The sequence below is a fragment of the Saccopteryx bilineata genome, chromosome 12 (genome assembly GCF_036850765.1).
Source record: "Saccopteryx bilineata isolate mSacBil1 chromosome 12, mSacBil1_pri_phased_curated, whole genome shotgun sequence".
In the NCBI taxonomy this organism is placed as follows: domain Eukaryota; kingdom Metazoa; phylum Chordata; class Mammalia; order Chiroptera; family Emballonuridae; genus Saccopteryx; species Saccopteryx bilineata.
This window is the reverse complement of record NC_089501.1, coordinates 34,673,830-34,791,242: the sequence shown is the minus strand read 5'-3', so window position 1 is coordinate 34,791,242 and position 117,413 is coordinate 34,673,830. Positions and strand designations below refer to the sequence as shown.

Here is a 117,413-nt window from a genome sequence, read left to right as displayed (position 1 = left end):
AGTGCTGAAGGAGAAGCCAGTTTGTGCAGAGTTTGTGCAGAGAGAAGGAGATGGGGAACAGAGGTAAATAAGTCTGGTGAGGTAGAAACCTTTGATTCTAGGAAACTCAGATAAGTCAGTGGCTTTGGGAGCCCTGAATGGAAAGGGAAGTGTTTTCCCACTGTGTGTATTTCTTGCCCGCTGGGTGCAAGCTAGGATTAAAGATGATGGCCCACCAGTTCTTGGCTCCATTGTTTCATTACCATCTGTCCAAATAAAATGTGAACCTGCATGGGCCAGGCGGCTCTGATGGTGGCCATGGCTACTGGCTTTACAGCTGTCATTTTAGTGCCTTCACTATCATGTGTGTATCTAATCAAGCTAGCAAGCACCAGGTAGCACTATTTTAATAATTGCATAAAAATGAGAAAAAGTAGTAAATGATGTATTAGGATCAAATGAATTCTAATTGAAATTACGGGAGCTGGTATAAATGAAACTTATGTAATAATTTGAATGGACCGAGTGCTGAAGAAATGGAATCATTTCACAAAGCACAGTGTAGAAGAGTGTCATGAACTCAAAAGGACTAACAGCCAATACCATATTCTGTTCTACATCACAGTGGGCGTCAGCAAAATATTGTCTGTCACATGAAAGCAATGTTGTTCATTTGAATTGTATATATTGGTTTTGTAGGGCTTTTTAAAAATAATATTTTTCAAAATTTATATTATATAATAACAATAAACATCACAAGTTTATACCTGGTTTTATACTTGTGCATCAGTATAAATAATAATAATTTAATTCAACTGTGTTTTTCCCCTTTAAATGAATTTCAACATTAAGTTATCTGCTGAAAGAACTCTTATATTACTTAAATTTGAGAATCATTTATTTATTGTTTGTATTTACTGAGAGATCTGATTGGTTCAGTTTGCTACAATTCAATATGAAATACCACCCTCTTGTGGCCTTCACCATATAATCACTACTTAGAAGGAAGTACTTTTTTTTTTCTTTCACCCATTTTAATTTACTAACTTTAGTAATCAAATGATACAAGAAACAGTGTCATTGTCTTTGTCACTGGAATTTGTTTATCGTCACCTCTAGTTGTTGGGTACACTCATCTATATATAAGGTCTACCGGAAAGTTCTGTCTGTTTCTATCACAAGTTTCGACACGTAAGCACATGTTTATTTGGCGCATGTGTGCCTCTTTATTTTTATCATTTAATGTATACATACTGACTTAGCAAATTAACTAAAACAAAGTTGATTCACGTTAGTCTTATGTGTGAAGCGATAGTGTACCCATGGCTACTGATAAAGTTCATTTATGCCACTGTATTTTTACGAATTTCAACAAGGAAGAAATGCTACAGAAGCATGTAGAAATTTACTGAAAGTGTTTGGTGAAGGGTACAGTTTGTGATAGGACATGCAGAAGATGGTTCAAAAAATTCGAAACAGGTGATTTCGACCTTTCTGATAAGTCACGTTCTGGGCGATCATCTTTGATGGATGACGATGTTGTTAAGACCATGTTGGAGCAAGATCCTTTTCTGACAACATCAGAGATGGCAGAAAGGCTTAATTCAGCTCAGCAAACCATTTCAGACCATATTCAGAAGATAGGATTGGTGTGGAAATATATTATTTAATAAAGTTTATTGACAGTAAGAAAAATTTGTATTTTGTTTTATTCCAAAAATGGGCAGAACTTTCCAGTAGACCTTATATAATTTATGTCTCCTCTGAACTTGGAGTAAGGGGTGGAGTAAAGTGGAGGGGTAAGATATTTATTTTACTTCACCCTTGCTATGATAATAATTTACCGTAAATCTAGTGGCTTAAAAACAACACAAATTTATTACTTTACAGTTCTGGAGGTTAGAAATCCAAAATGAGTTTCAGGGCTAAAATCCGGAGTGAACAAAATTGCATTCCCTCTGGAGAAAAAATCATTCCCTTGCCTTTCCAAGCTTCCAGAGACTTCCCACACTCACTGGTTGTGTTCCCCACCCCCCACGACTCTCACCTCTGCTTGCATCATCAAATATGCTTTTCTGACTCTGACCCTCCTATCCCCTTCTTTTATTTATAAGGACCCTTGTATGTGCAATGGGCTCATCCAGAGAATTCTGCATGATCTTGCCATCGCCAAATCCCTAATTCAATCACAGCTGCAAAGTCCCTTTCACTACGTAACAGCAATATATTCACAGGTTCCTGAGATTAGGATTTGGATGTTATTTGGGTGGCATTATCCTGCCCACCACAGAGGGTGTCACTGAGTCCAGCAGTCCAAAAGCAGAAACTTGGGAAAGTGTGGAAACACATTCTCCAGAACCAGAAGGTAAAAGGCAATGCACGTAGGTTAAGAGAAGCATTTTATGGTGGATGGGGAGAAGGGTCCTTCTCTGAGGAATTAAAGGGCAAGTTGAGCATTTAGAAAGGGTGGAGAAGACCTGGAAATGGCTTTTTCATTTTCAGAAGGTCGGGAAAGTTTCTAACAGGAAGAGGCAGGGCAGCTGCTTCCTCAAGGGCTTATCGGAGATGTGAGGGCAGTCATCTGAGTAAGAGGTGGGACCTCGGGTCACACCAATTACCAGGCACATCAGGTAACACTAAACCCACTGCCAAGATAACTGCCTAAATTTTTATTTCATATTTTTCAAACAAATCAAACAGACATCAGAATTAAAGTCGTGGTACCACCTCCTTTTTGTTACACCATTGTTTTTCTTTTTCCATGATTCCTATAAGACACTCGACACTAATTAGGGAGCATACAAAGAGAAAAAAAAGATGAATCATAGACCACACTGGAAATAAACCAAGAAAATAAAAAAACAAAACAAAACTAATCTCTGCCCAGAAGAACAACAATAGTGAAAAATTGCACAAGCAAAGGGGCTATATCCTGAGAGTTTAAATTGTTTAAAGGATAAAACATGGGATCTGATAAGATCTACTAGCTGCTTCTCCTTTGTAAGACATTTGCCCAAGAGACAGCTACGAAAGCCTGGGTGTATTTCTCTCCTGCTGTGTCATACGGACATCCCCTCCCCCCACCTGCGTTCCTGCTCTCAGTGGGGTGTGTGTGTGTGTGTGTGTGTGTGTGTGTGTGTGTGTATTCGGTTTCTCTCTCCCTGGTCAGAGCACAGCGGCCTGCCTGTCTCCTGCCGTTTTTGCTCTTTGCCTCTCCTGTCCCCTTTCTGCATAGCTTCTTGCCTTCCGGTGAGTATGACCAACGCTCCCCCTACCAGTGTGAGGAGATGTGGGGTGCGGTTTGTAATGTTCGAAACTTGCAGCATTGAGATTGCCAGTGAACTGCTGAAGAACTTTCCATTGTTTTATTTATAATTAAAATGTGTTGCTCAGGAAGGGATGTGTGCAGTAATCTGCTGGGACTGCGAGTACCAGGGGAAAGTTCTCTCCCAGAGGAGGGGAAAGGCAGGCAATAAAGTACATAGAAGATAAATTTAGAAATATATTCTTTTGCTGTAAAATTGATTAATCTAGAAAGAGGCTGTTTAAAAGCAACAGTTCTTTGACTTTGGTTTTTTATTCTCCTCTTGTTAATTTATCCTGAGGCTACTTTTAGGAACTGAGTGGTCCTGTGGTTTACAATGATTCAGTTACTCTGTTTCATAGTAAATGCATTATGAGTTTAAAGGCTCCCCGTGGGATCAATACAAAAACATCAATGATTATGGCCTCTGATGAATGAAGAATAAAGCTAATATATATAAACAAAATGCTTGCCTTTAGCCTAACCACACGAAAACTCCGATGGAGAGTCAGTTTTAAATTCATTGCCTGGAAGTTTGGTTTACTCTAGATTTTATCACATCCCAAGAAGACCTCCTAACACTTTAAAACCCACATATGGGTTCAAACCAGTAAATACTTACTGTTTTCAATTTGCATTAGAAAGAATTCTCTTCCCTTGATTTTCAAGTATAAAGTGCTAAATGCCACAGCTCCTTTTAGAGGAGCTTAAAATAGCTTCTGGCTGGACAGCAGGTGCCATGTGTCCTTCTCTAAGTCCAGGGTGGCAGAGTTATATATAGATGTGTGTGCCCAACAAGTAGGGGTCGGGATAAAGAAATGTCAGTGGGGAAGACAATGAAGCTGTTTACTGTATCATTAGATAATAAAATTGGTGGATTAAAATGGGTGAATGGAAGTGCAGGACTGGGTGAAAAATGTGAAAGGATTAAGAAAAAAAGACCCTCATAGACACAGACGACAGCATAGTGATCACCAGAGGGAAAAGGGGAAAGGGGAAGAAATGGTGATGGAAAGAGATGACTTGGGGTGGTGAACACACAATACAATATATAGATGATGTGTTATAGAATTGTATACCTGAAACCTATATAATTTTATTAACCAATGTCACCCAATCAATTCAATAAAAAGGAAAAAAAATGAGCGAAAGAGAAAAGTAGTACTTGGTGGGAGCTACAAGTGGGTGGCAATGTCTGTGCTTTGAACTTTCCATTCTTGCTGGCGTGCAAGCCTTTGATATCTACTGCCCTAAGAACAGGAGGAGGAAGCGGTGCAATGCGTGGAGCAGTATGTTTCTATTTTTGCTTTCACGCCACCACAACAGCAAAACCCGTGCATTTATGGGGACCCTGTCATATTTTCATCTGGCTCGATTAGCAGCATCACCATTAACTCTCAGTAACCTAAAGGCCTCAGCCAAATCTATTGCAAGCTTGGAAATGGTGACAGCCAGAAACCCTGGAATCCTTGACTCAGCCCATTCTTTGTCCCCTATTCCCAAAGAACCCATATTATATCTGGATTAGTTCTCTAGTTCATTCCCTCCCTGTTCATTAAACATGGATGTTTCTTAAGAATTATTAAGTGATCCTAGAGCTTCTTGCCTGGGAAGAAAAAGCTGTAATCTGTTCTGGTTTTCAAAAAGATAGTAAGTTTTCATATCAGAACAAAAAGGTATCATAGAAATTCAAAGAATTAATATTATGAGCATTACTGTTTTCATGCCAGTTTGTTTTTTAATTTATACCTTCTCTCATTCTATTATTTATTTTTTTTTTGTATTTTTCTGAAGTTGGAAACGGGGAGGCAGTCAGACAGACTCCCACATGCGCCCAACCGGGATCCACCGGCATGTCCACCAGGGGGCGATGCTCTGCCCATCTGGGGCGTCGCTCTGCCACAACCAGAGCCATTCTAGCACCTGAGGCAGAGGCCACAGAGCCATTCTCAGCGCCCGGGCCAACTTTGCTCCAATGGAGCCTTGGCTGTGGGAGGAGAAGAGAGAGACAGAGAGGAAGGAGAGGGGGAGGGGTGGATAAGCAGATGGGCGCTTCTCCTGTGTGCCCTGGCTGGGAATCGAACCCGGACTCCCGCACACCAGGCCGACGCTCTGCCACTGAGCCAACCGGCCAGGGCCTCATTCTCTTTCTTATCCCAAAAATGATGCTAGTTTGAACTGAAGAAAAAGTGTTTTCATCATTGATAATTATATGATGCTCAACTGGAAAACAGAAAGTACCAGAAGAGCAAAAAAGTATCTCCTGCCTCCAGTATATTAATTATTTTATATGGATATACTCATATGAACCAAATCTTCATTTATAGATTAAAATAGAGTTAAGAAACATTATTATTATGTAGGTGTTTAGTAAGTTCAGTGACTCTTATATTAAATATTGTAACTTTGAAAAATAACACTATTTAAAAGGATTTTTTTTGAAAAATGTATAACTTTATTTGTACACTTAAAAAGTTGTACATAGAAACTTACAATATAGTTCGGTAAAACTGGAAGAACTGTCAGGAAAAAGAGAGGGTGTTACTTTTATTACAGATTGAACATTAAGGAAGTTAAGAGGAAACAAAAATACAATAAAATGTTTAAAAATTAAAGAATATTTTAGGTACAAATTTTATAATATAAAATGAATTCACAAATTACTTTGAATGCTAAATAAATATCTAGTTATTAAACTCAGATTTAATACCTCTAGCTAGCACTTATACAGTGCTTTAAGGACATAAAAATGAATTTATTTGTGTTAGTATTGAAAGAATGTGCCCATTAAAAAATTCATAGACATATACACTTTCTTCTAAACTGTGCTATAACAGATTTATCTGTGTAGATAAATCTCCCCTAATTTCACACATCAGTGACAAAAGTCATCAGCGACAAAATAAATCATATGTAAAAAAATATTTCCAAGATATTGGACACATGAATGAACTTAAAATACACAAAAACCTCTGTAAAAGGTAAATATTTTAAATGTGCACATCTATGTACTTCTGATAATTGTAAGTCTATATAGAATTATTTAAGAGAAAAGTAACGCAAATTGGTTATTCTGAGCAAAATGACAAATATGGCCATAAAAAGACAATGTCTCGAATTATTCTGTTAATGTCCATAATAGGAGATACTGCTGAAATTTAAAGACCAAAACTAAAAATATGCTTCTAGTATGGCTCGATTTGGAAAAATAACTTCCCATTGTTCCTACCTACCTAATTGCAGTATTGATGGTTTGTGAAAGTACATTCATTCTTTGTTAGAAACAGTAGTGTGCAGGTGCTCATTTGGGGATATCCTTATCATTTACATGGAACTGGGTTAACTACATAAAACCTGACTATGCTTGCCACTAGGCACTGATCCCAGTATGGAGGCTGATCGCTCTGTACAGCTCTCGGGAGAACCACAGTCAACACCTCCAGGGGACAGTTCATCACTACCCAGTCACAATGGCCTGGAGAAGCAAGAGGCTCAGGATTCCTCAACCCCAGTCCAAGCACCATTGAAGGAGGCAGATGTGAAGTCTGAAACAGGAGCTCATGACATCTCTGAAGAGTTGAATAGACAACTGGAAGACATCATTAACACGTATGGATCTGCTGCCCACACAGCAGGGAAAGAGAGCTCCACCAAGCCCAAGGAGCAGCCTGAGAACCCAGAACCAGCTGACAACGAGGACGGGGACTGTGAGGAAGCCACTGAAGAGACTGAGAGAGAGCCCGGGACTTCCGGAGAGCCACCCACAGCCAAAGAGCCTGTCAGCAATAAAGAGCAAAAATTGGAAAAGAAAATCCTGAAAGGATTAGGCAAGTAGTTACATTCTATATTATGATTTTTCTTTGACTTATTCCCCAAAAAGGCACTCTCTCCCACCTTTACTAACAGACACATTCCACATTTGGATTACTACAACAGCTTCCTCTGGGTCTCCCTACAGCTTCTCTTGCTGTACGTGTCCCCAGCTGCTGAAGTCCCTCAACAGAGCTGAAGTGAACTTTCAACATGTTACCCACCTCCCCTCTGTCCTCCAAGGGTTTCCACTGTTCTTAGAACAAAGACCAGAGTTCTTAACATAGTCTTTCAGGCCCTAACAGACTAACCTGAACCATTCTTTCTAGCTTTATCTCACGTCACTCTAGCCCACACATACCCTCCTGAACACTCTGTCCCTCTCACCACCACCGCTGCTGCTGCCAAATAACCAGGCATCTGGTCCTCCCTTCAGTTCTTCCCACCTGCCACAGGGCCTGCATACATCCTATTCTCTCTTCTGAGAAATCTCGACCCGTTCCCCAGTTCAGCCATTTGGACACTTACTTCATTGTTTAGCTCACAACTCAAATGGCATTTTCTTAGCCCCCAACTATTGATGAAGTCTTACTGTTTTGTTTCCATTGTAATATGTATCTTTTCTTCCTAGCGTATATTAGCATTTAAGAGTATACATTTATTTTGTGATTATTTGCTTAATGGGTAATTTCCCCACTAGCTCTTTTTTCAAGGGCAGGGACTATGTATTTATTTGGACAACATCAGAAGCCTAGTGTCGCCCTGGCCGGTTGGCTCAGTGGTAGAGTGTCGGCCTAGCGTGCGGAGGACCCGGGTTCGATTCCCAGCCAGGGCACACAGGAGAAGCGCCCATTTGCTTCTCCACCCCTCCGCCGCGCTTTCCTCTCTGTCTCTCTCTTCCCCTCCCGCAGCCAAGGCTCCACTGGAGCAAAGATGGCCCGGGCGCTGGGGATGGCTCTGTGGCCTCTGCCTCAGGCGCTAGAGTGGCTCTGGCCGCAACATGGCGACGCCCAGGATGGGCAGAGCATGGCCCCCTGGTGGGCAGAGCTTCACCCCATGGTGGGCGTGCAGGGTGGATCCCGGTCGGGCGCATGCGGGAGTCTGTCTGACTGTCTCTCCCTGTTTCCAGCTTCAGAAAAATGAAAGAAAAAAAAAAAAAAAAAAAAAAAAGAAGCCTAGTGTCTAGGACAATGGATGGCACAGACTAAGTGCTCAGTAAATATTTGTTGTCAGATGAATGGATGAATAAAAGGAGAGTTGTTTAAAGCAAAGCTAGTGGAATTTGGATTTAAAATATAGATGTCAGGATTGTTTTATACATATAAAATGATTGTCAGATCGCTTAGTATTACATACCATTACTATATAAAATGTTTTTTTATTTAACAAAGCCCTTCAGAAATGTGCCGATTTCTGAATGTCAACAATTGCATAAAATATTCTTACTCTCATTATTTCATTGACTTCACAAATACATACTTATTAATTTCTCATCTTTATGAGGCACTGTGCTGAGTGCACAAAGATAAGTGGTCATGGTCTTATAGTCAAGGAGCTCTTGGTGTGGACAAAAAAAGCAGACAAATAAACTAATTGTTATCTAGGGTAAGCACTAGAACTAGCGAAGGAAAATTGTTAGGAGAGCCATAAGGGATTGGTAACACCAAAAATGGCTATGAAAGAAGGGTGAGAGAATTCATTTTTTAGCTAGGAAGGAAGCATGTTACTTTGCATATGAATGTTCCTTTGCCTGTTTTCTTTGGTGACTTTTACTGGAACACCCATTACGAGTACCACCTCGTATGTGACATTCCCTGGCATGCCCAGGTAGAGTAAGCCTCACCTTCCTTAGTTCTTGATTACATTTTCTGCAGCAATCATTTGTTTCTATATCTGCCTCCCATGCTGGATGGAGGAGTATCTATCAAGGCCCATAACCACATCTTTTTTTTTTTTTTTACAGAGACAGAGAGAGTCAGAGAGAGGGATAGACAGGGACAGACAGACAGACAGGAATGGAGAGATGAGAAGAAGCATCAATCATTAGTTTTTCGTTGCGAATTGTGACACCTTAGTCGTTCATTGATTGCTTTCTCATATGTGCCTTGACTGTGGGCCTTCAACAGACTGAGTAACCCCTTGCTTGAGCCAGCGACCTTGGGTCCAAGCTGGCGACCTCGGGGTCTCAAACTTGGGTCCTTCCGCATCCCAGTCCAACACTCTATCCACTGCACCACCGTCTGGTCAGGCTAACCACATCTTATTCATTTCTGGAAGTCAATGTGGCAGAGTAAAAGATTGTGGGTACTAGAATCAGAACCGGTTTCAGACTCCAGTAACAGATTATCTACAAACCCAAAAGTATGTCTGTGCTGGCAAAGGACATCATTTTGATGCTTAAAACCCACTGCTAGCAGTTTTGAAAAAGGGCTAAAAGACACATTCAAATAGCATACTTGACCCACTTTGCAAAAGATAAGCCCAGATAATACCAAGTTCTAACGTGCAAGATTGGAATTCCTAGTGTTTTAGAACTTAGAGAAGGAAAACCAAGTTGCTCTGTCTCACAGAGCTATTTTTCCTTCTCTATCCAAGGCATCTCGAAAAAGTCCCTTTGCTTTAGTCCTTGTTAAAGTCCCCATAAGCCAATACAGCACATGTGGAGATAAATGATTTCAAGTATTTCTAACCAGAAAAACTCTTCTGCTTTATCACTCTAAAACTACCTCTTCACGGGAATTAGTATGTATTGTACTGACCGGATAGATATGAAGAAAGTAGAAGCGAAGTTAAAGATGGCCAATTTTGGTCTCTATTCCAGTCATGAAATTTTTAAAAATTTGTATTAACCTCACAATTACCAAATAATTTTTTAAATTAGAGGAAAAAAAATCCACAACTCTAATTCTGCCACTATCCACAAGTTAACAAATTTCAATTGAATATGTTTGATCAGAACCAATGTTTGTGAGTCAGAATGCCCAGGTGGGTCCACTCTGTGCATCTCAGTTAGACACTGCCCTTCCGGGCCATTCATCTGAACACCACCAGCATATCACTGTACTATTTCAGCTACAATATGAGCTAAAAAAAAAAAAAAAAACATTTTTAGGCTAATCTAAATATGTAGTAACCAACATTTTGAAAGTTATTTCAGTTGTCTACAGGTGATTTTAATAGGCTTCTTGACCATTTATCAATTCCATGCACTGCACTGTCATCTAGACCAATGGTTTTCCACCGTGAGTGTGTTAGAATCAAATACAGAATTTGTCAAAAAAAATGCTGCTCCGTAGCACAGCGATTTAGAATTGGTGGGTCTGGATTAAAGCCAAGGTTCTAATTTTGACACAAACAGATGTGGAAACAATGGTTCTGATGCTTCCAAAGGTGCTTCTGCTATCCTTTAGAGAAAATGTAAAGTGTCAGCTGTGGTCTTCTTTTAAAATCTATCTGAACCTTTTACAGAATTGTATTAAGTCATTTTGTATTAAGTCATTCTACCCATACCTGAAGATATAGCCTTAGATTTCACTTATGCATTTGATTAAAGATAAGTTTTTAATTAGTACATGTCTGTTGGACAACACTTGCTTTAATGGTGCTTTTAAGATACTGAAGTGTTCTGACTCTCTAACCCAAAACTTTCCAACTTTGGGCCTATTTGAGATTTCGGACCAAGTTAAAATTTTTCTACTGCCAGAATCCTCTGATCTTTAATACATACATTAATGATGATCTCCAACAATGACGGCCATGGTTTACAACATTTCCAAAACTTATTTGACCAAAATATGCTTCTTTCATAGAACACGTCTGTAGATTTGGAAAATGTCTCTACAACCCAAGCACTCAGGACTCATTTTTCCTGTAGAGGCTGCATACCCTCCCACAATCAACACACTATATGCCAGAACAGTTGTAACATTTTAAAATCTCTTGAGTTAGTTGAGTCACTTTCTCCTTGGCATTGGAACTGCAAGAGAGAAAAGCAGCTTCCCCATCAGAGAGCACCATAGTATGTCCTGTTAGCATCGAAAATACCCCCCTTGCTTCCCTAAAGCAATGCCCCAGGCTCTCAAGCGTCTTACTAATCATTCATCTGTTTACATTACATTGGCTGCACAAGCACTGCATAGTAATAAGCACAAAATAAGGATAAAATAGACCCTGGCCGGTTGGCTCAGCGGTAGAGCCTCGGCCTGGCGTGCAGGGTACCCGGGGTTCGATTCCCGGCCGGGGCACATAGGAGAAGCACCCATTTGCTTCTCCACTCCCATCCCCTCCTTCCTCTCTGTCTCTCTTCCCCTCCCGCAGCCAAGGCTCCATTGGAGCAAGGATGGCCCGGGCGCTGGGGATGGCTCCTTGGCCTCTGCCCCAGGCGCTAAGGTGGCTCTGGTCGCGGCAGAGCGACGCCCCGGAGGGGCAGAGCATCGCCCCCTGGTAGGCAGAGCGTCGCCCCTGGTGGGCGTGCCGGGTGGATCCCGGTCGGGCGCATACGGGAGTCTGTCTCTCCCCGTTTCTAGCTTCAGAAAAATACCCCCCCCCAAAAGGATAAAATATAATATACTTTCTGATATTTAGGTCAATCACTGATTGAGTAGGAAATCAGTTTGAAGTATAAGCCCAAGAGAAAGACAGAGTCAATCACAGGTCTATTCTGAGTCCAAAATCCATCTAGCCACCTCACTGATTTCATAGATAGGGAAATTGAAGCCTACAGAGGTTTAACCATATATATATGGTTATTCAACTAGTTGATTGTGATTGTGAGATTAGTCATAAAAAAAGCAAGGGGACAAACCGACATTATTTAATATTGCAGAACCCAATATATATAAGAATAAAAAATAATCAGCATACTGATTGAGGAGCATCTACTTAACTCAGTGTGTTTCATCCTTTTAGTTACAGGCGAGTTTCAGTTCTACCTTCTGAAGTGCACCTTGAATAGGACATTAGGATTCTGAAATGTCTTCAGCCATTTACATACTTTGCCTTAGAATGGTGACTTTTTGTAGATGGTCTGTTTCACCCATTTTAGCTTGATTTCCAGTTTCACTCTGAGAGGGAAATAAACTACTGCTTTGAAACAAATGCAAAATTTCCTGAACAGACCATAGGAGACTAGGTGAATACAAAGGGAAGAAGAATCAGCTGAGACGCAAGGGCCAGTGGATTCATAGGGAAGCCAAAATCTGGGCCAGACCCTAAAGGAGAGGAGGGTTTAGAGAAGTAGGTGGAAGGAGAAAGAAAAATATGTCTGGAGCAAAATAATTAGTTCTCTCTTCTGAGCAAAGCTGGGACCACATTCATGTCTTACTGCTCTTTCTAATATGTTTCTTTTTTGTTATAAGGTTTGCTTTATTTTGTTTTCCGCGGGATAATCTCATTATTAGACTCTTAACATTTTTTGTTTTTTTAAAAAAATTTTCTTGATATTTATAGCCAAGAAACTGCTAGTAGTTTAAACACATCATCAACTGACCTGCTAAGAAGTCCAGGTCCACTCTCCAAATGAGGGAGAAGCCGAAGTTCCAATTACGTATAATAAGGTGACTAAAATACAAGAGAAATAAAATGTCAGCTGAATGGAAAACAACGTGACTAGAAAATACAGGGAAGACAATATTTTCAAAACTAATATAGTTAATAAAACAAACAAAAACCTGACTATCCGCATTGACAGTGAAGGGTAAGAATTCTTTACAAATTTTAAAAGTGGATCAGAACATTTGAGGTAAACAAATGTGCCGACCAAACAGTGTTATTTTTTGTTGCTGTTATCTAATTCAAGCTAATCAAGCTATTTCAGTCACAGACTCATCAAATCTTAGGGGCTAAAGTCAGAATCCATGTAGTCAGCCCACTAATTTTATTTATTTATTTATTTTAAACTTTTTAAAAATTTTTTTTAATTTTTATTTTTTTATTTATTCATTTCTAGGAAGGAGAGAGAGAGGGAGAGAGAGAGAGAGAGAGAGAGAGAGAGGAGGAGGAGGAGAGAGAGACAGTTGAGAGAGAAGGGGGGAGAAGCAGGAAGCATCATCTCCCATATGTGCCTTGACCAGGCAAGCCCAGGGTTTCGAACCGGCGACCTCAGCATTTCCAGGTCGATGCTTTATCCACTGCACCACCACAGGTCAGGCAGCCCACTAATTTTATAGACAGAAAAATGAAGGTCCAGAGAGTTTAAGAGTCTGTAAAACAAAAATGAAAAAGAAACAAAAGAAAAAGAAAGAAAGAAAGAGAGAGAGAAGGAAGGAAGGAAGGAAGGAAGGAAGGAAAAAAGGAAGGAAGGAAGGAAGGAAGGAAGGAAGGAAGGAAGGAAGGAAGGAAGGAAGGAAGGAAGGAAGGAAGGAGAGAGGGACACAGGGAGGGAGTGAGGAAGGTAGGAAGAAAGAAAAGAAAGAAAGAAACTTACATGGCCTTGGCCTGTGGCTCAGTGGATAGAGCATCAGCCCAGCATATGGACATCCTGGGTTTGATCCCCGGTCAGGGTACACAGGAGAAGTGACCATCCACTTCGCTCCTCCTTTCTCTACCCCTTCTTTCCCTCTTCCCTTCCCGCATCCAGTGGCTCAATTGGTTTGAACACCAACCTCAGGTGCTAAAAATAGCTTGGTACACAAGCATCATCCCCAGATGGGGCTGCCAGGTAGATCCTGATCCAGAAGCATGTGTGAATCTGCCTCACTATCTCCCCCCCACACCAAAAAATAATAAATAAATAAATAAATAAATAAATAAATAAATGTAAATAAAAAAGGCAACTCAAGCAGTTGACTAACTAGGCAGTCAGTTTTAGAACCCAGGTTCCCCAACCTGAGTTCAGTGTGAATTTAACTATACTATCCTTCCTATCTGTGTACATACATACAAACTTCCCTTAAAAGCTATCTATAGCTGCGTGGGAATTATTTGTATTATACACTCATTATCTTTAAACTATGTTAGAGGGAAAACATAGTTAACAATGAAATATGATTCTGGGTCTAACATTAAAAAAAAAACTATTCACAGTCTTTTCTGTCCTGCTTTCAGCTTCTCCCACCACACCTGGAAATCAGGAGGGACAAAAAAGGTGCACATGTGCGTCCAAAACCACATTTTGGCCCCAAAGTCCTAAAAGATAATTTGGGAAGAGAAAAAGCATAGTTTTGAACACTCATTACTAAATCTACATAATTTGTCACCAAACTTTGTATAAATAGTTATCACTACGCTACAAGTTTAAGAAAAATCCCAGTCCACATTTGTATAGCTAACTTCATTGCTTCAATTTAAGGTTTTTAATTTCCTTGATGTAGAAATAATTTTTCTTATATTCCAGTACTCCCTCAGTCTACAGTGGGGCCAACAGCCCTCGCCACAGGTGACGCGGCGGTTCTTGCTGCACAGGTGGTTCTGCTTTTGTGTAAACTTACAGCCAGACTGAGCATTCTGTAGCACGGGGGCCACATGCTGTCACACACCTTCCCCGGCTTTAATGAGGACTTTTTTTTATAACTAACCTCACAATTACGTTGCTTTAAAATGACACTTTGGGGAGAAGGCAGGTCATCCCCTCCCAATAAATATCCCTGAATAAAGTAAATTTTCCTCTTGTGTCCAACACTGTCACCAAGTGACCCCATTTCCATGGAACTGTAATTACAGCCTTTCTTAGATGAGCATACCTCATTGTCTATCCCCCTCCTCTGTGAAAATCCCACATACCACTCCAGTCCAGTGAAATCAATGGAAGTTTAAAATCTAAGTTCTCCGATATCATAAATTTATGAATTATACACTTGCCTGATTCTGATTTCTTAGATTGTTTTTGTTGAAGGGAGCAACCCCTTTTGAAAGGTTGATTGATGCTTTGATGCTCTTAAATGATAACCTTCTATGCAAAATAACTGTATATGAGAAGATACCTCAATGAATGGATGATAAAAAACAAACAAACAAACAAAAAAAACCTCTTCTCACAGTTACATGAAACAAGTAGGAGGAAAGGTACTTACTATGGGAGGGAGAGCCTCTGGACTCATTCAAGTACTCAGGAGTTTCTGTCTCCCCCAAGTGAGACAGAATGGTTTGACGTGCTGGTATTCGCACTGTGAGGTATCCCAGCACGTGCTAAGTGTCATCTAGCTTTCCCATGGTCAAACACACAGTTGTCTTCAAGACAGAATTCATTTGATTGACATGATGCTAGCTAGTGTGCCCTGATGGCTTTGTCTTGTTCCATGATTACTGACATTCACTGAGCACTTGTCATGGACCAAACACCATGCTGGAAACTAGACCAAATCCGGTCCACAGTCCAGTGTCTTGCCTTCAACAGATGACACTAACTCAGGACAGCTGTCTTCGTGTGTGGGCACCTTTCCACAGACTGAAGACAAGACTGAAGGGACGGCCTGACCTGTACCGTACCAATTCACCCTCCCGCTGCTAGAGAGATAATGCAGAGCCCAGGCCCCGTGGGGGTGGGGCAGCAGTGACTGACAGCACAAAGGCAGCGTGTCATGCCAGGCCACAACTGGAGAGCTGGTGAGGCCCCTCTCCCGCCCACCTTCTCCCTGTCTTAGGCCGTGTCTCTAATCTGAACTGACTCACTGGGCAGAGATAGACGAAACCAGCTGTTAGGGATGAGGTCATTTTTTCTTTTTTCAAAAGACGTTTCCTTTTATTTTTCTTGGTTTCCCTGGCATCAAAATTCCACATGGGAGAGAAGTGATTTAGAGCAATAACAAACTCTGGATTCCAGTCTTGGCTCTGCCAGAACTAATCATGTCACTTTGGACTCCCTGGGCCTTGGATTCTTATCTGTAAAATTAACCAGTTGTCTGTGTGCTCTTTGAAGTTCTTTTCTAGACCTAAAGTTCTCTGATGCCATGCGAGTCACCAGATTTAGCAAACAAAAACAGAGGATGCCCAGAAAAATTTTAATTTCCAATAAACAATGCATAAAAACTTTAGAACTACATCCCATGTCCCATGATGCATCTGGCCACCCTAATTCCACGATTTATCTGCCTGTCCAGGATGAAAGCAAACATTTCAGCAAACAGGAAATGCCTGTTCTTGAGGGAAAGGTTGTCAAAGTTGTTCATATTCCGGGCAGATTTATATCAGGAAACGTGGGCTCTACTGTGTGGCTTGACCTCTCTACCCCGATTAGACAGAGTGATTGTCACTCTGTTCCACCTTCATCAGACTTTTGAAAATATATACTCAGTGGGACAGGTAGGCCTCCCTCTCCCCCCTCCCTCCACTCAGCCTACTTTAAAGACAAGTTTTCTGGGTACCACAGACAGGCAAATTGGGCAGTTTGCGCTGAAAAAGACAAAAGGAAGAACAATGGGGGGGGAGGGAAAAGAAAGAATCTGAGGCTTAACATCAAATAATCGTGAACAGATGAGTTTTTAAATGTAACATAAACTCCAACTGGGAACAGAAAACGGAACTGCGCACGGAGATGAAGGAGGAGGGAGAAGAAGGGAAGGCCCAGGAAGGCTGAACCTGTAACCAGAGGAAACACAGCCTGGAAAAGACCCTGCGTGTCCCTGGTCCGTTCTCTCCATCTCCTGATTTCCTTCTCTGCTTGGTAGAAAATAAGATCAGCGTTATTCCCACCTAAAACTCATGGAGTGAGCTCGTGCACAGAAACAAGAGAACAGGCCCCCCCCCCAAAAAAAAGAAAGGAAAGGGGTACTGAAAGAACAGGAACATCAAAAAACCCTACAAAAGACAAAACTGTCCAGTTTCTCTGCTTTGTTCTGGGATTATAGCACAAAGCAGAAATTTTGATGAGCTGCTTCTTTTTAAAAAATAATTAATTAACATGGGGAAATGGATGCCTTATTCTTTCATAAAGTCAGTGTTTTTTTTTAAATATTTTCAAAATATTTGAAATTCTTTTGAACATTTAGAATATGGGCGGGTTGACCAAAATGGATTCTCGGGATGACTGTGATGTTGAGACTCTGACCCTGCGCCACAGACTTTCACAGACTTCCCAACTCATCCTCACTTACTCTGTAAGGTGGGTGTCATCCCTTCTAAGAGGAAAGGAAAATTACATTGTGGCTTAGCTAGGGTAAGTGGTTTGGTCGGGGATGAGGAGTAACTGACGAATGGACAATCGGACACTGTAGCCCGGGTCATCTGACCTCCAGTTCAGCACTTACTTTCAAAAACATCTTTATGCTTTTTGTTATATTTTAAGGCAAAGAAGCCAACCTGCTGATGCAAAACTTGAACAAGCTGCAAACGCCTGAAGAAAAGCTTGATTTTTTATTCAAGAAGTACGCTGAATTGGTAAGACTTTTGTTTTTTGTTTTTTTTTTTTTATTTTTTTTGTTTTTTTTTTATTTTATTTATTCATTTTTAGAGAGGAGAGAGAGAGGGAGAGAGAGAGAGAGAGAGACAGAGACAGAGAGAAAGAAGGGGAAGGAGCTAGAAACATCAACTCCCATATGTGCCTTGACCAGGCAAACCCAGGGTTTTGAACCGGCGACCTCAGCATTTCCAGGTCAACGCTTTATCCACTGCGCCACCACAGGTCAGGCCTGAATTGGTAAGATCTTTGGTTAAGTCTTTTTGTCAGAAAGAATCAGGCTCTGGTTAGAGCTGAGACAAGGAGACTGCTAGTTTTGGGGTACACCATTACAGACCATAACTGGTTAGCTCAGACAAGCCAAAGCTTCATAAAAGCAGAATTTTTTTTAAAGGAAAAAGAAACAGAAAAACTGAGGAGTAAGAACAGAAGGGAAAGAGGATAGTGTTGGAGTCTACCCACCTTCTGTAAGTGGATAATTTGGAGGATGGAAGAGAGAATTATAGATAATTGGAAATTGTAGATATTTTAAACTTTTTTTTTTTGGCTTTGCAATAAAACAGAAATACACTCAACGTAAAAGCAAACTTTCATTCTGTTCTGTGCCCAGGTTGTTGGAGGGTAAAAAAGCAGAGGGTTGAGTTCATCCCACACACTCAGTTTGTGAGACATTCTCACTTGATCTTGATGACTTTTAGTTAGGTAGTTCGTTAGTTAATTGTTCATTCATTTATTCCATTTGCTCTACACTCTCCTCCCCTCCCCTGCACGGCAAAGCGCTGGATGTGGACGGTGCTGTGCCCTGCTCCAGGGCCTCCCCATTCAGTCTCCCTCTCAGTAAGTTAGGGCTGCTAGGAGGAAGAAGATCACTCCCAGACAAAGACGCATGCTGTGCGTTCTTTCCTCACCAGAACCCCAACCTCGGGCAGACTGGGAAAGTGGGGTGCTCAGCAAAGCCAGCATGTCTGGTTTCAATGAACCCTTAAAAACACTTGCGAGAGGAGAGGAGGACATCAGAGGTCTGTGTGCTGCCCCAGGGCGTGTGAAGCCCACAGCTGAGACCTGGCAGCCTCTCAAGTGAAGTGAGGCAATGTGCTTTTCTCTCATTTCTTCTTTTCTTAAAAAAATTTTTTTTACTTACTATTTCTTTTAGAGAAGATGTGGCAGAATGAAACATATCTACACACACAGCCAAACAATTCCTCCAGGCAGCAGGCTGACTGCTCCCAGGGGTGACTGACCTGCAGCCAAAGAAGCTTAAGAGTCAGGGCCTCTCCCCCCGCTGGGGCCCCTCTGAAGCCCCGGGCATACATCTCTCTTGTAATTTTTTGGTTTCTATGTTTTTAAAAAGAAGGCCTCCAAAATAGAATAAGTTTCAAGCCCACAAACCCTTTGGGTCCCTGGTTACACCTTATCCTTATTGGTGGAGTAGAATTTAGTGAGTGACCTGTTTTCTTTCCTTTTCATTCTAACTCCAGTCCTATAATCCCTGTTGTTCTTGTCTCTCTTCCATTTATCCTGACGCATCCTGTTATGCTGAATTGCCTATGCAATAGAGCTACAGAAATTCTGAAACCCCGAGTGACAGCTGATTGCCTAAGTCTGCCAACAATACTTATTATTTTTCAATTACACAAACCACATCATGATGGTATAAGAAAATTGCTGACTACACAATGCAAGTGAACATATCTCTAATCCCATCACCTAAAACACAAACTGATTTATCCATCTTCTTTTCCAGTTCTGCTATCTATGCAGGAACACCTTTTATTATAAATACCATCACGAGGTACATGTACAACTGACCCTGGAACAACACAGGGGGTTAGGCTACCAACCCTCTGCACAGTTAAAAATCCGTGTATAACTTTTAGTTTCCCAGAACTCAACTGTGAATAGCCTACTGTTGACTGGAAGCCATACCAATAAGTCAATTAACACATATTTGGATGTTATATACATTATAGATTGTATTCTTAAAATAAGCTAGAAAAAAAGGAAATGTTATTAAGAAAATCATAAGGGCAAGAAAATTCATTTACAGTACTATACACATTTACTGAAAAAATTCCACATATTAATGGACTCACGTAATTCAAACCCACGGTGTTCAAGGATCACCTGAAATTTGGAATATCAGTATCTTGGCTCATATGACAGACATTTTCCTATACAGTTTATAATCTTTATAATTATATTTTGCAAAAGCGTTGTCATTTTCCATTAAATGTCCATATCTACTGGGACATTTAAGATTCCTTCCACTGTTTGCTGCAGGGAACATTTTTTTATTTGTTCCTGCTCTCTGTTGCTTATGATATTGGGGGAAAGTTCCAGGATTGGGATTACTAAATCAAACAATATAAATGCCTTTTGTTTGTTTTTGCTTTTTTTAATGGAAATATTACCTTCCAAAAGAATAGTAGAAATTTATAAAGCAAATATCAGTGTATCCATTTTATCGTAACTTATTAACATTGGCTGTCAACCACTGATGAGTAATTTCAATGCTATAAAATAAGTTAGGTGTCAAAAATAATATTTTTCCAAAAAAAAAATAAGGTTCCCATTCACATTGGTCCATCCTGCTCTTTTCAGTATTTTCCACATCCCCCTTCAATGTTCCCTTTGCCCCTTTCAATGTTCCTATTCATAACAAGGTCATTCACGCTCAGGTTCTAGTGCCACACTTCATCCTCAGCTGCACTTGGCAGCATTGTAGACTCTCACAGGAAGCCATTCGGGTTTGGCAGCCCACAACAGGACAGTGAAGAAAAATCATTTCTCCAGTCTGCCCAAGATTTCCTTCTAAGCCTGGGCTGCTCACCCTGGTGTCAGGGAATTCCCTGCACCTACCCACCCACCAAGCCAAACAGTCATCCCCATAGAGGTTATTTTCCAGGGAGCCTCCTCAATCCAAGTGTTACTTACTATACTTCAGCATTTGTATCAAGTCTAAAAATAAACCTTAAGACACCAAAGATCATTCTAGAAAAAAAATGACTTGGAGAAAATTGACCCAGAAAACCCCATTAATTTCCTAATAGAAAGAAAAAAATTATGAGAAATTTCAACCTTTTACTTGAAGACTAAAACCTATTTCCCTGCTCACTGATTTGGATATTAATATAGAAAGCGTCTGAAATATAAGTGTTAGCATTAAATCATCAAATTCAAAGCTGTGAATCAAACTGCTAGTCCAGTGCCCTCATCCTTACAGGTTCGGAATTTTGTAATATTACCTACCATCATATTCATTAATAAATAAGGACACCTCGTGACTACTTAAGAAGTAAACTAGGAGAAATATTTTTTTTGCAAATTTCCTCAATTTTAATGTGGTCACATCACTAATACTATTCTATGTGAGTTCTTGGCTCTAACTTTACTTTTTAAACTTTATAATGCTAAAGAGAGAACAAGAGAACTTGCAGATGAAACTTCCTACATGCCTGTCATAAATGTCCAGAACGGTGTCCAGGTGCATTCATTATTAAGTCACAAAGCCAGCATCTGACTGAAGCTGACTCAGTTGCAATATATTTGTTTTCATTCATCAAGAAATCCCATATGGCTTCACATAAGTCTGAAGTAATTATACAAAATTTGCTACACTCTAAAATAAAAAATTTTCAGAGAGTTACGGGTTTTTATTTAGAGCAAAGCAAGACAGACCTCACTCAATTTCAGATGTATACGATCCTGAGTAAACCGTCATTAAATGGTTGATGGGCAGGCACAGACTCTCTCTTCCAACCTGTGAGACACAGGCGTGGTACCCTCCTAATGATGCTCAGATAAATCACAGGGCAGTGTTCTCTCCAAGGCGGCAGCTTTGTCTACCATGGGACAACTGCCAATACCTGTCTGGAGATATTTTGGATTTCCCAATTGGGGGGTGAGGAGGTGCTACCAGCACCTAGTGGTTGGAAGTCAGAAATTCTGCACAATAGCCCTCAGTGCACAGGACAGCCCTCAAGCAACAAAATTATCTGACCCAACATGTCAATAGTGCGAAGGCTGAGAAACCCTGACATAGGGTTTAATCTTCAAAAGGTAAAGGCTAAGCCATAAAGGCAGTAATAGTAATAACAATATATACATTTCAAGAAAGGACAATGGGTCATTTCAAGTCTAAACATAAGCATGAGAAGTTTCACCCCTATCTGATAAACATGGTATCAAATGAAAGGACCTCACATATCCTGTGAACAGGAGGTGAGCATGAAAAATAGATAATAAAGTATCACTGATTTTTCAATTGAACATCAAGAGGGGTATCAATTGTAATCAATATTTGTAGTAATATAGGCCTAGTTTTTCCTGGTCCTAATTCTCACTGATAATTATAAATTTCCCTTAAGTATGAAGATAGAATATCATGTATGAATATCTGCACCTTAAAGTGGTGAATGTTTATCACGGATATTTCAATGTGACTGGAATAAAATAATTTGTGAACTGAAGAAGGTGTGACAGTCCCATCCATCAAGTTCAGAAAGAACAAATGCTTCTTCAAGACAGGATAACTGAGACACGTATCAGCACTCATGTCGCATGTATCCACTTGCCTCAGTCTCTATGAGGTATCAGAACACACAGGGTCCTGAAGCACAGGGGTTATCAGGGCATTTCCTCTTCCTTAGCCAACAAGGTCATTATTATGACAAGCACGTTCTTGGCTGAAGCACCATCCAGGCAATCAGGGACTCATTTCAGCAGAGGAAATGACTTTGGACAGAGGACTGACGCTAGCATGTACTCACAGTGAGTGTCAGCCTGAGATCCACTCTCCTAGAATATGCTTATGCTCGTCTCTGGCGGCTTCTGAAGGTTGATCCCCAAACCGCCCCAACCCAATGAGAATTCCATAAAAATATTGCCCCATTTAGCAAATAAAAATAAGGAATGTCCAGTTCACTTTTCAGGTAAACAAACAACAAATTTATTTAGTAAAAGTGAGTCCCATGCAATATTTTGAATACGCCTTTACTAAAAATGTATTCTTTATTTATCTAAAATTTAAAGTTAGCTGGCCCTACATTTTATCTGACAACCCTACCCCAGAACCGCAGCATCCTGGGATGGGAAGTCCAGGAATGCACTGGCTCCGCTCTCCATGCCGCCCCTGACACTTAGCTACGGCTGCTGGATGAGGGTGGGAAGAGGCCCCACCTGTGCTCAACAGAACAAGTGTCATGACTTACTCACCATCAACACGAAGGGGGTACAGTGGGCAGAGAACAGGGCACGTTCCAGATACTAGTCCTTCATGTTGTTAAGTTGTGCAGTGGCTATTTCTGAAATTTTGGTGACAAACAGTCAAAGCTTAGATAGCCAAGGGGTTCTTTCTCTTCTCTCCCTCTCTCACAACCCACAGACTTCATCTCTTCATCTTCTTTTACCAGGGAGGCTGCTTTTCTCTTTGCTACTCCTTAGAATAGTCACTATAAGCTTCTTTTGAGAAAGAATATTGGTAACTAAAGGTGAACCACGCAGACACACTGTTGCCTACTGCCCCCCACTCCCTGTGCCAGGGACTAATTACGACTGCTGGCGGTTTACATATTCTGAGACATGCCTTTCTAATATTGATTGGCAGCATTAGAGAGACTCAAGAAACCTAAGGCTATTTCTAGACCATGAAAAAAAAAAAAAGATAAAAGAAGAGAGCAGCACTAATAGTGATGATAAGGAAAGACCTATAAATGTTATGCTACAAAAGCCATACTTATAAGTACTACAAAGTACAAACATTAGTGAGGCTTATTTGATTCCAGAGGGAAAATGATCATAGCAAAGGAAAGGTTTCCAAACAACCACAAGGGATCTTTAGGCATTTCCTCTTTTGCTCCTTTTTTTTTTTTCTTTGTTAACTCAAAAGAGATTCCTGCCCTCCTCTTTCACATGTGCACGCCCCTGTCTAGCTGGATGAACATCGCACCGAGCAAAAGACATTAAAGCTCCTACAAAAGAAACAGGTACAAATCCAAAAGGAAAAGGACCAGTTACAAAGTGAGCACAGCAGAGCCATCCTCGCTCGAAGCAAACTGGAGAGCCTGTGTCGGGAGCTGCAGAGACACAACAAGACACTGAAGGTACGTGCCCCCCGGGCCCACATAACACACCTTCTTGCATGCGGCATAGACACGGCCTCTGCTACTCGAGAACAGAGCGTGAGTTCAGAATCAGAGAGGCTTGGGTTCAAATACTAGCCCTGCCACTTGCTCGCCTGTGACCTTCAATAAATTATTTTACCTCCCAAGCCTGTTTCCTCATCAATGAAATGAGGATTATACCAACTTCCCTGTGTGGTTGGGAAAAAATTAAATGAGGACACAGACGTATGGTGGCCACATAGTTCCCGATCTAGAAGAGGCCCTTAGTAAAGTGCACGCCATTCGCCTTACCTTTTTCTTACGTTGAGCTTGTTCAGTTTTGTTTTCTAAGGTAGGCCTTCGTTCCGCCCTTTAAAATACAAACTTGTAAAAGACGGGGCGACAATTTTTATGATAATGAAATCTGCGTGAAATGAAATAAATTGACACAAAGCTAATTGACACCGTAAAGCAAAATTGAGAGCCAAAATGTCAATAGTCATTCGAAAACAGAAGCTACTGGAGAAAACACGGAAGCTCTTCAGACTTAATTATTCAATCTAAAAATAATAGACTGACCACTTCATTTAGTCTGCATGGGTTTCATTAACTACAGCGTAAGCCTCTTGCAGTGTGGTTCATCTGATTACACACAGACACTAGCTCCACGCGAAGAAGCCAGATGTGGGGCTCTCCCAGCTAACGCTGCGTGCGCCCACAATCCCCTTTCCAGCTGAAGCTCCTAAAGCTGTCGACAAACCAGAATTAGACACCAATATTCCTGGGACAGTTATTATTACATATGTTTAAAAGGAAATATTTCAAGAAATAGAGAAATTAAAATCATGGCTGAGGTTTTATAATAAAGTTAGGGGGAAAAATTGCTTTTTGTTATCTGGGCAATGGGAGGCCAGGGTGATGAACTCTAACTCTTAAATTATGAGTTGTAAGGAAACGGGCTTCTGGCATTCTCTTAGTCATTGTTCTCGGGACAATCAAAACCCAAGTTAGATAGGGGTCTCGGAAGGGGAGACTCATCCTCAACTCAAGATAAATGTTCATGTAATAGCACTCTCCTGGCTTTCAGTAGTACTCTATAGGAAGGAGATAAATTAAATCAGATATAGCAGGAAGGTTTGTCAGCAAAGATATTTAAAGAGTGGAATAATGTGTCACGGTCTGTTTGGGTGGCATTCAAAGACAGAATAATGGAAGGGGCAGGGAACCCTGGGGGTATACCCACACACCCTCAAGAATAGCTTCCAGGTATGGACAATGAAATTTAGTATCATTATTATGCCAGGACTTGTGTTAAATGCTTTATATACATTATTTTATTTAATCTTCACAACAATTCTATGAAGGTTAACATCTCTATTTTATTGAAGAAACTGAGACCCAAATTAGTTGTCGAAGGTCATGAATATTTCAAGTAACAAAAATCAGGATTGTAATTTAAAATATTTCATAATTTCCCTCCCTTCTGATTTTTCTTTGATCCATCGGTTATTTAGAAGCCCTAATTTTTATAGCCCATAATATATGATCTATCTTTTTTTTTAATAATTTTATTTTTTTAATGGGGTGACATCAATAAATCAGGATACATATATTCAAAGATAACATGTCCAGGTTATCTTGTCATTCAATTATGTTGCATACCCATCACCCAAAGTCAGATTGTCCTCTGTCACCTTCTATCTAGTTTTCTTTGTGCCCTCCCCCCTCCCCCCGTAACCACCGCACTCTTATCAATGTCTCTTAGTCTCACTTTTATGTCCCACCTACGTATGGAATAATGCAGTTCTTGGTTTTTTCTGATTTACTTATTTCACTTCATGTAATGTTATCAAGATCCCACCATTTTGCTGTAAATGATCCGATGTCATCATTTCTTATGGCTGAGTAGTATTCCATAGTGTATATGTGCCACATCTTCTTTTTTTTTTTTTTTTTTTTTTTTTCTTTTCATTTTTCTGAAGCTGGAAACAGGGAGAGACAGTCAGACAGACTCCCGCATGCGCCCGACCGGGATCCACCCGGCACGCCCACTAGGGGCGACGCTCTGCCCACCAGGGGGCGATGCTCTGCCCATCCTGGGCGTCGCCATATTGCGACCAGAGCCACTCTAGCACCTGGGGCAGAGGCCACAGAGCCATCCCCAGCGCCCGGGCCATCTTTGCTCCAATGGAGCCTTGGCTGCGGGAGGGGAAGAGAGAGACAGAGAGGAAAGCGCGGCGGAGGGGTGGAGAAGCAAATGGGCGCTTCTCCTGTGTGCCCTGGCCGGGAATCGAACCCGGGTCCTCCGCACGCTAGGCCGACGCTCTACCGCTGAGCCAACCGGCCAGGGCCTGCCACATCTTCTTTATCCAGTCATATGATCCATCTTGATGAACATACTATATGTACTTGGAAAGAATGTCTGTTCAGCTGTAAGATATGTGTTGCATAGGTAACAATTAGCTCTAGATCATTTATATACTTACTGAATTTTTGTCTAGTCATTCTATCAATTTTTTGAGGGATGGATGTTAAAAATCTTCTAATATAATTGTGGAATTGTCTACTTTTTAATTATCTCAATTTTTGCTTTATGTATTTTGCAGTACTAATATCATTTGTATACATAATTATGTCTCTTTGATGACTTGAATGTTTTATTATATAAAATGTCCTTTAGTAATAATCTATCAATATATCCTGATGTTTACATTATATGATATCAATATAGCCCCTTGAGTTTTCTTATTCTTATTGCTTGCAAGGTATATCTCATTCTATCCACTAATTTTTAACCTGGGTCTTTATATTTAAAGTGTGTCTATTATAGATAATATATTGTTGGACTTTTTAAAATTTTATCATATATGCCATTTAATGAGCAAACTAGTTCATTAACATATAATGCAATTATTAGAATGGTTACCTATATATCTACCACTATATTATTTAGTCATAATTTGTCACCTCTGTTTCTGTTCTTCTGTTCTTTTCCTGCTTTCTTTAGAATTATTTGAATATTTTAAATTCCTTTTTATCTCTTGAATTTTTAACTATACCTCTTTGAATTTTTAGTAGTTTCTCTATGATTATAATACACATTCTTAACTTTTCACAGTCCACCTAGAGTTAATACTGTATTGTTTCATATAATACATAGAAACATAGCAATTAAATAGGTCCATTTACTACCCCACCTTTAAACTATAAATGTTATGTGCTACATTTACATATATTAATAAAGCTCATGAAGCAGTGTCACAATTTTTACTTTGAATATTATATGTATGTATCTGTGTATGTATATGTGTATGTATATCTTTAAAAATTAAAGGCAAGCTGTCTTTTTATTATTTACCTAAAGAATTACATTTCTGATGGTTTTTATTCCTTCTGAAGCTTTACATTTCTGTCTAGTGTCATTCCCTTGAGCCTGAAAACCTTCCTTTAATATTTCTTACAGTATAGTTCTACTGGAAATCAGTTTTCTGACTTGTTTTTCATTCTTTAAAATGTCTTTATTTTTCTTTTTTTCTTGAAGGCTATACTTATTAGATATAGAGTACTTGGTTGACAAGTATTTTTCCCTTTCCTTTCTTTAACTCAGCCTTTTATAGATTCCGTATTCTAGCCTCCACAATAATGAAAATCAACAATAATATGAATTGTTGTCCCCCTATATATAATATGTAATTTACTGCTGGATACTTTTAGGGATTTTTCTCTTGATTTTTGGTTCTTGGAACATTGAATACTTTATGCCGAGATGTGGTTTTCTTCATATTTATCTTACTTGGGACCTGCTGAGCTTCCTGTATCTCTAATTTATGTCTTGCACTAAATTTGGGGGAGTTTCAGACATTATTTCTTCAAATGGTTTTTTGCCCCATTCCCTCTCTCTCTCTCTCTCTCTCTCTCCTTTCCTTCTATGATTCTAATTCCATGTGTGTTGCAAATTTTATTTTTCCATTGGTCCTCAAGTCTCCCTTCTTGTTTTTCACGAATCCTGTTTCTCTTTTATCTTCAGATTAGATCATTTATATTGGTCTACCTTAATATTCACTGGCTCTTTCCTCTCCAATGTCTATTTTTCTCTAAGTTTATCCAGTGATATTTAAATTTCATATTTTCTAATTTTTTTTATTAATTTTAATGCAGTGACATTGATAAATCAGGGTACATATGTTCAGAGAACACATCCCCGGATTATTCTGACATTTGCTTATGTTACATACCCCTCACCCAAAGTCAAATTGTCTTCCGTCACCTTCTATCTGGTTTTCTTTGTGCCCCTCACCTCCCCCCACCCACTCTCTCTCCTTCCTTGCTCCCTCCCCACCACCCCACTCCTATACCATCACATTCTTGTCCATGTCTCTAAGTCTCATTGTTATGTCCCATCTATGTATGGATTCATATAGTTCTTAGTTTTTTCTGATTTACTTATTTCACTCAGTATAATGTTATCAAGGTCCATCCATGTTATTGTAAATGATCCAATGTCATCATTTCTTATGGCTGAGTAGTATTCCATAGTATATATGTACCAAAGTTTTTTAATCCACTCGTCCTCTGACAGACACTTGGGCTGTTTCCAGATCTTCGCTATTGTGAACAATGCTGCCACAAACATGGGGGTGCATTTCTCCTTTTGGAGCAGGTCTATGGTGTTCTTGGAGTATATTCCTAAAAGTGGGATAGCTGGGTCAAAAGGCAGTTCGATTTTCAGCTTTTTGAGGAATCTCCATACTGTTTTCCACAGTGGCTGCACCAGTCTGCATTCCCACCAGCAGTGCAAGAAGGTTCCCTTTTCTCCACATCCTCGCCAGCACTTATTCTGTGTTGTTTTGTTGATGAGCACCATTCTGGCCTGTGTGAAGTGATATCTCATTGTGGTTTTAATTTGCATTTCTCTAATGATTAGTGATGTTGAGCATTTTTTCATATGCCTATTGGCCATCTGTATGTCGTCTTTGGAGAAATGTCTATTCATTTCTTTTGCCCATTTTTGGATTGGATTGTTTGTCTTCCTGGTGTTGAGATTTACAAGTTCTTTATATTTTTTGGTTATTAACCCCTTATCAGACGTAGTGTCAAATATGTTCTCCCATTGTGTAGTTTGTCTTTTTATTCTGTTCTTATTGTCTATAGTTGTGCAAAAGCTTTTTAGTTTGATATAGTCCCATTTGTTTATCCTGTCTTTTATTTCACTTGCCTGTGGAGATAAATCGGCAAATATATTGCTGCAAGAGATGTCTGAGAGCTTACTGTCTATGTTTTCTTCTAAGATGCTTATGGTTTCATGGCTTACATTTACATTAACTTCAGACTTTCCATTTGTTTCTTTCTTATAGATATTTTTCTATTGATATTTTTTATTTTTTCATTTATTAAGATAATATTTTCTTTTATAGCAATAAGCATATATTACCTGTTTTGAAATTCTTGTTAGAAGATTCCACATCTGGGTTATTATGAAATAGGATTCCTCTGATTATTATTATTTTTTTAGAATGGGCCATATTTTCTTGGTTCTTTGTGAGTCTTTGTAAATTATATCCTGGATGGTGTAACTGTTATGCTGTGGAGAATATCATTTCTAGCATACTCCTTGAAGAATGCTGAATATTTTTTAGCAAGCAATTAACTTGGTTAGAATCAAATTACAAATTCTCTCTCTTGGGCAGCAACTCAAATCTCAGATCATTTACTTTTTCCCTAGCTAGACTGCTCTGAGTCTACCATGCATATTTGTAGTTTAGAGTTAGCCAAAGATTTGGGCAGAGTTTATTTAAAGAATTTATGGCTCTCTCATTCTGACTCTCTCTCTCCTCTGTTCTCTTATTCTTCAGACCAGAAAGACAGTAGGTTTTTTAATGAGAGTTTTCCCCATTCCAAGCAACTGCCAATTTCAGTCTTCCCTCAAGCTAAAATCTGTAAAAATGGGAAACTTACAATGTGCCGATCCCTTTTTACAAGTGTAAACTTTTCTCTAGGATCTGCCTGATTTTGTTTACTCTCCAGTATGGTTAGACAGTTGTTTCTTACATCGTATCCAGAATTTATAGTTGTTAGTTGTTGTCTGCAGAAGGGTCAGCATGGATAAGCTTTCTTTTTCTTTTTTTTCTTTTTTTTGTATTTTTCTGAAGCTGGAAACGGGGAGAGACAGTCAGACAGGCTCCCGCATGTGCCCGACCGGGATCCACCCGGCACGCCCACCAGGGGCGACGCTCTGCCCACCAGGGGGCGATGCTCTGCCCCTCGGGGCGTCGCTCTGCCGCGACCAGAGCCACTCAGGCCAAGGAGCCATCCCCAGCGCCCAGGCCATCTTTGCTCCAATGGAGCCTTGGCTGCGGGAGGGGAAGAGAGAGACAGAGAAGAAGGAAGGGGGGGGTGGAGAGGCAAATGGGCGCCTCTCCTGTGTGCTCTGGCTGGGAATCGAACCCGGGTCCCCGGGACGCCAGGCCAACGCTCTACCGCTGAGCCAACCGGCCAGGGCCGGAATAAGCTTTCTTGAAACAGCCTAAGTAGGTCCTGGCCAGTTGGCTCAGCGGTAGAGCGTTGGCCTGGTGTGCAGGAGTTCCGGGTTCGATTCCCAGCCAGGGCACACAGGAGAGGCGCCCATCTGCTTCTCCACCCCCCCCCCCCGCCTTCCTCTCTGTCTCTCTCTTCCCTTCCCGCAGCCGAGGCTCCATTGGAGCAAAGATGGCCCGGGCGCTGGGGATGGCTCTGTGGCCTCTGCCTCAGGCGCTAGAATGGCTCTGGATGCAACAGAGCAAGGCCCCCAGAGGGGCAGAGCATTGCCCCCTGGTGGGCATGCCGGGTGGATCCTGGTCGGGCGCATGCGGGAGTCTGTCTGACTGCCTCCCCGTTTCCAGCTTCGGAAAAATGAAAAAAAAAAGAAAAGAAAAAAGAAACAGCCTAAGTATATCTAATGTGAAAATTCATGTGCTAGGAGCTTGGGAAGACATAGAAAGAGAATGCATAGCAGGCTCTTCCCATCACTAAAAAATTTAGCTTTTACTATATATTTTTTATTAAAATTGATTCTTCAGTGAGTTTTTTAAAAAATTAAAAACCTCACAATTTAAAATCATTTGGAAAAAGACCAGTGAAAGTCTGAGATATGGACTCATTTCAACAAGATACTACATATATTCAAAGCAATGAATCTGAGCCTCAAGCTATACTGAAAAAGCTCTGTAAGGAATAGGTAAGTGCCTCAGGCAACATGGTTTTAGTAAAGGAGTAAGTACAATTTGTCATCACAGAATTTCAGTTTTAATGTGGAAAGGACTACAGGAATCTAGTTCAAGCTACTCATATAATAGATATAAACTAATAATTCATTGACTCATTAAATAAATGTTTACTGAACACCTGTGAATCATGAGCCAGGCATGGCACTAGTTCTAAGATGGATAACGATGCTTGCAAAGTTTATTTTCTTAAGTATGCAGACTTTGTCTCTCAATCTTCTTTGCATTATTTTTCATTTTGAACAATTTGCTTGGTAAAGAAAATTTTATCTCAGACACTGTTCAAATGATTACATTCTCTTTATCAATTTACTTAAATTTCATAAGATTGTGCTAGATTTATTTTTCTCTCATTGAAAAACAATTCAATGTAAAATAGAAGATGCCATTTTGGGGGCCAGGAATGGGTGCTATGATGGTTTGTTGTTTAATGCCCTCATAACACCCATATCTTCTTGCTGTATCTGGTTGCCATTGAAAAACTCAGAGTTACTGAGTAGCACAGGATGCTTCTTACATTGGCTTATTCATTCATGGATAGAATTGTTATAAATGAAAATGACATTCAGATTATGATCTATAATGCTATGACGAGGAACTTGTTGACTTCTACACTAACCAGGAGCAATGAGGAAACCACCACTACCATATGTATATTTGATTGTTCTTAACAAATAGCCATATCATTTTTAATAAAATAGGTATAGTAAGTGTTAGCATACAAAGTTCAGAGAAATAAGCTCTCTGGTAGTTAATTTCTTCAGAATAGGAAGTGCAGCTAAATATCTAAGCTATTGTCACTAAAGAAATGTTTATATCATGAATAAGTTATGACTGATATCAGGAGTCATATTAGAGTTAGAAAAAACTATGTTGATATGGTAAAGAGGTCACCGAATGACAAATTTAAATTATTTCCAGAGCATAGATGTTCAGCATCAGTTTTCATTTTGATCACATTATTCTACTATCATAATAAAGATTTACAAAATTACTTCTGTTTAAATCATTTCCTTTAAAATCCTGTTACATAATTTGATGGCGGTAGGCAACTAAATGCAGTATAATTTTACTTGCCAACAATGAAGCAGGCTTTCATAATGACAATTAATCAGAACTGAAAGGAACCCTGAAATGTCTGTATCTCTTGTCAGCAGCATCTCTATCTTGCTATGATGGAACAAGATTAAACCCTTTCATTCTAAAAGAATGAGAGTAACAATCACAAAGCAAACAATTCTCAATATAGAAATGGAGGAAATGTGGGTACATTGTTAGTAGTTAGCAATGAAGGAAGAATTTTGATTTAAGAGAAAAGAGAACAGAAATGACATAAAAGTTAATTTCCAATTCTTGAATGTTAACAAACCAGAAGAAGGGAAATTAGATGTTTCATTTTAGAGTTAAAGAAAATTTGAAACTTAATATTGCTTTCAGATTCAAAATTTACATGGAACATTTCAATTACCCTATGTGACATGTGGGATGATTGTTCTTCAGAAATAAAATATCCAGCATATTTTCCAAAATTTCCTTTTACATTTTTGAATTGTTGTAATTGACCTCTAGCTATTTTAGTTTCCTGATTTTCAAGCTTTTTGATGAAAGTTTTTTCTTACCAAGAAAAAGTTTATATTGTGATCACTTATATTTACAAAACTTGGGTAATACGATTATGTGGCTCACATCCCATAACTTTTATAGAGGAATACAGGATATATTCTTCTTTCTGTACCAGCCGAAGAAACACGTGAGCCGTCTCATCTATCAGTGAAACTGAGTGGCCCTTCTTCCCCAGGTCACAGCCAAGAGATAAAACCAGATGACTCCATGTTTGTTAGAAACTGCTGCAGGTTATTCATTCCGCAGGAGGCCAGTCATCACTAAAACAAGCCTATTTATCACCAGCTATCAAATTCAAAAGTCTCACTGCACCTGCTCAGAGTGACTGTGTATTCACAACTGAAACCTTTGCTCACACACTTATTTTGGGGCTGAGCAACATAGCTCTAGAGAGAACTGAGGAAAACCATCCTGCTTCCTCTGCACGTGAATCTCCTTTCGTGGACCCAACCCTGAATTCTATAAACCCAGGTGTATGTCAACCAGTATAAACAAAAGATTTTTCTTTGAATCTGCAGGAGGAAACCCTTCAGCGGGCAAGGGAGGAAGAAGAGAAAAGAAAGGAGATTACGAATCATTTCCAGAGCACCCTGACGGATATCCAGGCCCAGATTGAGCAGCAGAGTGAGCGAAATATGAAACTGTGTCAGGAGAACACAGAGCTCGCAGAGAAACTGAAAAGTATCATTGATCAATATGAGCTCAGAGAGGAGGTAAGAACCACATCAAACAGCGTAGAAGCACTGGATATAGATCCTGATCGGGGTTGTGAAGGTGGGCAGCATGGTTAATAAGAAAGGTATGACCGGCCTTCTCAATTGATTAATACTTAGGTTTGGATTTCTCCTACTAGCCAAATAAAAACAGATGGTATTGCAAAATACCTGGCTGAAAGTCATATGGAATTTTTTCCACGCTGGAATCACTGCAAAGCAAAGGCAATAAATAGAAAGTGGTAGGATGTGAGCACAGTTATCCTTGGTCTTTTTAAAACACTCTCTACAGAGCCAAGAAATACTGCACACATTCCCTCGTAAAAGTCACCATGTCATTAAGAATATGTAGTCTATATACCCCACAAGTCAATACTAGTATTAATAATATAATAATTATAATTATCATGGTCTTAGTTACTCAGACCTTAGCTTGAGCCATGTGCTAAAGACTATACTTTACATACAAAGTGTCCTTTAATTGTCTCAACAATCTTATGCACTGGATAATGACATATTATCCACATTTTGTAGATGGGAAGCAGTGGCTATAAGATTAAATCACCCACGGTCACAAAAGCCAAAAGAGTTTTGCTTCCCATAGCTTACATTAAGGGGACTATCAAAATCTTTCATTATTTCGAAATTAATATTTTAATATTGAACATGTTTTTAAGACTCCAGAACAGGGGTCCCCAAACTTTTTACACAGGGGGCCAGTTCACTGTCCCTCAGACTGTTGGAGGGCTGGACTATAAAAAAAGCTATGAACAATCCCTATGCACACTGCACATATCTTATTTTAAGTAAAAAAACAAAACAGGAACAAATACAATATTTAAAATAAAGAACAAGTAAATTTAAATCAACAAACTGACCAGTATTTCAATGAGAACTATGGGCCTGCTTTTGGCTAATGAGATGGTCAATGTCCGGTTCCATATTTGTCACTGCTAGCCATAACAAGTGATATGACGCGCTTCCGGAGCCGTGACGTGTGCGTCCCGCGTCACCGGAAGTAGTACTGTATGTGAGCGACACCACACTTTGCGTACTCACTGACCACCAATGAAAGAGGTGCCCCTTCTGGAAATGCACTGGGGGCTGGATAAATGGCCTCAGGGGGCCGCATGCGGGGACCCCTGCTCCAGAAGTTCCTTCAGGATTTTGATGTATCAAATTTTTTTCCTCATCCCATCCAAATTTTAAATTTCTGTTTGAAAATGTAACATAAGTTAGTCAAAGTGGTTCTGTTGGCAACATGCTGAGAAAACAACTGAGCCATTGCACACGGTAGCACCCCTTAGGTAGACCAAGAAACTCCTCCTAATAAGCCAACTGCCATGTGGTCACTTTATCTTGTCAGGAAGGTCAGCCCTGCTCCAGAGTGGAGGCTCAGGCAAAAACAAAAGGGAAGGAGCTAAAAAGAAAATAGTCACACTGCTCAGAAAGCTCTCAGATGGGAACCCCCTGTAGACTGGTTGTATATTTCCAGGACTGGTTCTGTATAAGGCTCAAGGATAGAATTCCACATGACCTCTTGCCGATGGGACCTCCTAATGACCAGAAAACTGTCCATACTGGAGCAGAGTTGGAAGCATCTCTTCACCAAGCTAGTAGAGAGGTCAAAAGGTGCAGAGTCACATAATAGCACATTTGCAGATCAACTCCCCTGTGACCCTTGGCCTTGTTTTTCCTATCAGAGCTACAGACTTGAAATCAGGGGGCTTCTGCCTAAGTCCCTGATCCAGGGCCACATTAAGGTACCCCAGAACTTCCTCACAGCCCTTGAAGCAGGAGTGTGGAGGATGTGGAAAAGAATTCACCGTGATAACTTGTATTAATGTTGTATTTAGCAAGTGAACTTGACTCGAAGGAACTGCTGAGCTAAAGCCAGCCCTAATGTTGTATTTAAAAGTAGTTTTATATTCATTAGAAAGAGCCAAAAAAACGAGTAATAGTGCTGTCACTATCTGTGCTGCCTAGCATAATAACTAGCATCATATCTAATAGTTACCAAATTTAGAAAAATAACGTTCAGACCTTGTGGAGTTACAATTGCTGAATTCTAGCACCTTTGCCTTTTGCCACCCCATTTGCATATGCAAAAGGAAGGGGACTTCACCAATTTATGGCTTTTCTACACAGCCATAAGTGATGTCAATGTGTTTATTGCCCTCTTTTTAAAAATCTTAGAACCTAGAGAATGTGTGTTTATGTAAATATCGCTTTTTTATTTTACATTGTTTTAGCCCCAATACCCCGTCAAGCTTGATGTGCGCAATTTGTTTCTTCCGTAGCATCTGGACAAGATATTTAAACACAGAGAACTGCAGCAGAAGCTGGTGGATGCAAAACTCGAGCAGGCGCAGGAAATGATGAAGGAAGCGGAGGAGCGACACACACGTGAAAAGGAATATGTACATATCACCTGAGTCGATGTGCTTGTCGGTTCTGCCTCTGGGTCAGAGAACCCTCGAGAAAGTTGTTTCTGAGAATGGCCACAGAGCCCTAGACCAATGGAGAAAGAGACTGAGCTGCCCTGGAGACTAAATTGGCCAGCCCAGTAGGAGGCACTATACCTAAACTACTTTCTGTATGCAATAGTCATGTACCCACTCAACAAATCTTTTCCCAGTGTCTGTCATAGGCTAAGCACCATTCTGGGTGGTGGGGTATAGTGGTGACCAAGATGGAGAAGGTCATGACCCATCATTAAGACTAGAGTTTAACCAGAAAGAGACAAGCAGTTAACAAGCAAACAAACAAGGAAGGGTAATTTCAGATAATATTGATAAGTGCTACTAGGGAGGCCTCCCCCAGGGGACATGGCTTGAGCTGAACCCTCCTCTATGAGAAGGACATCTCCAGCAGTGATGTTCGTAGCAGTGACGAATGTTTGATGCTGGAACCAGGTTGGCATCCTCTAGAAATAGAAGAAGGTTAAGGTAGCAAAAGCATGTTGACCCAGTGGGAGAAAGCTTCAAAATAAAGTTGGAGATGAAAGCAGAGGCCAAGCTATATAGCTTTGTAGGCTTGGAAAGTGGTTTGGATTTTATTCTAAAAATAATGGAAAAGGACTGGGTAGTTTTAGCAAAGGAAGTGACATGATCTGCTTGGCATCTGTAGAAGATGAATTTGGCTCCTGGGTGGAAAATGATCGAAAGAGGGACAAGAGAACAAGACGACAGGTAGGAGGCTACTGCAGCAGTCTGGACGAGCTGTGACAATGGCGTGGATTAGGGAGGACGCAGAGGTGAAGGAGAGCCTGATGTGGACGCAAGTTATGTTTCAATGTAAAACCAGCAGGCAATGCACTGAACTGAAGATGGTGACAGTGAGAAAAGGGAGGAGTCAAGGATGACTCCTGACTTTCTGGTTTAAGAGACTGAGCGGTGGCTTTTGCTGATGTCTCATTAACCCCACATACTCCAGGAGAGCTGGGGGCCATCCTACAGCAGAGAGGCTCAAAGAGGATGTGCAAGTTGTTTGATTAAGGTCACTCACTGCTAAATGACCAAGATGTATAGTACACCAAAATGTATCCGCCCCCCAAGCCCAGGCTCTGTGATAGTACATCACTCTCAGAGGCATGTTTCAGAGGCAAAGGTTGAAGTTTGCTTCTATTAGCTGGAGAGAGAGAGAGAGAGAGAGAGAGAGATTTAAGACCCAGTCAATGGAATTTGGCCATTTAACAATTGATCACAAGCTTTGCCTTTACTGAAAATCAGATCAGAATCACTTCAATTAGTTGGAATAGTAATTTTAAAATATCTTTGGTTTTCAAATATAGCAACAAAAGGACGAATTTCAGAGAGCCTAACCTAGTAGACATGAATAATCTCAAATCAGAAGTTCATGTGCTCTTAATAAACAGATTAATTTATTAAATCATCTACAACTTAGTTCTCAAAGTAAGAAATAAAAGATTTAGTTATTACTCATATAATAAAAGAGATATTCCACTGCTGGTATAATGACCCTATTAGGTAAAACATACTTCCTATAGCAGTGATTTTCAACCATTTTGAGCCGCAGCACATTTTTTACATTCACAAAATCCTGGGGCACACCACCTACCAAAATGACACAAAATGACACTCTGTTAGAATTTATTTAAAGTTTAAATAAATTATATTTATTAAAAAAAAGTTAAATAAAAAAGGATAACACCCTCATATATACAGTCCCATGTAACATCCCCTTATAAATACAGTCCCACGTAACATCCCCTCATATACAGTCCCATGTAACATCCCCTCATATACAGTCCCATGTAACCTCATATATACAATCCCATGTAACCTCATATATACAGTCCCATGTATCCCCTCATATATACAGTCCCGCTAATAGATACTGGAGCCTTCATCAAGGTTGTGGGTTCAAATCAATTTGGCAAATACTCTCTCTATATAGAGACTGGACAAAATCAATTTTAGAAAATGTTGGGTACTTGTGTAACATCATAAGTCCTCAGAGCATCTCTACTGTCAGATTGAGAAGTTTGCTTTCTAGGTAAGGATTCTGATAAATACTAGAGTTCTCCCTGAGGTTGTGGGTTCAAATCCCATGGTCAGCTGGGTGCAGGGGCCTTGGTTCTGTCTGTTTTGATGGTGTATATAGAGATTTGAGCTCTTTAAGAAGATGACCCCTGCCTGACCAGGCGGTGGCGCAGTGGATAGAGCGTTGAACTGGGATGTGGAAGGACCCAGGTTCGAGACCCCAAGGTTGCCAGCTTGAGCGTGGGCTCATCTGGCTTGAGCAAAAAGCTCATCAGCTTGGACCCAGTGTCGCTGGCTCCAGCAAGGGGTTACTTGGTCTGCTGAAGGCCCGCAGTCAAGGCACATATGAGAAAGCAATCAATGAACAACTAAGAAGTCGCAATGCGCAACGAAAAACTAATGATTAATGCTTCTCATCTGTCTCCATTCCTGTCTGTCTGTCCCTGTCTATCCCTCTGACTCTCTCTCTGTCTCTGTAAAAAAAAAAAAAAAAGAAGAAGATGACCCTTCAGGAGGCCATATACAATATAGATAACATTGTGGTGCATTGTGATGCATTGTATATCACCCTCTGCAGGGGGGCCTCTTTTAAAAAGAAAAAGGTCAAATATCTATATACACCATCAGGATAGACATAACCAGCTGAGGCTGAGGCTTCATCTAGTGGTGGCAACATTTACCTCCAGTCCTGACCAGGATTAGAAATAGGGACCATGGGGAGTAGTAGCAGCTTCAACTACTCCCCTCGGCCACACAATGACAAATGCGTGGCAGCCCGAGCGGGGACCTTCCTGGGTGTGGATGAGAGGCGGCCTACTATTGGTTCATCGCTAGTGGTTGGGATGAATCCTAGAAGGTGATTGGTCAGTGAGCGTTCCCTGTGCCTCCACTCTTCCTGTCGCTGATAGCTGGAGGGATTGTGAGGGGAATGTTTATGTTCGGATGGAAGCAGCTGGCGGCGGGCGGGATAAATAGCCTCCGTGGGCCATAGTTTGGGGACCCGTTTAATTTCCCCATGGCATACCTGACCATGTCTCATGGCACACTAGTGTGCCGCGGCACACTGGTTGAAAAACTCTGTCCTATAGGATCAGTATCTTTGGTCTATAACATCTGAGACTTGACAGAGGAACATCTAGGTTCATGTGAGGGAGACTGAGGGCAGATATGGGGTGACCCAGCCTTAGCAAGCAACTACCATGCTAGCTCTTTTCTTACCCTGGTTTAGTAAAACACAGTGGGTTTAGTGTCAAAGAAAAGTGGCCACTCTCAGTTCTTCAAAGCTGGCAGGCCACCTACCCCATTTCTAGCTCTGATGTTTCTTTTCTGAAAGTGATGAAATAACATCAGAGCTTGGAGGTTCCTTTGCTCCAAGTAGAACAGGCAGCCACCTGCCTCCTGTCTGTCAGGGACCACCCAGTACAACAGGGCTCCTCAACCCGCATAGGGAAGCAGGGGCCGTGTACACGACCACCACGCTACTCAGATGGCCAGGGGGGACACTACCTCACAGCTGCCTGGACTGTTCAAGTTATTTCACTTCCATAATAATGCATCTTCACCATAATAATTCATGCTGGCAGGTATGGAGGAATATATAACATATTTTACAAGCCATAGGAAAAAACACAAACTTGGAAAAGAAAATAAGATGTCTTCAAGTTTTTAAAAATAATGCTTTTATTGGGAGTTTTTGTTGTTGTTGGTCTTATTACGAAAGTAATATATAGAGTTCATGGACACTTTTGTTATAGTACAGACAAATACAAAAAAAATTTTTAATCAGCCTATCTTCAAATACATTAGAATCTTCTTGACTGATGGCCACTTGACTAACCAGATTAACCCATGACATTCACCATTCTCTCTGTGAATGCAGTGACAGATGTCCACAGCATGTTGAATCCTGTGGCTAGTAAGCCACTCTGAACTGTCAACACGTGTAAGACTGAGGTGACCAAGAATCAGCCCTCTGTGCCCAAATCTTTTCTTTCCAGTTATCCTTGGGGTTGTATTATGTAAATCAAGAGAATTATACATTAACTGAAAAAAAGAACTGTGAAATCTGTTTCTATGAAAACTATGCTTAATGCTTTGAAAGACTAGATATAATCAAAGAGCAAAAACTAGTTGTCAAACTAGATGTCGGTAGCTATAAAAGACTGGGAGAAAGTTGTAAAACTCCACAAAATTTAAAAATCAAGCTGCTTCACAAGCATCTTTCGGTCTTTAGGTTCTAGCACTTTTGTTTAAAAACAAAAAAATTCTAAATCATATATGGCAAATTATGGATATGTTTTTTGTGAAAAGAGAACAAACCCTTCTGAATTCTGTTATGAAGGTCTGCACCCAAAACAAGGACCAGAGCCCTACATTAGAATGGATAAATGAACATCCATCTTAAATTAAAATAACATGTCTGAGTCATCTCTTTGCCTAGAACAATTTTTTCAAATTAACCCCTCAGCTCTGAGTTCTGATTCTGTTTCATATGAGGGCCTCGATTGTATCTGAAACGCGAATTTATGAAAGAGGGACCTTATTTTGTAAATGTACACAGGACTTATTTTGTAATCCTTGCACAGGATTTGGGACACCAGGTCAAGTTTCTAACACAGTGTTTCTCAAAATATAATCCATGGGCCACCAATATCCAAACCTTCTTGGGTATTTGCTAAAAGTATGGATTCCAATCACACACCCTCAACTTCCTAACTCATAATCTCGGAGAGAGATCAGATTTGTGTATGCTTCCTAGGGGATTCTGATGCACACTTTGGTGGAGAACGCTGGTTAGGAGACTAAATTTGAGCTTAATATAAAGGAACAGTTGCTCACAACAGTGCCCCAGATAGGGATGTTCTGGAGATGCTCAAGCAGAGGCCAGATGATGGTTGGGCAGGATTGCTAGAGAAGATTCCAGAATTTGGTGGGAGGTAGAATTTTGTGTGATTAATACTTGACTTAAAAATAATTTTCCTTTTATTCCCCAATAAAACCACTAATTTTAAATGAGAATCCAACTATCGAGACTAGTTGTATTCTTAGATTTCTTAGGATCCTTACAATGTTCCCCCAAAATTACTTGAATTAGTTAACTAAGAAGTTATTATGTTTTATATACGAATCACAACCAAATGGAAATTTAAAAGATAATCTGACAGTCTTTCCTCACATTCTCTCTTCTCACAGTTGCTGAACCAGGCAGCAGAGTGGAAACTTCAGGCCAAAGTGCTGAAGGAACAGGAGACAGTCCTGCAGGCTCAGGTGAAGTGGGGGAGCAATGCATGGGGGGGTGCTCTCCTTCCATTCCCAAGGAAAGAGCCTGTGAACCGAAGGTGGCCTGCAGAAGCTTCTGTGCAGCAGTGGGAGGGGAGACAGGTGTTGCAAACAAAGAACTACTTCATATTTGTTAATAAATAAAAATAAAATTATAATTTTATACCTAAGAAAAATAGGCCCTGGACTGTTGGCTCAGTGGTAGAGCATCAGCCCAGTGTGTGGATGTCCCAGGTTTGATTCCCAGTCAGGGCACAGAGAAGAAGCATCCATCTGCTTCTCCACCCCTCCCCTTCCCCCTTCTCACTCTCTCTCTCTTCTACTCCTACAGCCATGGCTCGATTGGTTTGAGCACATCTGCCCTGGGCACTGAGGATGGCTCTGTGGAGCCTCCACCTCAGGCACTAAAATTAGCTTGGTTGCAAGCATGGCCCCAGATAGACAGAGCATGGTCCCCCGACGGGGTTTGCCAGGTGGATCCCAGTTGGGGCATATGCGGGAGTCTGTCTCTCTGTCTCCCTTCCTATTACTTGGAAAAGGATAAAATAAAATAAAATAAAATAAAATAAAATAAAATAAAATAAAATAAAATAAAATAAAATAAAATAAATAAAACATTCTGCATGAACAAGATCCAGTCAAAAGGTATGTTTTACATGCAAATAAGGGCACTGAAATGGTCAATCAGAATAAGCTGGGGCTCAGGTGTCCACTTATCTGTTCATATGGCCTCTCATTCTCCTCCCCCATGACCCTACTTAGGTAAGAATAAAATGTAAAGTGTTCCGAAATACCGTCTATAACTGTCAATACCTAAAATGTCCTTGCTTATTTGATATTATTTACAATAAAAGAAAATTAGAAAAGTAGAGTCAGCACCCAAGTTTTTGTGCTCTCAGAGGTTTCTTTTTTGGTGGCAGATGACTAAATGGCAGACATGTCAGGAGCCATTTATATTTGGCTTTGTGATGTCATGTGTGTGTTTTGACTAGAATATGGAAATTCCTATTTTATACTCAAAAATAAAGCCTCATGAAACACCTGACTCTGGGGAAAAACCAGACGTGGGTCTACTGGGTCCTGGAAGCTCTGCTTCTCCTGGCAAACTGTCCCTGTTAGGTTCTAGGAGAGCCACGGGCCACCAAGGGGCTCTGGCTTCCCTGCTGGGAGGAATGCCCCAATACTCAAGGAACTACAAAATCTCATAGAACAAATTCACAGAAGCCTTCCATGCTGAGTAACATTAATTTAAGATTTGAGCAATTCACTTGTAAATGTTTATGTGTTGACTGCTGAATACATACATGTTCATTGTAAAAGGAAAAGCAAATAAGAAAAATAAGAATATTAAAATCACAAATTACAGTATATTAATGTGTAGACAAAAACACAGCTATCGTTTCATGACTAACCTTCCTAAAGCATATTTTCTCAATGTGTGTACTGAGTGAAACAATGAAATGTTTCCTCCCAGTAATATAGCAAAATAGTTTTTTTTTAAATTAAATTTAATGCAGTGACATTCATAAATCAGGATATATATGTTGAGAGAAAACATCTCCAGGTTATTTTGACATTTGATTGTGCTGTATACCCCTCCCCCAAAGTCAAATTGTCTTCTATCACCTTCTATCTGGTTTTCTTTGTGCCCCTCCCCTCCCCCACCCCCTCTCTCCTTCCTCGACCCCTCCACCCCCGTTGCCATCACATTCTTGTTCATGTCTCTGAGTCTCATTTTTATGTCCCATCTATGTATGGATTCATATAGTTCTTAGTTTTTTCTGATTTACTTATTTCACTCAGTATAATGTTATCAAGGTCCATCCATGTTATTGTAAATGATCCGATGTCATCATTTCTTATGGCTGAGTAGTATTCCATAGTATATATGTACCAAAGTTTTTTAATCCACTCGTCCTCTGATGGACACTTGGGCTGTTTCCAGATCTTTGCTATTGTGAACAATGCTGCCACAAACATGGGGGTGCATTTCTCCTTTTGGAGCCGTTCTATGGTGTTCTTGGGGTATATTCCTAAAAGTGGGAGAGCTGGGTCAAAAGGCAGTTCGATTTTCAGTTTTTTGAGGAATCTCCATACTGTTTTCCACAGTGGCTGCACCAGTCTGCATTCCCACCGGCAGTGTAGGAGGGTTCCCTTTTCTCCACATCCTCGCCAGCACTTATTCTGTGTTGTTTTATTGATGAGCGCCATTCTGACTGGTGTGAGGTGATATCTCATTGTGGTTTTAATTTGCATTTCTCTAATGATTAGTGATGTTGAGCATTTTTTCATATGCCTATTGGCCATCTGTATGTACTCTTTGGAGAAGTAGCTATTCATTTCTTTTTCCCATTTTTTGATTGGATTGTTTGTCTTCCTGGTGTTGAGATTTACAAGTTCTTTATAAATTTTGGTTATTAACCCCTTATCAGATGTATTGTCAAATATGTTCTCCCATTGTGTAGTTTGTCTTTTTATTCTGTTCTTATTGTCTTTAGCTGTGCAAAAGCTTTTTAGTTTGATATAGTCCCATTTGTTTATCCTGTCTTTTATTTCACTTCCCCGTGGAGATAAATCAGCAAATATATTGCTCCGAGAGATGTCGGAGAGCTTACTGCCTATGTTTTCTTCTAAGATGCTTATGGTTTCATGGCCTACATTTAAGTCTTTTCTCCATTTTGAGTTTATTTTTGTGAGTGGTGTAAGCTGGTGATCTAGTTTCATTTTTTTGCAGGTAGCTGTCCAATTTTCCAAACACCATTTGTTAAAGAGGCTGTCTTTACTCCATTCTATTTCCTTACCTCCTTTGTCAAATATCAGTTGTCCATAGAGCTGTGGGTTTATTTCTGGGTTCTCTGTTCTGTCCCATTGATCTATATGCCTGTTCTTATGCCAGTATCAGGCTGTTTTGAGTACAATGGCCTTGTAGTATAACTTGATATTAGGAAGAGTGATACCTCCCATTTTATTCTTCTTTTTTAAGATTGCTGAGGTTATTCGTGTTCTTTTTTGGTTCCATATAAATTTTTGTAATATGTGTTTTATATCTTTGAAGTATGTCATTGGTATTTTAATTGGTATTGCATTGAATTTATAGATTGCTTTGGGTAATATAGACATTTTAATGATGTTTATTCTTCCTAATCATGAACACAGTATATGCTTCCACTTGTTTGTATCTTCTTTGATTTCTTTTATCAATGCTTTGTAATTTTCCAAGTATAAGTCTTTAGTCTCCTTGGTTAAGTTTACTCCTAGGTACTTTATTTTTTTGGTTGTAATAGTGAAGGGGATTGTATCCTTTTCTTTCTGACTATTCATTGTTGGCGTATAAAAATGCCTCTGATTTCTGAGTATTGATTTTATATCCTGCCACTTTGCTGAATTCATTTATCAGGTCCAGTAGTTTTTTGACTGAGACTTTAGGGTTTTCTATATACAATATCATATCATCTGCAAATAATGATAGTTTTACTTCTTCTTTTCAACTTGAATGCCTTTTATTTCTTCTTCTTGTCTGATTGCTGTGGCTAGGACTTCCAGGACTATGTTAAATAAGAGTGGTGAAAGGGGGCACCCCTGCCTTGTTCCTGATCTTAAGGGGATTGCTTTTAATTTTTCCCCATTGAGTATGATGTTGGCTGTGGGTTTCTCATAGATGGCTTTTATCATGTTGAGGTATGTTCCCTGTATTCCCACTTTGCTGAGAATTTTGATCATGAATGGGTGCTGGATTTTATCAAATTCTTTTTCTTCATCTATTGAAATTATCATATGGTTTTTCTCCTTTTTGTTTATGTGATGAATCACATTGATTGATTTGCGAATATTGTACCAACCTTGCCTCCCCAGAATAAATCCCACTTGATCATGGTGTATGATTTTTTCCATATATTATTAGACCCGGTTTGCTAATATTTATGTTGAGGATTTTAGCATCTATATTCATCAGAGATATTGGCCTATAATTTTCTTTCTTTGTGTGGTCTTTGCCTGGTTTTGGAATCAGAATTATGCTCGCCTCATAAAAGGAGCTTGGAAGTCTTCCTTCCTTTTGAATTTTTTGAAATAGTTTGAGAAGGATAGGAATTAGTTCTTCTTTGAATATTTGGTAGAATTCAGTTGTGAAGCAATCAGGCCCCGAATTTTTCTTTGTTGGGAGTTTTTTGATAACTGTTTCGATCTCACTTGGTGTAATCGGTCTGTTTAGGTTTTCTGATTCTTCCAGATTGATTTTTGGAAGATTGTATGTTTCAAGGAATTTGTCCATTTCATCTAGGTTGTCTAGTTTTTTGGCATACAGTTCTTCATAGTATTTTTTACAATATTTTGTATTTCTGTTGTGTCAGTTGTTATTTCTCCACTCTCATTTCTAATTTTATTTATTTGAGTCCTCTCTCTCTTTTTCTTGGTGAGTCTAGTTAAAAGTTCATCAATCTTGTTTACCTTTTCAAAGAACCAGCTCCTAGTTTCATTGATCCTCTGTATTGTTTCTTTAGCCTCTATGTCATTTATTTCTGCTCTGATCTTTATTATTTCCTTCCTTCTACTACATTTGGGCTTTACTTGCTGTTCTTTTTCTAGTTCTTTTAGATGCAGGGTTAAGTTGTTTATTTGAGCTTTTTCTAGCTTCTTTTTTTTTTTTTTTTTTGCATTTTTCTGAAGCTGGAAACAGGGAGAGACAGTCAGACAGACTCCTGCATGCGCCCGACCGGGATCCACCTGGCACCCCCACCAGGGGGCGACGCTCTGCCCACCAGGGGGCGATGCTCTGCCCATCCTGGGCATCGCCATGTTGCGACCAGAGCCACTCTAGCACCTGAGGCAGAGGCCACAGAGCCATCCCCAGCGCCCGTGCCATCTTTGCTCTAATGGAGCCTTGGCTGCGGGAGGGGAAGAGAGAGACAGAGAGGAAGGCGCGGCAGAGGGGTGGAGAAGCAAATGGGCGCTTCTCCTGTGTGCCCTGGCCGGGAATCAAACCCGGGTCCTCTGCACGCTAGGCCGACGCTCTACCGCTGAGCCAACCAGCCAGGGCTTTTTCTAGCTTCTTAAAGTGTGCCTATAGTGCTATGAACTTCCCTCTCAGTACTGCTTTTGCTGTGTCCCATAAATTTTGAGTTGTTGTATGCTCATTGTCATTTGTTTCTAGGAATTTTTTTATTTCTTCTTTGATCTCATTCTTAATCCATTCATTATTTAACAACGTGCTATTTAGTTTCCAAGTGTTTGAAAATTTTTGAGCTTTTCTGTTGTGGTTCACTTCTAGCTTCATGCCGTTGTGATCAGAGAAAGTGCTTGATATGATTTCAATCTTCTTAAATTTGTTGAGACTACTTTTGTGCCCTGACATGTGGTCTATCCTAGAGAATGTACCATGAGCACTTGAAAAGAATGTATATTCTGCTGCTTGGTGAAAGGTTCTGAAGATATATATTAAATCAAGTTGATCTAGTGTGTCCAATAAGTCTTCTGTTTCTTCATTAATTTTCTTTCTTGAGGATCTATCTAGTGATGTTAGTGGGGTATTGAAATCCCCTACTATTACAGTATTGCTGTTGATCTTGCCTTTTAAATCCATCAAAGTCTGCTTTATATATTTAGGTGCTCCTATATTAGGTACATAGATATTTATAATAGTTATATCTTCCTGTTGGATTACTCCCTTTATCATTATGTAGTGGCCTTCTTTATCTCTTACTATATCCTTTGTTTTAAAGTCCAATTTGTCTGATATTATATTGCTACCCCAGCTTTTTTTTCATTTCCATTTGCATGAAATGTTTTTTTCCATCCTTTTACTTTCAATCTATGTGTATCTTTTGTTCTAAGGTGTGTCTCTTGTAGACAGCATATGTACGGGTCCTGTTTTCTTATCCATGCAGCTACCCTATGTCTTTTGATTGGATCATTTAATCCATTTACATTTATGATTATTATTGATATGTAGTTGTTTATTGCCATTTTATTCTTTAAAGGTGTATTCCTTTTTTACTATATTCTTTTCCCACTTTGATCTATTTACAACAGGCCCCTTAACATTTCCTGCAGCATTGGTTTGGTTGTAATGAATTCCTTGAGTTGTTTTTTGTCTGGGAAGCTTTTTATTTCTCCTTCGATTTTAAATGATAGCCTTGCTGGATAAAGTAGTCTTGGTTGTAGGTTCTTGTTCTGCATTACTTTGAGTATTTCTTGCTATTCCCTTCTGGCCTCAAGTGTTTCTGTTGAGAAGTCGGATGTCATCCTTATGGGAGCTCCTTTGTAGGTGATAGCTTTTTTTTCTCTTGCAGCTTTTAATATTTTCTCTTTATCACTTAGCTTTGGTATTTTAATTATGATGTGTCTTGGTGTAGGTTTGTCTGGGTTTATCTTTAATGGAGTCCTCTGTGCTTCTTAGACTTGTGAGAGTTTCTTCTGCATTAATTTAGGGAAGTTTTCAGTTATGATATGATTGATCAAAGTCTCTATCCTTTGTTCTTTTTCTTCTTCTTCAGGAACCCCTATGATGCGGATGTTATTTCTCTTCATGTTGTCACAGAGCTCTCTAAGAGTTCCCTCAGTCTTTTTGAGTCTCTTTTCTTTTTTCTTCTCTGCTTTCATGCCTTCATTCCAGTTGTCCTCCAACTCGCTGATTCGATCCTCAGCTCTATCTATCTTGTTTTTAATTCCTTCCATTGTGGTCTTTATTTCTGATATTGTATTTGTCATTTATAACTGATTCTTTTTTATACTTGCTATTTCTTTATTTAGATGTTCATAATGACCATCCATTGTTGTTCTAAGATCCCTAAGCATCCTTAAAATCATTATTTTGAACTCCGCATCTGGAAGTTTGATTATTTCCATATTACTCAGTTCATCTCCTGAAGGATTCTCTTGTGGTTTCATTTGGATTGCATTTTTTGTCTTCTCATTGTCAGTGTTTTGTTTGTAGAGTTGGTTGAGTCTAGGCTTGGTGTTGTCTGCCTCGCAAAATAGTTTTAAAATACTAATTACATAGACATTAGAGCCACAAAGTTTTTGACTATTAATAGAATAAAGTGACCCAGAGTTAAAAGACTAAAGTTTAAAGTTACAAACTCAAGATCATCCTTTAGGCAGTCACAGAACCCATCACATCATTGTGTGGTGGGTAGGTGGCAGGCCATGGTGGCATCTAACCAGACACAGGCAGGGGAAGAAGGAGGTGTGACCTCACTGACTTAGGCAAGTCTGGAGAATCAAGCCAGGGCTCTGGGTGTTATCTCTGCCCCATTCAGAACACAGCCTGCGGGGTACAATAGACAAGACTTCAAACTCACCATTGCTCAGATGTTACAAGCAATCTCTACACCTTTTTGCTAAATGAAGATAATGAACTTGAGTATAATGATATCATAAGACTCTGGGCTGGGGAGTGAGTCATTCAGCTTGCATGAGAATCTAGGCCTTTAATGACCTATCAAATGAAAACATACAGGTGTGCTTGATTTTCTTCGTATTTCCCTGCAAGCTTTAAAAAGCATCTACCCGGGGCTCTAGACCTGCCAGTGTTTCTCGTTCATCCCTCAATACTGGACTGAGTCCAGGGACCAGGGTCAGAGTCCCCACTCTTCTGCTGAAATGCTGTGTGACCCTGTGCAATGTGTCTAAGCCTCCCTGGACCTCAATTTCCTTGTCCATAAAATAAGGATGATGTAATGTGTTAATGATTCCAAGATGGAGTCCTCTGACCTCTGTGAGGTTCATTACTTTTCAATAGTTCCAAAACATAACAGCACATAAGGCAGCATGTGCTATCTAAAATGCAGTTGTTTTTGACATATCATCTCTCAATCAACCTGGCAATTACCTGTATGTTTGATTAAATTTTTAAAAGAAAAGTGAGTTCTTGAATATGTAATATATGCAGTTTGTTTTCAGAGTATGCATACAAAGCCTTTAGCTCAGTGTTTAGACCAATATAAACAAAATTAATTCAACATATTTGTTGAGCACCAACTATGTGCTAGGACAGCTTCAAGGTATTGGAGAAAAAGTAATCAACAAGAGAGACAAATATCCCTGCCTAATTAAATTTACAATCTAGTTATAAAAATAATGTTAACAAAAATGCTAACAATTAGTGTAAGAGCTGATATTGCTATTATTTCATAGGTAAGGAACTACATAGGGAAATATGAATCTAAGAGAGTCTCTATTTACAAAAAAGTTTAAGAACTGCTGGAAAAGGTGATCTCAAGAATCTGTTCATCTCTGGTCTACAAATGTAAAGAATTCCAGAGCTAAGGGAGCACGGCCATAAACTGAGTTAACACTGCTTTCTCCTCTTTTGCCCTATTTTCCATGGCACATGGCTCTCTCTACAATGGCCCATGTTTGTCTATTTCTTGTCTTCAAGGCACTTTCAAAACTCCAATCATTACTTAATTATTAAAAAGAATATAGAGGTCCCAAATCCTTATGTGTAACAATGTTTAGACAAGTTCCTCTTGAAAACTATCAACATTACATTTTTTAAACTTATAGACAAACCTTGAAAACCAAAGTCTGTCGCACATTATTTTGCATAGCACTCAAACACTTCCTTTGGTTTCACAATGTCTTTAAAGGGCGGGTGATAGGAAGGGAAGGCTTTAGTCCTCAGTTCTGCCATTCCGACCAACGGAAATACCAGAGACAGATTGTGTTTTCCTGGATGGAAGTCACTTTGCAGTCCAACAGCTAGCCAGTTTGGGGCACGATTCTCACTTAGGGAGGGGATATCTGGCTTTCAATTATACTAACCAAGGCAATAGAGTAAATGTCAGAGCTGATCAGTGGGCTGCAATCATCACTACAGAATGCTCATTGGGTCGGTAAGGATGAAGATGGCAGTAGACATGGAGTCAGCAATTCCTGATGACACAAACACAGCATACTGCTCAAGGGGAAAGATCAATGAGGACACTGTTAAAGATAGGTAACCGTATTCTTTCAACCCTAGGCCCTCACCTTATCAATGAATGAGGGGAGTCCTCCGCAACTACTGTTGTACTGGTACAGTAGTATTGGATTAGTTCCCCAACCAAATCTCACAAGTTTGCTAAGAAAGTTCCTGAGCACAGTTCTGTTGTCTATATGCTATGAATGTGTATATTTAAATTTGGTGCTCAGTTTAAAGAATGTGTGTGTTGCTCAGCCCAATTAAATGTGAAATGTTGAGGCGATTATTGTTATTACTAACCCTAGAATAGTATGTTTCTACTTCTGCCTCCGGCAGGAGAGGTACTGTGGGTGACCTCTGGGGGTCCCTTCCACACTTCTCTGAAATCCCAAAGTGAGGGCAATAATATGACACGCCAAAACAAACATGAGTCATGCTTGATAGTGAGGTGAAAATACCACCAAACAAACACCCACGTGGTAAACAGGGAGTGTGCATTTCTAGTTAGTATAAGTGGACTGTTAGAGCTGGTTCCCACAGGTTTTGCCACGTTACGGCAATGGGGTCAAATAGGAAGAAATGCAGAATAATAAAACAGTCACCAGAAGGGGGCAGTGGGGAGTTGTATTTAATGGGTATAGAGTTTTGGTTTTGCAGGATGAAAATGTTCTGGAGATTAGTTGCACAACAATACGAATATACTTAACAACACTGAACTGTACACTTAAAAATGAGTAAGATGGTCAATTTTATGTTATATATATCTTACTAAAATTTAACACTTTTAAAAAGGAAAAAAGTTGAGAAAAAAATCAATCATTAGAAAAAAGTCAGAGAGGTGATAACAAAGCAAGACATTATTTCTTGGCACTCTGTCTGTGATTGTCATCTCAGTCTGTCCCACTGATAGAAAAGAAAGAACATTCTTCCCAAATAAAGGGAAGAGCTGGTCAGGGTGGATGTGGTGACTCCCGCGAGAACTGCCAAGGACGTCTGTGAGATGGACCACGTGTGTGCTCACTCCTGCCCTCTCCTGTCTGAACCTGTAGCTACATGGCTACAAGAGAGGGATTGCAAGCACCAGCTCAGGAGACCCTAGTATCTGAGACTCCCCTGAACTCTGATGGAATTACTAAAAAGCTGAAAAAAGAAAAAGGAGGAAGAAAAAGAAACTAATAAGAGGAGTGCTTGGGCAAGAATGCAAATAAACAGATTTTGTGATAGAAGAAGAGGATCAATTGGGGGTAGTTATTCCCACGCTCCCACCCTAGACTACGGGATCATGTGCAGTTTTAGTAGCCAGTCCCACAGAAACTGACACTAGGATAGAGCCTCTCAAATTGAGAGGCTTGACCTATTTATGGGCCCTGAAATCAATTCATTGGATCCCAGCCAGGACTTAAAAAAAGAAAGAAATGAGGGAGGAAGGGAGGGAGCACAGGAGGGAGGAAGGGAAGGAGGGAGGGAGGGACGGACGGAGGGAGGAAAGAAAGAAAAAAGAGAATTAAATTTGTTTTGAGGATGTATTGCACATAAATTGTCTTATACACAGTGTGTGTGTGTAAAATCTTCCTGGCCATGAATTCCCTGATGCCTCTTTAACCAGTTTTCTCTAAACTGTATACCACAGAATCCAATTTTAGACCATTGAGTTGCCTCAAACTCTGCCACATACTCACAGTGCTAATGAATGATTTCAAAATAATAGTCAACTGTTGTTTGACTTTCGTTTAGAAAATTTGTTACCAGTGAAAAAGTTTCATGTTATCATTTTGTTGTTCTTTATTGCAATAACACCTCTGCTATTCTGAATCATTTGAGAATGAGCCATTCTAGCTAAGTGGATTTTTCTGAGTTCCTGGGGTTGATTCCCACACACTCCCTCTAACTCCCACCACCAAGACTAAGACATTCTAGTGGCTTTCATTTGGCAAGTTCTTCTCTGCTCTCCAAAGGACAGTCTCGCAGAGACCACCAGCTGGTCAGTGGTATCTGCCATCTGGCCAATAACCCAACCATCCCAGTCTACCAAAGGCAGCCTCAGGTTCTTGTTTGTGACTGCATGCTGCAAGCTTGCTTTTTCATACAAAAGACACTGTGCTGCCATATGAATATTTGGGGCTGTTCCAGATGCTCAAAGGTTCCAAAGACTCATTTGAAAATGCAGGCTTGGCCCTGGCCGGTTGGCTCAGCGGTAGAGCATCGGCCTGGCGTGCGGGGGACCCGGGTTCGATTCCCAGCCAGGGCACTTAGGAGAAGCGCCCATTTGCTTCTCCACCCCCCCCCTTCCTCTCTGTCTCTCTCTTCCCCTCCCGCAGCCAAGGCTCCATTGGAGCAAAGATGGCCCGGGCGCTGGGGATGGCTCCTTGGCCTCTGCCCCAGGCGCTGGAGTGGCTCTGGTTGCGGCACAGCAATGCCCCAGAGGGGCAGAGCGTCGCCCCCTGGTGGGCAGAGCATCGCCCCTGGTGGACATGCTGGGTGGATCCCGGTCGGGCGCATGAGGGAGTCTGTCTGACTGTCTCTCCCCGTTTCCAGCTTCAGAAAAATACAAAAAAAAAAAAAAAAGAAAGAAAATGCAGGCTTTACTCACTAGAATCATCCATATTAAGTCACTGACTCAAAAAATGCTATCTTAAAATTATTTTCAGAAGCAAATTCTTATTATTGTATTATTGTCACTAACAATCAAGTATTTACACACTTTCCTTCCCTGTCCTGCCCTTCCCCCCCCCCCAAAGGCAAGCTTTGGAATTAAGGATGTGGAGGTACAAAGGCTCTTTGCTATACCCCCATGGGGAGCCACACACTTGCCAATGCTAACCCATACAATGTTGTTTTGTGCAAATTTTAAAAAAGGCATTCCTTCCTAAAAACTCATACCAATTTTCTTCAGATGGAAATAATAAGAAACTGATTTTGATGAGAAGGGACATTTAAGAGCTATTGGCTAGGATACTGTATTCATAAATATATGGAAACACAATGTCTAAAATGGAAATGACAATTGCTTAGAGTGGCACAAGCTGCATAATAGCAGGGGCCCTACTCCATGTCTGGCCCGGATTTCCTTTATCACTTCTTCTCATTTGTCTACATTCTCACTTCCTCCAAGACCAAGCTCTAGGCTCCCCATCTTCTCCACGAAACTCTGACTCCTCTGCATCGGCACTTTATATGCTTTAAAAGGTAGACCAGAAAAAAAAAAAAAAAGGTAGACCAGTTGTTGTTGTCTTGTGATGAAGAATGCAGGTCCCAGCCTGACCAGATGGTGGCACAGTGGATAGAGCCTCAGACTGGGACTCAGAGGACCTAGGTTCGAGACCCCGAGGTCACCAGCTTGAGCGTGGGCTCATCTGGTTTGAGCAAAAGCCCACCAGCTTGAACTCAAGGTCGCTGGCTCCAGCAAGGGGTTACTCAGTCTGCTGAAGGCCTGCGGTCAAGGCACATATGAGAAAGCAATCAATGAACAACTAAGGTGTTGCAACACGCAACGAAAAACTAATGATTGATGCTTCTCATCTCTCTCCATTCCTGTCTGTCCCTATCTATCCCTCTCTCTGACTCACTCTCTGTCTCTATAAAAAATAAATTAATTAAAAAAAGAAAAAAGAATGCAGGTCCCTCAAGAGCGGAAACCACATGTCAAATGCTTTTGTACATACAGCCCATGCATAAGTTCAGAGCTCCATTAATGTTTGCTGGTAAAAGTTACGATATAATGAAGTGGTAATAACATATTTTATTGCATTTTTCTTTAAAGAAGTACTTCGATCATAGTCACTAACCCGGGTTGATCTCGTAGTAAATAAAAAAAAAAAAACTGAACATATTACTAACACTGTACTGAGGATTCCCTTAAGTCATTTTTCTTATCAAATAATGAACCATGGCAGGTTGTTTTGTTCTGGAAGCATTCCGAGAGCAGCCCTACAATAGCTCCACTCTTTCCCGTCCACAGCTCACCCTCTACGCTGGGAGGTTTGAAGAGTTCCAGAGCACACTGACAAAAAGCAACGAAGTGTTTGCCACTTTCAAACAGGAAATGGATAAAGTGAGTATTGCTTTTCCCACACAACATATTGACATTTTCTATTTTGACAGGCAATTCTCCTTTGGGTTCATTTTTCTCTCGCTAAGATATTCCAGTGCATTTCATGAAGTAATGAAATGTTTATAGGTGCCAATGAGATTTGGGCTGTATTTTTTATTGGTAAGAATCTAGTGACTTAATCTTAAGGAGAGCCCCAAAACACTAAGAAAGATTTTTACTCTGAGGAAGATTTCTTTTTCTAGTCCATGGATAGCTTAAGAAGAAAAAAAAATAAAAGTTACCAGTTTAACATTGTTGTTTACATTGAAATTTTAAAAAAATCTAATCTTCTAAAGATAAAAAAAGCTTTCATACACATATACAAGAGTAGAATTTAAAGACAGAAAATGCCATTTCATAGGCTTCCTGCTAGAGAAAAGACATGTAGTGGAATACAACTGACAGAGTCTTTGAATAAGAAGATGCAAATCTGAATTGAAATTCTGGGCATGTTTTCACTCATCATGTGGCATTGGACAATTCACTCAACTTCTCTCAGTTTTATTTTTATCTACAATTCAAGGCACAATTTCCCTTGTTTACTTCATAGGAGTGTGGAGTTCAAATAAATCAATATATTATAAAAGGGCTTTTAACTTTTAAAAATTCTTTTATAAATATATATAAGGTGAAAATATTATTGTGGGATATAATATTAGAATCTTATTCAATTCAGTATTTTCCCAAAACAAAATCAGCATCATCAGAATTGTGTTTCTAAAGCACTGGCATTAATCATTTTTAAGTGTATAAAGCATTCTTTTCAAAACATTTTCACAAAATAATAAGATGAATTTCACAGTTCAGTGAGCAAACTTAGATAGACCAATGCTTGTTAATGGTTATAGCTTTCCCACTCCTGGAAGGATCTATCTATTTTTAAAAATTAATTATAGAGTTTTAAGATTAAAATAAATATTAAAGCAGAAAAATGTTTTTAATTCAAAATTATATAGTTTTAAACTGGAATAAAGCTTTTTCTTAAGTGAAAGGAGGGGAGATAATGAGACAAACTCCTGCATGCACATCTATTGGAATCCTTTCTGGGGCCAATGCTTGAATCAACTGAGCTATTTTTAGTACCTGAGGCTTACACTCAGACCAATCGAGTCATTGGCTGCAGGAGGGGAAGGGGAAGAGAAGGAAGAGAGAAAGGGGGAGAAGAAGAAGCAGATGGATGCTTCTCCTGTGTGCCCTGACCAGGAATCAAATCCAGGATGTCCATTGGTTGGACCAATGCTCTATCTACTGAATCAACCAGGCAGGGCCTGGAATAAATCTTAAAGAGAGTTCTTAATCTGGAGTTCATTTATAGAGTAGTAAACCAGAGAATTAGCCAAAAAAATTGATATCACATATTTGCATTTCTCTAAGTGTGGTCCCATAGACTTCATCCAATTCCTAAAAAGGTCAATGACCTTTGAAAGTTCATAAACTACTAACTTGGTTAAGGAATAATCAAAGTAAAAAGAAAAAGCACTTGAGGCTCATCCAGTCTCTCTACAGAGCCCAGGGGCCAACAGCTAGGCCATGGGTACCCAGCCTCAGGCAGACTGGCACAGAGCAGGAAGTGCCAGGTGTGGTACATCCAGGGACACTGCACCTGGATTACATGCCTTGTCCTTTTCTTCATTCAAGCAGAGGGGAGATCCTACAACCAGTAATATGAGCAGTTTCAGGCTGCATTTCATTCACTTCTGTATCCCCCACATGCAGCCCCAGCCTGGTGACCAGCAGACACTTGCACACATTGCATTAAACAGGATAAAATAACCCCAGCCACCTTCAACTAACACACCTGAATGTTACAAAGTAGAGGTGAAAACAAAGCATTCCTTGTAGGACTGCTTCGAGGATGAAATGAATCATGTGTGTGATAACATTCTGTGAACCGTACTGCACTCTACACATGTAAAGACTGCAAAGCTGCCTCCCTGTGGCTACTTCTCCGACATGCCCACATATTATCACCGGTTTAATGGCTAACCAGCCAGGCAACTTTGTCACTGATCGTTTCTATTCAATAAAGTGAATTATCTAAATTGTAAGCTTATTTTAAGGACTCAATGAAGCTATTTTCTTATTTTAAAAGAGAGAAAAGTCGATGGCAAAACAGCATGGCTCTCAAGTAGTTTCCTTTCTCCTGAATTGGCTCCAGTGCAAATATGTTTGTTCACCACAGACCTGGACGGTTCAGGACTAAATCATGACTTTCCCACTCTCTCTCCATTCCTTCACATACAGCTTGTGTTTGCTTCAGCAGCTAGTAACAAAAGGACTTTTCTTGACATCACATATGGAAGTAATAGCTTCTTTGATAGATGAACTCTTCGGGATTAATATTAAAGCATTCTAATTTCTGTAGACAACGAAGAAAATGAAGAAGCTGGAGAAGGACACGGCCACATGGAAAGCCAGGTTTGAGAACTGCAACAAAGCGCTGCTGGACATGATTGAGGAGGTGAGGAAGCTCTCCCATTAGCTTATTTTCCCCTGGCCGGTCAAAATGCTCATCCTTGGAAAATTAAATCCTAATAGTACAGATGATTACCTTTGAAAAAGGGCTGAATTTTTCTGGGATGTGATATATGAAATTGTAATGAAAGTAATGAGAGCAAAGTAATTTAGAATTGGGTCTCGACTCCTAAAGAGCTTTGTCTCGTAAGTCACATGCCTACTTGTTGATCCCAAAGATATCCCCCAAGTGACAGCAGGTCTGCTGGACTGTGAATTTGTCAATTTCCCACAAGTGTCTTACTCATCTTTGAATTTCCCCAGTGCCTGACACATAATTAATTCACTGATTTGAACATACTGAAAGAAGACACCAGCCCAAGCACCCAGGGTATATGCTATTTTATAGACAGATATGGAGTTATATTGTTTAAATACTCCAGCATGCATTGAAACACTTACTATGTCTGGCTCTGAGTAGGTTTTGAGGCTATAAAGGCAAAGATACATGGCCTTTGACCTGAGAAGCAGGACGTACAGGTGACGGTTTCTCTATGTAAACAAGTAAGAAAAAACTCTTAAAGGGTTCAGAGTAGCACAAAGATGGGGTGAAGGAGGAAGATGATTAGGAATGATATTATGCACAAACACTGCTATTTCTAAAGAAAAAGAAAATTGAACAGTTTGAGCAGGTCATCATCATGAATTACTGTGTATGGTGACTTTCTCTGGTTATAATTACTGTTCTAACAATTCATTTGCTTGACTAAGTGAAATAAGCCAATCAGAAAAAGACAAATACCATATGATTTCATTCATATGTAGGATCTAATGAACTAAATAAATTAACAAACAAATTAGTGACAGACTCCTAGATAGAAAGCAGCAGGCTTAACACTATGGGGGGGGGGGGGGCGGAGGTAGGGATTAAGCAAAAAAGAAAAAAGAGGAAAAAAAAAACTCACCGATATGAAAAACTGTGGTAATTGCTGGGAGGAGGGGGCAGGTAGGTGGAGGAGGTAGACAGGGGATCAATAGTGATGGAAGGAGATTTGACCTGGAGTGGTGAACACACAATACAGTGTAGAGACGATGTGTTATAGAATTGTGCACCTGAAATCTCTATAATTTTGTTAACCTGTGCTACCCCAATAAATTCAATAAAAAGAAAAATAAATAAATTGCAACCAATTCCAAACGCAGGACCTTGTCATTCATCAGCATAAATCAAACCACTGCTGGATGAGCATCTAGCAGTTTATCTATAGAATAGATAAGGCATCGCTGAAGGCCAAGGCCCAGTTTATTTCATTCATTTTGCCACAAGCATTTACTTACACCCTCTAAGTCTTGTAAGCAAAAAATTCATCTGTGGTTTTAGGAGTCCTGGACTGAATGAAGCAGAGAGACGCTTTGCAATCTCTTTCTTAAATTTTACCGAAGTGACTAAAAATCTACCAAGAGTCTAGCATAAAATGCAAAAAAAAAAAAAAAAAAAAAAAAAAGATTGGCATTGCTGACCAAGTGTCCGTCCAGCCAACAGTGGTCAAACCCCAGAGCCCAGTAGGCAAATTCCTGGACAAATGGTTTTGTTTGTCTCCGGAGAATATCCTGCCAAGTTTGCTTTTTGACGTCTTGCGTATGTGTGTGTTTTCCGATCACAGAAAGCCTTGCGAGCCAAAGAATACGAGTGCTTCGTGATGAAAATCGGGAGGCTAGAGAATCTGTGTCGAGCCTTGCAGGAAGAGAGAAACGAACTCTACAAAAAAATCAGAGAAGCGAAAATGCCTGAGGAGGAGGCGCAGGGTCAGCACGACTCGGACGCGGAGCCGGGGTCCCCAGGGTCCCCAGAGTCGCCGGTCCCCGCGGGTGAAGAGACTGACGCCCAGAAGGCCGCGAGTGTTCACGAGGCCGTGAAAAACCTGGCCGCAGCCTTCATGGTCATTCATCATTCAGAGGCGACCCTGGACCAGGCCAAGGAATTCCAGCCAGAACTCAGCAGCCCTCAAGGGGGCGGCGACATGGCCCACAAGGAGCCAGAACAATGCTCTGTGAGCCCACCCTGCCACGCAGGGGGGCCCGCGCTGCCCCCGGCTGCGCCTGCGCAGGCCGAGGCTGAAGGAGGCAGCCGGCCAGTGCCTCCCTGCAGAGCCGGGGAGCTGCCCGTGCAGCCCAGAGCGGAGCCCCCAGCCCAGGGTCTCCCTGCTGGAGGACCGGCTGATCAGTGGCCCCTTCTGGAAGCAGAAGCTTCCGGTCAGGCCCCACAGTCCCCAGTGGGGTCCGCCCTATGGGGGATGGAGGCAAATGATCCTGCTCTCCCAGACCCAGCAGGTGAGCCAGAGCCAGCTGGGGTGCCTGGGCATGAGTCCAGTGGGCAGCATCCACCGGCAGCAGCAGAGGGCCTTCCAGGAGGGGCCTTAGCCGGACCCCAGCTGCCCAAAGCCGCGGACACCAACCTGGAGGGAGTAGACTAAGTCCCCTTGTGCCTCCGGAGGCTGTTCTTCCTGACTTCACATCCTTGTCATAGCAGACTCTTCCGAAAGAGGCATTAAAAGCTAGGGATGTCTAATGGAAGAGACTTAATTAGAATCAAAACATTTTTAAATGTTATGCAGAGCACATTCAGCCTTTGCTATTTGTTCTCAATTTATTTCTGACTTGGAGCATTTCTATTTAACACTGGCTGATAGTATAATTTTCCCAAATGGCAACAAAACATGCTAATGGAAAATTTAAATTATTCTGCCATTAAGATGGTACTTAATTTAATTTGTTAATCAACAGTAAGATTTGGTATTTAAAGATTTCCACTACAACATATAAATACTGACAAGGTGATATTCTATTTATTTCCATATATAGTTTAATAAGTTACATAGTAAGCAATGGATGTCCAGATTCCACTTAAACAGTATATACATAATATATGCATATGTGTGTATATACATACAAATGTAAATATATACAATGTATGTATGTCTAAATATATACATATGCGTATGTCATGTATGTGTATATTTACATACATTTACTTCATCCTTTTACGGAATTCTCTCATACAAAATATTTAGATAGTAATCAAAAAGAAAATAATCTCGTACTTGCACTTGGGACTATAGTAGATTAATGCTCTATGAATCAGAAGTAGGTTCAGAACATAAGTATTTAGGTCATGTAATGTTGGGCAAAAATAAGTAACCCAATAGTAGGTCAATAAATTCCATCGACTGATCAAATGACAGAACAGCAGTTGGGTAAACTGCAAGGCTGTGTCGAGTGCATAGATACAAAGATAACCACAGCAGGCCCTAAACAGAAACAGGGAACAATCACAACTGTAGACTGCTCACTTTATCCAGCTGCTTCTTCTATTCAGTTCAGCCCATGGCCTTACAACCCAGCTTCCTTTGCAAGGAAAGGGTTGGAGCAGAACAGGGAGTGAGGGCACAGAGTGATCAAGGGTCCCAGACTACTACGAAGAGCTCTGCTCATCCTCTGCCTCTTGTGCTACAGAGGTCTTGCGACAGAATATTCATCTGGCCCCGCCACTCCTCAGTTCCCTCTCTGCCACCTACCGCTCTGTCCAGAGGGTCCTCCCTACCTCTGTCACTGCCTTAGTCTGTATTCTCAAAGCATCTGCTCCTTCTTTCCAGCAGGAAATTATACATAGCAAGCCTCTTGTTTCAATTATTGCTAAGTAAAAGCTATTATTTTTCCAAAACAGGGTATCAATAGGAGTGATGCAGCTTACAAAACAACACATTTTCTACTTTGAGGAATTCTCTACTGCCAGAAGTACAAAGCAAAGGACAAATGGGTCCCTACTCAAAATGACTTGAAAAAAACAAGCAAGGATTCAGGAGAAGACAAAAGCTAGATATACACTTGGGGTTGCCTGCATGAATATGACATTATCACTGCTTGACAAGAAGCTCTAACAATACTGACAGCATAAATTACTCTACTTAGGGTAAAGGGAGACTCGACTGCAACAAAGAAAGAGGAAGAAAGAGAGGGAGGGAGGAAAAGAGAAGGGAGGGAAGAAAAAGACATCTAACCCAGCCCTACCTTAAAAGTTGAACTGAAATAGAAAAATGGTAAAAGCAAGATTCTCTACAATTCATGCAGGAAACCATTCTTCATTGTCACATGTGGCTGTCTGCCAAGGCACACAACGTGCTTGTAGGCAGCAACCATATGCTACAAGAATTGTAGAGTGCATAAAATTTGTTTGAAGTAGACAGTGAGGGAAATAACAAAATGCTAGTCAGGGTGGGAAAAAGCAGATCACTATTTGAGAACCCATGTATTTTTTTTAAAGACTCAAAAGATATTATAACCACAGGGTATGCAGCCAAATTCAACATTACTTGAAGTCTTAGAGATTTAAACATTCATTTAATTCAGAGCCAAATATTCACCAAACAATTTAGGAGGGTCTTCTTTTCCACTATTTACAGAAGCTAAACTTGAAAGAATAGAGTAAGATTAGATAATAGTGAAGCCTCCATCTGAATGGTTAGCAGGAGAAACAGGCAAGAGAGGAACCAAAATCCAGCAAATCAAATGTTCTTATAGCCAAAGTTGGTTGGTTTTTAATTTTTTTTTAAACATTTATTTTTTTATTTTTTACAGAGACAGAGAGTGAGTCAGAGAGAGGGATAGACAGGGACAGACAGACAGGAATGGAGAGATGAGAAGCATCAATCATTAGTTTTTCATTGCGCATTGCAACACCTTAGTTGTTCATTGATTGCTTTCTCATATGCGCCTTGACCACGGGCCTTCAGCAGACCTAGTAGCCCCTTGCTGGAGCCAGTGACCTTGGGTTCAAGCTGGTGGGCTTTTGCTCAAACCAGATGAGCCCGCGCTCAAGCTGGCGACCTTGGGATCTCAAACCTGGGTCCTCTGCATCCCAGTCCAACGCTCTATCCACTGCGTCACTGCCTGGTCAGGCTAATTTTGTTTTTTATTGTTGTTGTTGTTTTTTCATCCAAAAAGCTTTCACAGCAACATATTACTCACTATATATTTTGGGTAGAGTTTCAAATACAATAACTTCCCTGAAACTTGCAAAACATAATAGATGCTTTGGGAGACTTATTTTAATATTCAAATGTTTTATTAGAGTCCTGTGTTAGAATTTGGCCTCACTAATTATAACAGTAACTCATAAGACCTGAAGGAATAAGGTCTTTATTAGTTCATGTCAATATTTCTAGAAATGCCAAGTCTACATCCCAGAAACACTAGAGTTGTTTGGTGTTTTCTAAATGAAATAACTGTAATTTATGTATCCATTAAAAAGGTACTTCTCTTCCCAAATATTCTGGCAGTGGTTTTATTTTTTATTTTTCATTTATATTTATGTTCACTTTGGTTACTTTCATGTTTCAACAATACCTGACAAAAATTGTGGTTTCATTCTGCTGTTGGCTGATTTTTTTGGTCTCTGAGTAGAAGGTAATGGAGTGAACACTTTGAAAATGCTGGAGGTGTGCATGTGTGTGTGTGTGTGTGTGTGTGTGTGTGTAGAAAGAGGAGAAAGGAAGAGAGATAGAAAGGACAGGACTGCCCACAGCTAATGAGATGAAAAACTTTGAAGGACAGCTATCACATGACTGTTGTTTCCTTCCAGCGCCACGCTCTCAGGAGACTATGTATCCATGGAGGCTCGCGTTGTGTCCTTCAGAAATACTCTGAGGAGTAAGGGAGGGAGTGGAGAAGATGTAAGCTCATTTTTGCCTCTACCAAGTCCTTCTAACTGCTCCAAGAATTTTCACTAGCAAGACCAAAAAGACCTGGCTATTCTGCCTTTTGTTTAATCTCTTAAACCCAGATCATTGATCTGCTTCTGTATATACCCTGTCTGGGGATCGAACCCACAACTTCGACATATTGTGGACCAGCATGACATTTCTGGTCTGTGGATCAGTGGTTGAAAAACACCGCTTTATTCAATCATTAGTTTTTTGTTGCGACACCTTAGTTGTTCATTGATTGCTTTCTCATATGTGCCTTGACCGCGGGCCTCCAGCAGACCCAGGAACCCCTTGCTCAAGCCAGCGACCTTGGGTCCAAGCTGGTGAGCTTTGCTCAAACCAAATGAACCCGTACTCAAGCTGGCAACCTCGAGGTCTTGAACCTGGGTCCTCAACATCCCAGTTCGATGCTCTATCCACTGTGCCACTGTCCGGTCAAGCCACTCTATTCAATCAAGCTGTCCAGTGGAGGCTGGGAAGGGATTATTTAATGTGGCATTTCCTAGTGCACTTGGAGGACTGCTTAGCTACAATGGGAAAAAAAGATTCAACCCTGCCCTCAGCTGTTTTTCCTCCTTTTTTGCCTGGCACACATTTTTAAATCCTATAGCTTTCTCTCTCTCTCTCTCTCTCTCTCTCTCTCTCTCTCTCTCTCTCCCTCCCTCCGTCAATAATACAAGTACTACATGTTCATTGAAAAACTGAGGATACTTTCAATACATTATTATATGAGAGATTATTTCAGGAAAATTTACTCAGCCTCTCCAACTCTAGTCATTAAATCCAGTATTTAGGAAAAATAAAAGTAATTGAAATATAAAGAATTTAGTAAAAGAAGAAACAAAATAAAAATGATGACTTTAGTTTCTATAATGTGTTCCCATCATAAACTGGCAAAGAGGGTTTAGGAGGCAAGTGGGGTTTAGAGATTAAATTTATACAAGATTTAAATCATTTCCTTTTCTGTACTTTAGAATCTGAAAATTAAAGTTATCATTAGATCAACCATGAAGACACTACATTAGAATAGAAGCATGAATAAATGATAGTCATAAACATTTTTCTCAACCCTGATAAGTTGTATCCTCAATACCTGAAGTTGTTTCATTGGTGGTGTCTCCTGATAGAAGTTGTGTAAGTGCCATTGCCATTTGTGTTGTACATGTGTGCGAGTATACACACATAAACACACATGTATACAATTTGACCTAGATTTAATTCTGCTGCTGATGTAGGTGAGTCTTTTTCTCTTTCTTCTTTCTTTCTTTCTTTCTTTCTTTCTTTCTTTCTTTCTTTCTTTCTTTCCTCCCTCCCTCCTTCCTTCCTTCCTTCCTTCTTTCCTTCCTTCCTTCTTTCCTTCCTTCCTTCCTTCCTTCCTTCCTTCCTTTTTTTTTTTGCAAGACTGAGAGAGAGGCAGACAGACAGGAGAGAAGAGAGATGAGAAGCATCAATTCATAGTATTACTTTGGTTGTTCATTTATTGCTTCTCATATGTGCCTTGATGGAGGGCAGGAGTGCAGGTCAAGCAAGTAATCCCTTGCTCAAGCCAGTGACCTTTGGGCTTAAGCCAGTGACCATGGGATTATATCTATGATCCCACACTCTAGCTGGTGAGCCTGCACTCAAGCTGGATGATCCCATGCTCAAGCCAGAGACCTGGGGGTTTCGAACCTGGGTCCTCAGCTTGATGCTCTGTCCACTATGCCACCACTGGTCAGGTATGCTGTAGGCGAGTCTATACACCCGTATTTTCAAAGGATATTTAGTATAACATGTCCAGACAAGAACAAACTATAAATAGGATTTTTTTTAGTGTGAGTAAGGACATTTGATAGAAATATTTAACTAGCAACCTAAACCTACAAATTCATTGATTCATGGCACAAAAACTATTCATGGAACCTGATTCATTCTACCAGGAGGTAAGAAATGAAGTAAATCACTTCAACACCATAATCAAGCTTGGCTAAGTCCAGGTGCAAGTCTTTCTTCCTGCTGGATTTCAGAGCCTCAGCTTTCTATTAACACAATGTCCATTCCATTATAACTCTGAGTTTATTTAAAAGTGATATGTTATGTGAAATTGCCACATGTTATAATTAAAAACATAGCTAGGTGTAAAACATCATTTCAGAACTAACAGCTGACTGATGACATTTTACGTCAACTAACACAAAACCACCACAGAAGCCAAGCAAGAAGACATTATGTTAAGAGAGGGAAAGAAAAGAGATGAAAAAGGACTAGTACTCAGATAGCTATTATTATATAAAAGGAAAACTTAAAAACAAAACTTTAAGACTAGCAATAAATGGAAGAGGCACATAAATTGTGGACCCTATTGGGCAGGCAGCATAGCAACGGAGGCGAGAGCCATAATGACCTTTTTTTTTTTTCTTTTCTGAAGCTGGAAATGGGGAGAGACAGTCAGACAGACTCCCGCATGCTCCCGACCGGGATCCACCCGGCACGCCCACCAGGGGCGACGCTCTGCCCACCAGGGGGCGATGCTCTGCCCCTCCAGGGTGTCCTCTGTTGCGACCAGAGCCACTCTAGCGCCTGGGGCAGAGGCCAAGGAGCCATCCCCAGCGCCTGGGCCATCTTTGCTCCAATGGAGCCTCAGCTGCGGGAGGGGAAGAGAGAGACAGAGAGGAAGGAGAGGGGGAGGGGTGGAGAAGCAGATGAGCGCTTCTCCTGTGTGCCCTGGCCGGGAATCGAACCCGGGACTTCTGCACGCCAGGCCGACGCTCTACCACTGAGCCAACCGGCCAGGGTCCATAATGACCTTTAATACACTCCTCAACTCAACCGCAACCTGGGGGATTTTCACCCACTCGTGTCTCGGCATTGTCGCTATATTGTCTTCTTGTTGTCTTTTAAAACAATGAGTGCATTTTCTTCAGTATACAAATAATAAAACCACATCATAAAACATTTAGAAAATAGAGAAAAGAAAAAATTACCCATAATTCCATCACTCTAACTTAACCACTGTCAGCGTTCACTATGTCCTAGTATATTTTAATTATCTAAATATCTTTTTTATTTAACACAATGCTAATTTCTCTTTGGAAGGAGGCACAGTCGTTCTATTAACAGCTGCCATATCTGACAGTTTACACTGTGTATTCAAACTTTATACACTTTACCATTTAATATGGAAGTATAATATATTATTTATAGAATAAACATGCCTGTGCAAATATAAATGCACAGCATTCTTATATATTGTTTGAAAAAGTTATGCCATGCATTGCACTCAATGTTCCTCTGCACATATACAAGTTTCCAAGAAAACCACCTGGACAGGGGTGGAGTGAGGTGTCTAAACTTAACACTGCTCAAAAAGATACGGCACATTTATGTAATGAAACACTACTCGGCTGCAAAAGAGAAGGAAATCTTACCTTTTGCAACACCATACATGGGCCTGGAGAGTATTTGCTAAGTGAAATAAGGCAGTCAGAGAAAGACAAATGCTATATGATACCACTTATATGTGAAATCTAATGAACAAAACAAACTAACAAAATAGAGATACTGAAAACAGACTAGCAGCTGTTAGAGAGGAGTTGGGGAACTGGGTGAAATGGTGAAGGGGTTAAGCAAAAAACCAAATAAACTCAGCCCTGGCCGGTTGGCTCAGCGGTAGAGCGTCGGCCTAGCGTGCAGAGGACCCGGGTTCGATTCCCGGCCAGGGCACACAGGAGAAGCGCCCATTTGCTTCTCCACCCCTCCACCGCGCTTTCCTCTCTGTCTCTCTCTTCCCCTCCCACAGCCAAGGCTCCATTGGAGCAAAAGATGGCCTGGGCGCTGGGGATGGCTCTGTGGCCTCTGCCTCAGGCGCTAGAGTGGCTCTGGTCGCAACATGGCGACGCCCAGGATGGGCAGAGCATCGCCCCCTGGTGGGCAGAGCTTCGCCCCTGGTGGGCGTGCCGGGTGGATCCCGGTCGGGCGCATGCGGGAGTCTGTCTGACTGTCTCTCCCTGTTTCCAGCTTCAGAAAAAAAACAAACAAAAACAAATAAACTCATAGACATGGACAGCAGTGTGGTGACCACCAGAGGAAGGTGGAATGGGAGGTGAAAGAGGGTAAAGGTGGCAGAATGAGACTTGACTGTGGATGGTAAATGCATAATACAATATACAGATGATGTGTTATAGAATTGTTTGCATGGAACCTATATAATTTTATTAACCGATGTCATCCCCAATAAACACAATAATATTTTTAAATCAGAAACTCTAGAGAAATACAAATGCATTAACTAACAAATCAAGAGGAAAAGCTGAACTCTGGTTTTATGAAGTGACAAGAAACACATGATAATATCATAAATCATAGCAGGCTAAATAAAGTTCAGTGTTCTAAAATAAATCCAAACTCTTCAAAATTAGTGAGGCAACAGTTTTGTTGTTCTAAGGAAATGATGGTCGCCAACAATAGTTCTATCTATTAAGTAGGACAAGGCTAAAAACCACTGTGTGCCTGAGATTGCTCTAATATCTACCAGGCAGATGCACCAGCCATGGAGAACATTCAGAGATCCCAGATACCATAGAAGAAAATGTGAAAATCAGAGTTCAAATTTATAGAAACAGTACAACAGAGATGCCTTTCATAACACCCGAAGTCATGAGGCTAAACATATGTCAGATGGGAGTACTATCATTGTGACAGACTAGATTAGAATATAGTAAATGCTCTATTGTACCTAAACCAGTATAATTTCTCACACACTATTTTAATGTTCTGGGTAAAGAAATTTATGAACTTTTCTTTTCAAGGAATTATTTCCTGGAATAAAATCAGTTAAGTCTAATCAAGGTAAAAAGTACTAGAGCCCTAGTTCCTATTCTGCTACCAAGTAGCTGGGTAAATTTGGAGAAATTACTTAACATCTCTGGGTCTCAGTTTATTCATCTGTCACACGAGAGCCTTGGACTAGATGACTGAGGGTTTGGGAGTCTCCGATATTTAAGAGACTTAAAATCCTGCCCTGGCTGGGTACTTCAATTGGTTAGAGCATCATTCCGATATGCCAAGTTGCAGGTTCAATCTCCTATAAAGGCACATAAAAGGATCAACCAATGAATGCATAAACAAGTGAAACAACAAATCAATGTTTCTCTCTTTCTTGCTATTTCTTCCTCTCATACTCTAAAATCAATTTTTAAAAATCCAAAAAAAGAGAGAGAGAGACTTAAAATCTTTAAATGACTTTGTCCTGGCCAGTTGGCTCAGTGGTAGAGCATTAGCCTGGTGTATAGATGTCCTGGGTTTGATTGATTCCTGGACAGGGCACACAGGAGAAGTAACCATCTGCTTCTCCACCCCTTCCCCTCTCCTCTCTCTCTCTCTCTCTCTCTCTCTCTCTCTCTCCCTTCCTCCTGCAGTCATGGCTTGGTTGGAGCAAATTGGCCCCAGGTGCTTAAGATGGCTCCATGGCCTCACCTCAGGCACAAAAAATAGCTCAGTTGTTGAGCAATGGAGCAATGCTCCCAGATGAGTAGAGCACTGCCCCATAGGGGGTTTGCCAGGTGGATTCCTGTCGGGGCGCATGCAGGACTACATCTCTCTGCCTCCCTGCTTCTCACTTAAGAAAAAATATAAATAAATAAATAATAATAAATAAATCTTTAAATGACTTATGAAGTTATGTAGGGCTTTCCACTCTCCAGGGAGGGCTTTATTCTAAGAGATCTACACACAACCTTGGGCACTTCTGTTAACAGTCAGGCAAGAAGAAGGAGACAAGAAATTACTCAAAAATTTAAATATATATATTTTTTAATTTTAAAAATTAAATGAAAGAAGTATTAAGGGAAAAATTACAAATTCTTGGATTATTCGAAAAATATTGAAGGCCTTTTATGTGTGACATTCTGCACTAGCCCTTGGGTGGCAGTGGTTACAACACTAAATAAAGGACTTCGAGACCACCCCTACTTTGAACTCCATCTGCTCAGAAGCAGAGCACCTGGTCATTTGACTGGGGCCTGAGGGGCCTTCCCACTACATGTACCAGGGACTCAGTACCAGACAAAGGGGCTGCAACAGATACTGGCAGATCCCATTTAACCACAGTGTTCAGCAACCAAAACTCAGGAAGGACACCTCTCTGAGCCTTTTCTTACAAATAATACCTAGATCTCTAAGTGAAAAAGTTTGCGTTCCTGGTAGGGAAGGTTTCATGAGATTAGTGTGTGGTTATTTGTGACTATATACGGGTACGAGGGCATACTTGTGTGTGGGAATATGTATGAGTATTTGTGTATAACATGTAACAGCACATGCATGTAGTTTGTGAGAGTGTGGTATATGTAGTTCTATGAGAATGCTTATAATTGTGTAACTGCATTTATGCATAACAAATTGACGCAAGCCTACATACGTAAGTATGTGTCGTTGTGTGCAAGTTTATGGCACGTGAGCGATGGAGCTAGGAACTGAAAGGCTGGAACTCTGCAGATGTGACCTGGTCCTGTGACCAGTCTGTTTTCTATAGACTCATGTCTTGGTACACACTTGTGTGCACAATTAATACTCTTTCACTTACAGTGTCACTGGGCTCACTCTGTTTTATGTGACAATCTGGCTTCTCAATAAACAGGCAGGTGGATGAGGCTACTAGTGTAGTGGCAGCTGTTCATAAAATAATTGTACCTACCACCAGCCCAAGGTGACAACCGCCACTGACTCACAACTCTCGCCCTCAGGCAAGGCTATGGGTGTATCTTGAGAAATTCTCAGTGCCGTTCTTCACATAGATCAGCCACTGCTTGAGCAGAGAATACAAGAAATGGTAGCAAATAAGTTAACTTGATTCTGGTTTTTCTACCTGAGAAAAGAGCTCCTCACATGGCCACTGTTTCTCGGAGTTGGCATCCTCGGAGACAAAGTCACAGTCTGCTTTATCTCTGCTACTCTCATCCAGCCAACACCAAACCCCTGAATACTCAGAATGTTTCCCTGAACTAAAAGCCAAAGCCGAGAGAAAGCACCCCCTCCATTTATGCTTCAATCAGTGAGTCAGAAGATACTAAACCAGAGTTAACTGCAGATGCTACCAGCCAACCAGTCAGACCCATGACTTATTCTTTACATACAGAGATTTCTGCTGTGATATAATTCATCTCCCCAAAATATCTGCTCCTGACTAGCTGTGCTCTCATAGCTGGACCATCTGGCTGCTCCCTCACCTGTTATTAGAAAACTGATCCAGAAATCCTCCGATTCAGTCTGGGAGTCATTTATAGCAATTCTTAAAGGAAGGAGAGGGAGAACTTTTTATAACAAATTAATTGCCTGCCATAAAAGCAAACTGATGACCTTCGAAAGTTAAAGGGAAAAAAAAAAACAACTAAACATAAATAAAATTAAGAGACAAGAACAGAAGGGAGAAAACATCACAGTAAGTACAACAAGGCAAGGATGCTCAGCATACAAACAGAAATCATACAAAGCAATAAGACAAACAGGCAAAAGAAAGTGCGGGAGGCAGAGGGAGCAGTCCCCCCAAGCACAGGTGATGAGGGGCGTCAAATTCATCCTTTTAAGATTTTGGAGAGTCATCATATTTCACTCAAGCTCTAAAATTAAATGATTCCCTGTGACTTTGTCTCCTTCAAATTTGTTTCTTTTCAAAATCAACAATGAGGGATCTGTTTTGTTATTTCAGCTAATACTTTGACCTTTATTATTATCCAATATAATAAAAATAATAACAATCAACCGTGGTTAAAACAAGACAAATAAGTTTTATCCCATGTGCCAGAAAGTCTGATGGTCCAGCAGGAGAATGTGCCATGATAAACTCCTAATCTTACCTTAGAAAGGGGTGGTGGTGGCACACTGGTTAGGCATTTGTCAGACACATATGGATGGTCCAGAAGTGAATGCATCTCTCTGAGGAGTTAACTTTCTATTCTTTTAAATTTTAAAAAGACACAGCTATTGCCTCTCTCTTGAAGTTGGACAAAACTTTGCTAACATAAACATTCATTCCATGAACTAAAAGACTAACACAAACCAAATCTCAGTGGCTCAAGGTTTCCCATCACTTTGTTTGTATAAGAGTTTCTGAGCTGGAATCAGATAGAGGAGGCACATTGCTAGTTGTCTTCGTCCGTTTGGGCTGCTATAACAAGTATCGCAGACTAGATGACTTATAAACAACAGAAATTTATTTCTCACAGTTCTGGAGGCTGAGAATTCCAAGGTCAAGGTGCCTACAGATTCAACGTTTGGTAGGAGCTTGCTCCATGGTTCATACATGGCTATCTTCTCACTTGTATCCTCACACGTCAGAAGGGGCAAGAAAGCTCTTTGGGGGGAGGGGGCTCTTTATAAGGGCACTAATCCCATCATGGCAGCTCTACCTCATGACCTTATCACCTCCCAAACGCCCCATCTTCTAACACCCTCACACTGGAGGTTAGGGTTTCAACACGCGAATTTTGGGAAGACATAAATATTCAGGCCAGAACGTGGGTTGAGATTCAGCTGTCAGGAGACAGAGGGTATTTGTGGCATGATCTGACAAAGGCTAATACTCTTACATTAGCAACAAAACAGAACGTTAGAAATCAAGACTGACCAGAAGCCAGCATGTAGGTGTAAAAAACACAATTATCACCAGTTCAAGATAGTCTAGATTTTCACTAATTCAGTTCCAGTTGGGGCTTTTAGAGAGTGACCTTTTTGATAAGACTGTTCCAAACCAGAGTTACAGGAGGGAAGGGCCTGCCTGCGGTCTGGTCTCAGCCTGCACGCTGCCCCCAGAGGTGTCTGCAGGGAACCAGGTCGCTGGCTCCTAACCTGCTTATTTTAGACCAGTGGCTTCACTTCTTGACGTCTCCACTCGCACAGTCAGATTCCAAAGGCCGTTAGTCTGAAACTGCCTGCAGGTAGGGACAGACAGCAGCGGCTGCCACCGCGCTGATAATGCCTTTGTGCCGCTGCTCGCACCCGGAAAGCTGCAGTGAGTTGACGGTTTGCTTTCCTGCCTGCCCAAGCCCACACACAGCCTCTGCGTGGCTGCCAGCTTCCACACAGAGAGAACAGGAGTGCCACCTACTGAAACACTAGCGATGTAGCCAGCGTCTCGGCCAGCCCAGGCCTGCTGGTCACCCAGCAACGGGACTAAAAACCACCTTTGTACAGCGATTAAGCAGGCCTCGTCTTCTGCCAACTTTAGTGATTGTTTACCACGGTTAGGCTGACAAAGTCTCAAGGAAGTTAATTCTGCCCTGAACAAACAAAAGCAAATTGCAGTTGGGATCCAGGCTGTGTTGCACTTAAGCGAGAAGTGGGAAAGCAGCAAAGGCAGAGATTACCACGGAGCGTTGTTATTAAGTCCTTATCCTGTACCAGACCCCGAGGAAGTTTTGGAGATAGGTACACGAATGATTGACCCTAGAGAAACAACAGAAAAATTATCAGTCTATATCTGAATTGCACAACTGACCACGTGCGCTCAAGGGAGGCGGCCACAATTTACTGCACGGGACGCATGCGCGGAGTAGAGAGTTGGGGGATCCGGACTTCCCATTTTCCTTTGGTTCTATCACCACTGTCACTAAGCTTAAATTAAAATGCATGATGAGCTCTTTTTATTTTTTTTAGGACACCAATTAACAAATAATATAGTTTAAATTTTGTGCTCAAAATAGCTGTTTTGCAGAAGCCCCACGCATCCTCTTAGCCTGCCTCTCAGAAAATGTTGCCTGAACAATTCTCAGAGTGCTAAATCCTTTCCCTGTCCTCACAAACACTTCTACATGTGCTAACATTCTGCACATTCCTGACCATAATCAATATAATACCTTTTAAAACATTTTGAGTGCCTAATGACATCAGGAAATCTTACACTATAGACAGACATATTTACATGAATTAGTAAATAAACACCCTGTCAAGTCAAGAACACAATACACAGTGATTTGGTCACACATCTGCAGCTGGTGGTAGAAGCAGAACAACTGGAGGTGGTCCCTTCCGGACTGAGACACCCTGTGGCTTTAGATGCGGTGCACTCCGCCCTCCAAGCATATTCTAATGAGCGGTGCAGACCAGGTGAACACAAATGATAGGAAATAGGCAAAGAAGTGTCATGTTGGATGCAACATTTATAGATTAAAGACATAAGGCAATATTCGCAAACTAAACCAAACTTTCTTCAGCTCCTACTGCAAGAATTATATTTGAGACCCTGCTAAAGTTTCTGGTATTTACTATGATTTTACTCTTGAACACAGTCCAGGTGGGCAATACCTTAAGGCAGGGGTCTCAAACTCAACTCAGCATGTGGGCCACAGAGCAAGATCACAGCCGTTCGGCGGGCCGCACTAGGTCTACAAAAGGCAACTGTTACGCAACACTTTTCAGTGCCACAAAATGACCAGAAACTGTAGTTCGCATCACAACTGCTGTTAACAAAGCTAATATCTAGTTAGGATGCTAGAGAAATGAAAAATACAAGTAGGCCCCTAGGCTTACTTAATTTTATCCAAAATATTTTGAACTTCGTGGATTAGTCCGTGGGCCGCACAAAATTGTTCGGCGGGCCGCGAGTTTGAGACCCCTGCCTTAAGGAGTATGCATGTATATGGTCTACCGGAAAGTTCTGTCCATTTTTGGAATAAAACAAAATACAAATTTTTCTTACTGTCAATAAACTTTATTAAATAATATAATTGCCATTATTATTAATGATTTCTTGCTAGCATGAGGGCAATTTGTATATCCCATTTTTAAAAAATGTTTTATTTTTTGATGCGAAAAATTGAACCAGTGCTTGTTTGATATCTTCTTCATTTTTGAATTTTTTACCCGTCAAAAAATTTTGTAAGAACAAAAACAAGTGATAGTTGGAGGGTGCTAAGTCCAGGGAATATGGTGGATGCGACAGAATTTCGCAGCCTAGTTCTGCAATTTTTTGACGAGTCCCCAAAGCAGCATGTGGCCTGGCATTATCATGATGCAATATAATGTTCTTCCTATTGAACATCGCCAGCCTCTTTTCTTGGACTGCTGTCATTAAATTATCCAGTTGTTGACAATACTTCTCCAAATTGAGCTTTTCGTTCGGTTTTAAAAGCTCATAATGTATTGGTCCTCGAATGTCCCACCATATACACAACATTCTCTTATTCAGAGTCAAATTTGGTTTAGAGATAAAAGGGCTAGGTTTTCCGGGTTCACAATATGCCCTTTTCCTTATGATGTTTTCGTAGGTAATCCACTTTTCATCCCCAGTTATCATCTGGTTCAAGAAGGGCTCGATTTTGTTCCGAGCAAGCAGAGATGTGCATATGACGACTCGATCATCCAAATTCTTCTGACTTAATTCATGTGGCACCCATCTTGAATATTTCCACACCAATCCTATCTTCCGAATATGGTCCAAAATGGTTTGCTGAGCTGAATTAAGCCTTTCTGCGATCTCCAATGTTGTCAGAAAAGGATCTTGCTCCAACATGGTCTTAACAACATCGTCATCCATCAAAGATGGTCGCCCAGAACGTGGCTTATCAGAAAGGTCAAAATCACCTATTTCGAATTTTTCGAACCATCTTCTGCATGTCCTATCACAAACTGTACCTTCACCAAACACTTTCGATAAATTTCTACATGCTTCTGTAGCATTTCTTCCTTGTTGAAATTCATAAAAATTACAGTGGCGTAAATGAACTTTATCAGTAGCCATGAGTACACTATCGCTTCACACATAAGACTAACGTGAATCAACTTTGTTTTAGTTAATTTGCTACGTCAGTATGTATACATTAAGTGATAAAAATAGAGAGGCACACATGTGCCAAATAAACATGTGCTTACGTGTCGAAACTTGTGATAGAAACGGACGGAACTTTCTGGTAGACCTGATACTTATGTTTGTTCACATTTCCACACATAACATACAATCATCATGTTTCTCATCCATCCCTCCCCCCTTTTTTGCAAGTAGTTTTGACAAGATGTCTCCATTCAATTGTTCAGCTACTGCCAGACTGACAGACTTTTCTTTTATGCCTTAGTCTGTCATTCCCAGCTCAAAGTGGGCACACAGAGCTGCTGTCAGGGGAGACAAGTCCGCGTTGAGCCATTAGATGAGCTGCTGAGAGAACAGGCACACAACATGCGGGGCATCTCTCAGAACCTTCCAGAATGTTTGCACTGTTCTGAGGCTAGGCCTCAGAGCTCATCTAGTCTTTTTTTTTTTTTTTTTTTTAGGTACACAGACTGGTAAGTACTGAGCAGGACACAGAGGCTAAGTCTCAACTTTCATTCACCTCTTCTCCCCTCCCCTTGTTCCCCTCCTGCTCCAACCTTCAAGGTCAGCACAGAACTGCTACCCGACCATGTCATAATGCTCAAGGCTTGAGGATAGCCTTGGTAAAAAATAAATAGGAAAAGCAACAAGATAGGTTAAAATAACCATAGATGCTTATGTAGAAAGGAACCTCGAAACTCCAATTCAACCTCTTATTCAGAGCTCCGGTGCCCTTTACACCCCCTGCCAAAAAGTCATGAACATAATAAATGTCTCTAGTGATGGGAATTACTAATTCCAAACAGCTCATTCAATATTTAGATGATTCTTTTGTATATCAGCCATAATATGACACAATAATAATAGCTAACATTTGTTAGATACTTTATTTTATATATGTAATATTGTTTATTCTTCTCAATAACACTGTGAGGAAAATACTAATATGACCCTGCTCTGCAGATGAGGTAACTGAAGCTTAGAGAATTTAAGTAACCAGTGCAGGGTCATCCAAAAAAAAAAAAAAAAAAGAGGCAATGTAGAATTTTTTTTTTTAAATAAATTTTTATTAATGGTAATGGGATGACATTAATAAATCAGGGTACATATATTCAAAGAAAACATGTCTAGGTTATTTTGTCATTAAATTATGTTGCGTACCCCTCGCCCAAAGTCAGATTGTCCTCCTCCACCCTCTATCTAGTTCTCTGTGCCCCTCCCCCTCCCCCTAACTCTCTCCCTCCCTCCCTCCCATGTCCTCCCTCCCCCCACCCCTGGTAACCACCACACTCTTGTCCATGTCTCTTAGTCTCATTTTTATGTTCCACCAATGTATGGAATCATGTAGTTCTTGTTTTTTTCTGATTTACTTATTTCACTCCTTATAATGTTATCAAGATCCCACCATTTTGCTGTAAATGATCTGATGTCATTATTTCTTATGGCTGAGTAGTATTCCATAGTGTATATGTGCCACATCTTCTTTATCCAGTCTTCTATTGAAGGGCTTTTTGGTTGTTTCCATGTCTTGGCCACTGTGAACAGTGCTGCAATGAACATGGGGCTACATGTGTCTTCACGTATCAATGTTTCTGAGGTTTTGGGGTATATACCCAGTAGAGGGATTGCTGGGTCATAAGGTAGTTCTATTTGCAGTTTTTTGAGGAACCACCATACTTTCCTCCATAATGGTTGTACTACTTTACAGTCCCACCAACAGTGAATGAGGGTTCCTTTTTCTCCACAGCCTCTCCAACATTTGCTATTACCCGTCTTGTTGATAATAGCTAATCTAACAGGGGTGAGGTGGTATCTCATTGTAGTTCTGATTTGCATTTCTCTAATAACTAATGAAGATGAGCATCTTTTCATATATCTGTTGGCCATTTGTATCTCTTCCTGGGAGAAGTGTCTGTTCATGTCCTCTTCCCATTTTTTTATGGGATTGTTTGTTTGTTTGTTGTTGAGTTTTATGAGTTCTTTGTAAATTTTGGATATTAGGCCCTTATCTGAGCTGTTGTTTGAAAATATCATTTCCCATTTAGTTGGCTGTCTGTTTATTTTGATATCAGTTTCTCTTGCTGAGCAAAAACTTTTTATTCTGATGTAGTCCCATTCATTTATCTTGAGGCAATGTAGAATTTTAACACAGGCTGTTTGACACAAGGATCGCTCTAAGTTATTGGGTTTGCAAAACATGATGATTCCTGCTTCCTCTAACATTAACAGATTAGCCCCTGCTCTACCCCTTGGGCTATGAGGGCTTCTAATTCCTCTTCCACATCATAGCTGTGGTACTGAGCATAGAGAAGGTGCTATCTCTTTCCCTAGCTAATCACCCAGGTCCTTCAACACATGTCAATGACATCGTTTTTATTTCTCTCACCTTCCAGGCCCTCTACTCTGACATGCTCCATTTGGTCTATGATCCTCTAAAACGCGTTACTCACATTCTAACACAACAATGTTTGACCAGTGCAGTGTAGAAAGAATATGACTGCCACCTGCAGTCTAGAGCAGCAGTGCCCAACACAACTTTCTGAGATAAGGGAAAAGGTTCTACACTTGTGCTGTCCTCCTTTGTAGCCACAAGCCACTCTTGGCTATCGAGTGCTTAAAATATAGCTATGACACTGAGGAACTAAATGTTTACTCTTTTTTCCTAATTTTACATTACATACTACATATGTTAAGTGGCTATATGGTGGAGAGTGTCCTTATAGGTTCTGTATTTCCACCTCACATCCCAATCCATGTTAAATGGAATGCGCTCAATAACTACAATGTGTCATCCCCATCCTATGACATGAAGTGGCTTTGGGGACTGCAAAGCATATTTTATATTTATCTTTGACAAATGCCACCTCATGATCATTCCCAATTTGATTTTGTCATTCAAAGTATTTAGGATCTCCCATGCTTCATAGCTCACCTGCAAGTTGCCTGAGCATACTTGCTATATCTTTATAAAATACAGCTAATGATGTAATAGTAATAAACACAGGTGACATTTATGATGGCTGAGTGCCAGGAACTGTGCTATACACTCCAGTACTCTCTATACATCTCCTCATCCAAACCTAGGATGGTCCGGCTCCACCACTCACATTCCCACCTACCGACTAAGCTGTCTTCTACACTGAGGAAACAAACATGTGGATATGTGCTTACGTGCATACACACACAGCAACATTAGAAACAATCTTCTAATTAGACATCAGTTATTAATCTACATTTTGCACACCATCATTCAATCACAATTATCCTTGCATCCAAGACAATATCATCATGTTCACAAGAATTTATTGAGTCCTTGTCAAGCTTCGTTAAAGCACATATTCACAATGTTGGTAAGACCAGCTCTGAACTACATATTAGCCTTTTTGAGATAACATAGGAACTTAGACCTGGAAATGGAGAATACTGCACGGCCAGAAGGAATGGCAGATAAGCTGACCTCAAGAATGTCACTATCCCTCAACTACCTATTCAAAAACACAGAGGTGGCTGATATTATTTCTCTTCTAACTGCTGATATTGGAACTACTAACTGGCATTCGCAATTGATCAATGTTTTACCATGATAAGACCTTCCTAGGGTGGCGGTAATGAGCAGTCTGCCACCTCGCCCCCACAGCACAGGCACAAATATAATTACTAGGCACCCACCTCTGAAATGGAAAATTCCTCAAGCCTGCCCCCATTTTGTCAACAGTTTATAAAAGCAGCCGAGCACAGCCAGACCCTGAGTGGTTTCAGAGGACCTTCCCTTCCTCTGTGCTGCCTCCCTTGGGCTCAAGCATAAGCTTAATAAAATCTGTCTGAAAATTTCTCTGGGCTTCCTCTCAATTTCTATCTTGGGGAACCCAAGAACCCCAAATGCCAGTACCATTTCCAGAAATATAATGAGATCGATATACCCTGATTTGTTCCTTAAATCATCCTGGCTCCTGCAAATATTTAGTACTTATCCCTTGCTTAGTAATTCATTTGGTCAAAGGTACACTCCCACGGCCATCAAGAAAAATGTAGAACTAAAACATTACGAAACTTTTACTTTAGCCAGCTGTCTAGCTTGTCAAACAGGGTAGAGAGATGCATTTAATGTTTAGAACAATGTGGAATAAAATGTAAGACTTCGAATGAGAACATTTTTAAAAGATACACATGTCTAACAGCATGGTTTTTGCCAATTGCCCCAATTTCAACCAAAGTTCCAAGATGGTGGATAAGTGACAAAGCACCGTCACACTGTAAAGAGTGAATCTAGACTATCTTTGTAGAAATTGCTCAGGAGGGTAGCCTCAAACCACCACCAGTAGTCTGCCAACCAGCTGTAGACTATACCTGAGAACATTAGAATGACAAAGGACGCATGGGTAGGTGAGGATGTCTTTGCAGAGAGCTGTCAGGCTGCTATACAATTTCTCTCTCCTCTCTACCAGAGTGTGTAGTATAGAAGACTTAAGAGATGGGTAGAGAATGACAGCAAAGCCATCCAGAGAGGTAGAAAGAAAATCAGGCGAGTGCATTGTCATGGAAACCAAGGAAAGGAAGCCTTTCAAGAAAAAAGGAGTGGGCAGCTTTCTCAAGCGCTGCCGAGAGGTTAAGCTAAGGAATGAAAGCATTTATTGTATTTAGCAATAATGGGACATTGGCGTCTTTGATTGGAGCAGTTTCCTTGGAGTGGTAAGGGTAGAAATGAGATCGCAGTAGATAACATACTAACCAGAAAACCCAGATAATTCCTCAAATTAGGCTCTGAAAGGGGAGAGAGAGAAAGACTAGTAACTCAAGGTAAATGTAAATTCCAGAGAGAACGCTGAAGATATTAAATTAACAGATAAAGTGCTTAAGGAAAATAAACCCGCTGCTTTATATGTACTACATGGAGACCATATCTGGAGTGTAGTGACACTACAGATCTTGAAGAACTATATGTATATATACATAATTTTTAAAAGAAGCTTTAAAACGAAAATCAAAGTTCATTTGTTTAAGTCCTGCCTAACAGAAAGTAAAATAAAGTGGAAAAGAACTCAAATGATCATTTAAAATGTGAAATTCCTAAAATATCTAATTTATGCAACTAGAAGATTTCATCAAGGTGCCAAATAAGGATGAAGTTTCTGAGAAAAAACTTAGTGCAAGACCTAAAACAGGAGGATTAAAACAGAAAGTCAAATAAAATCATATCTGTAAAGCCAGTAGCCACGGCCACCATCACAGCCGCCTGGCTGTGCAGGTTCTCATTAGATTCGGACAGACGGTAATGAAACAACAGAGCCAAGAACTGGTCGGCCATCACCTTTAATCCTAGCTTGCACCCGGCGGGCAAGTAAAAACACACACTGGGCTCCAAAACCCACTCATTCAGTGCTCACAAAGCTACTGACTTATCCAAGTTTCCTAGAATCAAAGGTGTCTACCTCACCAGCCTTATTCACCTCTGTTCCCCATCTCCTTCTCTCTGCACAAACTCTGCACAAATTGGCTTCACCTTCAGTACTCCACCATCTTGGCTGCTTCTCCTCTCCTCCACGTGGCCTTTATCTGCTCTCCTCTCTGCTCTCTCTTCTAATGCTAATCTCAAAAACCCAGAGAAAGCAAGGTCCCAGTCTGCCCCCATTTTATAGTGTAGAAATTAAAACCTTTAATCCAAGATACAATTAAGGAAGTCTCTGATACAAAGTCACTTATCTGAGGCATAATGGGATTCCTCGTGAGAGTGCACCACTCCACATCATGGAATCAGTCAAGGGTGTGGGGAAAAGCTTAGTCTTAAAACTCAGCCTTAGGCCAGGGGTTCCCAAACTACAGCCCGTGGGCCACATGTGGCCCCCTGAGGCCATTTATCCAGCCCCCCCGCCGCACTTCCAGAAGGGGCACCTCTTTCATTGGTGGTCAGTGAAAGGAGCACAGGATGAGGATGCATCCTGGAGTACTGTATGTGACGGCGTGCAAAGCGTTGCATCGCTTATGTACAGTACTACTTCCGGTAACACGGGACACATGCATCACGGCTCCGGAAGCACGTCATATCTACGGCTAGCAGTGACAAATATGGAACCAGTCATTGACCATCTCATTAGCCAAAAGCAGGCCCATAGTTCCCATTGAAATACTGGTCAGTTTGTTTATTTAAATTTACTTGTTCTTTATTTTAAATATTGTATTTGTTCCCGTTTTGTTTTTTTACTTTAAAATAAGATATGTGCAGTGTGCATAGGGATTTGTTCATAGTTTTTTTTATAGTCCGGCCCTCCAACGGTCTGAGAAACAGTGAACTGGCCCCCTGTGTAAAAAGTTTGGAGACCCCTGCCTTAGGCTATAATGTCCCTGCCTGCTTACAGCCTGTCCCTTACACCCAATACAAACTATAAGCAAGCAAACATATATATCATATTTACAAACTTATTTAACCAACAATATCTTTTCAAAGAGAAATTAAGGCAAAGATTATACTAACAATGTGATCATTTTGCTGATCTGAGTATGAATGTAGAGTATAAACACATATATTATTTAAATAGCATGGTCCCTGTAGACTGTATCAGTCAGGATTAAATTTAGCCACATGTAATAGAAAGCCTGTAAAGCCAGTAGCCACGGCCACCATCACAGCCGCCTGGCCAATGCAGGTTTGCATTTGATTCAAACAGTTGGTAATGAAACAGTGGAGCCAAGAACTGGTGGGCCATCATTTTTAATCCTAGCTTGCACCTGGCAGGCAAGTAAAAACACACACTGGGCTCCAAAACCCACTCATTCAGCATTCACAGAGCTACTGACTTATCTGAGTGTTGGGCAGATAAAATATATTATGCTCACTTTGTTAAAGATGGCACTGCACATGTGGAGGCTCGTCGCCCAGGTGATACTGTTGGTTGCCCTTCTTGCTTGGGATGGGCGTGATTATATTAATGAGTGTTGGGGGTGGGCTGTGGGCAAAAAGAATCCTTGTAGCCTGGGGCTTGGTTTTAGGACTAAGCCTTTCCCACCCTTTTTGATGTGGGGTGATAAACTCTCATGAGGAATTCCATTTTGCCTCACATAAGTGACTTTGTATCAGAGACTTCCTTGTTTGTATATTGGATTAAAGGTTTTGATTTCTACACTATAAAATGGGGCAGACCAGAAGGTTGCTTTCTCTCAGTTCCTAAAATTAGCATTAGAGAGGAGAGCAGAGAAGGCCACATGGAGGAGGCCAGGAGAAGCAGCCAAGATGGTGGAGTGCTGAAGGAGAAGCCAGTTTGTGCAGAGTTTGTGCAGAGAGAAGGAGATAGGGAACAGAGGTAAATAAGGCTGGCAAGCTAGAGACTTTTGATTCGAGGAAACTCAGATAAGTCAGTGGCTTTGTGAGCACTGAATGAGTGGGTTTTGGAGCCCAGTGTGTGTTTTTACTTGCCCACCAGGTGCAAGCTAGGATTAAAGATGATGGCCCACCAGTTCTTGGCTCTGTTGTTTCATTACCGTCTGTCCGAATCTAATGAGAACCTGCATGGGCCAGGTGGCTGTGATGGTGACTGTAGAGCCAGGAGCCAAGGCCAGGGCCACCATCAGAGCAGCCTGGTCCATGCAGGTTCGCATTGGATTCGGACAGTCGGCAAAGAAACAGCGGAGCCAAAAACTGGTGGGCCATAGTCTTTAATTCTAGCTTTGCACCCGGCGGGCAAGTAAAAATACACACTGGGCTCCAAAACCCAGTCACATTCAGTGCTCACAAAGCTACTGACTTATCCGAGTTTCCTAGAATCAAATGTTTCTAGCTCACCAGACTTATTCACCTCTGTTCCCCATCTCCTTTCCTTATCCCAGATACAAACTCTGCCCAAATTGGCTTCTCACTCAACATTCCGCCATCTTGGCTGCTTCTCCTGGCCTCCTCCACGTGGCCTTTCTCTGCTCTCCTCTGCTCTCTCTTCTAATGATTATCTCAGGAACCAAGAGCCCAAGCTCCCATTCCCTATTTTATAGTGTAGATTCAAAACCCTTAATCCAATATACAAAATAGGGAAGTCTCTAATACAAAGTCACTTCTCTGAGGCATGATAGGATTGTACCGCCCTACATCAAAAAGGGTAGGAAAGGCTTAATCCCAAAACCAAGCCCCAGGCTAAAGGATTCTGCCTGCCTTTAGCCCACCCCAACACACATTAATATCACCTGGGTGACGGCCTCCTTGTGTTATCTTTAACAAAGTGAGCATAATACACTTTATCCGCCCAACAGTGACCATGGCTACTGGCTTTACATCAAGTTTCCTAGAATCAAAGTTCCTAGCTCACCAGACTTATTCACCTCTGTAAAGCCAGGAGCCAAGGCCAAGGCCACCATCAGAGCAGCCCAGCCCATGCAGGTTCGCATTGGATTCAGACAGTCGGCAAAGAAACAACGGAGCCAAGAACTGATGGGCTGTCATCTTTAATTCTAGCTTGCACCCAGAGGGCAAGTAAAAAATACACACTGGGCTCCAAAACCCAGTCACATTCAGTGCTCACAAAGCCACTGACTTATCCGAGTTTCCTAGAATCAAAGGTTTCTAGCTCACCAGCCTTATTCTCCTCAGTTCCCCATCTCCCTCCTTATCCCAAATACAAACTCTACACAAACTGGCATCTCACTCAGCACTGTGCCATCTTGGCTGCTTTTCCTGGCCTACTCCACGTGGCCTCCTTCTGCTCTCTGCTCTGCTTTCTCCTCTAATGATCCCAGGAACCAAGAGAACAAACTCCCGCTCCGTCCCCATTTTATAGTGTAGCTTCACAACCTCTAATCCAATATACAAAATAGGGAAGTCTCTAATACAAAGTCACTTCTCTGAGGCATGATTGGATTGTACCACCCCACATCAAAAAGGGTGGGAAAGGCTTAATCCCAAAACCAAGCCCCAGGCTACAACGATCCTGCCTGCCCCCAACACACATTAATATCACCTGGGCAACGGCCTCCACGTGGGCAACGTTATCTTTTACAAAGTGAGCATAATACATTTTATCTGCCCAACAACCTCTGTTCCCCATCTCCTTCTCTCTGCACAAACTGGCTTCTCCCTCAGCACTCCACCATCTTGGCTGCTTCTCCTGGCCTCCTCCACGTGGCCTTTCTCTGCTCTCCTCCAGCATGGGCTTCTCCTAGAACATAATCACTCTTCTCCCAGAACAACGTGATCTCTCTTCCTTTTAGAACCATTTGGCACGAAATCCCTCCCCCAACACATATTAACATAGTCATGCCCATCCCAAGCAATCACCTGGGTGACAGGCTTCCAAGTGGGCAGCGCCATCTTTAACAAAGTGAGCATAATACATTTTATCTGCCCAACAAAGCCTAACATGAAGCTCTATCATCTTGGATTCCAGCATGAAACAGATGGCATGGTCGAGAAGGTCTCGCTGAGACAAGGTTAAGGAAACACAGGGTGGTGAAGTTTCCTAGGGTTAGCAACAGTGAGGAGTCATTACCACCCATAGGCTGAAGGGATGGGTGCCAGGGTGGTACTGGATCCCATCAAGAGCTGGCACCAGAGAGGAGTGGCAATGGGCAGAAGTCTCTGCTAAACCCAAAGTGTTCAAACAGGGATGGAACAGAGAAAACCACTGTTCTCTTTTCCCACACTAATCTGCTGCCTCAACTGGCCAAACGGAGCTCGAAGCCAGAGGGCAAGGAAGCCCCCTAGGGCACAGATCATGAAGACAGAGTGGATAAGGGACTTTAGGGTGAGGCTGCAAAAGGAAGATAACCAACACAGCAGACTAATTGTCTCTCATTTGTAGGGAATCATTCATTTAACCTTGAATCCTCGATGCCTTGGATTGGGGAGTTTTAGTTATTGTAAAAGCCCTGAGTGAATGTTTCTTGGGTGCAAACACCAAGAAACTGTGTGAGTGAGTGACCTTTGTGCAGACGCAAAGGAATGCATGTGGACGGGTGTTGGGCAGATAAAATGTATTATGCTCACTTTGTTAAAGATGGAGGCCATTGCCCAGGTGATATTAATGTGTGTTGAGAATCCTTGTAGGGGCTTGGTTTGGGGATTAAGCCTTTCCCACCCTTTTTGATGTGGGGTGGTACAATCCAATCATGCCTCAGAGAAGTGACTTTGTATTAGAGACTTCCCTATTTTGTATATTGGATAAAGGGTTTGGATTTCTACACTATAAAATGAGGACGGAACGAGAGTTGGGGCTCTTGGTTCCTGGGATGATTCGCATGAGAGAGCAGAGGGAGCAGAGCAGAGAGCAGAAAGAGGCCATGTGGCCAGGAGAAGCAGCCAAGATGGCAGAGTGCTGAGTGAGATGCCAGTTTTTGCAGAGTTTGTATCTGGGAGAAGGAAGGAGATGAGGAACTGAGGAGAATAAGGCTGGTGAGCTAGAAACCTTAGATTCTAGGAAACTCGGATAAGTCAGTGGCTTTGTGAGCACTGAATGTGACTGGGTTTTGGAGCCCAGTGTGTATTTGGAGCCCACTGGGTGCAAGCTAGAATTAAGGACTATGGCCCATCAGATTTTGGCTCCGCTGTTTCTTTACCGACCGACCGACCGTCCGAATCCAATGCGAACCTGCAAGAGCCGGGCTGCTGTGATGGTAGCCCTGGCTTCTGGCTTTACAACGGGCTTTAGAAAATTAGCCTAGAGGTTCTAGATTGCCCTTTCCTTTGTGCTTGTTAATTAGCAAAAGAAAAGAATGTTCTGATCAAATTAGCCTTTTCTCCATGTCAGCAAAACAGCCATTAATCATTCTTTCCCTTTATCACCTGATCTCCCTCTCTTGTAACCCTGTTACCTCTGTTCTGCTTCAGATAAAAGCTAAGGGGGAATGAAATTCAGGAGGTCCCTCTCTGCCTCCATTGGCAGCCTTCCTCTCTCTTCCTCTTGACATAACTTGTGTCTTGAGTAGGTTTCTTCCATGCAACACTGGTAGTTCCCAGCGGGCTGGAGTACTACCCTCATAACAAGTCCTGATGTAGGTACCTCAGGACTCAGAGAACAGTTCCATGTTTCTCGGGCTCCGTCTATCTGTCTGATCTACCATCTTTAACACTTGCCTCCTTTCCTTACAGTCACGTCATGGTGCAAGGTGGTTTGAAGCTCCTGACATCCCAGTCTTCTTCCAGGAAGGAAGAAGGTCTATAATTAATAATACTATGTTGCATATTTACAAGTTGCTGAGAGAAATCTTAAACTTTATCATCACAAGAAAAAAGATTTTTTGTAACTATGTACAGTGACAGATGTTAACCAGACTTATTGTTGTCATTGTAAGGTTTTTTCCGCTGAGGAAGAAAGAAGGACATAGCCACCAAGTGTGACAAGCAAAAGCTTTATTTAGAGCGCTCCCGGGCGAGGTTCACTGGTCTGCAAGACAGGGGCCAGGGGAGTAATTTATAGCGTTGGTAGGGTGTTGGTGGTGTGATAGGTCGTGGTGAAATTTCATTGGCTGACAAGACAGTTTCAAAATGCTCTTGGCCGTTTCTTTTGGCGGTCATGGGCACAGGTGGTTCCTCATGTGACCTTCCCCCATTGCCAACCAACCTCACATTCCAACCTTTTTTGTTAGATAGGGGCGCCACTATTCATCTGGCTACTTCCTGCTGACTAGGGGCATCATGGGGGAGGGAGGTTGGAAGGTGGTGGCAAATGCCCTGTGGGAGGGACAGGAGTAACAGGAGGATCTACGGGGCCCAACTTTTTAGTGAGCCGGAGATGGGTGAAGCCCAGTGGTTCCAATTGTCAGTGGTCCTATACGGGGGCAAGCTTGAGGCAGGAAACATAGTACCAAGGTGTTTTCCCTAGGAGCTTGGCTGCAGTAGGAATAGTCAATATTTCAGTATGGGGTGATGTCCAAATGGGCTGTAGGAAACCAGATTGAAGCTCCTTAGAAGAACTTTGTCCCCTGGTCGGAGGGGGACTTCTGGAAGAGCTTCACTTGAACCCTCTATGGGAGGGTGTAAAGCCAGTAGCCAGGGCTACCATCACAGCAGCCTGGCCCATGCAGGTTCGCATTGGATTCGGACAGTCGGTAAAGAAACAATGGAGCCAAAAACTGGTGGGCCATCATCTTTAATCCTAGCTTGCACCTGGCAGGCAAGTAAAAACACACACTGGGCTCCAAAACCCACTCACATTCAGTGCTCACAAACCTACTGACTTATCCGAGTTTCCTAGAATCAAAGGTTTCTAGCTCACCAGACTTATTCTCCTCTGTTCCCCATCTCCTTCCTTCTCCCTGCACAAGCTCTGCACTAACTGGCTTCTCACTCAACACTCCACCATCTTGGCTGCTTCTCCTGGCTCCTCCATGTGGCCTTTCTGTGCTCTCCTCTCTGCTCTCTCCTCTCTAATGATAATCTCAAGAACTAAGAGAGCAAGCTCCCGTTCTGCCCCCATTTTATAGTGTAGAAATCAAAACCTTTAATCCAATATACAAAATAGGGAAGTCTCTAATACAAAGTCACTTATCTGGGGCATGATGGGATTGCACCACCCCACATCAAAAAAGGGTGGAAAAAGCTTAGTCCTAGAACCAAGCCCCAGGTTACAAGGATCCTGCCTGCCCACAGCCCGCCCCCAACACACATTAATATCACCTGGACGACGAGCCTCCACGTGGGCAGCGCCATCTTTAACAAAGTGAGCATAATATATTTTATCTGCCCAATAGAGGGAGAGTTCGGTCCACATGTTCCCTATGAAGATGGCGGAGTAAAGACAGAAAAGGTGGGGTATGTGGCAAGAGGAGGGGGTTGACAGGTAAATTGTGACTGATTAGGAATGGTCTACCATAAACCAGCTCAAAGGGGCTGAGTCCAGTGGGGTTTCGCTGTGTTGCTCTGATTCTAGTGAGTGCCAGGGGGAGGAGGTTTGGCCAGGAGAGTCTGGTCTCAATGGAGAGTTTAATTAGTTGACCCTTCAGGATGCCACGGGCCCTTTCCACCTTACCCGACAATTGAGGGTGATAGGGTATGTGGAGTCTTCAGGTAATATTGAGAGAGGTGGCAACCTGCTGGACTATTTGGGCAGGGAAGATTTGGCCGTTGTCTGACTGGATGGTAGTAGGCAGTCCAAATTGCGGGATGACACATTCAATGAGAATGGAGGCAATGGTGTCTGCCATTTCTCGAGAGGTGGGAAAGGCTTCTATACACCCTGAGAAGATATCAGCAAAAGTTAGGAGATAGCGGAGTTTTCTGTGAGGGGGCATGTGAGTGAAGTTGATTTGCCAATCTTGGCCCGGTAAGTACCCGCTCAGCTGATGAGTAGGGAAGCAGGGGCAAAGACAGCTGTTGGGCAGATAAAATATATTATGCTCACTTTGTTAAAGATGGTGCTGCCCACATGGAAGCCCATCACCCAGGTGATATTAATGTGTGTTGGGGGTGGGCTGTGGGCAGGCAGGATCCTTGTAGCCTGGGGCTTGGTTTGGGGATTAAGCCTTTCCCACCCTTTTTGATGTGGGGTGGTACAATCCCATCATGTCTCTGATAAGTGACTTTGTATTAGAGACTTCCCTATTTTGTATATTGGATTAAAGGTTTTGATTTCTACACTATAAAATGGGGGCAGAACGGGAGCTTGCTCTCTCGGTTCCTGAGATTAGTATTAGAGAGCAGAGCAGAGAAAGGTCACGTGGAGGAGGCCAGGAGAAGCAGCCAAGATGGTGGAGTGATGAGGGAGAAGCTAGTTTGTGCAGAGTTTGTGCAGAGAGAAGGAGATGGGGAACAGAGGTGAATGGGGCTGGTGAGCTAGAAACCTTTGATTCTAGGAAACTCGGATAAGTCAGTAGGTTTGTGAGCACTGAATGAGTGGGTTTTGGAGCCCAGTGTGTGTTTTTACTTGCCTGCCGGGTACAAGCTAGGATTAAAGATGATGGCCCATCAGCTTTTGGCTCCATTGTTTCTTTACCGTCTGTCCGAATCCAATGCGAACCTGCATGGGCCCGGCTGCTGTGATGGTGGCCGTGCCTACTGGCTTCACAACCCCCTTGTGTGAAGGCTTTGGAACAGACACCACATGCTGTGCACCTTTTCTATAGTCTGCTGGAGGCCTGGGAAGAAAAAGAATGGCTGTAAGAATCGATAGAAAGCTTTTGGCCCTATATGTAAGGAACAGTGGATATCAGAAAGGAGAGTTTCAGCCTGGCCTTTTGGTAAGGCAATCCTATCTCCGAGAAATATCCATCCCTGGTTGCACACGTCTCCACCTTTTCTGAGGAGGTTTGTTCTTCCTCAGGAGTGTAGGAAGGTTTCAGGGAGGTGGAGAGAAACATGAGAGGAGTGGGGTAGGGGAAACTCCCAGGGTGAGGTTTCGAGCTGCCGTGTCTGCCCGAGCATTTCCTAAGGCCACCGGGTCCTGAGAGGTTTGATGGCCCCTACAATGTACCAGGGCCACCTCAATGGGAAGCTGTAATGCCTGCAAAAGTTTAAAAATGAAGGAAGCATTGATTATGGGGGAGCCCTTGGTAGTGAGGAAGCTCCTTTCCTTCCAGAGGGCAGAGTGGCTGTGGGTGATAAGAAAAGCATATTTAGAGTCAGTATATATGGTTACGCATTTTTCCTGGACCGGAGTGAGTGCCCACATGAGGGCAATTAGCTCTGCTCTCTGAGAGGTGGTGCCCTCTGGCAGCTGTTGGGCTTCTAGGGTGGAGGAGGTGGTGACCACCGCATAGGCCGCCTGTCGCTGTCTGTCGGGTCCCTGTACAGAGCTCCTATCTACAAAGAGTATTAGATCTGGATCTTTTAAAGGAGAATCTGATAATCCATCTCAGGGTCTGTAAAGCCAGTAGCCAGGGCCACCATCACAGGTGCCTGGCCCATGCAGGTCCACATTAGATTCGGACAGATGGTAATGAAACAATGGAGCCAAGAACTGGTGGGCCATTAGCTTTAATCCTAGCTTGCACCCAGTGGGCAAGTAAAAACACACACTGGGCTCCAAAACCCACTCATTCAGTACTCACAAAGCTACTGACTTATCCGAGTTTCCTAGAATCAAAGGTGTCTACCTCACCAGCCTTATTCACCCCTGTTCCCCATCTCTTTCTCTCTGCACAAACTGGCTTCTCCTTTAGTACTCTGCCATCTTGGCTGCCTCTCTCCTCCCTTCCACGTAGCCTTTCTCTGCTCTCTGCTCTCATGATAATCTCAAGAACCAAGAGAGAGCAAGCTCCCGGGCTGCCCCACTGTATAGTGTAGAAATCCAAACCTTTAATACAATATAATCCAAACCTCTAATACAAAGTCACTTATCTGAGGCATGATGGGATTCCTCATGAGAGTGCACCACCCTACATCAAAAAGGGTGGGAAAGGCTTAGTCCTAAAACCAAGCCCCAAGATACAAGGATCCTGCCTGCCCACAGCTCGCCCCCAACACATATTAATACAATCACGCCCATCCCAAGCAATCACGTGGGTGACAGGCTTCCACGTGGGCAGCGCCAACTTTAACAAAGTGAGCATAATACATTTTATCTGCCCAACAATCCACCCCTATGCTCACTTTACTATCCACAATCTATACCATCAGCATCCCTGTGCAAGAAAATTAGGCACATTACACAAATTACAACAGCACAAATCATACAGTTTCAACAATTACAAAGGTACATTTCACCAGTCTCTGAGTATTTAGCCCAAAGCGTAAAATGTCTTCGGCCTTCTTTCTAGCCATGGGAAAAGCTTCCCAGGGCAGGGGAGAGCCTCCAGCAAAGCCGCCCCCCACCCCCATCAGGGTATTCCACAGTGTCCAAAATCCATAAGTCCATTCAACAAAGGAGCCAGTGCTCACTCCAGTCGTAGTCCAGATAATCAGTCCACGCACATGGGGAGTCAGCCACCCCCCTCATTCCTGCCATCCTGGCAGGTCTTACACTGTCCCAAGGAGGAGCACGTGGCAATGGCAGTCAGCATTTCCATCTCTGCTCTGGAGAGCATGATGGCATCCACCCCTGTGTCCCAAAATTGCAGACCTACCAGGGCCGTAGTAAGAATTCCTTGCTGCTGGGCTCTCACCTTCTGGAGACTTCAGATCACAACTCCAGGCCAATTCTCCTCATCCTCCAAAGAGGAATTGGAAATATCAGCTTCTGCTTCCAGCCTTGCAGCCCTGGGCCGGGCCTCAGCCCCGGCCTCCCGCCACTGCTGGCTCTCCATGACGTCCTGGGCAATCTCCGACTCACAAACCTGTGATTCCTTCTCCAGCGTCTGCTCCATTTCCAAATGAGTCTCACGAACCTGGTTGGCCTCCTCCAGTGCTTGCTTCAGCTCCAGGGTCGGCATCTCTTTCTCCCACATTTGCTCCAGCTCCTTCCACTGCTCGGTTTGCAGGTCCTGGGCAGCCTCTTCCACAGAGCTCTTGGTTTCCTCACACATACACATGGCTGTAAAAGTCAGCCAGCCTACGGTACCCAAAAGGACAGCCAGGGTGAACCATAACAGCAACCAGTCCTCTACCATGCACTTCAAGGGTAGTGGCTCCATACTGATATCCGAATCCTGCCATAGACTACACCAGATGTTAAGCCAGTTGTTGCGGCCACCATCACAGCTGCCTGGCCCATGCAGGTTCTCATTAGATTCAGACAGACGGTAATGAAACAATGGAGCCAAGAACTGGTGGGCCATTAGCTTTAATCCTAGCTTGCACCCAGCGGGCAAGTAAAAACACACACTGGGCTCCAAAACCCACTCATTCAGCACTCACAAAGCTACTGACTTATCCGAGTTTCCTAGAATCAAAGGTGTCTACCTCACCAGCCTCATTCTCCTTTGTTCCCTATCTCCTTCTCTCTATACAAACCCTGCATGAACTGGCTTCTCCTTTATCACTCTGCCATCTTGGCTGCCTTTCTCCTCCCCTCCATGTGGCCTTTCTCTGCCTTCTGCTCTAACAATAATCTCAGAAACCAAGAGAGAGCAAGCTCCCAGGCTGCCCCACTTTATAGTGTAGAAATCCAAACCTTTAATACAATATACAAATAGGGAAGTCTCTAATACAAAGTCACTTATCTGAGGCATGATGGGATTCCTCATGAGAGTGCACCACCCTACATCAAAAAGGGTGGGAAAGGCTTAGTCCTAAAACCAAGCCCCAAGATACAAGGATCCTGCCTGCCCACAGCTCGCCCCCAACACATATTAATACAATCACGCCCATCCCAAGCAATCACGTGGGTGACAGGCTTCCACGTGGGCAGCGCCAACTTTAACAAAGTGAGCATAATACATTTTATCTGCCCAACAATCCACCCCTATGCTCACTTTACTATCCACAATCTATACCATCAGCATCCCTGTGCAAGAAAATTAGGCACATTACACAAATTACAACAGCACAAATCATACAGTTTCAACAATTACAAAGGTACATTTCACCAGTCTCTGAGTATTTAGCCCAAAGCGTAAAATGTCTTCGGCCTTCTTTCTAGCCATGGGAAAAGCTTCCCAGGGCAGGGGAGAGCCTCCAGCAAAGCCGCCCCCCACCCCCATCAGGGTATTCCACAGTGTCCAAAATCCATAAGTCCATTCAACAAAGGAGCCAGTGCTCACTCCAGTCGTAGTCCAGATAATCAGTCCACGCACATGGGGAGTCAGCCACCCCCCTCATTCCTGCCATCCTGGCAAGTCTTACACTGTCCCAAGGAGGAGCACGTGGCAATGGCAGTCAGCATTTCCATCTCTGCTCTGGAGAGCATGATGGCATCCACCCCTGTGTCCCAAAATTGCAGACCTACCAGGGCCGTAGTAAGAATTCCTTGCTGCTGGGCTCTCACCTTCTGGAGACTTCAGATCACAACTCCAGGCCAATTCTCCTCATCCTCCAAAGAGGAATTGGAAATATCAGCTTCTGCTTCCAGCCTTGCAGCCCTGGGCCGGGCCTCAGCCCCGGCCTCCCGCCACTGCTGGCTCTCCATGACGTCCTGGGCAATCTCCGACTCACAAACCTGTGATTCCTTCTCCAGCGTCTGCTCCATTTCCAAATGAGTCTCACGAACCTGGTTGGCCTCCTCCAGTGCTTGCTTCAGCTCCAGGGTCGGCATCTCTTTCTCCCACATTTGCTCCAGCTCCTTCCACTGCTCGGTTTGCAGGTCCTGGGCAGCCTCTTCCACAGAGCTCTTGGTTTCCTCACACATACACATGGCTGTAAAAGTCAGCCAGCCTACGGTACCCAAAAGGACAGCCAGGGTGAACCATAACAGCAACCAGTCCTCTACCATGCACTTCAAGGGTAGTGGCTCCATACTGATATCCGAATCCTGCCATAGACTACACCAGATGTTAAGCCAGTTGTTGCGGCCACCATCACAGCTGCCTGGCCCATGCAGGTTCTCATTAGATTCAGACAGACGGTAATGAAACAATGGAGCCAAGAACTGGTGGGCCATTAGCTTTAATCCTAGCTTGCACCCAGCGGGCAAGTAAAAACACACACTGGGCTCCAAAACCCACTCATTCAGCACTCACAAAGCTACTGACTTATCCGAGTTTCCTAGAATCAAAGGTGTCTACCTCACCAGCCTCATTCTCCTTTGTTCCCTATCTCCTTCTCTCTATACAAACCCTGCATGAACTGGCTTCTCCTTTATCACTCTGCCATCTTGGCTGCCTTTCTCCTCCCCTCCATGTGGCCTTTCTCTGCCTTCTGCTCTAACAATAATCTCAGAAACCAAGAGAGAGCAAGCTCCCAGGCTGCCCCACTTTATAGTGTAGAAATCCAAACCTTTAATACAATATACAAATAGGGAAGTCTCTAATACAAAGTCACTTATCTGAGGCATGATGGGATTCCTCATGAGAGTGCACCACCCTACATCAAAAAGGGTGGGAAAGGCTTAGTCCTAAAACCAAGCCCCAAGATACAAGGATCCTGCCTGCCCACAGCTCGCCCCCAACACATATTAATACAATCACGCCCATCCCAAGCAATCACGTGGGTGACAGGCTTCCACGTGGGCAGCGCCAACTTTAACAAAGTGAGCATAATACATTTTATCTGCCCAACAATCCACCCCTATGCTCACTTTACTATCCACAATCTATACCATCAGCATCCCTGTGCAAGAAAATTAGGCACATTACACAAATTACAACAGCACAAATCATACAGTTTCAACAATTACAAAGGTACATTTCACCAGTCTCTGAGTATTTAGCCCAAAGCGTAAAATGTCTTCGGCCTTCTTTCTAGCCATGGGAAAAGCTTCCCAGGGCAGGGGAGAGCCTCCAGCAAAGCCGCCCCCCACCCCCATCAGGGTATTCCACAGTGTCCAAAATCCATAAGTCCATTCAACAAAGGAGCCAGTGCTCACTCCAGTCGTAGTCCAGATAATCAGTCCACGCACATGGGGAGTCAGCCACCCCCCTCATTCCTGCCATCCTGGCAAGTCTTACACTGTCCCAAGGAGGAGCACGTGGCAATGGCAGTCAGCATTTCCATCTCTGCTCTGGAGAGCATGATGGCATCCACCCCTGTGTCCCAAAATTGCAGACCTACCAGGGCCGTAGTAAGAATTCCTTGCTGCTGGGCTCTCACCTTCTGGAGACTTCAGATCACAACTCCAGGCCAATTCTCCTCATCCTCCAAAGAGGAATTGGAAATATCAGCTTCTGCTTCCAGCCTTGCAGCCCTGGGCCGGGCCTCAGCCCCGGCCTCCCGCCACTGCTGGCTCTCCATGACGTCCTGGGCAATCTCCGACTCACAAACCTGTGATTCCTTCTCCAGCGTCTGCTCCATTTCCAAATGAGTCTCACGAACCTGGTTGGCCTCCTCCAGTGCTTGCTTCAGCTCCAGGGTCGGCATCTCTTTCTCCCACATTTGCTCCAGCTCCTTCCACTGCTCGGTTTGCAGGTCCTGGGCAGCCTCTTCCACAGAGCTCTTGGTTTCCTCACACATACACATGGCTGTAAAAGTCAGCCAGCCTACGGTACCCAAAAGGACAGCCAGGGTGAACCATAACAGCAACCAGTCCTCTACCATGCACTTCAAGGGTAGTGGCTCCATACTGATATCCGAATCCTGCCATAGACTACACCAGATGTTAAGCCAGTTGTTGCGGCCACCATCACAGCTGCCTGGCCCATGCAGGTTCTCATTAGATTCAGACAGACGGTAATGAAACAATGGAGCCAAGAACTGGTGGGCCATTAGCTTTAATCCTAGCTTGCACCCAGCGGGCAAGTAAAAACACACACTGGGCTCCAAAACCCACTCATTCAGCACTCACAAAGCTACTGACTTATCCGAGTTTCCTAGAATCAAAGGTGTCTACCTCACCAGCCTCATTCTCCTTTGTTCCCTATCTCCTTCTCTCTATACAAACCCTGCATGAACTGGCTTCTCCTTTATCACTCTGCCATCTTGGCTGCCTTTCTCCTCCCCTCCATGTGGCCTTTCTCTGCCTTCTGCTCTAACAATAATCTCAGAAACCAAGAGAGAGCAAGCTCCCAGGCTGCCCCACTTTATAGTGTAGAAATCCAAACCTTTAATACAATATACAAATAGGGAAGTCTCTAATACAAAGTCACTTATCTGAGGCATGATGGGATTCCTCATGAGAGTGCACCACCCTACATCAAAAAGGGTGGGAAAGGCTTAGTCCTAAAACCAAGCCCCAAGATACAAGGATCCTGCCTGCCCATAGCCTGCCCTCAACACACATTAATACAATCACACCCATCCCAAGTAATCACCTGGGCAACAGGCTTCCACGTAGGCAGTGCCATCTTTAACAAAGTGAGCATAATATATTTTATCTGCCCAACAGGGTCTGTTGAGGAAATCTATTAGCTCTGTACAAGAGTGGGTGGGTTCCAGAAATGTCAATGGAGCTTGCAGTAGAGTGGCTGAGTTGAGTCAGGGAGAGGGCAAAAGAGTGACTGAAAGGTTTCTGATGAACAGGAGGTGAAATTCTTGTAGGCGGAGGGACCCAATAGAGAAAGAGATTTGTGCAAAAGGAGGTCAGTGAGCCTGTGGGAGGAGAAGACAGTGATGAATTGGGAAAGGGTGAGTTTAGTAGCCTCTTTGGTGAGTTCAGTTGCCATGCCCTGTGCCCAGAGGCAGGGCAGCCAACCTTTGATGGTGATGTCTAATTGTTTAGAGCAGTGGTCCCCAACCTTTTCTGGGCCACAGACTGGTTTAATGTCAGAAAAAAATTTTCACAGACCAGCCTTTGGGGTGGGATGGATAAATGTATCACGTGACCGAGACAAGCATCAAGAGTGAGTCTCAGACAGATGTAACAGAGGGAATCTGGTCATTTTTAAAAAATAAAACATCATTCAGACTTAAATATAAATAAAACGGAAATAATGTAAGTTATTTATTCTTTCTCTGCGGACTGATATCAAATGGCCCATGGACCGGTACCAGTCTGCAGCCCGGGGGTTGGGGACTACTGGTTTAGAGGATATGCCACAGGTGGTATATAGGCCCAACAGGTCGAGTCAGTACTCCAATTGCATTACCATGCTTTTCATCAGTGAAAAGGTGGAAGTGGCATCTGGGGTCAGGTAAAGCAAGAGGGAGAAAGGAGATGAGGGCATTTCGAAGGGTAGAGAAAGTTGTGGAATAACCCATTGCATGGCCTTGGATAGGAACACAGCCAGCAAGAAAAGAAGGTTTTGCCAAGAGAATTGTTTTGTAACTTGAAGGTGAGTCACTGAAACAGGTCTATGTGACTGAAAGCAGTTGCTGGGCTTTTTTCTCAGTAAAACATTCTCATAAGATTTCTGTTCCATTCGAGGTTATCCCTTGAGATAAAGAGAGGAATGTTGTGGGAACCATAGAAGCAATAGCAATTAATGCCTTTTGATATTATATTGTTATTAAGCTATCATGCAGTGTACTCCATGTATCTTTAAGTAAAAGTTATACTTGATGTTATGCCAATTTCTCAGTAAACAAGCTTTTTGAAGTCTCATAAATAAAAATAGGACACAGCGCGAACTCAGGGCCATTTGCCTGAGTAAGCGGTGGTCCTTTGCTAGTCCTTGATGATTTCGTCTGCTGATCTCTCTCTCTCTCTGCACCCCCTACTCACAACAACAGAAAGCTATTTTAATAGTGTTGGGGGATGTGAGAGGTCCTGTGAGAGTCTCTTTTGCAGCCTCGTAGAGGGGTTTGGCTAAGAGAGAAAAATTGGGAATCCAGGGTCTAAAGAAGCCCATCAGACCGAGGAAAGAAATAATCTGATCAGCAGTGGTAGGCGGTTGGAGATTTCAGAGGGACTGAGTTCGATCTAGGGTGAGACCTCGGATGCTGGGGGTTAAGGCAATGCCCAGATAGACTATGGACTAAGAGTGAAGTTGAGCCTTAGTAGAGGAGACACGATACCCCTTCACGGCGAGCAAGTTAAGAAGGATGGCGGTGTGTTTCCTTGAGGTGGACAGGGAAGGACTGCAGAGGAGTAGGTTATCTACATATTGCAAGAGAGTACTAGTTTTGAGATTGCATGTAGAAGCTAGCATTTGCCCAAACAGGTGTAAGCTGTCCCTAAATCCCTGGGGCAGGACATTTCACATCAGTTGTTGGTCTGCGTTAGGGTCTGGGTCTGTCCAGGTGAAGGCAAACAGAAAGTAAGAGTCAGGGTGTAGAGGAATGATAAAGAAGGCATCCTTGAGGTCTAGGACCGTGAAGTGAGTGGTATCAAGGGGAATGTGTGAAAGTAACGTGTGTGGATTAGGGACCACCAGATGGAGGGGGACAACTGCTTCGTTCATTAGGTGTAAATCTTGTACAAGGAGGTAGGCCCCTGAGGGTTTTCAAACAGGAAGGATAAGGATCTTACAGGGGGAGTCCGTAGGGATGAGTAGGCCTTGATTTAAGAGGCAGGTAATTATTGGTTTAAGGCCTGTTGATGATTCACCAAAATGGGGAATTGGGGTCTAGATGGGAACTGGGAGGGATTCTTCAAGCGGATGTGTACAGGTGGGTGGTGAGTCACTACCACTGGGGTCGAGGTGTCCCAAATTTGGGGATTGACAACATCTGGTGGAATAGGGGGTGTGATCAGGTTAGGGTGGCCTGTGGTAGTGGGAGAGCCTTCAGCCAGGAGTGGTAGGAGTAGGTGGGAAGATGCTGTTGGGGATGTTGTCAGTTGGATAGTGGCTCTGAGACTGTGTAGAATGTCCCGACCCAGGAGGGGTACAGGGCATGAGGGCATAACTAAGAAGGAGTGCGAAAAGAGGATTCCATCCAAACTGCATGTAAGGGGTGGTGTGCGAAGAGGAAAAGAAGGGGTCCCATCCACTCCCATAACCAAGACCCATGTGGGAACTCGAGGTCCAGAGTGTGATGGCAAAACAGAGAAGGTAGCCACCCCCGTGTCCACAAGAAATGAGATGGACTTACCCGCTACCTGCAGTATTACCCGGGGCTCAGGGAGGGTGATGGGGGTCTTTGAGTCTGGGCCACGTCAGTCATCCATGAGACTGAGAAGTTTAAGCAATGGGCTGCCTGGCTGGCTTGGCCTCTCATTTGGGTGGCTTGTCCTCCACGTGGAGGTGCCGAAGAAGAGCCTGTTACCCGAAGGGGGCAATCACTTTGCCAGTGGCCAGGCTGCTTGCAGTCAGGGCAGGGTTTAGTGGGTGGCCTCGGGCAGGTGCACTGCTGGGCCCAGTGACCCTCTTTGCCACATTTAAGCAAGCTCCTGGTGGGGTTCCTCTTTGCGGCCTGAACTTGGGTCAGACACCTCCTATACCTTGCTCCTGTTGATCTGCTGGCCTCAGGGCTGCCCCAAGAGACTGGGTTTGGAGCGTTACCTTCTGCTGCATACAGGCCTGGCGAGCAGCCTTGGTCTTTTCCTCCCGACCATTAAAAACTTTAAATGCCATGTTCATCAGGTCTCAGATAGGGGTTTGGGGGCCCTCTTCTGCCTTTTTAAGTTTCTTCCGAATGTCTGGGGCCAATTGGGAAATAAAGTGAGTAGCTAATACAGTGGCCCTGGCATTGGAAGTAGGATCTAAACAAGTATGGAGGACCATAGCATCAGTGAGGCGGTTCAAAAAGAGGGCCGGGTTTTCCTCAGGCCCTTGAATGATTTCTCTCAATTTGTCATAGTTAACTACCTTTTGGGCTGCGCTCTGCATACCAGCTATGAGACATTCAATCATTTGGTCTCATCGCCTCCTACCTGTTTGCCTCATCTGGTAATCTCAGTTGGAGTCCATGTCAGGGACCACCTGTACCTTAACTGGCATTTGGTTGTTTGTGAGGTGAACCTGATTGGCATGAGTCCGTGCTGCTGTCCGGATTTGGTCCCGTTCATCAGGGGTAAGGGTAGAAGACATGATAACACAGAGATCATGCCAAGTGAGGTCATATGCCTGAGTGAGATATTGGAATTCCTTGGTATGGGTGGTAGGATTAGAAGAGAAAGAACCTAAACGCTTTTCGGTTGCAGACAGATCAGAGAGGGAAAAAGGAACCTGAACCTGAACAACTCCTTCCACCCCGGCCCCCTTGCGGAGAGGGCAGAGAAGGTTGTCTCCCTCTTGTGGCTTGGAGCAAGATCTGGTGTGAGCACTGACAGGGGAGGAGAGAGAGGGACTGGTATCTGCAGGCAAATGAGAATCAGGATCCAACAGAGGGAGAGGAGGACCCTGATAGGGCGGAGGGGGTCAGGCAGGAGGGGGAGAGAGTTCCTCAAGGGGGTCAGTGAAGGAGGAAAGGTCAGAAGTGGAGGGTTTAGCTGAGGTTTCTCTGGCTTAAAGAACCTGTGCCGTAGAGCAGGCGGCACAGAGATTAGGACGGGAGCGCAAATACCAGAAACCCTGAATATAAGGGATCTCCGACCATTTCCCAGTTCTCTGGCAATAGTTCTGTAAATCAGTGAGGGTGTTAAAGTCGAAAGTCCTTCAGGAGGCCACCTGGCCTGGTTATCCAGTGGGTACTGTGGCCAGCTCACAGTGGAGAAGATCAGTTTCTTCTTCTTTAGGGAGGGATCTACTTCTGAGAGATTCTAGATAAGGCACTAGGGGTGTTTTTGAGTCAGGTTTAGATTCCTGTGTTCCCCCAACGTCGCCCTCAGCCTTGGGGTGATCAGAGATGAGAATTAGCATCCTGCAACTCTATCTCTGGCCACCGAACAGTCAGGCAGAGTGAGAGTGTCTGGGACATCTCCACAGGCACACACGCACTCAGAAAGGGTAGGAAGTCCCTGACGCAGCTGCAATTACAGACAGGGAGTCTTGGGGTTGGAAAGAACTGAGGGGAGGTGGAGGCAGGTGACTTACCGCACCATGTGCCAAAGTGGGTGGGAGGTCGGAGGTCCCTGGTCTTCATCGGAAGGGAAGGGGAGAGGAGTGGCCCTTGAGGACTCAACCTCCTCCTGGGTTTCAGCACCAAATGTAAGGTATTTTCCACCGAGGAAGAAAAAGGGACGTAGTCACCAAGTGTGGACAAGCAAAAGCTTTATTTAGAGTGCTCCGGGGCGAGGTTCACTGGCCCACAAGACAGGGGCCAGGGAAGTTGTGTAGCTTTTCCCTGCCCAGGGGTAATTTATAGCATTGATAGGGTGGTGGTGGTGTGATAGGTTGTGGTGAAATTTCATTGGCCGACAGTTTCAAAATGCTACTGGACCATTTCTTTTGGCGGTCATGAGCGTGAATGGTTCCTCTTGTGACCTTCCCCCATTGCCAACTGACTTCACAGTCATCATTGTGAATATACACAAATATTGAATCATTATACAGTGGTACCTTGAGATACGAGCAGACCAACATACAAATTTTTTTAAGATATGAGCTGCGACTTGGTCTGTATTTTTTGTTCAAGATCCGAGCAAAATTCTGAGATACGAGTCGTGATTCGGGAAGCTGCCACTAGTTGGCGCGTTGGTGCACGAGCCCAGTATCGGCAGCACAACACCAGCATCTCGTTCTTTCTCACGTGTTACCCGCAGAATCAAATAGAATCTCATGCGCTGTACTTGTTCTTACATCATTTTTGCATTTTTTACTAACATTTTTTTGTGTGCTATCATGGGGCCGGAGAAAGTGAGTGTAAAGGATGCTGGTGAGAAGAAGAGAATGATGTCAATAGAAGTATAGCAAGAAATAAATAATAAAAAAGCATGAGTGTGGTGTATGAGTGATTGAACTGGCAAGGCTGTATGACTGCAATACATCTACAATTTGTATCATCCTTAAAAAAAAAGATGCCATCTAAAGTGAAATCCAGTAAAAGGAACTACAATTCTGTCCCAGTTAAGGACAAATATCCATGAAGAAATGGAGAAGCTTCTGCTGGTGTGGGTGAAAAAGAAAGAGCTGGCAGGAGATACACTGACAGAGACTGTAATATGTGAAAAGGCACGTATTATTTACAGCGACTTGAAGAACAAAGAACCATCAACCTCAAAAGAGGCAGCAGAAGATATGTTTAAGGCAAGTCATGGCTGGTTCGAAAATTTCAAGAAGAGATCTGGCATCCACTTGGTGGTGAGGCATGGTGAAGCTGTGATTGCTGACGTTAAGGCAGCTGAGGAGTACATTGCACATTTTGCTGCACTTAATGCAAAGGAAGGCTACACCCCCCAACAAGTGTTCAACTGTGAGGAAACAGGATTGTTTTGGAAAAAAATGCCCCGGAGGACTTTCATCACTGCAGAGCAGAAGAAGCTGCCAGGCCATAAACCCAGGAAGGACCATCTGACCCTTGCATTGTGTGCAAATGCTAGCAGTCACTGTAAAGTAAAGCCACTGCTAGTGTATCATTCCAAAAATCCTCGAGCCTTTAAGACTCACAAGATTCTTAAAGAAAAACTGCAGGTTATGTGGTGCGCCAATGCTAGGGCATGGGTTACATGGCAGTTTTTTATTGAATGGGTAAATCTCATCTTTGGTCCTGCAGTGAAGAAATATCTTCAAGAAAATAAACTCCCGATGAAAGCATTACTAATCCTTGATAATGCACCAGCCCACCTACCTGGTCTTGAAGATGACATTCTCAATGAGTTCAAATTCATGAAAGTCCTCTACCTCCCACCCAACACGACTTCAATCTTGCATCCTATGGATCTGCAGGTCATTTCCAACTTTAAAAAGCTTTACACAAAGCACTTGTTCCGCCGCTGCTTTGAGGTGACTGGGAATACAATTCTAACACTTTGAGAGTTTTAGAAAGATCACTACAACATCATGATATGTTTACGCATTATTGACTTGGCATGGCAAGAGGTTACAAGAAGAACCTTGAACTCGGTATGGAAATAGTTATGGCCTGATGTTGTTGCAGACAGGGACTTCAAAAGATTCAAACCAGAAGAATTTCTTTAAGATTCGAGACCGAGGTAGAAGCGTTGGAGGAGATTGTATCCCTCAGAAAGTCTATGGGTCTGAAGGTGGATGAGGGTGACATAAATGAGCTTGTCAAGGAATATGAGGAGGAACTCTCAACTGAGGAGTTGAAGGAGCTACAGATGATGCAACATTCGGAGTTTCTGCAAGAGATTAGTAGTGAGGAGGAGGTAGAGTCCAAGGAAGTGATTTCTAGAAGTTAAATTAAAGACATGCTGGCAATATGGGAGAAGCTTTCAAGTTTCATTGAAAAGAAACACCCAGAAAAAGTTTCAAATGGTCGTGCTTCAGCACTTTTTAATATTTGTCACATTTCCGTAATATTTTAAAAGGCAGGCAAAAGCGAACCTCTTTGGATTTTTATTCAAAAGTTTTGCAAGTGAAAGTGTCAAAAGATCAGCCAAAGAGGCAAACACAGGTGATGATTAAATAGAAAATACGTAATGTTAAGCTTAGGTTAAGTTTAAAGTTAAGAAAGTGCATTTTTTTTTACAATTAAGTTTTTGTGGTTTCATTTTAAGTAAAGAAAGTGCAGTTTTAGTTTTGTTTAAAGAAAATACTATTTTAGTTTACATTTAGTGTTAAGAAAGTGCAGTTTTAGTTTACTTGTATACAGTGCCTGCATCACTTCCTCCCTCCCTCTTCCTCCACCATTCATTTCCGTTAGCCGCACTCGTCTGTCTCCAAGGTAAGAATACAGTACTAAATAACACTTTTTTCTTTTATTTCATATATTTTGCTATGTATTGGTAAAGTATACATGTGTGTTTCTTAGTTGAAAACATGTCTTTTTTCATAATTTAGTACGGTTTAGGGATGTTTCACAGGGCTGGAATGGATAAAATCTATTTCAGTTATTTTAAATGGGAGAAACTTGTTTGATATATGAGTTGACTGACTTACGAGCTCGGGAACAGAAGGAATTAAACTCGTATCTCAAGGTACCACTGAATTGCGAACCCAAAACTAATATAATGTCAATCATACATCAATTTTTGAAAAGGAGAAAGGAGGAAAGGCTGAAAGGACACATTCCTGCAGCAGAACCCCTTTAAAGAGTTCCCCAGTAACCATCCCAGGACTTCCACATATATCCCATTAGCCACCTGTAGCTACAAGGGAGACTAGGAAAATGTATGTAATATTTCAACTGAGAATGCTGCTTCATAGACTCATGGGTTTTAGTAAAGAAAGGGAGGGAAGGATATTAAGTAGGCTCTCCTGAAATAATGATTAAAGAAATACTGACAGAGATGGACTGACTGACTGAGAGATGGTATGAGTTGTCTGAGGAACAATTTTTTTTTTTTTTTGCCTCATGTACTGAGTTTATAACTCAACATCTATTTAGGTTCCACAGGTACCTGTGAGTCAGAGCCTTTCTAGACTAGAGTCTATTTGCTTTTCATCTTCCTATTCACATAATTCTCAAGGCACATCTGCCAATTAATGATTGATTTCCTTAGTTGATTGTAATGAATCATCCTTCTCACTGATGAATAATCAAAATTCTTTGTTTATTCACACAACCACTATTTACTGAGTTTATGCCACGTGTTAGGTACTGTTGTAGATGCTCAGATACAGCAGTGCACAAAATAGACAGAGTCTGTCTTCATGGAGCTCACGTGCTAGTGAAGAAAACAGACAATAAATATGATACAAAAATACAACATATTGTACTTAGTTGGTCTTAAGTGCCCTGGAGAAAAATTAGGCTGGAAAAGATAAAAGAAATGTTAGATAGGAGTTGTGTTTTCAAGAGTCAGAAAAGATCTCAGAAGAAAACATGAGTAAAACTGAGTACGAGGGCACGATGTGCAGATAATTGGGAGGGGTTAGTGAGTAAGGAAAGAGAACAACAGGAAGTAGAAGTGGTAGTTAATAAGCCCCCCCACCAGGTGTCCATGTTCTAATCCCCTGAACCTGTGAATATGTTGTTATATGGCAGAGGAGAAATAAGATGACAGATGAAATCAAGATTGCCAAGCAACTAACCTTAAGTAGGGAGAATATTCTGGATTAGTGAGTAGGTCCAATGTCCTTTCAAAGTTTGTTGAAAGTGTAAGAGGGAGGCAGAAAATGACATCATAGCGATGCAATGGGAGAAGTCCACTGTTGAGCAAATAAGTTTGTAAAATGTGATTTTTTATGCTTACTTTGTTAAAAATGGCTGCTGCTCACATGATGACACTCTCACATGATACAGCTGACTGCCTTTCTGCTTGGGAAGGCACTTGGTTGTGCTGCTGTGTGCTGGAGGAGAGGCTTTTGTGCCAAAAAGTTTTAAAAGAGGACCTAGGAGGCCATTTTTGCAGAGGCCACGTGGTTGCAGAGAAAGAAGCCAAGATGGTGAGGTGCTGAAGGAGAAGCCAGTTTGCGCAGAGAGGAGAAGGTGTGCAGATGGGAAACAGAGCTGGTGGAGACCTTTGATTCTAGGAAAAACTAGAAAGATTCTCCTGGTTGTGGAACCAGAGAATGAGTGGGTTTTGGTGGCCTGTGTGTTTTTTACTCGCCAGCTGGTTGCAAGGCTAGAATAAAAGCTATGGCCCACCATTTCTTGGCTCCGCAGTTTCATTATTGTCTATCTGAATCAAATGTGAACCTGTACCTGCCTGGTGGCTGCGACAGAGGCTGCAACTACTGGACTTACACCCACCATTGCCGGCTTTGAAAACGGGAAGAGGGCTATGAGGGAGGGAATGTGGATGGCCCTGCAGTCTGAAGGGGCAAAGAAACACTCCCTGAGAGCACCCAGAAAGACATGGTATGCAGCCCAGCCGACACCTTGATTTTAGCTCAGTGAGTCCTGTGTCAGACTTCAGACCTACAGAACTATAAGACAAAGTTGTGTTCCTTGAAGCCACTGAGTTTGTGGTAATTTGTAACAGCAGCGATAGAAAACTAATATGTGGTGACATGTCTGGTATGTGAGGAATAGCAAAGAGAAAACAATAAGCAAGGAAAGGAGTGTGGTAACACATGAGCTTAGAGAAATAGTTGGGAGCCAGATCGCGTAGTTTCTCATTGGCCATTTAAAAGATTTTGACTTCTGCTCTGAGAGGAATGGGGGAACACTACACAGTTTCTAACAGGGCCATTATGGTGAAAGCACAGAGAGGTCAAGGCAGAAGCAGTGAACAGCAACTAGAAGGCTATCGCAATGAGCTGAGCCAGAGACAGTGTACCAAGCAGTAGCACCGGGCTGTGTGAAGTGGCTGGATGCTAAACATTCTGATAGCTGAGTTCACAGGATTTCCTGAAACACTGGATACAGAATATGAAAAAGAAGAGTCCAGGATGATTCAAAGGATTTTGGTCCAACCATTGGACTTACCAGTGATTGAAACAGGGAGGAATACAGGAGGAGCAGATCAGGAACTCAGTGTGGAACATGTGAAGCCTGAAAGATCTAAAAGGAATTCTGCTAGATTGTATTGTTCAAAATCTTTCTCCCCTTTTCCAATTGAAGGAGTATACTCCCCTGTCCCATTTACTGTGGTCAAACATATAACTTGCTTTAGCCAATTGAATGTGAGCAGATGTGACATGGAGCATCTTTAGAGGCATTGAAATTTCCCACCTGCCCCCTTGTTCCTGCTCTCTCCTACAAGGGAATAGCTCAGACCAGACAGAGGTGGTACCTTCAGTCTGCGGTCCAAGATTGAGAAGACAGGCAGACAAGATTCGCCTATGAAACAAGGAGCAACCCATATCCTGGAGCTGAGATGAAGCTGAACTGCAAACACATAACTAAGAAATAAATGTTTGTCAGGGTAAGCCACTAAAATTTGGGGGTTATTTGTTCTTGAATACAGTCTAGAGTTTAGGGGAGAAATCAAGAATTCCTCACTATATGGTTAGCACTTAAAGCCATGAGACAGGATGAGTTCATCAAGACAATGAGTGTAAATGGAAGAGAAAAGAGGATCAAGAACTAAGTACTGGGGTGCTCCACTGTTTAGCGATACAGTGTAGGGGCCAATCGTCAGGCACCCACACATTTAAGGTTTTCACAGTGGAGAAGAAAGAGCTTTGGTGAGTAAGTCTAGTCTTGCATGGCTCACTAGAACTTTCTTCAATGATGGAAATGTTACATAATTGGCACTGTCAAATATGATAGCCTGTCAACATACAGCCATTGAGAACTAGAAATGTGTCTTCTAATAGAAATTATTTTAAATTTCATTTAAATGGCCACGTGTGGCTAGTGGCTACTGTACTAGATGACCCAGCTCTAGAGACCTTGGTGCTAAGCAACCCTGTGTCTGTTTCTCTGTATATACAGTAAAGGGATTGAGAAAGAGGACTGTTAAGGTACCTTCAGTATCTGACATTCTCTAATTCTAATTTTTTAACCATAACTACTTAAATAATTTTAAACCTGATAATCTTTATGGTAGACATGTGAGTGATAAAGTGGTTTTTACCAATGGCCAGAGGTCAGTTCTTATAATCCAGGTATTTTCTTTGTTGCTTTTAATATTTTGATAGTTGATTTTCTGAAATGAATCCCCAGAGGAGCAGGCATCAAAAAGCAAAACCAGGAAGCACAGTATAATGGATACCATTGTACAAGAGGTGAAAAAAGAAACTGAATTCTCCCACAACCAGCTATTTTGTGTCTCTGGTGTGCAGAGCTACCAGTACATTCACTCAACAGACTGCTAATGAGTAAGGCCCTGTACTAGGTGTTATGAATACAAGATGTCAAAAATATAGTCCCTGCCCTCGAGGAGAGTGTAATCAGTGGTGTCTACACGGAACTCTATCACATGGCTTCCAGAGCACAGCAGCCTAGCAACTTCTCTGTACTTCACATCCAAGCAACTTCATGCCCAACGGGATCATCCTTGCTAAATGCTGGCACTGCAATCCTGCACTCCTCTGTTTCCATCTGGCTTTGCCCTCTCTGCCCCTGTACTTCCCACAGCTGCAAAGACAGTACTGTCTTTGAAGAGTTGAAAGCTTACTTCCTGGTCCGCAGTAGAAATCTGACCCAGAAGTATCTACTTTCAAAATGAGTATACCTTCACAGCAAAGAACCCCATTTACTTTCAGACCTGATTTCCTTTCTTTGGGGTTGTGGAAAAATTTTTTAAATCTTTAGACTCATAATCAATATCTTGTTAATTAAAATTATGTGTAAAGTCAGAAAACTAAGTGCCAAAGTACTCACTCTTAACATAGAAGCAGTCCTGCCTGGTAGCGAAGACCTTCAACTTAAGGTATCCTTCTTAGAGAAAATCATCTCTTTTGACTTCTAGAACTAAGCAATGCTGAATGAGCTTTCTAACATACTTTGGGTGATCTGCTAGAGATATTTTCTCAAAACTTTCAACTAATGCACATCCAAGTGTGTACATCAGCTTGAAGAGAAATCCAAAAGTTTTTAACAACAGAAACAGAATATGCCTGTTACCTCCTTTACAATGTCTTTACCCCAAAAGCTATAATAAAATATTAGTACTTCTTACACTATGCATATGAATGCTTAATGACAAAATCCTTATTTCAAGAGAATAAGAACCACAGCCTGTATTCCACCCACATAGACATCAGATTAAAAACAGCTAAAAAATGATCGGGATTCCAACTCAATTCTTCAATTCTTGCTTCCCTGCACACAAAGTAGCACATGTGAAATAATAAACCTGAAAAAAATGTAAATAAGACCCATACCACAAGTAAAATTTCTCTTTCTGAATTTTTTCAAATATAATTCTTCTTAATCTAAAAACGCAAACCTTATAAAGTCAAATGCTTTGTTAGAATTTCAATTAGTTCTTTTTAGAAAGGATCTATGTTTAAAATTTCATTTTAGGGTGGCAGATCACAGATAAATACAGTAATTCTCAGCAAGAACTATTTTAGGCGTCCACACCTCAAGGAGTCTTGTCACCTCTCATGGAATGCCAACACTTCAGAAGTAGAATTTGGCAACATTTTAAAAAGATGTTCTCAGCTATTGAAGATAATCAGCCTTCTGAACAAATAATCATGGTTCTTTTTAGCTCCAACCCATGCACACAGTATATGCTCAATAAATGTTAAATTGGATAGCATTTAGCACATCAAGAATGACATGTGAAAGACCAATTTTAGTGAGACAGTCACAGCTGTTTCACATCAAAGCACAAAGGCTTCTGGGATAGCTGCTCTATTTTTTAAAATTTAGAAATGAAATCATAACTGACTTGCTCACTTTAATAACACTGTATGTCTATTTCTCATTGAAGAGTTTATAAATTTATTTAGGCTATAATTCATTAATTCTAACTGAATATTAAAAAGTTGTATTTGTCTTTTAATGCTATAATAAAAGCATGACCTGACATGTGAAGTGACTTGCTTGAGTGTGTAAGAGGCACAATTTGAACCCAAGCCTCCTACCTCTAAGACCAGCGCTCTTGCCAGGTACTTGGCCCCGGCTAGCTGTTGAGTTTAGAGGCCTTCCAGGTGTTCAGGACCCTGAAGCACTTCAGCAAGTAGACTTGCAACCGAGATGCCCCAGGCTGGATAGGCCAGTAGAAGCAAACGCTGACAGCTAAAGGGCAGCATCGTGGCCAGAAGAGACTGCCCGTGGTGCCTCCATCACAGTCCAGGTGTTATCCCCTGTGACATACACTGCACTGAGTCCAGAATGGGGATGATCCTTCACGAGCATTGTTCAGATTAAAAAATAAGAAAAGAAAGCCGCCACTATCACACAACCAATGGGCAGCTGTTTGTTTTCACCACCAAGGGGAGGAAATGGATCATTTTCCAGCCCAAGAAAACATAGGTTTTTGCTGTAGGTCTCAATCTGAAGCTGAGCCCAAGAGGGGAAAAAGCAAACAGGGCCTTCACAAATTTCTAAACCGCCTGTGAATGAAGGAACACCAACAATTCAAAGGCGAATCTAGCAAACGTTTTAAAAAGATGTTCACAGAGCTTTCCAAAGAACCGACAAATGGCAGAGGTGGAGCAGGAGAAGCGGGCCCTCCGAAAGCTCACCTACCGCGCACGCGGGTCACCGCCAGCGTCCAGAGGGTCCTCCGCACCTCTGAAGTGGCCCCGCAGCCCGCAGCCCCGCTGACCCCGGGCCTGCAGGCAAGCGGCACTCGCCACCCAGTGTTTGCACACGGCCACAAAGGACACACGGCCCTTGAAGAAACCCCAGGTGGTGAAGACGCACCTGCAAGACAGAGTTGTCCTGCCAGAGATGGTGGGCAGCAGGGAGGACGTCTGCAACACCAAGACCTTCACCAGGTGGAAATCAAGCCTTACATAATTGGCCACTACCTGGGCGAGTTCTCGATTACCTACAAGCCAGCATCTGGGCCAGCACTCCTCCTGCTTCAGTCCCCTTAATGGCCAATAAAGTCACAGACTTATCTTAAATGGAAAAAAAAAATGTTCTCAGCTATTAGATGTTCAGCTTTCTGAAGTCTGACATAAAGTGTGCAGTTCCTTCCCTAGTTTTAGTGGCTCCCCAGGTTTTCAGGAGCCTGCAGTAAGAAGCGGCCTGGGGTGTTTCCTTAGCTACCCATTTGTCCCTATGGCTCAAGATCTTCAGTCCCAAATGCTGATGTGTGTGTTGTGGAGCCATTTTCCTTGTCTGTAAAATACGTGTTGAGTTGGTCAACATCTAAGGTTCTTCCTGCCCTAACTTTGTAACAGTGCTCTCTGAAATAAGATACATGATCATAAGGCACATTCTCAGCACTTAACCCACGGCAGGGATTGTGCTAAGAACTTGAACTTACATTACTTCACTCAACCCTTAATACTACCCATACCCACAGGTAGATACTCTTAATATTTACAGATGAAGAAAGTGAGCATTAGCAGTGGGAATCTCAACTGACCTTGATTTCGCCAACACTGACTCTAATTCACAAAACTGTGCTGTGATGAATAATCTCAGTCCCTGAATGCTGGGGGCTGGTGGTCTCACTGTTGGTGGGTTTGCATTGTTTTCCCTAGCGAAGTTTGTGTACTTACCAAAATTTAATGTTTGTTCCCAAACTTGTTTATGCCAGTTACACATGTCACTGCAATAATGAAATTTAATGAAAATAGTTCAAAAACCAATTAAATATAATGAAAAGAAAATACTATTTCAATAACTCAGGATATTTGGGAAAGATAACACAGTTTATACACAGATAAAATATTGTTTATTTAAATGTAAGGGATAAAATAGTAAACAAGTAGGGGACAAAAATCCCAAAATTCTAGAGTGTTTCTACATGTATATTGTTTCTCATGTGTCTTTAAGTTCTTCTATTTTAAAGAGAACCAAATGGAAAGTATTGTTAGAGAATACATCACAAAAGATTTTTCAATAAAGGCACACGGTCCTACAACTGCAAGTATTTAAGTATTTATACATTAAAACAACGAAAGAGGCCCTGGCCGGTTGGCTCAGCGGTAGAGCGTTGGCCTGGCGTGCGGGGGACCTGGGTTCGATTCCCGGCCAGGGCACATAGGAGAAGCGCCCATTTGCTTCTCCACCCCCACCCCCTCCTTCCTCTCTGTCTCTCTCTTCCCCTCCCACAGCCAAGGCTCCATTGGAGCAAAGATGGCCCGGGCGCTGGGGATGGCTCCTTGGCCTCTGCCCCAGGCGCTAGAGTGGCTCTGGTCGCAGCAGAGCATCGCCCCCTGGTGGGCAGAGCGTCGCCCCTGGTGGGCGTGCCGGGTGGATCCCGGTTGGGCGCATGCGGGAGTCTGTCTGACTGTCTCTCCCTATTTCCAGCTTCAGAAAAATACAAAAAAAAAAAAAAACAACGAAAGAGCCAAATCTGTCAAGTATATGTATATTCCTAAATTAAATTTAAATAAAGTGTTAAGGTATATAAATCATTCCGGGATTGGGCGTAGTGATGTCACAGTAGATTCATTTGCATTTTCTAAAGTTTTACCTAAATGGAATCACACTGGCTTCTTTCACTTCAGGGTCATCAGTTTGAAATTCACTCATTGTTGCCAGTACTAATAGTTTGTTCTTTTTTTAGGCATTAAAAATAAATAAAGTCACACCAGAAAAACAACAACAACAAAAAAGTAGTTTGTTCTTTTTTATTGCTGAGTAGTATTCTACTGTATAGATATCCCCTATTTTGTTCATTCATTCTCCTGTGATGCACATTAGGGTTATTTTCATTTTGAGCTATTATAAAACAAAGCTGCTATAAACATTCATGAACAAATCTTCCTAAGACTATTTTTCCTGAGTAAATATATGGAAGTGGAATGGCTGGTTATATGATAGGTATACGTTTAACTTTTTGTGAGGCTGCTAAACTGTTTCCCATTAGCAGTGTATAAGAGTTCCTTACTTCACATCTTTGCCAGCAACTGGTCTTCTGTCTTTTCCATTTTAGTCCTTCTAATAGGTGTGTAGTGGTACTGCGTTGTGGTTTTAATTTACATTTCTCTAATGATTAATGATGTTGAGTATCTTATATGTTTATTTATATTGCGTGTGTGTGTGTGTGTGTGTGTGTGAAGTGTGTTCAAATATTTTGCCCATTTTCTTAAATGGGTTGTTTGTTCTCTTATTATGACCCAATGTATCCATTTTTAGATTTTACCTTTAGATCTGTGATCTAATTTAAGCTTTTGAAATCCGGTGTGAGTATGGATCCAGGTTAGGTGGGTTGTTTTGGATATTGCATATGGATATCAAATTGTTCCAGCTCCATTTGTTACTCTATCCTTTCTTCACTGAATTCTCTTTACACTTTTGTCAAAAACCAGTTGACCATATATGCAAGTGTGGATCTACTTGTGGTCCTAGCTATTGATTGACTATCTCTATGCTAATTGTGGACAACTAATTTTATTATTATTATTTCTTTTTTGGTAGGCATCCGTTTTTAACTAATGTTTTTGATTTATTGACCAAGTTATGACTGGGTTTGTCAGGACACTCTTACTGTATTCTAGTGGTTAAGACACTTGATTCAACAGAAAAGGACCAGGTAGGAAAGATAGGCAGGTATACAGAAAAGAGAAAGCAAAAGTATCACACAGGTATTTGAAAAAGTAGGCACTTTTTAAAAATAGCATTTTCCCAACTTTGTCATCACCAAGGACTACCAGACTACCACCCCCACCTAGTATGAGCCTAACCGGTTTTGAAAGGTTATATATATAAAAAATAGCATTTATTAGTCATAATTCATTTGTGTTCTCATATATTATTCATCAAAGAAATAGACTACTGCCAGAGTTTCTGAGCAGTATGAGTATAACTGAGGTTGCTCTATCTCTTGGCAAAAATAAACTGACCTTTTAGATATCCTGTGCAGTCTTGTGGTGGGCAATGTTATGATCCCCATTAAGCTTTTTGAAATATTCACAAAAGCAAGCCCCCAGGACTCAAGCCATCTGCTCCCTGCCCAAACCACTCTCTTTCCAGAGCCATAGGTTTCTGGAGCCTCAGACAAACTACCTTACACCCTTCACCTGGCTTTATTTCCTTCATCAACCACTTGCTGTGTCATCAGAGCTTCAGAAAAATATGTGAATTGTTAATGTGATGAAAATAACAAGAAGGTGTAAAGCACTGATTACCAACCCATGGTTTTGCAATAACTGGAATATTACTCGTTGTTATGTTAGCTCAAAAGATAGCCCCTAAAAAGCATGAAAAATTTTAATTCTCTAAAATAAACCTGTAACCAGCACTTTTTCCCTTGAGGTTGTGTGGAATTCAAATAAATAATGATCAGGTTTAACATCTCAAAATAGTCTGGGATACGAGAACTTCAGAGAAGACAGTGAAAAACTGAAAATAAAACACACCAAGAGAAACTGTTTGAAAACTTAGTCAAAAAGGAAAACCCTACCCAAATTAGACAGATCAATGCTATCAAATACGACAGCTTGACATGTTTGAATCCAAAAACATCTCAAAGTGAATAAAATGATCGATTCTTAGTGTACACTGTTAAAATGTCACCTTACATCCACAGTTCTTGAGCAATGACCTTAACAATAGGTAAAAGATGTCAATAAATTAACACATGAGAAAGGAGGACTGAGGACACAATTATTGATTTCAAATATTATCTTTCTCTTTTGTTTTTTGTATGTGATTCTTAAAAATAGGGGATGCTTTCAAATGTGCTTGTCACCTTTATAAAGGGGCCCCAGCGAGGACTCTCAGAATTACTTCCACTATAGCACCTGTGCTCCTTTGAGGGATACATACCTTTTAAATATGTTGATGTGTGTGTAAAAAACAAGCCAAAGTCATCTCACAACTGAAAACAACGTGCCCATTCATTGATCTCATTTTTGAGGACTAGGAAGGGAAACCCAGACTTGATTTCCAGTGAGCTATTAGCTACATGAACTTGAGATTTAAATTCTCTAGACCTCTGTTTCTCTCTAAAATTAATATACTGTTCAGTGAAATTTAACATAATATGAATACAACAAAAACCATATCCCTTGCTCTAAATCCTGACATCTCTAAATTCTGTCTCATGTATGACTTTTCCACTTTTAGGCTTATCAGAAATGTAATTAGATCATTCTCAACTTGATTTTAAGATATGATCTAAGATTTCAATCAAGTGTATCAGAAGCACTTGGCATGGTGTCCATCACCAGGAAATAGTGCTACTGAGGCCAATCATATTTGAACCCTGACAAACGTAATCAGTGTTGTTCTACTGAACTCCATTAAGACAAAGTGCTTTATTTTTATTTTTGCTGTCCCTAAGGCCTACCAACACCAGATCAACCTTATATAAACTAGTTATCACAATGCTAAAGGCTGCCTTTACAAGAAAAAATATGCCTTACAAAAATACATTCAAATAGTACCACTGTATAGCACTTTACTATTTTCAAAGATATTTCATACTCATTAGATGAGGTTTATCCCAGGTGTGAAGAGATGAAAGCACATGAAAAAAAAAAAGTTCAAGGCAAGCTCTTTTCTTTCAAAATTTAATTCTACGAGAGAGACAGTTTAATCTACATAATTAGCAATCTATCTGCTGCCAAATTTAAATCAAAGCACTATAAGCAAGATTCAAAGAAATGAACACTCCTAAGAAAAAATAAGAGTTTTTTTTCACTAAATTTAATTTGTTTTGCATTTTATTTTTTATTGAATTTAATGGGGTGTCATTGGTTAATAAAATTATATTGGATTCAAGGGTAGAATTCTACATAATACATCACCTGTATACTGTAGTTCACCAACCAAGGTCAAGTGTTCTCCCAACACCACTTACCACCACCCCCACCCCACTCCCATTAGCCTTCTCCTCCCTCCCTCACTCCCTCCCTCCCCCTTTCCCTCTAGTAATCACCATACTGTTATCTGAGGTTCTTCTTTTTTATTTTTTGCTTAATCCCTTCACCTTTTTCATCCAGTCCCCTCACCATTACTATTTTGTTAATTTACTTTGTTCATTAGATTCCCATATAAGTGAAATCACTGACTGACTGATTTCACTTAGCATAATAATCTCCAGGTCCATCCATGCTGTCGCAAAAGGTAAGATTTCCGTTTTTTATGGACAAGTAGTATTTTGCTGTGAAAATGAACCATAGCTTTTTTTGTCTACTCCTCTGATAAACACTTGAGCTGTTTCCAAATCCTGGCTGTTGTAAATAATGCTGCAATGAACATGGAGATTCACATAATCTTTCAAATTAGTGTTTCTGGTTTCTTGGGATATATTCCCAAAAGTGGAATAGCTGAGTTGTAAGGCAGTTCTAGTTTTAATTTTTTGAGGTAACTCCATACTGCGTTCCATAGCAGCTGCACCACTCTACATTCCCAATAACAGTGCAAAAGGGTTCCATTTTCTCCACATCCTTGATAGCCATTCTGAAACGTTTGAGATAACCTCATTGTGGTTTTCATTTGCAGTCTCTGATAGTGACATTGAGTATCCTTTTATGTCTATTACCCATCTGTATGCCCTCTTTGAAGAAGTGTCTATTCAGATTCTTTGCCCATTTTTAAATTCAACTGTTTGTTTTGAGGGGGTTAACTTCTGTAAGTTCTTTACATATTTCGGATATTAACCCCTTATTAGATGTATCACTGATGAATACATTCTTCCATTCAGTAGGTAGTCTTTTCATTTTGTTGATAATTTCCTTTGCCAGGCAAAATAATTTTAGTTTGATGTAGTTTCCATCTGTTGATTTTCTTTTGATTCTCTTGTCCAAGAATATACATCAGAAAAGCATACTGCTATGCAAAATGTCCAAGATTTTACTGCCTGTTTTCTTCTAGGATTGTTATGATTTCAAGTCCAATATTTTCTTTAAACCATTTTTGTAATATTTATTTATTATACATAGGGGGGAGAGAGAGAGAGAGAGAGAGTAAGAAATGGGGGAGGAGCAGAAAGCATCAACTTCAACTCCCATATGTACCTTGACCAGACAAGTGCAGGGTTTTGAACCGGCAACCTCAGAGTTCCAAGTCGACACTTTATCCACTGTGCCACCACAGGTCAGGCTAGACCAGAGGTCTCAAACTCGCGGCCCGCCCACCAATTTTGTGCGGCCCGCAGACTAATCCACGAAGTTTGATTAGTCTGCGGGCCGCACAAAATTGGTGGGCGGGCCGCATGGCAACGAGTTTGAGATCCCTGGGCTAGACCATTTTGAGCTTATTTTTGTGAATGGTCTAAGGTGATCTAGTTTTTTTTTTTTGTTTTTTTTTTGTGGTGGTTTTTTTTGTTTTGTTTTTTTTGGTTTTTTTTGTATTTTTCTGAAGCTGGAAACGGGGAGAGTCAGACAGACTCCCGCATGCGCCCGACCGGGACCCACCCGGCACACCATGGGGCGACACTCTGCCCACCAGGGGGCGATGCTCTGCCCCTCCGGGGCGTCGCCATATTGCGACCAGAGCCACTCTAGCGCCTGGGGCAGAGGCCAAGGAGCCATCCCCAGCGCCCGGGCCATCTTTGCTCCAATGGAGCCTTGGCTGCGGGAGGGGAAGAGAGAGACAGAGAGGAAGGAGGGGGGGTGGAGAAGCAAATGGGTGCTTCTCCTATGTGCCCTGGCCGGGAATCGAACCCAGGTCTCCCGCACGCCAGGCCGATGCTCTACCACTGAGCCAACCGGCCAGGGCCATTGTTGTTGTTTTTGCACTTATCTGTTCAATTTCCCCAACACCATTTATTGACTAGAGTACCTTTACCCCATTGTATATTCCTGACTTCTTTGTCAAATATAAATTGTCCATAAAGACATGAGTTTATTTCTGGGCTGTTCATAAATGTCTATTTTTATGCCAGTACCATGCTGGTTTGATTACTTTGGCCTTGTAGTATAATTTGATACCAGGTAGTGTGAGTCCTCCAACTTTGTTCTTCTCACAATTGCTGTGGCTAGTCAGGGTCTTTTATGGTTCCATATAAATTTTTGGAATATTTGTTCCAGTTCTGTGAAATATGCTATTGGTATCTTGATAGAAATTATATTGAATCTATAGATTGCTTTGGGTAGTATGAACATTTTCATGATGTTAATTTCATGATGTTAATTCCATGAACACAGTATATGCTTCCACTTATTTGTATCTTCTTCAATTTCTTCAGTGTTTTATATTTTGAATACAGGTTTTTTACATCATTGGTTAAACTTATTCCTAGGTATTTTTTTAATGCAATTGTAAATGGTATTGTTTCCTTAGTTTCCTTTTCTGATAGTTTATTATTAGTGTATAGAAATGCAACTGACTTCTGGATATTTATTTTCTATCCTGCTACTTTGCTGAATTCATTTATCAGTTTTTTTAGTATTTTGGTGGATCAATTAGGTTTCTCTATATACAGTATCAAGTCATCTGCAAGTAAGGACAGTTTTACTTCCTTTTTAATTTGAATGCCTCTTACTTCATTTTCTTGTCTGACTGCTATGGCTAGGACTTCCAGTAGGCTGAATAAGAGTAGAGAAAGTAGACAACCCTGTCTTGTTCCCAATCTTAAGGGAAATACTATTAGTCTTTGCCTGTGACTTTGGTGTTAGAATTGGTTTGATATGTATGGCCTTTATTATGTTGAGGTATATGCCCTCTATTCTGACTTTGCTGCGAGTTTTTATCATACAGGAGTGCTGGATTTCATCAAATGCTTCTGCATTTATTGATATAATAATCATGTGACTGTTAGCCTTCATATTGTTTATGTGGTGTATCACATTAATTGATTTTAGGATATTGTACAAAACTTGCATACCAGGAGTACATCTTACTTAATCATGTTGTATGATCTTTTTAATATATTGCTGATATTTTGTTGAAGATTTTAGCATCTATGTCCATCAAAGATATTGGCCTATACTTTTCTTTGTAGTGTCTTCTGGTTTTTGAATTAAAATAATCTTGGCTTTGTAAAGAACAGCTTGGGAGTTTTCCCTCCTCTTGAATTTTTGGAATAGTTTGAAAAGGGCGGGTTCAGTCCTTCTTTGAATATTTGGTAAAATTCTCCTATAAAGCCATCCAATCCAGCTCTTCTGCTATTGAGTTTTTTTGTTTGTTTCTGTTTTATATTTTTCTGAAGTGAGAAGCAGGGAGGCAGAGAGACAGATTCCTGCACACACCCAACCAGGATCCACCCAGCATGCCCACCAAGGGGCAATGCTCTACCCATCTGGGCTACTCCATTGAAACTGGAGCCATTCTAGCACCTGAGGTGGAAGCCATGGATCCATCCTCAGCATCCGGGCCAACTTTGCTCCAATGGAGCCTTGGCTGCAGGAGGGGAAGAGAGAGATACAGAGAAAGGAGAGGGGGAAAGGTGGAGAAGCAGATGATCACTTCTCCTGTGTGCCCTGGCCAGAAATCAAACCCAGGACTTTCACATGCCAGGCCAATGCTCTACCACTGAGCCAACTGGCCAGGGCTGCTATTGAGTATTTTGACGGCTGCTTCAATTTGACTAGTTGTACTCTGTCTATTCAGATATTCTGATTCTTCCTGAATGTTTCTAAGAATTTATCCATTTTCCCCAGACTGTCCAATTTGTTGGCATATAATTGGTCAGAACATTTTCTTACAATCCCTTGTATTTCTGTAGTGTCAGCTGTTACTTTTCCTCTTTCATTTCTGATTTTATTTATTTGGGTCTTTTTTTCTTGATGAGTCTGCTTAGATTTGTCAACCTTGTTTAGCCTTTCAAAGAACCAACTCTTGGTTTTATTGATCTTTTGTATTTTTTTTAGACTCTGTTTTACTTCTGCTCACATCTTTATTATTTCCT

At 41.8% G+C, this 117,413-nt stretch overlaps 1 protein-coding gene across 1 annotated transcript; it reads left to right on the top strand.

Annotated features, from left to right (window-relative positions):
* Nucleotides 1-3,125: 3,125 nt before the first annotated feature.
* On the top strand, nucleotides 3,126-60,902 carry TXLNB (taxilin beta). Its single transcript, XM_066248161.1, has 10 exons — nucleotides 3,126-3,228; nucleotides 6,658-7,110; nucleotides 17,313-17,404; nucleotides 23,354-23,524; nucleotides 32,925-33,119; nucleotides 35,420-35,539; nucleotides 40,817-40,891; nucleotides 53,764-53,856; nucleotides 56,261-56,356; nucleotides 58,014-60,902. Exons 2-10 carry the CDS (start codon nucleotides 6,672-6,674, stop codon nucleotides 58,821-58,823), a joined length of 2,091 nt encoding a protein of 696 aa, XP_066104258.1. The 5' UTR covers nucleotides 3,126-3,228; nucleotides 6,658-6,671; the 3' UTR covers nucleotides 58,824-60,902.
* Nucleotides 60,903-117,413: the final 56,511 nt, after the last annotated feature.

Bases quoted from the DNA above. Each gene is read 5' to 3' on its own strand.
- TXLNB (XM_066248161.1), top strand. From the start codon at position 6,672: ATGGAGGCTGATCGCTCTGTACAGCTCTCGGGAGAACCACAGTCAACA. The intron at 17,405-23,353 runs GTAAGACTTTTG...GCCCCTGTCTAG, and splicing joins TCAAGAAGTACGCTGAATTG to CTGGATGAACATCGCACCGA. The intron at 33,120-35,419 runs GTAAGAACCACA...TTTCTTCCGTAG, and splicing joins AATATGAGCTCAGAGAGGAG to CATCTGGACAAGATATTTAA.